The 121,910-nt window shown below is 42.4% G+C and overlaps 2 protein-coding genes across 3 annotated transcripts; one reads left to right on the top strand and one right to left on the bottom strand.

Annotated features, from left to right (window-relative positions):
• Positions 1-28,884: 28,884 nt before the first annotated feature.
• Klhdc10 (kelch domain containing 10) lies at positions 28,885-81,409 on the bottom strand. 2 transcript variants are annotated; one of them, XM_069996759.1, is made up of 10 exons: positions 81,155-81,409; positions 60,296-60,382; positions 46,703-46,924; positions 44,649-44,803; positions 42,187-42,335; positions 39,772-39,856; positions 38,302-38,368; positions 37,539-37,586; positions 35,442-35,581; positions 28,885-33,766 (listed from the first exon to the last, which is right to left on the bottom strand). In XM_069996759.1, exons 1-10 carry the CDS (start codon positions 81,318-81,320, stop codon positions 33,557-33,559), a joined length of 1,329 nt encoding a protein of 442 aa, XP_069852860.1. In that variant the 5' UTR covers positions 81,321-81,409; the 3' UTR covers positions 28,885-33,556. The 2 variants fall into 2 exon arrangements, with proteins under 2 accessions (XP_069852860.1, XP_069852861.1); XM_069996760.1 differs by lacking the exon at positions 60,296-60,382.
• A 9,335-nt stretch (positions 81,410-90,744) lies between these two features.
• On the top strand, positions 90,745-119,167 carry Zc3hc1 (zinc finger C3HC-type containing 1). The gene is made up of 10 exons (XM_069996758.1): positions 90,745-90,912; positions 93,460-93,571; positions 99,895-100,045; positions 100,997-101,080; positions 105,190-105,317; positions 107,371-107,525; positions 108,674-108,917; positions 110,371-110,583; positions 113,837-114,043; positions 118,751-119,167. Exons 1-10 carry the CDS (start codon positions 90,767-90,769, stop codon positions 118,817-118,819), a joined length of 1,509 nt encoding a protein of 502 aa, XP_069852859.1. The 5' UTR covers positions 90,745-90,766; the 3' UTR covers positions 118,820-119,167.
• Positions 119,168-121,910: the final 2,743 nt, after the last annotated feature.

Here is a 121,910-nt window from a genome sequence, read left to right as displayed (position 1 = left end):
AAGATCTTGGGAATACTGGGCAGTTGAACTCTACTCCAGAGCTGCCTGGGGCCCACAGGGAGAGAAAAGGAGGGAGAGGGTTGCACATGTGTACCCTGGCATAACTGGTTGCGGGGATTTACTGCTGTGCTGGGCCTAGACCTGGCTAAAACTCATGCATCTCACTCTGTATCATTTATAAGCTGCTTCTCAAAAAGTTATTCCCATTTTTGTTTTTGTTTTAAGTTGATGTCCAGAAGATTGGAGCTATCTTTTAACTACTTTGGGTCTGTATGAAATCTGATTTCCAAAGGTATTGAACATGTCATGGAGTAACACTTGCTGTGCTTTTAAACTGTATGGTGGCATATGCTTTATTAAAAATGTTAAAAGTGAAAAATTGGAAAAAGAAAAGGTATTTTCTTTTGTAGGGCTTAAGGTAGCTTTTAATTATACACATAAACTTTTTGAGGGGGGGTGGAGGGGAGAGCTGCAGCTGGGGATCAAACCCAGGGCCTCACAGATACTAGACAAGCACTGTGTTGCTAAGTCACACCCCAGCCTACAATATTTTATTTTCTCAGTGACTACCTAAAAAAAAAAAAAAAAAAGAAGGCAGCCAGGCACAAGTGGCTCACATTTGTAATCCTAGCTATTCAGGAGGCTGAGTTCTGAGGATTCAAAGCCAGCCTGGGCAGGAAAGTCCATGAGACTCATCTTCAGTTAACTACCAGAAAACTGGAAGTGTGACTTAAAGTGGTAGAGCACTCGCCTTGAGCAAAAGAGCTCAGGGATAACACCTAGGCTCTTAAGTTCAAGCCCACACAGACAAAAATAAATAAATTTTTTTAAAAAATGCTGGACTCTTATTGCTCACACCTGTAATCCTAGCTACTTAGATGGCTGAGATAAGAAGATCCTGGCTCAAAGGTAGCCCACGCAGAAAAGTCCAAGAGATTCCATCACCAAAGTAACCAGCAAAAAACTGAGCTGGAGGTACAGTTTAAATGGTAGAGCACTAGCCATGAAAGAGTACACAGAACAGAGTTAGCTGAAGTCCTAGAACTGACAAAAGGGGGAAAAAAAGACAGACTAAATGGATGCATTATGTATAATCTCTAGGGGTATATACTACAAAAGAAAAGATGCTTTGCAAGCTAGTATAAGTTGCTATACTTTAATAATTTTGCTATATTAACTTTGGTTTTTAAAATGTTTCAGTTTGTACTTAATTATATCTTAAAAAATAGTTTGGTTGGAGACCAGCTTAGGCTACATAGCAGACTGTGTTTTCAAAATAAACAGCTTCAAGCCCAGGTCCAGATGGATTCACCACTGAATTCTGTAAGACTTTTAAAGACAAACCAACACCAATACTGCTCAAACTTTTCTGTGAAATAGAAACAGGGAACAATTCCAAACTTATTCTGTGAAGCCAATATCACACTCATCCCCAAACCAGGTAAGGAACCAACATAAAAAGAGAACTACAGACCAATTTCTCTGATGAACACAGATGCAGAGTTCTTCAATAAAATATTAGCAGTCGGGTGCCGATGGCTCACACCTGTAATCCTAGCTACTCAGGAGGCTGAGATCTGAGAATCACGGTTCAAAGTCAGCCTGGGCAGGAAACTGTGAGACTCTTATCTCCAGTAAACCACTAGAAAACCAGAAGTGGTGCTGTGGCTCAACTGGTAGAGCACTCACCTTGAGCTGAAGAGCACAGGGAAAGCACCCAGGCCCAGAGTTCAAGCCCCACGACTGACCAAAAAAAAACTTTGGAGAATCTAGAATAGATAAAGGCTATATATGACACACCAACAGCCAACATCATACTGAACAGGGGAAACTAAAACTGCTTCCCCTAAAATCAGGAACCAGGCAAGGATGTCCACTCCTCTTCAATATAGTTCTAGAACTCCTAGTCAGAGCAGTAATGCAATATAAGGACAAAAAGGATTCACATAGAGAAAGAAGAAAGCATACTATCCCTATTTGTAGATGACATGATCAAATACATAAAGGACCCAAAAATCTCCACCTCCAAGCTCCTAGAGCTGGTCAACCACTTTGGCAAAGTAGCAGGATACAAAACTAACCCACAAAAATCAGTATCCTTCCTGTGTGCCAACAGTGTACAAGCAGAAAGGGAAAAACATGAAAACAACTCCATTTGTAATAGCCTCCAAAAAAATCTCGGAATTGGGCTGGGAAGGTAGCTCAGTGGTAGAGTGCTTGCCTTGCATGCATGAGGCCCTGGGTTCGATTCCTCAGCACCACATAAGCAAAAAGAAAAAAGCTGGAAGTGGCACTGTGGCTCAAGTGGTAGAGCACTAGCCTTGAGCTGAAGAGTTGAGGGACAGTGCCCAGGCCCAGAGTTCAGGCCCCATGACCGGACCCCCAAAAAAAAAAAATCTCGGAATTAACCTAACCAAAGATTTAAAAGATCTTTATAATAAAAACTAAAAATCTGAAGAAACCAAAGAGGACACTAGGAAATGGAAAGACCTTTCATGTTCATGGATAGATAGCATCAATATTGTGAAAATGACCATACTGCCAAAAATGATACACAGATTCAATGCAGTCCCCTTCAAAATCCCCATGGCATTTTACAAAGATAGAGAAAACAGCCCAAAAATTCATATGGAACAACAAAAGACCTAGAATAGTCAAAGTAATTCTAGGCAAAAAAAAAAAAGTTATGTGGGAGGTATCACAATACAAGACCTCAAACTCCATCACAGAGCCATAATAAAAAAAAAAAAATTGGGGGGGGATCCGGTCATGGGGCTTGAACTCTGGGCCTGGGCGCTGTCCTTCAGCTCTTCAGTTCAAGGCTAACACTCTACCACTTGAGCCACAGCGCCACTTACGGCTTTTTTCTTTTTGCTTATGTGGTGCTGAGGAATCGAACCCAGGGCCTCAGGCATGCAAGGCAAGCGCTCTACCACCGAGCCACCTTTCCAGCCCCCTAAAAAAAAATTTTTTTTTTAAGCTTGGGAATGTGGCTTTGTGATAGAGTGCTTGCCTAACATGCATGAAGCCCTGAGTTCAATTCCTTGGTACCACATAAACAGAAAAAGCCAGAAGTGGTGCTATGGCTCAAGTGGTAGAGTACTAACCTTGAGCAAAAGAAGCTCAGGAACAGTGCCCAGGCCCTGAGTTCAAGCCCCGGGACAGGCCAAAAAAAAAAAAAAAAGCTTGGTATTGGTACAAAAATAGACCCAAAGATCAGTTTAAATAGATTAGAAGACCCAGAAATAAAATCATACTTACAGTTTACAGTTCCTGACATTTGATAAGGGAGCCAAAGACATACTGTGGTGGGGAGTGGGGGGGGGGGGGGGGCGCAGGTAGGAGAGAACTAGCCTCTTCAATAATTGGTGCTGGAACAACCAGGCATCTATATGCAAAAATCTGAAAATGGATCCACGTTTGAGACCTCCCAGAAGAAGAGGTAAGAATGGCAAAGAAACATGAGGAAATCTCATCATCCCTGCCCATAAACGAAATGCAAATCAAAACAACTGAAACTCCATCTCACCCCAGTAAGACTGGCCGAAATTGTGAATTTGAACAACAAATGTTGGCAGGGTTCTAGGGGAAAAGGAACCTTACTGCACTGATCATGGGAATGTAAACTAGTACAACCACTTTGGACAGCAGTCTGGAGGTTCCTCAAAAAAACTAAACATAGACTTTCCCTATGATCCATCCACATACATATCAGTCCTGGGCATCTACCCTGAACATCATGAGCCAGGATATGATAAGGACACCTGCACATCCATGTTCATTACCTCACTATTCACAATAACAGAAACAGCCCAGATGCTCCAGAGAAGATTAGTGGATCCAAAAATCAAGGTACCTATACACAGAGTAATTTTACACAGCCATTAGAATAAAATAATGTCATTATTAGGGAAATGGATGGAACTAGAACAAATCATATTAAATGAGGTAAGCCAAGCGCAGAGAGACAAATAACACATGTTCTCTCTGATATGCAGAAAGTAGATCTAGAATGCACTGGAATATGATAAATTATACAGGATTCTAAATATTTAACGCAGTGAGACCAAAAGAAGATATTCTTCGTAGAGAAACACAAAGGCGTGCCTAAATGCCTTTTTTTTTTTTTTTTTTGGTAAGTCATAGGGCTTGAACTATGGGCCTGCACACTGTCCCTCAGTTCTTCATCTCAAGGCAAGCCCTTTACTACCTGAGTCAGCACCACTTCCAGTTTTCTGGTGGTTTATTGGAGATAAGAGTCTCACAGACTTTCCTGCCCAGTCTGGCTTTGAACAGTGATCCTCAGCCTGGATTATAGGCGTGAGCCACTGGTGCTTGGTTGCTTCATATTTATATAAAATAATACACATAACTGTACTCCAAGATATGGAAACAAGAGACTCCCCCTCCCTTTTTATTTTTTAGTTTTTATTCACAAATATAACTTCAGGAGGATGGGGGGCATAACACTCGAGGGGAAAAGGGTTAAGTGCAGCAGTGGAACTCACTGAACACTGATGAAAGCCAACCATACAATTCATGGGTGGAGACGGGAGGGAGGTGTTAGGTTTTTAAAAAGAGGAAGCCGAGTAAGAACTGCACCAGCACGCACGTGGTATTCAGATAAGGGGTTTATTCAGTAGACCTGCTGGGACCAGGCAAGGGTGGCACTCCACGTGGCTGGGAAAGGCCTGGGAATGAGAGAGAGCTGGGAAGAGAGGAAAGAGAGAGAAAAGAGCAGAGAGAGGGGTAAGAACAGTAGCACTCACGTGGTATTCAGGTTAAGGGGTAGTAGACCTGCTGGGACCAGGCAAGGTTGGCACTCCACGTGGCTGGGAAAGAGAGAGAGCAAGAGAGCAAGAAAAGAGCAGCAAGAGCAAGAGACGAACAGAGAGAGAAAAAAGAGAGCGAGAGTCTGGGCCTGGGCTAGCCCTTATGTAGGGTATGGGTGGGGAAAGGTGTGGCCACATCAAATTCAGATGTGACCTCAGCGGATGCAGATGTGACCTCTTCCAGGTGTCCCAGTTGCCTAGGTAACGCAGGTACTGGGTGGAGACTTTGCTGCGAGGAGGGTGGAGTCTGCTCGCCATCCAGGAGCGGACCTTACATTCCAGCCTTTTAATAATCATGAAATAGGGCGAGGATTCTCTCTGGCTACTTCCTGCTGACAAGGGGCGTCGACAATAGGGATAAAAGGCTGGAATTTGGTCTCCTCCCAGAGAAGGCAGTGAACAGCAGCTGTCCCTTGGTGGCGTGAGTCCTTGGATGAAATCTGGAGAAGTCTCATGAGCATTGAGGGGCTGGAAAAAAAAATACTAGAGAGCAAATAAATGGCAAGAGGAAGGACTTGGGGCTGAAAATGTTGGTAGAAATGTCCCTAGTTACTTCTGACATCTGGCGACTAGGTAGAGAAGTCAGGTGACAAAGGCAAGAATATAAATTCCTGTTCAGTTAATAGGTAGACAGGTATAGACATTGGCTGGGTAGGCTTCTTACTCCTACTGACCTCCCGGCTCAGGTTAATTTTGAAAGGGCAGGCACAAAGTAGCTGATGTGACATCTCCTCTTACTCCCTTCCACGTTCCCTTGTTCCCTAGACTGGCTGAGTCTAGGTGCTCGTTGCAGGGATGGCTTGTCCCAGTTGGTATTCAAGATTTGAACTCAAGGCCTGGGCACTGTCCCTGAGCGCTTCCGCTCAAGGCTAGCACTGAACCACTTTGAGTTATAGTACCACTAGTATTCAAGGAGGTTTGAACTCAAGGCCTGGGCACTGTCCCTGAGCACTTCTGCTCAAGGCTAGCACTCTGCCACACTGAGTTATAGTACCACTTGCAGAGTTTAGCTGGGAGACGGAGTCTTAGGGATTTTTTAGCCCGAGCTGGCTTTGAACTGAAATCTTTGCCACAAAAGCCCTTTATTATTTTCAATTAAAGCAACAAGGAGATCAAGTAGAATAAGTAGAGCTTACCTGGTTCTTATCAAGAATTGCCAACAAATATTCTGAAATGACAAAACTCATTAGATGTGATGAAAATTTTAGCACAGATATGCCCAGTATTTTAGAACCATGTAGTCAGTAGTAGAATACACAACACAAAACAAAAAAGGCAAAACTCAAAACCTAAAATTTTGACAACATTTAGACATCTTTGCTAACAAAGCACATCAGATGGTTGGGCCTCAGTTACTAGGGCCTGTGAAAACAGCAACTTGTTAGCAAGGCACCTTAGAATAGATGGAGTAGTAAACTTAGTGGAAGGTTAAGGGTCAGATGGGGCCAAACCCTTAACCCACCACGTGGCCAAGATGGCGAATCTCTGAAAGAATGCAAAGAAAGCCTGAATAGATTAAGCCTACATTGGCTAGCCTTTGAGAGGGAACCTAGAGGGGGGTCCCTGGGACCCAGCCTGCGTCGCACTCTTCAAGGCACAAGCCAAAAAGTTGTAGAAAAAAAGGGTAGAAAGTTGCCCATGAATGGCAGAGAGAGCAAAGAGCCTGAAATTAAACTTCTGACCATTTACCATTGCAGTAGCAAAAACTGTGCTTCTGAGAATGGCATAAAAATGAGGCTCTCTGGCTTTCCAGGGAGCGCGGGAGACATTTCAAAGGGGTTTCACGGCTCAGGCGTGATTCGTAGCACCCCATTAAATGAGTAGGAGAGTCAGTCTGGTGAGTGAAGGAGAGCTGACCAGGCAGAAGCGGCGTCCCGACTTCCCCCAGAGCCCTCTAGAGAGAAATGGCCAAGCCCCCAAAGCCAAGCGTCCTCGGATTCAGAGGTGACCGCCTTTCAGCTAAAGGCCGTAGGAGCTCTCGGGCGTAGCGCCACGTCTGGACAGAGACTGAGCGACAGAGAGCCGTAGAGTAGTTTCACTCACCAGAGTAGAGAAGTGGTGTGGACGTGGATGTGAAGGCAGCAATGGTATCGATGCGTTGATTCCGCCGCAGACAGACTGGTTCGCAAAAGGCCGTCAGAACTGCAGGTATTCCTCAGAGCAAAAAGGGAAGAACAAAAAAAAGAAAAAGGAGGAAAAAAACAGAGAAATCCCAGCTATCCTGACTTTAAGCCTTTATCCGAGTCACGGCACCATTTATGTTAGGTTTTTAAAAAGAGGAAGCCGAGTAAGAACTGCACCAGCACGCACGTGGTATTCAGATAAGGGGTTTATTCAGTAGACCTGCTGGGACCAGGCAAGGGTGGCACTCCACGTGGCTGGGAAAGGCCTGGGAATGAGAGAGAGCTGGGAAGAGAGGAAAGAGAGAGAAAAGAGCAGAGAGAGGGGTAAGAACAGTAGCACTCACGTGGTATTCAGGTTAAGGGGTAGTAGACCTGCTGGGACCAGGCAAGGTTGGCACTCCACGTGGCTGGGAAAGAGAGAGAGCAAGAGAGCAAGAAAAGAGCAGCAAGAGCAAGAGACGAACAGAGAGAGAAAAAAGAGAGCGAGAGTCTGGGCCTGGGCTAGCCCTTATGTAGGGTATGGGTGGGGAAAGGTGTGGCCACATCAAATTCAGATGTGACCTCAGCGGATGCAGATGTGACCTCTTCCAGGTGTCCCAGTTGCCTAGGTAACGCAGGTACTGGGTGGAGACTTTGCTGCGAGGAGGGTGGAGTCTGCTCGCCATCCAGGAGCGGACCTTACAGGAGGGACTAGGAGAAAATGAGGGAACAGAACACAGTACAAAAGAAATGTACTTGTTAGCTGACTAGTGTTATTGTATTCCCTCTGTACATCACTTCTATAGTAACAATAAGATAAATTTTTAAAATAAACAGCTTCAAATTAGTTTGAATTCACCCTTTAGAAAGATAATGCACTACAAACAGGCTTTTTTTTTTCTGCTAGAATCTAACCTGAGCCACTTTGGGGTTTCTTTTGTTGTTGTACTAGTTGTTTTTGGTAGTCCTGGAGGTTTTGAACTTAGAGCCTTGTGATTGCTATGCTGGCATATTACCACTGAGCCATGCCATCAACCCTGTTTTTCAATGGTTACATCAAGAATACCATCTTGCGCCTTGCCTGGGAACAACTGAGCTGTGATCTAACTCACCTTCCATAGAGGTAGAGTCCCTCAGATTTTTCTGCCTGGGCTTCCAGTAGACTTTTCTGCTAGGATGACAAGCTTCTGAATCAGCTACTTATATTGCTTGGGATGACAGGTGTATACCACTCCTCCCAGCTGTGGACCCTGGGCCTCTTTGCATGCTAAATATACATACTACCTCTAAGCTATATCCACAGTCCCAATTACAGTAAATTTTTTGTCCTTGAAGTGAATCAATAACTACAAGTACCTCCACATCTTTTTTCTAGTATATATGTCACAAGTTTTCCTTTCCTATTTTATGGAGGGAAGGGGCTGGAAAGTGTCTCACTATATATATATATATATATATATATCCCAGACTAACCTTGAACTTTCAACCATTCTCAGTGCTAGGATTTCAGGCATGCACCACCATGCCTAGCAAGTTTTGCTTTTCATTGCATAGCAGGATCAGATCCATTAACTGTCATTTATCTTTTTCTTAATACCATATATGATTATATATATTTTAGGGGTATAGGGAACCATGGTTTGAACTTAGAGCCTTGCATTAGCTAAACAAGTGCTCTACCCTAGTGCAGTACCAGCTTTTAGTTAACTTACATTTGTTTAGGGCATTTATAATTCAGTTCCTGCTGAGACAGAAAAATGTTCCATTGCTTGGTTTTTGTCAAACTAATAAGTATTTCAAACTGCTATTTTAGTGGTGAAGGCTGAGATACAGTAGCATTTTCTAAATTACTATCCTTTCTAAGTGGCCATTCTTGAAGGGGAAGTGTGTCCCCCTGTTTCACTGTGTATATTTTTCCTTAGTGATCTCATTCATTGCACCATTTCATTTATCACTTCTCCACCTGATTCCCAGATTCGTCACCAAGCCCCATATCTGGTGTTACATTTCAGGTACTTGTCCGACATTTGCAGTTGGGACTCATGTAGACTGTGTATGTCTGGAGCTGAATAAAACCAGCTCCCTCTTCTAACACCCCTTTCTTTGCTCAGTGTACTATGAGCTGCCCACTCAAAACTCTGGTGTCATCACTGATTCCTTGAGCTCCCTGGGTCCCCAATCCAATCAGGCAGCAAACCTCATCCATTCTTCCTTAACAATGTCTCTTGCAGCTGTCCCCTTTCCATTTCTGCCACCATTCTGCTCATTTATACCCTTATCAACTCACACAGGACCCTGCAACAGCCTAATTAATCTCACAGCCTCCTAATTGTTGCCACGCTTCCAGATTTTCCAATTCATCCTGCACATTCTCTTCAGATTTATCTTCCTGAAACACCTGTTTGATCAGTTCATTTCCCTGATAAATTCCTTAGCCTGACATTTAAAGCCCTCCACAATCTGGTCCCAGCCTGGCCTTCTGCACCCAAATCCCTGGCTCCAGCCAGTGAGCCCACACTCCCTGAGAGCAGGGCTGCCTCCCACCCGTCTTCATCACTCTCTGGGGATACCCTCCCTTCGCATAGTTGGTCCAAACCCATCCCCACTCCCACCCCTGCTGTGAGACTCGCTGATTAAACCTTCTGTTTGGACTTGGTCCTGACCACACCAGCTGGTAGGCATTCTGCCCCAGGACAATGAGACCTATGCTCTTTGGGCACTCGGCAGCACAGTGAATAGATTTGGAAATCTATTCACTTTGAGTTTCTAACTGTGGTCCTATCCTGTCTTATCCTCACATAAGAACTGAATGTTCTATGCCAGGCTGTGGAGTGCTGCTGTTGAGGAATATTTGGTGACAGGGAGAGGGGTCTGGGAAAGGGGTGCCTTCTTCTCCAAGTACACCTTGGGCCAGCCAAGCCCACTGGCTTACTTTCTATGGTGAGTCCAAGCCTGAGGACGCAGCGTTCCCAGGCCTGCACAGCTGCAGCAGACGCTGCTCGAAAAGTAAATCATCTGGGAAGATGAAGCAACTGACTCTGTCTGCTCTGGGGCCTTCCTATGGGAACTGCAGGGAGACCACGTATTGTCCTGGATACAAGGATCGGTGTGAACACCCATGAGAGGCCACTGGCCCCATACCCTCTGTTGCCTCAGCACTAGTCAGGACACGGCATTGAGCACAGCAGGCTATCTGGAGGCTTCCATGGGTAGGACCCATGGGTACCTCCTCTGCCCACTTGGGATACCCGGGCCTGCACTGCTTACATTGACGAATGACTGTTGCCTGGGCCACTGTGACACTGCCACAAGCCACTGTGTGTATGTGTCAGGGCTTTTCTGTAGGTCAGCAGGATTATGGGGCAGCAACTCTGAGCCACATCTCTCACAGGACCCCGACGCTCACTGTACTAACCTAGGTAGGATGTGACAGTGACAGATTCCACAGAGGGTGGGAAGGGTAAAAAGGCCTAACACTGCAGGATGGGGGTTCCGGATACACCACCAAGCCTAGCTGTGACCCAGGAGATCCTTCATAGCAGCTCCCATGCAAAAAATTGCAATCACTGCTGTGAAACTGAAAGCTAGAAAAGTGAATCAATTCTGCCTCCAAATCAAGGTGAACACTCCAAAATCATTCTGCCTAGAAAAGCTACTAGTCTGCACCAGCTGACACCGACCTCGGTCAGTCACTAGGTGGGGAGGGCCAGTCAGTTTTCCACATAGGATTTTTTTGAGACAGAGTTTCATTATATAGTTTAATAAAGTAACCTCATAAATTCACAGTCCTCCCATCGCAGCCTCCCAAGTGCTGGAATTAGATTACATGGGATTTTGTTTTTACTTCTTTTTTTTTTTTTTTTCTGTAGGTTATAAGGCTAGAAGCCAGGATCTGGGTGCTGTCCCTGAGGTCTTTTGCTCAAGGCTAGCTATCACTCTACACTTTGAGCCATAGCTCCACTTCCAGTTTTCTGATAGTTAATTGAAGATAAGAGTCTCATGGACTTTCCTGCCCAAGCTGGCATAATCCTCAGAATTTAGCCTCCTGAGTAGCTAGGAATTATAGACGTGAGCCAGTCCTGGGGCTTGAACTCTGGGCCTGGGCGCTGTCCCTGAGCTGCTTTTGCTCAAGGTGAGTGCTTTACCACTTGAAATATAGCACCATTTCTGGCTTTTTTTGAGTAGTTTATTGAAGGTAAGAGTTTCGTGGAGCTTCCTGCCTAGGCTGGCTTTGAACCGCAATCCTCAGATCTTAGCTTCCTGAGTAGTTAGGATTACAGGCATGAGCCACTGGTGCCCAGCTAGATTCCGATTTTCTTAGATTCTGATTTTGATGGAACTCAGAAGTATGACCTCTGGAGAGGATAGCCTTCATCTCAGCAATCTTTTTCTGGCATTTTCTTTGGCTTCCTTTATCATCTTGAGCAAAAGGTTACCCTATTCTGCCTCCTCTCATTTTCTTAGTGCATTGTTTATTGCAAACAACATGCCCATGTTGGTGCTTTGATCCTGGAATTCTTCCTTTCTTTGTTCAAGGGCTTCCTGACAACATATTGGTATCTATCATCTTCTTTAGAAGGACTGAAAGGGTTGCTAGCTTTTTGGGGTCCCAGAGGATGAGGTACAGGAGTATCAGTCAGTCCAGAAAACTTCTCTCTCACCAAGTTGAAACACTTACATTGACATCTACAATGCATTCTCTCTTCAGTTCTCCTTAGTCTATAGGAGAAATGCTTCTTAGTAGCAGGTAAACTCCATGGGTCAAGTTCTTGTCTTAACCCCATGGGTCAAGGACCCTCTGTTCCATGGGAAAACTTTGTCTTCTCCACCACGAGTCAGACCACACAACCCTTGGATTCTTCACCCAGAGCATAAGCAGCAATTTCTGTGGCCATGTGCTTCTGATAAAAAGAAAAGAAAAGAGCAGAGAATTTCTGTTCATCATCCACTTCAATCAGTTCCTGTCAGCCAGAAGGTGGGAGGGAAATGCCCAGCTCATCTTTTTTTTTTTTTTTGTCTCTTCTTCTTTCTCTTCTTCTTCTTCTTTCTTCCCCCCCCCTCCTCCTCCTCCTCCTCCTCCTCCTCCTCCTCCTCCTCCTCCTCCTCCTCCTCCTCCTCCTCCTCCTCCTCCTCCTCCTCCTCCTCCTCCTCCTCCTCCTCTTCCTCCTTCTTCTTCTCCTGGGGCTTGAACTCAGAGCCTAGGCATTGTCCCTGAAGTTCTTTGGCTCAAAGCAAGCACTCTACTAAGCCACATTTTCAGCCTGCTCAGCTCATCTTCATGCAGCTACTTGCCCAGAAGCCACCATGAAAAGAGTTTCACAAGGGAGATCTGATTGCAAGATCCAGATATTCCTTCATACCTCAGAGGTAGTAGGGGCAACTGAAAGTGGTGCTTTTAGGGGCAGAAAATAGCCTCAAAGTCTTTCTCATGCCAGATTGGTATAAATTAAACAATGATCCTTTGTTTTTGAAAGGCAACTATCTCATTTTTTAAAATTGTGTTTATTTTTTTAAATGAGCTCGAAGTAGTTGTACAAGGGGTTCCTATTCAACATGTCAGGTTATGAGTACAATACATCTTGATCAATGTCACCGCTGTCTTGGGTCATGCTAGAATACAGATGCTGGCCTTGACAGCTCATACCCCACTCCAGCCACCTAATCCAGCTGCCCTTCTGCTTCTCTGCTCAGACCTGCTATCGTAGGTGAGGACAGCATGGCCCTTGTGTGCTGCAGGCCGCGATTTCTGGTATAGCAAGAAAACATGGCCTCTTTCCTTTTCCACCTCCAAACTAGAAGGAAAAAATAACAACCCTGAATCAGACTCTGCTTTCATGAATTGCATCCATAGGAGGAGAATCAGAAGGTGGTGATCTGCTCTGTTGGGGGCAAAACTTGTTTTTTCAAGAGCAGCAGCCAGGCGTGACTCTTCCTCAAACACATGGTGTGTAGACTGAAATCAGGCGGCTCTGTGATGGTTTTGGCTCAGAATACAGTCACCAGCTTACTGAGCTCCAGCTCCAAAGAAAGGCTCCTTGTGTTTTTCACAGGAGGGGCAGTATTTGTGGGCAGCCGTGGCTGGAGAAGTCCTGCTAACTCATCAGAGACTTGGCAGAAGGAAGACTTGGGGCAGAAACCATCAAACTCCAAGCCTGGTAATTTAAGATGGAGTCACATGGCTTCTATCTCAGACTAGCTGGCCACCCTTAAATTCAGCACATGTTGCTGCCAGTTCAACGTTCTGCATGAGTTGAACTGCATGAATTCTTTAAACTCTTTTTCTTTTTAATGCTGTTTTGGAAATTGCTGGAACTAAGGACCTTAAAGTAGTGATTAGGCTTCCATTTAGGCCAAGTGACTTGAATCAAACTTGGATGCAAATCTATATCCTACATTATGGTGTCTCTTAAATAAGACACTAGATAGCCACTGTGTGGCCAGAGAAATTGTTTCTAGTTAAGTTCTACTTTCCCCTCCCCTCACTTCTTCATGTGCTCATTCTCTCCCTCCCTGTCAGTACTCTTTGTTGGGGAGGGGTCTGCAAGTGTTGCTGGTGGGCCTCCCCTGGGGGTGCATGGTTGAGCACTGCTAGGATGGCCACCCAGGAAAAAGGACTAGTTTCCAAATGCAGCTTCTATTAGACTATGTGTGGGTCCTTGAAGACTCAGAACAAGTGTACGAGAGGTGCTCAGTAAATGCTTGCTGAGTTCATCATAAGACTAAGTAAAGAGAATTCACTAGAAAAGTCGCCCTTTTACTTTTCTTACACTGGAATGTGCAGGGAATATGCCTTCCATGTGAACCGAAAATGCTGTCTGATCCCTAGATTTGATTCCCCAGCGCTCAAAAAAACTAAAGCAAGCCAGGTGCCGGTGGCTCAGACCTGTAATCCTAGCTACTCAGGAGACTGAGATCTGAGGATTGTGGTTCAAAGCCAGCCTGGGCAGGAAAGCCCATGGAGACTCTTATCTCCAATTAACCACTCAGAAAACCAGAAGTGGTGCTGTGATTCAAGTGGTAGAGTGCTAGCCTTGAGCTGAAGAGCTGAGGGACAGCGCCCAGGCCCAGAGTTCAAGCCCCACGACCGACAAAAAAAAAAAAAAAAAAAAAAAAAAAAGATTAAAAAAGCCGGGCGCTGGTGGCTCACACCTGTAATCCTAGCTACTCAGGAGGCTGAGATCTGAGGATCGCGGTTCAAAACCAGCCCGGGCAGGAGAGACTGTGAGACTCCTATCTCCAATAAACCACCAGAAAACCGGAAGTGGCGCTGTAGCTCAAGTGGTAGAGCGCTGGCCTTGAGCTGAAGAGCTGAGGGACAGCGCCCAAGCCCAGAGTTCAAGCCCCACGACCGACAAAAAAATAAAAATAAATAAATAAATAATATATATATATATATATATATATATATAATCTGCCATAACATGCAATGCCAAAAATATTAATAGTCTTTGACTGACTGATACCAGGAAAATTTATTCTAGAAACACATTCAACAGAAAACTATATTTATGCCTAAAAGTGTTCATTGTGTGCATTTATTCATTAACTATCCAACAGATGTTGATTAAGGTATTCTGCTAGGTGCTAGAAATTTAAAGACTTGATTCCCTCCTTTCCCTCAAATAGTACCTAGTGTATAATAACTATGAACGAAGCCATTCTAATGGCCAGGCAAAGGCTGTGATAAATTACAGTACATCAAAGTCCATGAGATACAACCTTGAAACGCCATGATGAGATGCTAATGGTCTTTTATTTTGACCTCTTTTTAAAACTCCCACAACTTTGAAAAGATTATGTAGAATAATGAGAGAAATGTTGGAGAGATGTGAAAACAAATCAAAGTTGTATGTCTACTGTGATTACAATTATGTAAAAATATGCATGCATATCGCCAAGGACTGAAAGAGAATATTCGAATGTGAACTCAGTTGTGGAAGTAGAAATATGGATTGGGTGATTGCTTTTCTGTGTTCAACTTTTTTTTTGAAGTGCTTTTCAATGTTATATTGCTTTCAAAATGAGAAGTTGAAAGAGTGGTGCAAATAAAATATGATTGGCAAAGGCAGAGAAAGCTGTCCTGAGTGGGAAGCTGGTGGGAGAGACTTCAGGGGTCGTGGTGGCTTTTGAACATCAGTGAGAAGAAGGTTATAGTCAGGGTCAAGATGGAAACATGTGGGCTGAGAAGGTGGCTCAGTGGTAGAGTGCTTGCCTTGCATGCATGAGGTCCTGGGTTTGATTCCTCAGCACCACATAAGCAAAAAGAAAAAAAGCTGGAAGTGGCGCTGTGGCTCAAGTGATAGAGCGCTAGCCTTGAGCTGAAGAGCTGAGGGACAGCGCCCAGGCCCAGAGTTCAGGCCCCACAACCGGACCTCCCCCCCGCAAAAAAGATGGAAACATGTCTTTAGAAAACTGGAGCAGCCCAATGGAGCTTCCTCAGTGGGGAGACAGACTGGAAACAAAAGGAATGCCGAAGGTGCTGGCCTATAAGATATCATTCAGAAAGATCTTGACACTTGTTGAGCACAGAATTATCTGAAAGCAGTGCTTCTGGAAGATGACTATGATCGCAGCCCTGGAGATGGATAGATGGAGGCAGGGAGGCCCTTTGACCTCCAGCGGCATCAAAATGGATGGGAAACATTTGTGGAAGAAGAGTAGTCACGCTGAGGAACCCATGGCTCACAATTCAAGGTTTTAGTCTCCATGACTAGGACAATGGTGGTCAAATAACAAGGAAAACAGTGAGGAAGAGGAACTGGTGTGGCAATAGTCATGTGTAAAGGGTCCCACACATCCCTCCCAGGGGACCACGCAGAGGCAGGCAGGCACAGGAGAAAGACTATTATAAGGCTTATTAGAGGAGCCATATTTCCCCAAGAGAGAGCATACAGCATCAGCACCATTGAGGTAGCAGGAGGGGTCTGAGGATGGGAAGTGAGGTAGATGGGAGCCCAGGTGGATCTGAGCAGAGAGAGGGAGGGGCCAGCTGTATGGTGGGAACTCCAGGGATGGGAGGGGCTCAGGTCTGGGTGGAGCTGAGGACCAAAGGTGGGCATGATACTAACAATGTGGAGATATCCATGTGGAGATATTCACATGCATTGGGCTGACCATGTGGATGGGAGCATCCCTCTGAACTTTAGGTAACATCCTTCCTTTACACAGAACATCTTGAAGTCCCCCCCCACACACACACTTTCAAAGGGAATTCTTGCCCTCAGCTACTTTTGCATCTTCATTAAGATCTCTAGAGGAAGAGGAAGGAAGAGAGGGCGGAAGGTGCTGTTTATATTTATGACCTAACACATACAAAAAATGTCAATGTTCCTAGTTGATTCGCTTTCAGGGAAGTTGGTTTTTCTCCTTTTTTACCATCTTGTCATGACTCAGGAAAGCTTGGAGTGGTCTTGGAGATCAAACCGTTAGACCGTCTCATTTTGCAGATGGTTTAGAAGCCCAGAGGACCTGCAGCCCTCCATCCCTGCTGGGCAGTGCCACCGAGGCCTATCTGTCAGGAGCCAGCCCGGCTGTGCGGCAGAGGGCGGCCATTTCCCCCTCTTCTTCCCTTTCATGGTGAGGCTGGCTCCAAGCTAGGTTATGGGCCTTATGTGACACACCTGGGAGCCCTCACTACTTACCTGGGTTAGACGGTTCTTCTAGCTTCTAGTCACAGTAGAAATAAGAGGTGCTTTGTGCTTGCTTCCCTTTAGGGGAATCATAGGAAGGCCCCATGGTAGCCTGAGAAGGGAAAAGCTTGATCACTGCCCTCTGATACTCACTGCCCACCAACACCTGGAGGGCCTGGCTGGGAACTGATGTGGCTGGAGAGGCTCCAGGCCTGCCAGACACAAGACTCTCTGGATGGCATCACATAGGGAGCACACAGTCCCCGTCCTGGAGGACGGGGCAGGCCGGATGTGGAGGTTGCACAGAGAGGCTGTGGCAAGGGCAGCTGAATGTGCCGGGGGAAGGCGGGGAGGTGCCAGATGGGCACCTGACCTCCGGTGGCTGTACGGGAAGCCAGGCGGAGGAGAGTGAGTGATTAGCAAGCAGCGAGTGAATCACGTATCCAGTCCCCTGGGCAGCTGCATGGTCCACAGGCCCTCCTGGGTGCGGCTCCATGCCAGGCTGCACAGCTGGTGCTGGCAAAGGGGCCAGGGCTCCTGTGGGGCCTCTTGAGGATGGGCTTGAATCCAGAGCCACCTGGTATCTCTGCCTCTGGGCTTCACTTCCCCTCATGGCTTCTAAGCAGGTCTTGATTTTGGAGGCCATACTGTTCACGTGTCCCTGCCCACTAGCCCCCAGTCCACCATCCCCCAGCAGACTGGGACTAATGGATACTGGAGAGCCATGAATGGGGTGGGAAGGGGGGAAGCAGAAGCAGCAAGCACTCAGGGTTCCCCTCAGTTTCTGGGACAGCTTTGTGGAAGAACAAAGCCTAGGCTCAGCCACTGTCTCATGGAGATTCTGATAGGGCAGAAACCAGGCGGCAGGACAGGCCAGCCTCTCACTCTGAAGAGAGAAGGTTGGCTCTGTCTGGTAACTCAGTCTGAGGTGCTTGACTTGTGGTAGCATCAGCTGGTGAAGCCATGGTGGTAGCTTATGTTTGCCCCTCTTCTGCCAGGGCAGCTGGGGTAGGGAGCAGGATTTTCAGGTGCTCAGGAAGCTGGAGATCACCGTTATTCTCTGCTGGCCCCCAGAGAGGGCAAGTCTTGCTCAGTCTCTGTCCTATAACCTGCCTACTGTGGGAGGAACCTAACTGCCAACACCTTTCTGTCCTCTGTAGACACTCCGTCAGCCAGAAGATTTATTGAACTCTTCATCTGTCCAGGGCCCTGGCTGCTTTCCCCTTTGGCTAATCAGTTTCCTTCCCTGTGTCCATTTTCTCCCTCTGCAAAATGAGATCAATAAATCTCCAGGTGGAAGTAAGAGGCCGGTTAGCAATTCTGGTGACACAACAATAGCCAGGGGCCTTTGCTACTCTGCACGGCAGCAGGAGGCAGTTGCTCTCTAATGGCCAAAATGTGCAGAGCGAGCTACTGTCAGGACACCTGGCCTGCTCACTGCCTCACCGTGTGGGCAGCAAACTTGGCCTGTCCCAGTTCCTGTCACAGACTCATCCCTGGAGTGAATGGGTTACTACCTGTGTATTGGGGGCAAACAGGTGTAGTGCATTGGGGTTAAGTATATTTGTGTGATACATGTGATGTGTGTGCTATAAGGTATAGAGGGCGCAGGTGGAATGGTATATAGAGTGGGCTGTGTGTCTGGTGGGGGTGGGTCTGGTGTCTGTGTGGTATATGTGTGGTTTATAGGGAAATGGTATGGTGTGTGCAGTGTAGGGGGACAGTGTGGGTGTGGTGGGTGTGGTCAGTGGGGTTGTGTGGTGTGTAGGGGGATGGTGTAGTGTAGGGGTGGGGGTGAATGTGTCTGTGGCTGGGACCTGAGGCACGAGGTGTGTGCAGTTGTCTGTGTAGAGCGTCAAGCCGTGGGAATCTCCATCTATGTGACCTCTGGGTGACTGTAATGGGGAAAGGCCTCAGGTGCATTACATGGTATGTCTGGCAGCCTGCAGGGTGCAATTTGGGGGCTCACCTGGAATTTCTAAGCCAGCTGCTCTACGGTGGGATCTTATCACCTGATTTTTTTTTACAGTGTCCCAACACAGAGGGCTTTTTGGCATCAGGCTGGAGCCTTAACGATGCCAGCCGAATTCATAGGACGTCCTTACCACTTGTCGATTGGCAACTGCAAGCTGAGGCTCACAACACCTGGCAGCAAACACCTCTCCATCACTGTTGTCCTTGCAAGGTGATGCCCTGAGCCTTCACTGCCACCTCCGATCACTCCCTGGCACTCTACCCTTCAAAGCTCACGACTTGTGTACTCCAAAGTAGCCAGTGTTTGTTCTTAGGCCATTTTGCAGGCAGATGTTTCCCAACCACCTTACAACACCTCTGACAGTAGGTTCCTATTTGTTTTTGTTTCATTTTTGCTCTCTGGCCTCTAATATTTGTTTGTTTTGTTTTTGTTTCTTCTTGTTTTGGTGCTTAGGAATCATATTTAGAGCCTCCTGTGTGCTTCGCGAAATATTCTGCCACTGAGTTACACCCCTAGACTCAATTTGGGATTCTCAGCCCATGCTAAAACTGCTTGCTGAAAGAAAATGGTGATACAAAACTGGAGGTGTGGCTCAAGTGGCAGAGCAACAGCCTGAGCTAAAAAGCCAACCAAGGGCACAAGGCCCTGAATTCAAACCCCAGTATCTCCCCCTATGCACACAATAAAATTAAATAAATAAAAGAAAATGGTGACAAGTTGGAGAAGGCAAGGAGAGACTTCTAGACCTGGCAGGAGTCAGTGGACTTGTGGTAAAACCTTTCCGTAAAGGCTCACACACTTGAAGGTGCCTGCTTAGCTCCCACCCTGAGGAGGGAGGGGAGTGATCTCTCTGGCCAAGTCCACCTCCTCTCCCTCTCCTTGCTGGAGGATGAGGATCAGATTCTTCTGTGTCCAGCCAGAGCAGAAGAGGAAATAGCTTAGGCCAGTGGCATGTGGCTGCTGTAGGCAGAGCACCCATCTTCCTATCTGCTAGGTTAAATGTTCAGAGGTTTCTGAGCCTGGTCACCTCATCAGTGTCCAGCCCTTCCAGCTCCCACCCTGCTGCTTCTTCCTCTGGCTCCACAGAAACAAAAAACACCTTCTGCAGGGAGATGCCCTGGCACCACACCCACTATTAGTCACCAAGCAGCAGCTACAGGGAAGGAGACAGCAGCTCTTGGGTAGAGCTAATAGTCTCAGGAACTTCTAGATCAAGAAGCTTGAGGGCCTTTAACCTCCTTCTACCTCCAGAGTCAAGTTTTCATTGAAGCCTTTAAAGTGCAAACACACTCTCTGCAGACAAGTGCCTTGGGCAATGTGTCCCAGGGCACCTCACAGATGGTGTTACTATCCTTTCCTAATCATGACCTCATTACAAGAATTCCAAAAGGGCCATCTTGGGACTGTGGGTTTAAAACAGTGGTAGAGCACTTGCCTAGCAAGTGCAAGGCCATGAGACCAAACTCCAGCACCTCCAACTAAAAATTATTAAAGTTTAAAGTTTTTTTAAAAAGAAAAAAGCACATAGAAATGTAAGAACTTCACCATAACAAGAAGCCATCAGCTGGTCCTTATAGTGACGTGGCCACAGAGAATAGGAGGAAATGGAGGCACCATCTAGGCCAGCCATCCCTCCCAGTGAAAGGCCATAGCTTGGAAATACTTGAAGTCGAGGCTGGGAAGGTGGCTCAGTGGTAAAGTGTTTGCCTTGCATGTATGAGGCCCTGGGTTCGATTCCTCAGCACCACATAAGCTGGAGTAGCACTGTGGCTTAAATGGTAGAGGGCTTGCCTTGAGCTGAAGAGCTGAGGGACAGCACCCAGGCCCAGAGTTCAGGCTCCATGACTAACAAAAAACAAAAACAAAACAAGAAATACTGGAAGTCAGCCAGGTGCTGGTGGCTCATGCCTATAATCCTAGCTACTCAATAGGCTGAGATCTGAGGATCACAGTTTGAAGCCAGCCCAGGCAGGAAAGTTTGTGATATTCTTTTTTTTTTTTTTGGTCGGCCGTGGGGCTTGAACTCTGGGCCTGGGCGCTGTCCTTCAGCTCTTCAGCTCAAGGCGAGCGCTCTACCACTTGAGCTACAGCGCCACTTCCGGTTTTCTGGTGGTTTATTGGAGATAGAAGTCTCACGGTCTTTCCTCCCGGGGCTGGCTTTGAACCTCGATCCTCAGATCTCAGCCTCCTGAGTAGCTAGGATTACAGGCGTGAGCCACCAGCACCCGGCTTAAGTTTGTGAGATTCTTATCTCCAATTAATAACAGAAAAAGCCAGAAGTGGAGCTGTGGTTTAAATAGTAGAGCTCTAGCCTTGAGCAAAAGGTGGTCAGGGACAGTGCCTAGGCCCTGAGTTCAAGCCCCAGGACTTGCAAAAAAAAAAAAATAAATAAATACTGGAAACCATTAAATCATTTTTGGATCAAGTTTACAAAACATTGTATCTAAAATAGCATTGACTGCATCCACTGGTCCCACCTCAAGTCAGCTCCTCTGTTTCCTATTCCAGGCTTAGAATTCCAGTATGGCTTCAGGAAGGATGGAGGTTCAAGACCTCTCAGAAGGCTCTTGGTAAAGACACATAGGAGAGTCTAAAAGCAGAAGTCAATGATGATGGTACACAAGATAGAAGTTCTTCCTCCTCTTTCCCAAAGCCAAAGTCCTCAACAACCACATCTAGCACTTACCTCTCCTCTGCCCAGATCTACATTGCTGTGTGGAAAGAGGGAAAATTTGGAATATAAAGCTGTGAAGGAAAGATAGAGAAGAGGAAATGCCAGCGAGTACCTATCTAGAAAAGCTCTGGTAGTGAGAGATTGGCCTTCTCTTTCTCAAGGAGCCATGGAAAGAAAGCCAGAGTATCTATATCCACAGAAGGGGTTCTCCCAACCCTCCTAAGCAATGGTAATAGACTAACTCTTCCCCATTGGTGTATTTCTTGGGGGCATGATGGAAATGAGCTCTGATCTCAGAAGTGCTGTGAGGAGGCAGCTTGGACTGTCATGGAAGAGGCAGTCTAGGGACAAACTCCCTACTGAAGGATACATTTGCAGTCTTAAGCCAGTTGGCTGGCTCCACTTTCACCTCACTTCCCTCCTCAGACTTGTCTTCACAGACTATGGCAGCCTGAAAAGATGGAAGATCCTCTGACTCTATTCCACCACCACTGCTGGACCAGTACCACAAGTAGGCATCCCCTGCAGGGCCTTGGATTCCCAGCCATCAGTGCTCTTTCGAAAGGAACTGACTGTTGCCCTCCCAGGGCGTACTTCGGACCATACAGGCTGGGAGGACAGTCTGAGGTGTGGAGAAATGGAGGCATGGAGGAGCCTTCTCCCTGAAGGTGAGATGGGACCCTGGGAAGGGTAAGGGCTCCCAGCACCTGGGTGTGTGTAGGTGGCCAGAGCCACAGCTTCTCCCAGGCTGCTAATATGTGTTGCTCACTGACCACATGCCCTCAAGCTTGGCACTTTTCTGGTCACCCTGCTTTTAATTCTTGTGCTGGAGACTCATAACCTCTTGAGAGTAGAGCAAGTTGGGGCCGAGAAAAATCCCATTGTAACAGAACCTTATATTGTTCAAAACCAAAGAGCCTTTCCTGCAGAGGCCCAGGTCACTAAAACAGCCGTCTAGGCCTGGGCACATGTATCAGAACCTTTTTGTCTGTCCTGTTCTACTCTGGGAAGGCTGTCCCCCAAGCCGAAGCCACCACCTGGACACCCCGACCCCCATTGCTGCATGCTCAGGCACGAACAGATCAATAACCGCAATAAAAAGAAGTTTTAATTCTTCAAGAAAAAAATATAAAAGACAGAGAATTTGTCATATTTTTATATTCTGCTCTAAGCCTATGTTAATCTTTTTTAATTGAAAAAGTACAGGGGTGTAAAGAATACTATATCCAAGTCTTTTAAAAGTACAGGGGTGTAAATAATACCATATCCAAGTCTTGACTTGGTCCCTACACTTTCACTTTCCTGGGGCTGCAGTAATAAAGTGCCACCAATTGGATGGTTGAAAACGATTCTCCTGGTTCTGAGGCTGGGAGCCCCAAATCAAAGTGCTGGTAGGGTTGGATTCTGGTTCTTTTCCTGTTTTGTTTTGCTGCCAATGCTGGGGCTTCAACTCTGAGCCTCTTGTTCTCGGTTCTTGCTGGGTTTTTTCACTCTAGGGTGGTATTCTACTACTTGAGCCACACCTCCATTCCTGGCTTTTTGCTGGTTCCTTGGAGATAGAGTCTCTCAGATTTGTCTGCCCCATTGGCTGCAAACACATATTCTCACATCTCAGCCTCCTGAGCAGCTAGGATTACAGACATTACAAAACGCCTGACTGGTTCTTTGTGAGGGCTGTGAGTATACTCTGTTTCCTGGATCTCTCCTGGATTCTAGCAGCTTGCTGGCAGTCCAGTATTCCCTGTTTTCACCATTATGTGGTTCTCCCAGTATAGGTATGCATGTGAGTGTCCAAATTCTTACCCTCTACTCCTTTTTTTAATTCCTGCAGTGCTGAGGATAATGCATATTAGGCATTATCCTTTTGGTTAAGGGATCCTTTTGGTTAAAGCTTTTCTATACAACAGTCCCAAAAGTCTACTCTTTACAAGGACACTAGTCAGATTAGATTAGGGCTTATCCTAATAATCTCATTGTAATTTGATTAGCCCTGTACAGACCCTAGAGTTCCAGACAAAGTCAGATTCTGAAGTTTTTTAGAACTCAATGTATTTTTTTATTTTACTTTTTTACTTTTTTGGTTTTTTGTTGTTGTTTATGTGATACCAGGAATCGAATCCAGGGCCTCATGCATGTGAGGCAAGCACACTACCACTAAACCATATTCCAGCCCCCGCCTCCTTTTTGAGATGAGGAACTACATCTTTCCACACAGAACAGCAGTGGGGACACAGCCTGACCCTAAATCATGGCAGCTGACTCCACACTGTGAAGAGCATGTTTATAACTAGCCCAGTGGGCACTGACTGCATTGCATCTTGAGGCACTCAGGTAATTTCATAAACAGACTGAAATTCACATCTGGATCTCCCATCATAGCAACCTGTCAGCATATATGCACAGCTTGCTTAAGACACATTCTTCAGGTGTCACAAGACAATTCAACATGTAGCTCATCAGGCACAAACAAACCTGTAGCACTCACATCTCAAGGCTGTCCCTGAGATGTGGTACTCTGTGCAGTAGCTTTCTCTTATCTTGTCCACAGTGCACCCAAGCCAGCCTCTCCAGCACCAGCCTCTCCACCACTGTTATTCCAGCATGAGTTCTCCCCAAATCTACTGCCCAAAACATACTTACGCCTGACACAGCCATTTGTATTCCTTCTAGAAGCTCTTTATTGCATTGCTGACTTTAAGAAAGCTAATTAATTATTTTAGACTTCACTATTAAATTGACATTGTGATTAATCTGATAATCCTTTTTATGAAATTACCTTTGAAATGCTAACTTTTCATCTTTTGAAACTCAGTGTAAATTACTCTGAAGATTATACTGTACCAGCTTTTGGCTCTGTAAATCTTAATGGCAGGGTTTTTTTTTTTTTTTTTTTTTTTGCCAAAAGCAATAAAAGCCATCCTGAATTTATCAGGTCGATCAGGAAAGAGGCAGGCAGGCAGGAAATTGAAGGTGACTCACACTGCAAGTGGGAGCTCTCAACTGATGGAAACGTTACAACCTGCTGCCACTGGTTAGATACAGCAGGGACATCAGTAATTTCATAAAGCAGAGGGGACTTGCAGAATAGGATGCACACGTAAAAGTTCTGTGTCTGGGAGAAGAGCCAGCATGACTCTGAGAGGTAGTCTCTCCCCTTCCTCCCCTTCCCATTCCCCTGAGTCTGATCCACAGGGTAGGTTTTATCTGGCATACCCTACTCTGGCTTAGAGCTTAAAGAGCCTCCATTCCTACCAACCCTGTACAATCCACAAAGTACTTGGCATGGGCAAGAGGCAGGGAGCACACGTGAACTAGTGTTGCCCAACCGGCTATAGCCAAATGGGCAGAGCGGTCATTCCAACTGTGATATAGTCAAGGTTGCCTAGAAGGGCTGACAGCCTGCCTAGAGCAATCAAGCCTGAAAGTAGCACCAGCATCCTTTTGGTTAAAGCTACTTTCTTCCATTTTCTATTTAGTACTGTGACCAGAAGTCTCATGTCCCTTCGCAGAAGAAGATATTGTTTCACTTGTTTGCCAGAGAATAGGTGAAGAACACAGATTTACTGAACCTGGGGTACCCTCCATCCACACCCCCCTCACATATATAAATAGGTATCAGGGAGCTAGGCAGAGGAGGGGATACAATCTAAAAACAAAACATCAAGAAAAGCCTTATTGGCTACACCCCCAGACCCTGGTTTTGCCTCATTGTGATCATATTTGAATAAAGAACTGGGGTGAGGGGTGACAGATGAGCATCCTAGGTAGAGGGAACTACAAGGACCAAAGCCCCAAGAAGAGAAAAGGTTGACTGTTTGGGGAACAGCAGAGAGGCTACCGAGCCTGGACCATAGTGAGCAAAGTGGCAGAAATAGGGAAGTTTAGGATCTATGGGCCCAGGGAAAGAGCTGAGAAAATGTGGCATTTCTGGGTGTTTGGCAAAGGCAAAGCAACAGGTCCATCATCCGTTGTCCTGAAGTTGTCTCCCAAGCAGCTCATGAGCATCCCAGACCTCTTGTGGAGAAGCCTGGTGGCTAGACTGCTACGCCATGGAAGCCCCACCCTAAATGATTGGCTGCCTGACCATGGGAAAAGAAGTTAAAGGCAACATCTGTCCAGCTGCCTACGGAGTCTCCACTGCGGCCTCTGGGCTGAAGCCGTCCAGGTTCACACAGCTTTCTTGAGGCAGAAGTTTAGCCACCCTCTGTCCCTATTTCCTCTTAGCCCTGGCTACACAGGTAAGAGTAGTGACAAGCCCCCCCTCTCCCCACAGTCTTCTGAGGAACCTGCTAGGAAGCCTTGAGGCCAGGAGAAGTTTCTGCCTCCTCCGGTTGCTTTCCCGAGGGCAGTCAGCGCTGAAGCCCAGCTGGGCAGGTGACTGTTCTTGTCCTTCAGGAGGGGCTACACCTCTGTGAGCCACACGGCCCCTCAGACTCCCCCCTTCCAGCAGCCCAGATCCCACACTGGGGTGTCAGCCTCCAGTCAGGGCCTCTGGGGGGCACCCCCTTCCCAGCACACTCCAGCTAAGGGGAGAGGGGGGTTCTCTTCCAGACAGTGCCTAGACTTCTCAGCTGCTTCTTGGCTTAGCTGCTATAGAAGGGTCTTCTGGAAAGGGCAGGCTCTGGGAGCTCAGGTATGTTTTCAGCTTCCTCAGTTCAGGTTACATATGTGGTATGACTCCATCAACTCCCCCTCCTCCCACCCCCGGCCCTGCCTCAGTGTCCCCAAGCCCACTCCACTGTGGCTGCGGGCTCCTCTCCTCCCAGCTGGAGGCCTCAGCGGGCTACAGATCAACCCTGCTCTGCTCTGCGAATACCGCTGGGGTCTCCCTGTTGCTTTTCCAGTGAGTCTTTTTCTTCCCCTTCAAGTCACACATCCCAGAGAACCATATCGACCGCCCTGCAGGTTGCCATGGAAACAGAAGGTTCTTTCCTCCTCCCTCCTCTGTTTACCTTGGTTGGGCACTGCGGCAAAAAGCAGCCTGTTGGTGGTGGTGGAGGGGGGGATGAAAGGGGAGGATCGACAGGAGAGCTAGTCCGCTCTAAACCAGATCATTCCGGTTCAGAGCGGCTCCCCCCTCCCTCCCCAGGCCCCCAAGCATCTGCAGCGCACTGCGGAGCTTGAGCTCCGAGCCGCCTCTGCCTCAGGTCCAAGCGGGCCTCTCTGCGTCCCTTCCTGCCAAGAAGGCTCGGGACCTGGGACAGACTTTGGGGTGCGGCTCTGAGACTGCATTGCTGCTGTGTTCTGCAGGTTGTTGTTACACTGGGGGCCCGGATCGGGGTAGGGGGAGACATGGATGACAGCCAGTCCTTGTTCTGGTGCCAAGAGTCCTCAGCCTGCCTGGATCCCTGCTGTAGTTCCAAAAAGGGTCCCAGCCTTGTTGGTGGCTCTGGAACTGAAAGCTTCCCACTGCTCCCATGGGAGAATCCCAACCGTTCACCCAGCCCTTCTGAGTCCTGCCCTGCCTCTCTTTCCGCACCCCTGGCTCCCATCCTGAGCCCATAGCGAGGCCAGAGTCTGTACCCATGGCCATGGCTGAAGACGTACTGAAGTGCTGCCTTCCCACAACAGCCATCTTACACATCTTCCTCTGCCCTTCATCACGTCCCTTTTACTTGGCATATGGGGACAAGTGGTGCATATAACCTGAGAATCCTGGACTTTGACCTATGGTCTAAAAATCCAAGTTCATAGCAGCCAGCCTCCCTATTCATCCACTGCAGATCACATCTAGGTGGACAGTGCAGGGAGGGGAGGGAGTGGCCGCTGACATCTTGAATGATGCCCTGAGTTCGGCTGCTTAGGGGAAAATTGAGGTGGTAAATAAAAGGCAGCAGTGCCTGCGTGCCTGGCTGGGCTCTATTTCTTCAGGGTTGTACAGTAAGCTGGTGGAGATGATTTGGGGCACCTTCTTAGGGGTCATGACCAGAGTGTCTACAGATCCAAAAGCCAAACAGCTTTACCTGGGAGGGCCAAGAAAGATAACTAATTGGTCTTCTCTGAGAAGACAGACTGAATGACAGCTGTGTTTGCTTCTTTACAGATGCCATTCGCAGTACTGCACCTGGCCTGATGTGGGATCCTGACAGAGCAAGTGGCCAGAGCCAGGCCAGGGGGCCTTCCCTAGTATCAGAGCTAGGCTGGGGTGCTTACTGTCTGTCCTTCCCCACTGAGCAGGCTTTGCCCCTTCCTTCCCACTCAGATGCTGGGTTCCACTCCCCTCTTCCACATCTCTTTCTAGAATTGCACCAACAGGTGGTCATTAGCCATGTAGGGCCATATTTCAATGAATTTAATCAAGTTCAAAATTTGGTTCTTCAGTCATACTAGCCACCACTGACATGCTCAATAGCCACAATATGGCTAGTGGCTGCCACCCTGGTAGTAGTAGATCTAGAGTATTAGTATATTTGTGGAAAGTTCTTGGTCTAGGATGGCTAGGCCTTTCATCAGAAGGTGAAACCATCCAAAATAAGCCACGAGAACCCATTCCCTAGGCCAAGATGGAGCTAACTGCTTGTCTAAAGGTCCAGTCAAATATAAACAGTCTATTGCAAAACTCCCCCGGTCTACACAAAGCCATCTAGGATCCAGGTTCAAGTGAAAGAAACAGCAAAATGGACTCCTTGTGTAAGGTGGCGGGGGTGTGGGGGGGTGTCACACCTCTTTAGTGCAATTGGTTGAGGGGTTAAAATATGTTGTGGAATCTTGTGATTGGTTCCTATCTCTGCACTACTATAGAAGGCACTCATGATTGGACAGAAGCATACTGGGCCACCTGTGAAGGGCACATGCATCTTGCTCAGCCATTTCCCCCCTACCTTCCTGCCAAGGGTTTCTGGAGTCAGTTCTGAGTAGGTTCTTCCCCTCTCCCTCCCCCCACCTCCTCCATGTTGGAGCCATCCAGGCCACCATCTTCTACCTAGCCTGGGAGTCCTAACTTCCCCCACATAAGGTATAAAAGTTACAAGAGTCTACTCTTTAGGGGAGGGCTCACTTCTTGTTCCTGGTAAGTTTTCTGCTTTAAGTAATGCATGACTGGGTAAAAATTTTCCCCCCTCTTTCTTGAAGATTTACACTGTAACAACTATTTGATCTTGGAAGGTGTGGTGGGTCAAAGTAGCCAATGCAAACTCTGAAAATAAGAGGCTTCAGGGCAATTCTGAAGGAGCAATCTTACCAGACTCCGACTTAACAGGCTTGGGTAGACATTGCTATAAGAAGGGTCAGAGAGGGTAACGTACAAAGAGGGAAGCATGTGAAAGACTGAGGCCAATGGTAAAAATTGGGGTTTCATCCCCAAAGGACCCCTGCACAAGGCTCAGCCCCTTGGATTGTATCATTTTCCCTTCAAATTCCCTATCATTCCTCCAACCCTTTCAAAAAGCCTAGGCACACCCACACAAACCTGTCCAGCGGTGTTCTGGGGAATGTGTGGTGGGCAGTGAGAGGGTATGTGGCCTGTCCTCCAGCTGCTCCCTTGCTGATGTCCTTATGGAGTCAGGAGTTCCAGGTGGTGAGCGGACAAGAGTCAACAGTGGGGTTTTTTGGGGGGGTGGATGATAGATTTTACAGAGAAATGCTGAATGGGACAGGGAGAGCTAAAGGTGGTAGAGGGAGGTGAACCAATGTACACACAAATTACTTTCACACAATGGTGGCGTGAGCCAAATAGATTTGGATGAGATTTATTGATCCGATTGTTTTAGAAAACCAACAGCAAAACACTGACAAGGTACATAAATACAGATTGGACATTTCAGGGGAAATTCACTATATTTCCTACTTGCTTGTAGGAAACCAGGGGAGGTGGAAAAGCTGTCCTGATCATATGGCATGCACACCAGACTGCAAAAAGACTTCCACACTATTTAACAAGACTGTGGCAAATAGCTTTTAAGTAAGGCAAGCATTGTGTAATGGCCCCGGCGTACTCTGCAGGAAAAGCAAAGCCCAAACCCACCCTCCTCAGAGACTGTGTTCCAGAGAGAGGCTTTCTTGCCTAATTCTTCCAATGACGAATCGGTGGCAGGTGCCTTTACAGGAAGATGCCTGTGTTCTCATGCAATAGACTTTGCACAGGAAGTGGCTTTACAGAGAGTCAGTGTGCCTCCTTTGCATTTCTCATGCTAAACTATAGTAATGCTTGGTGCAACTGGCCTTTCATCTGAAAACTGCCTTTGACTTATCCTGTACGCTTACTAAACAGGGCCTTTAAGAAGCTTCTTAAAGTTTTAAGAACTTAAAAACATAACAATTACACTAAAAAGATACCACTTTTGAAGCACAACTTAGAACTTCTATTTATAACACAAGACAAGGGTGGCTTTCCGCCAAATCTCACGATCTTAGAAGGAAAATGCTGTTGGGGGCAGGATTTGAAGCAACACGTGGAGGTTCCAGAACTCTATCTACCGAGCCTACCATAGGCCCTGCCAATATTCCTAGAGTTCTAAGGTATTTGGGGGAACTGAAGCAATTTACACTAATGTCAATCAGCTCTTGAAACTTATGGTCGTAAGACCACAAACCCTCATCTACCCTGGAACTCAATGCCAGAAAAATAAAAATTGAATTAAAAAAGAAGAAAATGGCTTTGTGCTACATCAGAATGTTGGCAGGTAGAGAATTCAGTAACCTGTGCCACTTTCTAAACATCTATAAGACCACATAAAAACAAACTGGTATTACAGGATTGAAAGACCAACACAGAGAAGATAGTCCAATCTTTCCTATATATGTCAGGCTATAGGGCTGGAGAAGGTAACTCCAAAGGAAACAAAGAAGCCAGGATGTATCAAGAACCAGAGAAATGTGTTCCACTGATGAGATTTCCCATGTCTGCCATATACCACTTTCTCTTCCCCAGGGGCTAAGCATTCTTTGGTGGTTCAGAAGAGACAGCCTAGAACTCAAGCAGGAGATCCTGCTGAAGATAAGATCTAGACTCAGGGTTTCTACCTGTGACTCCTCATCTCAGTGCTCAACAGCAGTCTGATTCCCCAACAGAGCTCATATGGCTGGCTTAGGTGTTGGCTGGCTGCTAGCACCCCTGTGAATCACCTTTTCTAACCACTCAACCCATTGAAAAGGAGGTACTTGTGGGCAAGGGACAGGGAGGGAAAAGAAATACAAATGAAGGAACTGTTTGATAGGAAAGTTGAAACACTGATTATCTCTAGATTTAATTATCTGTGCTTTACTCTTACTATTCTGGGTAACCAAAGGTCACTGTCGTGTACCTTTTTGCTTAGAAATGCTAATATGTTTATGATTATACTTTTAAATCTAACTATGTAGTGGACATAAATGGTATAGAGAAAAGTTTTACAGCAAACCACTGAGGTCTGAAGAAAGAAGATTCTATCAGTAGAAAGGGGTTTGACACCCCCTTCCCAAAACAATAGTTAAAATTTCAATGTATTCTGCATCAGTTTGTAGTTTTCCATGATGTGGAAATGCTTCATTAAGTAAAGAAAACATCATTTTTTGTCATTTAATTATTATAAGGTAGTACATTCCCAGATAAACTGATATTACTAAATATTAGGTTTTAATTCTCCACTTAGGAATAACTTACAAGTGGACTCCCTTATTCCTGGGCAAGACATTCAAACAGGAGATAATACAAAGGTGACTGGGAATAAAAAAATCTCAACTCTAACAAACCCAAGGAACAATCTATGAACTGAACTGGAGTAAGGAAATATGTACTTGGAAACCCAGTTTCACCAGTATTTGGCATATAATCACATCAGAAATTCTTGGCATAATTTTACTCTAATGTAATGAACTGGCTTCCTCAAGACAGATACAAAAAGAAAGTTGTGTAGCTGCTTTACAGTCACACACTCTACATAATCAGTATATATCCATTTGTGTTTCTATATATTGCACTTCAATTTCCAAGACTGCAGGAAGATGGCTGGGAGTACCTGAAAGAGTCGGGCAGCAGGCTTAACTAGCCCGTCTCAGGTAACTGTGTCAGGAATTCCAAGTGCTGGTTACAAATACACCAAATGCCCAATAACGCTTCTATAAAACCCAGTCATCTTCCTGCAGGTCTTCATACACACGGGCTCATTTGGCATCCGAGCATGTGCATATGAGTGGATCTCTAGCACTCAGAGCTGGTCACACACTACATTATTTTCACTAGTATTATAGCAAAAGAAGACACTTTAGACCAAAGACGTACTTTTAAGACACACAAGGTATTTGATGTCAGGCCTCCAATATCTATCTCAAAAAAGACTACCCTCAGAAGGCTTAAAAAGGATACTAGCAAGTGTGGCCTGAATCAGACCCCCCTCTCTCCAGCTTTCTGGTGAAGCAGAACCAGAGACCTGTTTGTATCCCAAGGACCATGGAAGTCTAAACATGAGGCCAAGCCTTCAGTCTTTGGTCCCCATAAAAACAACAAAAATCCTTTTCCCACCCTAGACAGGCTAACTTTAGTTTGGGGTCTAATTCCACTATGTATCTAGAGAGCAGGCTGGAGTCACACACACTACAAAGCTCTGTTCTGAACTAAAGGAGCTGCTCTGACTTGTTCTGGAGAAAGGCCTCTAGGGAGCAAACCTGGCAGTGGGTGGTAAGAGGTTAAATGTTCTGTGGATTGGGAATGGTAACAGGTGGGGGTTCCCCAGAGGAGCTGCTCCTTTTCCAGCCTCTCTCACTCCCCTCCCTCCCCAGAAAGGCTTAAAGTCATATATGACTGCTTAACACAAGACTGCATGCATGGGATACAGTAAGGCTGGAGGTCAGAAGTGTCTAGAGGCCATGGGGCCTTCTTCCCCAGAACTCAATGCTAGATGGTAACTTTTTAGCCATAACTCAGAGATTATTTTAAATCCACATGTAAGCTAAAGAGATCCCTTCTGGGGTAAATAATAATAATAATGAATGACTTTAAAAGCTAGGTGAAAAAGAGGCACTTAAAGGAAAGATGTGTCCCAAATCTCCTGCTCTGAGGGAACTGCAGAAGGGTCAGCAAATGCCCCCTGCATGACTCCAGCACCTTGAGTACACTGATGGTGTCCAAATGCTCATCGCAAGTGACACACTCAACTCCTCTAGCAGCCTGATTGCAAAAGCAAGTAAAACTTCAGTCATTTGTCTTTTCAAAATTAACAAAATAAACCAGAGCTAAAATCTCCTATTAAAAAAAAAAGTGAATACACTCAGTTTCATTCCTTCCTCATGCTTGTCTTTAAGTGATTCTTGGTTCTTCAACAAGGGATGACCTGTGGCTTTTCCCTCAAGACCTTTTATCCAATTACTAGATAATTACAGCACCATGCACATGAAAACAGACCAAAAAAACAAACAAAAAACAGACAACAAGCTAAGGGGAGAAACCTAGGACTGACTGCTTAAGAAAATGGCAGGAACGCAGTCTGGAGATGAGAAAGGAAATAAGTGCTGAAAAGGAAATGGCCAATGTGACAAATGAAAGCCTGTGGCCAAGCAGAAGCCAAGTTAACAAGTGACAGGAACAGGCTTTTTACCATCTTCTCCTGTCCCATGGCATCAACACCGCTTATTCTCCATGAAGTCAAAGAGACAGCAATAAGCACAGAATTCCAAAACTGCCAAAAAAGAACTTTGATGATTTTTAAGTTCCTCCATTTGAAATATTCTTGGTGCCATAATTTCTAAGAGCAACCACAAAGAGCAAGACCATGACATATACATTAAGTCTTCTAACAAACTGATTCTAACTACTATTGGCACCATAAGAAAAGAAGTCACTAGTCAGGAGTTGCTAAGCTGCCTAACTTCCCCCTAAAGCCAAAGGATAGGGTTAGGTATCTAGGCTGCAAGATGTCAATCATGGTTGCCACTAATCAGACACATTTTGGAAATACCAATTAAATATCCAGGATTATGAATAATCTGCAAGATTCTTAAAAGTCAGACTTTCTATCCTCCAAACTACTTGTTACAATTGCCAGATTTTTAAATTTTTAAGTTGTTTTCATTGATGAAGAATGGCTAACATGGTTAAAACGTTCAGAATTCTCTTTTTTAAAACTTATTTATCTTATCTTGATTCCTTATATTAAGGTACTTCCAGACTTTCCCTCAACTCCATCAAGAAAGGGGAAGTAAGTATGTGGGTATGTGATGGGCAGGAGGGAGAGAACAAAGCAGAATGCACATGGGAAAGCAAGATGTCCATAAACTTAAAAACCAATTTATGGAAAGGCATCTGATGTATTTTCTGAATAAGGCCTTGATCAGGGTAACCAATCCTCTTTGTAGCACATTCTACACTGCCCATAAATAAAGGAGTCTCTTTAAATTAACATTTCCAGTACCAATGAACAGTCCAGAACTCCTCATTTCAAGCGCTCGATGAGTCCCTGTGTTAGTCCGAGGTGCAGAAGCTGTGTTCGGGAGAGATTTGCTAGGCTGGGGAAGGCGGCGAGCAGCCTCTCCCAGGCTAGTTCCAGCAGGCTAGGTACCACCAGCCAGATCTTAAACAGTGACCCAGTCCGTTTGTTTTCATGGATGTTCACCACTCCTCCATGAATGTACATGCAGCCAGCCTAGGGACAAATTCAAATGTGAGAGAAATAGACATACAGTTGAAGACTCAGCAAGGAAGAACAAAGCACAATAGACTAAATCAAGACGAGATGAAACAAAAAGAATTTCAGACTACAAGTGTGGCTCAGTGTGTGGCTGAGCACTAACTACACAGCAGGCACAAGGTCCTGGATTCAATATCTAGTGCCGGGGGGAAAAAAAAGAAAAAGAAAAAGAAAAAAATCCCACTGATCTCAACATAAGGCTTAAATAATGAACAAGTTTCTAAGGAAAGAAGCAAAGCTTTTGTTGTTCGTTTTGAAGCAGGTTTTTGTTTATATTGCCCAGGATGGCCTCAAACTCATGAGCTTAGTTGATCTTCCCACCTCAAACCTCCCCAGTGCTGGGATTTTAGGCATGTAATATAATACTACATCTGGCTCTATAGATTTTGCTTTTGTGAATTATTTATTTCTATAATTTTCCAATTAATATGTTCAGACCACAGTTTATTGAACATGTCTGAAACCCAGAAATTGAAGCCACAGATAAGAGAATACACTGAACTTTAGAAACAGCCTTCTTTCTTACTGCCTTTCTACATTTTGTTGTTAATGGTGGTGGTCATGGGGCCTGAACTAAGGGCCTCAGTGCTGTCTCTGAGCTTTTTTACTCAAGACTAAAGCTGTACCACTAAGCCACAGCACCATTTCCTAGATTTTGTTTTGTTTTGTTTTTAACTACAACATTTTTTTTTTCCCCCGGTCATGGGGCTTGAACTCTGGGCCTGGGCTCTGCCCCTTAGCTCTTCAGCTCAAGGCAAGCACTCTACCACTTGAGCCATAGCACCACTTCCAGTTTTCTGGTGATTTACTGGATATAAAAGTCTCACAGACTTTCCTGCCCAGGCTGGCTTTGAACCATGATCTTCAGATCTCAGTCTCCTGAGTAACTAGAACTATAGGCGTGAGTCACTGGCGCCTGGCTTTAACTACAACTTCTGACTCTACTAAGTAACACTGAATTCAGATTACATTAAGTATCCAAAATGTGAAATACTTGGATTTCAAAGATGAGAATAAGGATCTGTAGTGCTTTTTTTTTTTTTGCCAGTCCTGAGACTTGAACTCGGGGCCTGGACATTGTCCCTGAGCTTCTTTTGCTCAAGCTAGTGCTCTACCACTTGAGCCACAGTGCTACTTCCAGCCTTTTCTGTTTATGTGGTACTGAGGAATCAAACCCAGGGCTTCCTGCATGCAAGGCAAGCACTCTACCACTAAGCCACCTTCCCAGCCCCTGCCGTGGTATCTTTAATAATACTGCATTGGAGGGTAAATCTATCTGTCCTCCCAAGAAATGTGCTTGAATTGTCAGGGGCTAAAATGTCATATGTAATGTTTCTTTCACATTTGGATTACTCTTTAAAATGAGTGAGATGGTATTTTCCTTCCCTTTTCTCAAAGGACTCATTTCAAAAGGAAAGTCTGAAAATACTTTTTTGGTTGTTAATACTGGGGATTAATTAAATTCAGGGCCTCATGCTTGCTAGGTAGCTGTACTAACACTTGAGTCATATAACCTAACATACAAAACACATTCTTAATCTAAGGTTTGCCAATACCAGCATGCTTGTTTTTCTTGTTGTATATCTATAGTCTGCAACTATGGAAGGAAGACATGAAAGTAAAAACTTACAGGTGTCACAGCTGCACAGTGGAAATAAACCGGTTCTGGCATGGTAGCAGGGAGTTTCACCCACTGAAAAGTCTGCAGATTCAACTTCCAGATGTCTCCCAGGATCACTTCTCCATTGTAGCCCCCACAGATGAATACGTCTGTCAAGAGAAGAAAAAACCTAGATCACACAAAGGATCTGGTGGTTTATTGGAGATAAGAGTCTCACGGACGGGGGGGGGGGGGGGGGGGAGGAGACAGCTAAGTGGACTTTCCTATAACAAAGAAGAACTCAGTTATGAGGTCTCTCAATAAAAAGGGGACACTTCACTGGAACTAAGACACAGCTTCGAAGGAGGCTTCATGATAGGATTCTCAAATTCAAGTACTTTTAGGTTCCTGGCACAGACAGTGAACAAGCAAAGAGCTTAGGGGAGGTCTGGGGAAAACAAAAAGGTATGCTCAAGCTCTAGACAGGCCAAGCGGAGATCTCTGCAAAGGGGTAGGCTCTGCAGCTCCTACCTAGTGACACCATGGAGGAATTAACGTGAACCACTGCTAGATCTTCCCATTTTTCAAGATAAGTTGAAAATCTTTTTTTTTTTTTTTTTGGGGTCCAGTCATGGGGCCTGAACTCTGGGCCTGGGCGCTGTCCCTCAGCTCTTCAGCTCAAGGCTAGCGCTCTACCACTTGAGCCACAGCGCCACTTCTGGCTTTTTTCTTTTTGCTTATGTGGTGCTGAGGAATCGAATCCAAAGCCTCATGCATGCAAGGCAAGCACTCTACCACTGAGCCACCTTCCCAGCCCTGAAAATCTTTATTTTTTTAATCAAATGTTTTACGTTTACATATTGATCAATAACTCCCCAAAATTCTTAACAAGCATAGGATCCAAACAGATCTCATCGACAGACCATCATTCTGCAAACTCTTCTTTTACCTAAGGGTCCTAGAAAAAGCACACTGCCTGTAGAGACAAATGTCTGCCTCTTGGACAAATTAGGAATACAAAAGAGGTTCTTACTGGCCTTCTTCAAACAGAAGGAAACATTCTGAAGCTTCATCTGACCTGCATAGATCTTTGTGGGGAAACAACTTTCCCCAGAAGGAATGGTAGGTGTTATTTTTGGAAAATTAGTGAGTTGTAACTAATCAGTCAACTTGAACAAGGCTATGTGAACCTATGTGAAACTAAATGCCCAAACTAATGCTGAATTTGTGTGGTGCTTGTTCTAAAAGAAGCAAACAAATAAATGTCTAAATTAGGTCTGACTAAAGTTTAAGTCAATACTTAAAACAAACTGTAAAAACTTTCCTAGCTAGGATTCAAGGAAAACCTGAAAGCACAGTTCCATTCTCAGAAGGGCAAGGCCAGATAATGTCATTATGTACAAATCTTAACCAAAAAGCAATCCCTCTGTACTACAGATGGCAGAATAATCCTAGTTAAATCTGAACTAGTCTGCTAAAAAGATACAGGCTATCCAACTCATTAATACACTGCTACCTCGCAGAAAAAAAATTAAGGCAATATATCAAACCATAAAAACTATAAAATAAGCTGTATATTAAAAGACAGGAAGGTTATCCAGAGAAGAGACATTTATCACCATTAAAATAACTGCTACTGCTTTCTGAAACCATACAATCAAGTCCTTTGTTGTAACAGGGCCAAAGAATGAGCTCAGAGTTTGACATCAGATAGAGAAGAGAAAAAGCTTTATGAAAAGAAATTCAGAAGGAATTCTTACAATTTTAATACAGTGCACACAGAAGTCTCTATTGTATCTGCAGTCAGTTTATTAGTGTTACAAACCATAACCACAAGCATCCACCCAGGTCAGGCACTGAAAGATCAGGTAGTACAATAAAAGCCAATTTATTGCCAATTGTTGAGTTCTCTTAAAACTGAGGGAGCCTAGACACAACAATAGTTTATATTATGAAAATTGCCAGGAGAGGCCTAACTTTTCAAATTTCCCTCTAAGTTTAAACTACAAAAATTAGATACTTCCCAAAGTTATGCACCTCTTTTGAGGAACTGTGATTAGGAAACTAGTCATTCTCAACAGATACAATTACAGGAATGGAAATTGAAATGTTATTTAGAATACTTACCATTTTTTATTTGAACACAGCTGTGACATCTTCGGGCCGCAGGAAAACCTGTCAAGAACATAAACATAGAAATTCCATTATTCACAGAAAGACAAGAACGACACTGACATGACATAATGAAAGCCATACTAGGGGTAACACAAAACAATGCCTTTGTTTCATTTAGTGAACATTGACTAGTCCTCCCAGTCAGCTTTATTGCAAAAGCCACATCAGAATCTCCTCACAGTAAAACAATGCTAAAGAGCCAGGAAAACAGGCTGGGAAGGTGGCTCAGTGGTAGAGTGCTTGCCTAGCACGCATGAAGTCCTGGTTCGATTCCTTAGTACCACATAAACACAAAAATCCAAAAGTGGTCTTGTGGCTCAAGTGGTAGAGCGCTAGCCTTGAGCAAAGCTCAGGGATAGTGCCCAGGCCCTGAGTTCAAGCCCCAGGACTGGCCAAAAAAAAAAAAAAAGCCAGGTAACAAACCCAGGAAGGGAATAGGGGTTACTAATGGGACTTCTCAGGCCCGTGGGCCGCAAACAGACAGCTTCTGATTTTCCTGCTTGTGCCACAGGATTCAGTATTCCATGTTAAAATTCTCCTTGCACAATTGCTAAGAAAGAATAATAAATGAATTAAGGAACATGAGTAATTCTAATACTCAACTCAAAAAAACATTTTCTTGTATCATTCAAGAAAATTACGTTTTATCTCCCCAAACAAGTCAAAGTATAAAATATATTTGCAAAAGACAAATTTATCAATGTTTTTGATTTACCTATTTTTTCATGGGGCTTTGTTGCAATTTCCTCCCAGGCATTTGTCTCAAGGTTGTAAGCGTGGATCTTGGGGGAAAAAAGAAACAAACAGATAAATAACTGTCATTTTCGTTAGCCTGAAAATGGATTTTAAAAAATAGACTATAGTTTTTTAGAGTAATTTTAGAAAAACTGAGCAGAAGATGGAGCAATTTCACATATAGGCGACTGGATTTTTAACAAACATATATTCAAACATATATTCTTGGCTGAAAGACCCTTCTTTTTTTGTGCTTTTCTTTGATCTTTCCTAATTCTAATGTAAACACTAAAGAAGATAGTTGAAAATTAAGCACGTATATGCTATCGATTTTTTTAATTCACAGAAAGAAACATCAAGGAAAAAGTTGGAATGAGAAGCAAAGCACAGGAGTATTGGTTTTCTTCTGTGTCCTGCTAACATTTTCTACCTGAACATGTATTATTTTGATAACAAGGAAAAAGCAAGTGTTGAGAAATGGGAATGTGGTTCTGATACAACTTCAAAAGACCATTAAGCTTCACGGGCAGACTTGGAGCTCTGTGGCCTAGGATTTCCCCTGGGATTCATAACCATGACATTTTAGAAATGCCACAGAGATAGATGAATGAAAGTCCTTCAGAGCTTAACTTTTTAAAGTTAAGTGATGTGCATCCCTGAGCATACCTTTTTCCTTTCAGACACATCACTGACAAGGACAGGAATATGACATTCAGAGAATCTTAGTTCAAATCTAATTACTTGCTTTATTCAAACTACTACACATTCCTTCTAGTCACTTTCCTCATCTAGCAGAGGGGACACTTTTGTGTGTGTGTGTGTTCTGGTTCTGGGGCTTGAACTCAAGGTCTGGGCACTATCCTTGAGCTCTTCTACTCAAGGCAGACTCTCTACCATTTGATCCACAACTCCACTTCCAGATTTTTGCTGGTTAATTGGAGATAAGAGTTTCATGGACTTTTCTGCCCCAAATGGCTTTGAACCACCAGCCTTGGCTTTCAGTCTTCTGAATAGCAAAGATTACAGGAGTGAGCCAACAGCGCCCCGCACAATTTTCTTTTTATTTTTTATGGCAATGTATTTTAGGTTAGCCACCATTTAAAAAATGTTATTAATTGGTGTTATTCCAGTAACTGATGTTGACAATTTTTTATTAGCATTCCTTAGTTGTACAAACCAGTTTCACTGTAACATTTTCATACATGTATACGATGTATCCCAAAGGGGGAAATTTTGACAAAGTACTTTCAGCATGTGATAAATGCAACCATCAACTAGAAAACCTATCAGGAGAACAAGGTTCCACCTTCTATCAGAAAGAACATGTGTTGATGACAAAGCTGATTCAAAGGCTTAAATACTTAAAGTACCAGAATTACCCTGCTCAATATGGTACATGTTTCTTATCTATCCTCCTCTCTCCTTCACTCTTTTTTTTCTTTAAATATACCTTGTTCAAGGAATAAGCTGTCCAGGAAGTACCACCTCCCAAGATGTAAATCCTCTGACCATCATGAGCAATTTCATGTCTGTATCTGAAAATATACAATAAAATATGTTTGTGTTTGGTTGTTTTTGTTGTTGTTGGTCGTGGGGCTTGAACTCTGGGCCTGTCCCTTTGAGTGCTGTCCCTCAGCTCTTCAGCTCAAGGCGAGCACTCTACCACTGGAGCCACAGCACCACTTCTTACAATAAAATATATTTATAATTAAATGCAAAATAGTCTACCTAAGATTTAGCTATAAGATTGTATAATTTATAATAAATTATTAGATATAACCAGTGTTTAACACTAGTGGATTTGGTTAAATAAGCTACAAAATATACATAAAACTGACTGGTATACAATTAATAAAAGTAGGCACAGGGCTGGAGGCATGGCTCAAGTGGTTCCCCTACCAAGAGCATGGTACTGAGTTCAAACCCCAGTCCCTTATATACACAAAAATAATCCAGGCACTGAGAATGGTTAATATATTGAGAATTTCCTTTCACAACAGTAACTGTAAAACAAAGAGCAGATAGGCTATAATCTCATTTAAACTTAAGAGATATACAAACATGCACAGAAAATGCCCTGAAGGCTATACTGCAAAATGTTATTCTTGGTTATCCCTGACTTTGGTTTTTCTTTTCCTTTTCTTTTTTTTTTTTTTGGGGGGGGGCGGAGGGAGGTTGGTACCAATACTGGATCTTGAACTCAGGGCTTTGTGCACTCTACCACTTGAGCCACACCTCCATTTCCAAGATTTTATTCTTTTCTTTGTTTGCTTATTTGTATTTTCTAGATTTCCTATAATCTTTTATTTTTTTGTGATAACTATAAAGAAGTTAAAAAATGAGTTACTCATACATAATTAGAAACCTTTAGACCGTGAGTTTTCTAATTAAGATACATATTTGGCACAAAACAATGCTACATAAAACTATAAACATAAGATAAAACACCAATAATTGTTTTAGTAGCTAGATGCTGAAATTTTCTTTTTCTTCTTGTTATATATAGCCCAAGCTGGCCTCTAACTTGCGATCCTTCCTGGATTATCAGCTTCCTGGCTGAAATAATTTATGTGTTCATAAAACGATTCAAAGATGGCAACAATATGAAAATGTTTTCAAAACCTTCTCTTTCCTTCTTTCCCTGAAAGTCCTAGTCCTGATAAATAAATGATATAAAACATCATTGTAGTAACAGCTCATCATTCAAGTCCTCTCAGGGCAATTCTGCAATAAGTAGTAGCTCACTAACTTACTACAAAAGATATATAGCAAAGGTGCTTCCTTAGCACCTACAGTTATTTTGCTAGAACACAACAGAAATTAGTAAACAAAGTGAATAAAAACTAACTTTTGCTTCTAAACTGGAGGGTAAAAATTTTTAAGTTTTTCAGTAAGTTTAATTCTAAGAAAAAGCAACTATTACTAGGAAAGAAAAGTGAAAGATCCTACGTTGCAGTAGGCAATTAGAAGCTGGGCACATGGTGTCCTGGTTTGAGGTCAGTCTGGGCAGATAAATTCATGAGAATCCTCTTTTTTTTGGAGGGGGGGGGGCGGTTGTGGGGCCTGAACTCTGGGCCTGGGCACTGTTCCTCAGCTCTTCAGCTCAAGGCTAGCACTCCTACCATTTGAGCCACAGCACCACTTCCGGCTTTTTTTTCTTTTTGTTTATTTGGTGCTGAGTAATCGAACCCAGGGCCTCATGCATGCAAGGCAAGCGCTCTACCACTGAGCCACCTTCCCAGCCCCTGAGAATCCTCTTAACAAGCCAACCCCAGTAGGAAAGTCTGTAAGACTTTTTTTTTTTTTTTTTTTTTTTTCAATCATAGGGCTTGAACTCTGGGCCTGGGCACTGTCCCTCAGCTCTTCAGCTCAAGGTGAGAGCTCTACCACTTCTGGTTTTCTGGTGATTTACTGGTGATAAAGAGTCTCACCGCTTTTCATGCCTAGGCTGGCTTTGAACTGTGATCCTCAGATCTCAACCTCCTGAGTAGCTAGGATTACAGGCATGAGCCACCAGGCCCTGATAGTGAGACTCTTATTTCCAATTAACACCAAAAAAAGCTGGAAGTGGAACTGTGGCTCAATCTAGCCTTGAGCATAAAAAGTTCAGAGACAACACCTAGGCCCTGAGTTCAAGCCCCAGGACTAGCACAAAAAAATAAAAATTATAAGCAGAATACCATGAAAACTTCCCCCCAACCCCATCCCCACACAGTTCAGAGGAAAATGCCATCTTCTCAGTAGATCTTTTCTTTACTACTGACCTGAGGCCTAACTCCCAACTAGCTCTTTTGGTTTTCCTCATTACCACTATTCTGAAAGAGGCCAACTCTCAGCAAATATGCTTTAGATTCTAGCTCCTTACCTCTCCTCCGGCAGGTCACAAGACAGGTTGTTCGGTTTCAGTTGTGTCCACTCTCTGGTATTCAGATCTAACTTGTGCAGATCTGTGCTGTAAATGTAGCCAGTCGTCCCCCCAAAGACATAAAGGGAACCATTGATGATAGCCATGGCCTGAAGATAAAAAAGAATAACCTGTTAATAAGCTGTTGGTCAGAGAATATAGACTTAACAGATTCCCCCAAATCATGTTTTATGAAACTTCTTTTTTCTATTTCCTTTTTATTTTATTTTTTTGGGTACCTGTCCTGGGGGCTTGAACTCAAGGTCTGGGCACTGTGCCTGAGCTTTTGTGCTCAAGGCTAGTGCTCTACCATTTGGAGTCATAGCACCATTTCTACCTTTTTGGTAATTATTTGAATATAAGTTTCACAAATCTTCATTCCTGGGCTGCCTCTGAACCACAATCCTTGGATCTCAACCTGAGTAGTTGGATTATATAGGTGTGAACCACCAATTGCTTCACTTTTTTTTTTTGTCAGTCTTAGGGCCTGTGCGCTGTCCCTCAGCTCGTCAGCTCAAGGCTAGTGCTCTATCACTCAAGCCATAGCACCACTTCTGGCTTTTTCTGCTTATGTGGTGCAGAAGAATCGAACCCAGGGCCTCATGCATCTATCTACCACTGAGACACCTTCCCAGCCCTTTTTTAAAAAAAAAAAAAAACAAACTCTAAAATATTAGTCTCCAAGCTGAGAATGGTGTTTCACACCTGTAATACCAGCACTCAGGAGGCTAAAAAAAATGGTGAATTTGAGACCTGTCACACAAAAACAAACAAACAATAAAATCAGGTGGTGTACTATCATAAACCTATAATCCTAACTACAAGGGAGGCCAAAGTGAAAGGATCACTTGGGGCCAAGAGGTAGAAAGCCAGCCTGATCAACATAACTAGACCTTGACTGTGAATAAAGAAACAAAGAATATCAAACGCTTAATCCACTAAATATTTTACATAATCTGGGGATTATTTTTAGAACTTGGTTATTACCCTTAGAAAGATAAAGAATTGTAAGTTTTCTCTAGAAACACAAAGGGTTAGATCATAAACAAGAGCATTTCCATTCAAAGCTATTTCTTTGTCTAAGCAATCTAAGAAAGGAAAAAAAAGAAAAAAAGAAAAAAAACCCTCTGAACTCTGAAGCAGCAGCAGTGATATGCAAGTAAGTCACCAGACTCCTGTAAGCAGGAAATCCAGAGTTGGTGGTTTCATCATACCCTCCAATGTAAATTTAGCTATTGTTATGGTCACTTCTTAGAATTTAAGTGCCTCCGTGGTAGGATAAAGTGGTCTAGGAAATACCCTTTTCAAAATTAAAGCTCAGAGGTGCTTAGCAATACCAGTGTCAAACAGTTGAGAAAGAAATCTACTTTTGGCTACTTTAAGCTTAGCTGTTACCCTCAAGAGTCTCTAATATAAGATGAGTAGCTAGCTCCCTTCTTTCTGGATTTAACTTTACAAACCTGAAGCTGAAGCACTGGAACCTAATTACCATATAATCTCAGACCCATGCATGTTTTTTATCCAAGTGCTGGGATCATCTACTACTTAGGTCAGCCAGCTCTTAATAGAATCCTGTCACTGTAAAAATGGCAGGACTAGGACTAAATTAGAACCTAGTCTCTCACTGGACATTGGTATACAGGTGAGATTCTAATCTCAGGTTAGATCAGAAACAGTGGGAACAAGATGAAGGAAATGACAAGACCTACAAATTATAATTTCACACCAGAACTGGAAAATCCAATACTAATCATACTGAATTTATTCTCCATTTTTCTAAGAATGGTAGCACCATTGGCTCACACTGTACTCCTAGCTACTCAGGAGGCTGAGATATGAATCCAGCGAAGGAAGTAAAGTCAGTGACTCTTATCTTCAATTAATCACAGAAATAGCTGTAGATAGAACTGTGGTCAAGTGGTAGAGCACTAGCCTTGAGCACAAAAGTTCAGGGACAGCCAGGCACCCAGTAGCTCACACCTGTAATCCTAGCTACTCAGGAGGTTGAGATCTGAGGGTTATGGTTCAAAGCCAGCCCCAGGCAGAGCCAGGCAGAAAAGTCTGAGACTCTTATCTCCAATAAACCACCATAAGTGGTGCTGTGGCTCAAGTGGTAGAGCTCTGGCCTTGAGCTGAAGAGGGACAGCATACAGGCCCAGAGCCCCACAACCCAAAAGAAGTTCAGAATTCAACTCCCAGGATACACACACACACACACACACACACACACACACACACACACACACACACACACACACACACACACACACACACACACACACACACACACACACACACACACACACACACACACACACACACACACACACACACACACACTGTGTATATGTATATTTTTTTTCTGAAGTCATTTCCAAACTATAAAAATATAAACAAATGCAAAACTGGCCACAGATTTGTACCTGTCCATATATACGACTGGGTTTCTTTCCCCGACAGCTGAGTAGAGCCCATCTCTTATATTTCACATTACAGACGTGCACATCATTGCCATTGCTCTCACCAAATGGGATGCCTGTACCACCAAACACTAACAGGTTGTTTCCATGCAGCACAACTGGGGAAAAAGAAGCACAAATTCAATTATGTACTGGCTATCTACAAAATGTTCCTCGGGGCTGGGAAGATGGCTCAGTGGTAGAGCGCTTGCCTTGCATGCCTGAGGCCCTGGGTTCGATTCCTCAGCACCACAAGCAAAAAGAAAAAAGCCAGAAGTAGCACTGTGGCTCAAGTGGTAGAGCGCTAGCCTGGAGCTAAAGAGATGAGGGACAGTGCCCAGGCCCAGAGTTCAGGCCCCACAACCTGACCCAAAACAAAAACAAAAACAAAAACAACAAAACATTCCTACATAAACCAGAATATCTGAAAAGCCCAGAAGTGCCTAATGTTCTCCAAAGCAGCCACTCACAGTTAACTACATAATTCTTCAGAAAAAGGTGTTCACATTATATGGGTTTTATCATATGAGGTATCATTAGGTACATAGAACATAGTATGTATTTGTGGATAGAGCAGTGTCACAGCAGAAAGCAGAGTACAATGAGGCATCAGGATGACGAGATTAAAGGATCATTCTGTATTTGTCAGAAAAGTGACTTCTACATTTTAAATTTATGTCATTTTAATCCACCACCAGATAGAAACACACCAATATCCTGTAGTAACACTGGTGTTATCTCTTTTTTCTCTCTCAAATTAGTGCCTTTGTATTCATATTTTTTTAGTAGATTTTTGTTTTTTAACCAGCTCTTTAATTGATATAGTATAGTAATAACAGCCTGTCTCTAGAACCAGTGTGGGTTGGGTTTAAATTCCAATATGACCTCAGTAAATCTAGTTAACCTCCCTAACTTAACATTCACAACAACTCTACACAAGAGAGAGAGAGAGAGAGAGAGAGAGAGAGAGAGAGAGAGAGAGAGAGAGAGAGAGAGAGAGAGAGAGAGAGAGAGAGAGTGTGTGTGTGTGTGTGTGTGTGTGTGTGTGTGTGTGTGTGTGTGTGTTTCTGGGAACAAAACCCAGGGTCTTGGGCAGGCTAGTACTCTGCCACTGAACTACACTCCTAGCCACCTTCTTCATTTTTACAGATGATAAAAAAAAAAGAGACGGGAAGTGGTTTTAAAGGGTTCCCTAAAAAAATTCCTGCCGAGCTTGGATTCAATCCCAGGTAATAAGCTCCCAGAGCCTGTGCCCTTTTGTCATCACCCTAGGGCCTCTCCTAATCCTCCTCCACAAGTTCTTCATTTGTACAATGGCAATCATAGCATCATGTGGATTAAATAGACAATATGTATAACGTATTTCACTCAAGGGCTAGTCATTATCATTGTCATAACCCCATTTTTTCATCTGTGACTACTGTTTGTCTAGCATATAAACAAAAGTTTATATTAAAACCCTCCATTTTAGGGGCTGGGAAGGTGGCTCAGTGGTAGAGCGCAAAAAAAATAAAAAATAAAATAAAAACCTCCATTTTATTTTATTTTATTATTATTTTTTTTTTTTTTTGGTCCGGTCATGGGGCCTGAACTCTGGGCCTGGGCGCTGTCCCTCAGCTCTTCAGCTCAAGGCTAGTGCTCTACCACTTGAGCCACAGCGCCACTTCCGGATTTTTTTCTTTTTGCTTACGTGGTGCTGAGGAATCGAACCCAGGGCCTCGAGCATGGAAGGCAAGCACTCTACCACTGAGCCACCTTCCCAGCCCCAAACCCTCCATTTTATGTAAGTTAAAACTAAAAACTCATCTGGCAAGCCAACAGTAAGCAGACAGATTCAAATTCAAGACCTAAGTGATTCTGTATCACTATATTATATTATCACTGAAGTAAAATACCTATCTAATCATATGGTTTAATATGATTACAGCATTATATGTCACTAAGAAGAAACATGTAATATTGGATCTGACCTCTCAGGTAGTTCATAAAGTGAAAAGTCCAGGATTCCTTGAACTTACGTGACATAGACGCCAGCTCTCGGGGCATGTAGCCATCTGTGCCCATCTGATGCCAGACACCTGTTGCAAAATGATACCGCCAAAGCTCCCGGAAGAGAGGGTAGTCTTCATTATCTGGTCCTCCGGATTCATCATAGTCTGGGTTGTAACCTCCAAACACATAGAGGTTGGTATTATCTGCCACACAACGATGTCCACTGCGTGCAGGGGGAGGTCTATGGCCTAGAAAAGAAGAGGGCAGGTCTCCACAAGTGGCCCTGCATACTCTCAAACCACATTAATAACAACCATTTGAGCTTTAACAGAAAATCAAGGAGGATTCGTAACATGGATTGCTTTTTATTTGCTTAGGATAACGCATGCACTCACACATACTACTTAAGATTTTAAGAAACTAGTCCCATTTTTGTTTTATATGAATACTTTAAAATTTTAAGGACTGTGAAAAGATTTTTACCAAGGGAGCCAACATAGCATGATATAACCTCAAGAAAATGGCTAACAAATTGGAATTTTCAAGAAAAGGAAGAAGAGAGATTTAGTAATCCAAAAGCTAAGAGAACAAGTTTTCTTATTTGTTTAGAGGAGAAAAAAAAATAGGCAAACCAAATTAAATGGTGAATATTAGAGAACTACATAAATATAATCACAAATGTGAATGAGTAATGTGTAAATAAAAACACACACAAAGTCTATAATTCTTCCACAATATGTAAGTGTACACTTAAAAAGCAAACTGGTTCTCCATGGGTCCTAGCAAAATTTTAAATTTAAATACCAGATCTTTATATTTATCTCTAAGAGCATGTATCATTCTAATAAAGCATTAAGAAAGCAACTTATGTAATTTAGATTTCAAAGCTTTGTAAAGTATCCTCCCCACCCAATCTGGTACAAGGAATTAAATCTAAGGTCTCACATATGCTGAGCAGGCACGCTGCCACTGAGCTAGATCCTAACCCCTTTCCGAAGCTTAAATGATATCAACTAGTTCATGAAAAATTATTTCATTATTTTAAAGTAAAAAAATAAAACCTTACATAACTTGTATTATCTTTATAATTTTTATTCTAGTCTGCACAAACCCTCATGTAGCTACAGAACCAACAGTCATCAATATACATGGATGGAATAAGATGCTACTGTGGCTGCCTTGATACCCCAAGGACTGATCTACTTCCTCATTAGTACTACATACTAGGATGATGTTAATATTTGTGACATTAGAGCGAGAAACATCTGTTCTACAAAGAAACATTCATGACCAAGCAAATAAGGTTTTATACTAAAATAAAAATCCCACTTTCTATGGTATGTTTTTAAAATAGAACTCAAAAGAAATTACACACAGAATAGAGCAAATAAAAAATAAGCAACAATGAATCAATGAGTCATTCTGGTCCAGTTCTATGATCCTAACAGTCTTTGATGGTTCCTCATTGCTCAAGGACAAGTTCTGCACCCAGTATTTCAAAGCCCTCCCGCTGACTTATCAATCACATTCACTACCGTCCATTCAGTCAGCCTCTCTGCTAGCAAGGCCTAGTCCTTCCTTTACACCCTCGCCTAGAGTTCCTACCCTCAGTTTCTAGTGGGAGAAATGCCTCCATGTTTAGACCATTCTCATTAATAAGGCTCTGCGGCCCTTCTGGTTCAGTTACATACTACTCACTATTAGGATAGATGTACATAATCAGTAAAGATGATTGTTCTATAATTATGTAAATATAGGAATGAAGTATGAGGGAAACTTCTATCAGTGGGGCAAATTTACTACTGAACTGTGGTTGACCTGAAATGAAGAATTCTGCCTCTTTCTTTCTTTCTTTTTTTTTTTTTTTGGGGGGGGGTCCAGTCGTGGGGCCTGAATTCTGGGCCTGGGCACTGTCCCTCAGCTCTTCAGCTCAAGGCTAGCGCTCTACCACTTGAGCCACAGCGCTACTTCCGGCTTTTTTCTTTTTTGCTTATGTGGTGCTGAGGAATCGAACCCAGGGCCTCAGGCATGCAAGGCAAGCGCTCTACCACTGAGCCACCTTCCCAGCCCCTTCTGCCTCTTTCTATGATTCCGGAAACTCTGAAGAGCAATGTGGCAGAAGGAGCAAGCACTAGGTTTAAATCCAAGTTCTCTGTAACTGCTACCTTGAGCAAGTCACTAGATTTCACTGGGTCTCAGTTTCCTCATCTGTACATGGGGATATTATTACTGTTTCTCACAGATTCACTACAACTATGTTAAACACATTCAATAGTTTATCTATTTTCCGTGAGACTATAAGGTACTTGAGGGAAGAGGAATGATCTATACTCACCTTTCTATATATAACCAAGCCTAGAAAACAGAAAACACTAGACAGGGTTGAAAATGAACTAATTTGTATTTCTCTACTTCATCAATTTGTTTTTCTTCTCCAAATAAATAATAAGCTCCTCAAGGGCAAAGATCATATATCACAACTATCCTGTACCATCCATAACACCTTAAACAGAGAAACAAAACAGGTCTAAAAGTTTTATTAACTTTAACCTTAGGTCAAAGTAAACAGTGACAGGGATAACCAAAACATTGCTCTCTTCAGACTTTGATGTTATTATGTTTAAGAGGTGAAAGTGGATATAACTCAATGGTAGACTGAGTTTGGTATGTGCAAGGGCCTGGGTTCAATCTCCAGCAATGTGGGAAAGACAGAAAGAGAGGGAAGGAAGGAGGAAGGGAAATGGGCAGTAGGGATGAGAATGACCAAGGGTGAGATTCTGGATTATGAAATAATCTTTGTATTATTGTTATTATAAAGGTGATGTACAGAAGGGTTACAGTTATATAAGTCAGGTAATCAGTACATTTCTTTTTGGAACAGTGTTACCTCTTCCCTCATTTTCTCCCAGTTTTTCCTTCTCAACCTCCCTTCCCATGAAATGATCTTTTTAAGACACAAATGCTCATTAATTAATAAGATAAACCTACAGCAGGAGGATCACTAATTTGAGGCCAGCCTGGGCTATATATAGTAAAACCCAATTTCAAAAAAAATTCAAAACAAAACATCAAAACAATAGGGAAACAAGCCAGGCACAGTAACACATGCCAGTCCCAACACCCAGGAAGCTGCATGACAGCAGTATCAAGAACCCAGCCTGAGCTATATAGTGAGATCCTATCTCAAATTAAAATAGAGTTGCTATGGTCAATAGGCATGAACTCTAAAAAAGAAAATCTCTATAGTGTTATTTGCTGCATTGCCTGGAGCCAGTAGATTAATTTTAAGGCTGTGTTAGAACAAATAAAAAGAAATGCAGTATGTTCTTAGATTTTCACTACAGGGCTCTACAGCAGGGAAAGTGCTCTAAGTTTTCCATCAACTATTGTGTAGCAAACACAACTGATTCACATAGGTACATACTGAGTCAATGAAAAGATAATTTAGTATAAAATTAATTCGCTTGTTCACTCATTAAGTAAAAAATATTACTGTTTGCCAGCCATGCACTATGTAGGAGCACCAGGTATGGAGTTACAATAAGACAATTACTGTCTGTCCTCTGGAGCTTATATTCTACTTCCATCCTGTCAAACACAGTAGGCACTAGCCACAGATAGTTATTTGATACTTAAAATTTGGCTGGTCCAAACTGAGATGTGTCTAAACTGTAAAATAACAACTGGATTTAAAAATTTTAATAACCCAATAGAAATCTCAAATTACTACTTTTTAGATTATTTTAATATATCTATCAAATTACAGACATGATACTTTGTTGTAAAGTAATAAAATATCATTTATATAAATTTTATTTATACCTATAAATATTTATATAAAACATGGATATAAATTCTTAAATATTAACTTTGGGGGGGGGTCTGGTCGTGGGGCCTGAACTCTGGGCCTGGGCGCTGTCCCTCAGCTCTTCAGCTCAAAGCTAGCACTCTACCACTTGAGCCACAGCGCCATTTCCGGCTTTTTTCATATGTGGTGCTGAGGAATCGAACCCAGGGCCTCAAGCATGCAAGGCAAGTGCTCTATCACTGAGCCACCTTCCCAGCCCCTTTTTTAACTTCTTTAATGTAGCTCCTACAAAATTTTCAATTCTGTCGGGCACTGGTGGCTCATGCCTGTAAATGTAACTAGTCAAGAGGCTGAGATCTGAGGATTACAGTTCAAACCCAGCCCAGGCAGAAAAGTCCCCATGAGACTCTTATTTCTAATTAACCACTCAAAAATCAAAAGTGGAGCTGTGGCTCAAAGTGTAGAGCACTAGCCTTGAGCAAAAGAACTCAGGGATAGTGCCCAGGCCCTGAGTTCAAGCCACATACTGACCAGAACAAAACAACACAAAAAACAACCTTTGAAGTCAATGCTTCACATACTATTTCGATCAGACAGTGAGGGTCTAACCCAATTTCTAGCTAGCTAATAATCTCATGATCTACTCAAACTAAATGACTGGATAAAAGAGATTTTTGTTTGATAACTATTAAATAACCTAGTTGGGCAGCAGTGGCTCATATCTGTAATACTAGCTACTTAGGAAGTAGAGACTGGAGGATCATAGTTCAAGGCCAGCTTAGGCATTAAAGTTTGGAAGACTCTATCTCAATGGCTGAGCCATGTGGTGGGGACGAGTAGGGAAAATTGGGAGAGAACGAAAGAAGGGGTGGCACTATCCAAAAAGAAATGTACTCATTACCTGACAGCAACCCTTCTATACATCACCTTTATAATAACAATAAAAATTTTAAATGACCAAGTAAGCCCAAAGGGAGAAGCAGAATAGCTCAAATTGTAATGCACCTGCTTAGCAAGCACAAGACTCTAAGTTCAAATGTGCCATCAAAACAAAGACATCAGCACAAAAATGGGTTGGAAGTGTGGCTCAGTGGTACAGCTCCTGGCAAGCACAAGCACTGCCCACACACACACACACAAATATTCTCCCTTCTTTCTCTCTTCTCCCTCGCCCTCCCCTTATTTCCTTCTCTCCAGCCTGTCAGGAGTCTTACAGCTAGAAGTCAGTGGTAACTTTATTCCTCTTTCTCTCTCAGTCAGGAACTACAGATTTCTTTCTCATATTTATAGCCCAAGACTAATATATTAGGAACTCATTCCATTTTTAATAAATCATGGGAAATTGTCAGGGCAAAGGCTATAGAAACTAAGCATTAATTTTCATGATATAGAACATAGCATAGGCTTTCAACCTTGAAAAAATGAAATTGGGTTTCAGTTAAAGTAGCTCTCTGAATCCTTTCCCCAAATCTCCATGTACAAATCTCTTTCCTTATAATTACTTATGCTAATAAAATTGCCCACAGAATTGGTTTATCTGGTTCTGAACTCCCATTAGAAATTAGAAGTAAAAACAGAAAATTGAACCCATTAGAAGTAAACTTTTTTTATTAGCATCCATTAGCTGTACAAGGGGGACTTCACGGTGACATCTGCACACATGTACACAAAGTATTCCAATAAAGCTCACTTACGACCTACCCCTTCCTAATACAATTTCAACAAGTTTCACTGCTCTATTTTCATACATGCCAACAATCTATTTCATCTATATTCATCCTCCTTCACCCTCAGTAGCTCATCCCCTTCATTAGTACCCCCTCAACAGAGCCTGTTTCTTTCCCTTCCCTAATCTCCCATTAATCAACAGCTTTTATGGGATTCTTTATGATGTTTTCACCTATAGTTGCAATGTATCTCAAACTGATTCATTAACTTTTTCCCTTCCCATTCTAAGTAGCCCTTTAGTTAGACTCATGTTCTATGTTTAACCATGCATAAAATATGTATTCAGGTATATAGCCATGAATATGTATGTCTTTTAAGTCTAGCTTCTACATACAAGCTAAAATATTTTGTTCTTTGAGTTTGGTCTGTCTCACTCAATATGATATCCTCCAAGTCCATCTACTTTACTGCAAATGATTTTATTTTCTTTCTGGCTACATAATACTCCAAGGGTGTGTGTGTGTACTCCAAGGGTGTGTGTGTGTGTGTGAATTTTTTTTTTTTTTTGTCAGTCATGGGGCTTGAACTCTGGGCCTAGGCACTGTCCTTGTCCATCTACTTTACTGCAAATGATTTTATTTTCTTTCTGGCTACATAATACTCCAAGGTGTGTGTGTGTGATTTTTTTTTTTTTTGTCAGTTGTGGAGCTTTGAACTCTGGGCTCTGGGCCTGGGCACTGTGTGTGTGTGTGTGAATTTTTTTTTTTTTTGGTCAGTCATGGGGCTTGGAATTCTGGGCCTGGGCAGAGAGAGAGAGAGACAGAGAGAGAGAGAGAGAGAGAGAGAGAGAGAGAGAGAGTGTGTGTGTGTGTGTGTGTGTGTGTGTGTGTGTGTGTGTGTGTGTGTGTGTGTGTGTGTGTGTGTGTGTGTGTGTGTGTGTGTGTGTGTTTGTCAGTCGTGGAGCTTGAACTCTGGGCCTGGGCACTGTGTGTGTGTGTGAATTTTTTTTTTTTTGTCAGTCGTGGGGCTTGAATTCTGGGCCTGGGCACTGTCCCTGTGCTCCTCAGCTCAAGGCGAGTGCTCTACCACTTGAGGCACAGCACCACTTCCAGTTTTCTGGTGGTTAACTGGAGATAAGAGTCTCAGGGACTTTCCTGCCTGGGCTTGCTTTGAACTGTGATCTTCAGATCTCAGCCTCCTGAGTAGCTAGGATCATAGGCGTGAGCCACCATCGCCCAGCTTGTGATATGTTCTTCATTCACTCCTCTGTGTTGGGTACCTCAGCTGACTTCATTGGCTGCATACTGTGAACAGTGTTGTAATAATAAACATAGGAATACAGGTACCTTTCTTGTATATTGATTTGCTCTCCTTGTAGAAATAAACTCTTAATATCCAGAAAAGTCCATATGGCTAGATTATGTGCCTCTGATATCTGAGCCATTTTCTCTTTCAAGTTACAATACTTGCTCTTGATATCAAGCAGTAAGTAGGAAAATAGGTTTTAATTTCTATCCCAAAGACCAAAAGAAATTACCTGAGATAATGTGACAAACAATTAGACTCTTCTCAATGTTTTCATTATAAATAATATTGCTGGCTGGGAAGGGATGTGAAGGGTAAACAAAGGAGGAGGCTGCAATGCTTGCTAAGAAATGTACGCATTAACCTGCCCATGTAATTGTAACCCCTCTGTACAGTGTGTTCACAAAAAATAAAAATAAAAATAAATAAATAAATAATATTGCTAAAAATTTATTCTACATATTCATATGTAAATGTATGAGTCTGAAAGACTTACTGAGTCAAAGGAACACACATTTAAAATGGATAAAAATAAAATAATGCTATAAAGCCACACTGTGCTCAAAAAAATCTGGGCCAGTTTTACTTCTAGTGCCTATTTCTTCTTTCCCGCCTTTTCTTCTCTATGTCTCTTTTTCTTTCACTTTGTTTCCCAGAAACATGTATAGAAGTGCACCTCCCTACGTTTTCTTTTCTCTGGCTTTTTGGGATAGGATCTCCATGTGTAACCCAGGATGACCTTGAGCCAGCAATCTTTCAGCTTCAGCCTCCCAAGGGCTGGGATCTCAGGCACGAATCACCATGCCCTACTAACATGACTCTTTTCTTCCTTCTCACTTTAATTTGTTCACTCTTGATCATCCGATGGGTACAAATCGGTGCCAGGTTAAACTGCACTTCCCCGATTTTACGGATTCATGGGTCTATTGGCTCATTTTTATTTCTTTTATAACCATGACCTCACTTTTCACCTTACATACTTTCATATTAGCTGAATATTTTAGTAAATGGAGATTACATTTGTATATTTTAAAACAATTCTGAAAGGCCTTTAACACTACTAATTTTAGTTATAGAAATATATGTATATGTACATATATATTCATATTCTTCCTTTATTTTTTTTAGAAATCCTTTGACAATTACAGTAGCCTTAGTGATACCATTGTTTAGATGTAACTCTAAGTCTTACTAGTTTATTTACATACTGCTTCTTATACTCTACCTTTTTTTTTGGACTTGCCAGTTACCTGGGAGTACCTCTTCAACATACATCCCCAGAGGGATGTATGTTATAAACTTTTAGAGTTCTTTTTCTTTGACTCCCTTCTTAAACATTAGTGTGGCTGGGTACAGATCTTATACTCAAAATTATTTCTCCTCAGAAAACTGAAGCACTTACTTATCTTAAGGAACCCAGTGATAGCCTGCCCCTCAACCTTGAGTATTTCTATACAACTTGTGTTCTACATCTAGAATCAGAAATAGTTCAGTAACATACATTCATATATAGCAGGAGCTAGACTACATTTTTTTCAGTAGTGGTTTCTCACCCAATATGATTCAAATTGGGTTTTTTTGTTTGTTTTTTTGTTGTTTTTTTTGGGGGGGTCCGGTCGTGGGGCCTGAACTCAGGGCCTGGGCGCTGTCCCTCAGCTCTTCAGCTCAAGGCTAGCACTCTACCACTTGAGCCACAGCGCCACTTCCGGCTTTTTTTCTTTTTGCTTATGTGGTGCTGAGGAATCGAACCCAGGGCCTCAGGCATGCAAGGCAAGCGCTCTACCACTGAGCCACCTTCCCAGCCCCCTCAAATTGTTTTTGATCACCCTGAAAATTTTAACAATAGCAGCTAACATTACTTCAGCATTTGCTAAATGTAAAATACTCTCAAGTGTCTTGTGCACATTGTCTCTCTGAATGTTCATAATAATTCTATAAGATAAGGTACTATTACCACATCCTAATTTTACAAATAAGGAAACTGATTTTAAAAAGAAAAGAATATCAAGCAACTTGCCCAAGATTACCCAACTGACAAATGGCAGAGCCTGGATTCAGAGATCTCCCTTTCCTGTTTGTTGAGGGTTTTGTTTGGTAATATAACTGATTTATTTGTTGTCTTTTTGCTTGTTTTGTCATTTTTAGTGCTTTCTGAGAAGCAGTGAAAGTTAAATGTGTACTTCCAGTTCCTCACTTCATGATGGAAACCCACTGGTCTCAGAATACCACACTTTTTTTTTTTTTTAAATAGGTCATGGGGCTTGACCTTGGGGCCTGGGCACTATCCCTAAGCTCTTTTTGCTCAAGGCTAGCCCTCTACCACTTTGAGCCACAGCACCACTTCTGGTTTTCTGGTGGTTAATTGGAGATAAGAGTCTCACAGACTTTCTTACCCGGGCTGGCTTTGAACCACGATCCTCAGATCTCAACCTTCTGAACAGCTACAGGCATGAGCCACCAGTGTCCGGCTCAAAACCACACTTTTAATTAGTAGAAATATCTTTTGAGCCGGGCGCTGGTGGCTCACGCCTGTAATCCTAGCTACTCAGGAGGCTGAGATCTGAGGATCGCGGTTCAAAGCCAGCCCGGGCAGGAGAGACCGTGAGACTCCTATCTCCAATAAACCACCAGAAAACCGGAAGTGGCGCTGTAGCTCAAGTGGTAGAGCGCTCGCCTTGAGCTGAAGAGCTGAGGGACAGCGCCCAGGCCCAGAGTTCAAGCCCCACGACCGACAAAAAAAAAAAAAAAAAGAAATATCTTTTGAGAAGATACAGGCCCTAGTGAAGAAATCTAGTGACAAAAAACAGGCCCTATGAAACTGTTTTCAGTTATCAACAGTGGTAACATAAAGGACTCCCAAAACAAAAAGCTTCAAAGTGCTATTTCAAAAGTATAGATAAGTTAACAGAAAAAAAAGAAAGAAAAATAAAGGGAAACACCCAGCGAACACTAAACAATAGCATTTTCACATTCTCTGTCAGCGTCACTAGAGAGAAGCTAAGAATGCCCTAAAATTTTAGACCCACGCTAGTCCAATAGCAGCCTTTTAATAATTCAATATAACACAAACACATGTAATGTTCCTACCACATGCACTGTGCTATGAAGTGAAAGGCACTATCCACTGTTCCTGCCCATGCGGAGCTCACAATCTAACAAGAAGCACAGACAAGAGAAAAAAGAAACATTGAATTCCACGTGGTAAGTGTTGATACAGGTAGGTACACAGAGGGTAATGCTCTCAGACCAGAGAGCACAAGCTTACCAAGGAAGTTTCCTTGGAAATAACTGCTAGGCCTAGTGTTAAAGAACCAAAGAGGTTTTTTCTGGAAATAACTGTTAGACTAAAGGTTAAATGATACCCTATTATTGCTTTGCAGATATTAAACCAAGTTTATTATCTAGTCTCTCTGTTCTCTCTCTGTTCTGTTCTCTCTCTCTCTCTCTTTTTTTCTCTCTCTTTCTCTGTCAGTTGTGGGGTTTGAACTCTGGGCCTGGGTGCTGTCCCTGTGCTCCTCAGCTCAAGGCTAGTGCTCTACCACTTGGGCCACAGCGCCACATCCAGTTTTCTGGTGGTTAATTAGAGGTAAGAGTCTCACAGATTTTCTTCCCCAGGCTTTGAACCACAATCCTCACATCTCAGCCTCCTGAGTAGCTAGGATTACAGGCATGAGCCACTGGCACCCGGCTATTATCTAGTCTCTTAACACCTACCCATCTAACAGCTATGGTCCACACAGAAAACTGGAACACACTTTTTTTTCTTCCCTCTTTATATTCAGTTAGTAATGAAGTCTCCACTATTCAACATCCTCATATTTCAAACTCATGCTCTACTCTCTGAATCTACTATAGCTACCTTCATTTCAGGCTCCATCATCTTTCACCTTGATATCTGTAATAACCTTGCAACTAGTTTTTCAATTAACTCTCTTCTCTAGCTTCAAAAGCAAATCTGATCATGAACATTCCCTTCAATGGTACCCTCTCCACCTGGCATCTCCAGCTTCTCAACTTCTCTTCCCCACTTGGCTTAACTTCCTCCGGACCTCTAAGAGCACCATGCTGGGTTTGTTCACATGTCTTTACTAAAGGTACTTGGTCCCTGTGGTTTGAGATTCCAGCCCTCAACTTGTTAACCTCTAAGTATATCCCTTATGGACAGTCATCCTGAGGTCTACTCCTCTTCTCTCACTTTCCTTCCACCAAACTGAATTGGGAGCCTCTCCAGTGTGTCCCACACCCATGCTATCTCATCAGGATCCTTATCACAAAGAATTAGGCTCAAATATGCTGTAATTTTTTCTTTACCTGGACCTCTACAGCACAGTTCCTGGTACATATTTCAGGAAATACTGAGATAATGAAAGAATGAACAATGAACACACCAAGATAGCCAAACCTAATAAAGTTGATGAGACAACCAAAGGAGATGATGGGGAGGACAGAACACAGGAGCAACACCCATTTTCATTGGGTGGAAAGAAAGAAGCTAGTGAAGGAAACAATGAACAACTAAAGAGGCAGAAGAAAACATCTAGGATCCTATACAGTATTTCATCCCAATAGTAGAGAAAATTTTAAGAAGGTATAGGTGGTCAATGGCTACATACATTCCAAACTGGCCAAAGGAGGTGAGAAGTAAGACGGGCATTAATTTGAAAAAGGTCTTTGGTGATCTCAACAATGCTACTGCTGACTGCAGTTGCACCACACTTTTCTCAGAATTGTCTATGACCAGCTTTCTTAGCCATTGTTTAAATTAGGGCTTATTAAGTAAGTAACCAATGGTATGAAACTTACCTGTGCAATCTTTTTTCCCCATGATTAGAAATTGAAAGATAAAGACTGTACAAAAGAAAACAAAAACCCCACCTTCCAGATATAACCACTTATTTCACTATTTCTTTGTTTTTTAAATGTTTATGGTTTGATATGATTATATTGTATTTTATAGCCTAATTATTTCTTAATTATGCTTATATTGAGTAAGAGTAACTAATTATAAGTAAATTAACTAGTAAGTAATAAAGTTTAATTTATGCTTCTTTCAGACCAAGTTAGCTTCTCATTATAAATCAATAAATTAGCATTTTAATTTATAAATTAGAATAAAAAATGGTATAGAATTAAGACATCCTGCTTGGCCACATGTGCACAATGGTTTTTCTATCACATACTACCAAATTCCTCTCTTAATTTTTATCAATAACACTATTGATGCTATCAGTGGCACACTATCTTGTTTCTTGGTCTGCTTAGGCCTATTTAGTCTTTTCATTTTCTGGAGTTTGGCTCTAAAGAACTGGGCATTAGATATAGAAATAACTATCACAGTTGCAGAATTTCCTACGTTTTTGTATTAATCTCTTCAATTAAAATTAGATACATTAGCTTATAAATAATTGAATAAAGTTTAAGTTATAAAATTATACATGCTTCACTGATGATTTGCTATTATTAGAAAAGTAAACAGTTTTCAATCCTTTTCTGATATATGTATTTTTAATTCCAATACGGATTAAGTATTAATGGAAAATATTAAAGGTAGAAGGAATCTGATCTTTCTATAAGAAGAATCTGATCTTTCTAAAAAGAAAAAGACTTTTTTGTTGTTGTTTTGATTTCTGGTGCCACTCCTGGGGCTTAACTTGGGGCCTGAGCCCTGTCCCTTAGCTTTGTTGCTCAAAGCTAGTACTTTACCACTAAAGCCACTGCTCTACTTTGAGCTTTTTTTTTTTTTTTTTTTTTTTTTAATTTGGTGGTTTGGAGATAAGGGTCTCATAAACTTTCTTGCCTAGGCTGGATTCAAATTGCAATAATCAAATACCAGCCTTCTGAATTAGTAGGATTACAAACAACCAAGCTACCAGCACCTGGCATTTTTATGTTTTTTGATACATTTTGCCAAATTAGATCTGGAAAAGCTACATGAAAGCTCAATATTTGAGTTTTATTTTCCCTTACACTTGCCCACTTGCCAACCCAGGGCTTTTTTTTTTTTTTTTTGCCAGTTCTGGGGCTTGAACTTAGGCTTGGGCACTGTCCCTAAGCTTCTTTTGCTCAAGGCTAGCACTCTACCACTTGAGCCACAGTGACACAGCCTTTTCTGTTTATCTGGTACTGAGGAATTGAACCCAGGACTTTATGCATGCTAGGCAAGCATTCTACCAGTAAGCCACATTTCCCAGCTCTCGGCATTCTTATTTTTGTTTTTTGTTAACCCAGTAGGTAAAGATTGCTTTTGTTATAATTGTCACATTTACAACATTAGTGTTTGACTTTCTTGGCATTTCTTCTTTATGAGTTAACTATTCATATCCTTTTTAACTATTTTTCTAGTGGACATTTGCTTTTAGTCTATTGATTTATAAACACTATATATTTATGGTACTGTATTAACCATTTATAACAAATACCAGATACTTTCCCTTTTTATGTATGGTTTGACACCTTGGGTTTTTATTTTATACTACTATACAGATAGTCTTTTCTCTCTCCCTTATAATCATATCTGTAATACTATTTTTCCCACTCATAGTTTATAAACTACTCAAATATACTCTTTCTAATATATTTACAGTGAAATACCACTAATACTGGTGAGATGATTTATCTCTACCATTTAATAAACATTAAGAGATTCTAACTCCCCAAAATTTATCAGTACAATGCCAACAGTAAATGCAAAACTTAGGTTTAAAACTAAATTCTAGACTTCCCTTATTCCAATTTCAGCTATTAAGACAAAGAACAACAGAGTTTTGAGTTTAGAAAATTCATTCAAAATTCCCTTTACCCCATATGAAGCACAGATCTCTTGCTAGTTATCACCCACCTCTCAAAAACCTGTTAGGGATCCTTATGATGGGACAGGACTGAATGAAGCGCCTCCTAACTGGGTCCCATCGTATTTTCTTCTTACCTGTTACCACAATTATCAGCAATAAGTCAGACACATACAAACATAGCAAATAATACATAGTTACTGTATTATAAAGACAGAAAAACAGGAAACAAAACAATACTTGAGTACAGAAAGGAAGTGATGAGAAGTAGCATTTAACTCTGTTTTCAAAGTAAAAATTAAGTCAATATATAAGCAGTGGTGAAGGTTTTCAACTCTTATCCCCAAAGAATATGAATAACCATATACACCTTTTCCCAGGATTCTGATTCAATAGTCTATGTACTCAATAACCACCATTGCCATCTTGTGGCAAAACCACCAGGAGCTTTAGAAACTATTGGAAGCAATTTGTAAGTCACTGAATATCCAAAAAGGAGCACTACCCAAAAGTAATTGGACATAACTGACTCTTGGTCTCCTCAAGATTTGGTTTCTTTCTTTTATTAGCTGTACAGCAATGGGCACCGGCCTATAAATATGAAATAAATTGAGCTTGTTATAAGTAAAATTATATAAGAACCAAACAAACATTCCTAGCTAGGCATTTTGATGGGGTGAAGTGTTGGACATGAAATCTCTCTTTCAAGGAAACAAACCAGCTCCATAGGAACCCCCATCTGAACTTGTTTTTTTGTTTTTTTGTTTTTTTGGGGGGTCCGGTCGTGAGGCCTGAACTCTGGGCCTGGGCGCGGACTGTCCCTCAGCTCTTCAGCTCAAGGCTAGCGCTCTACCACTTGAGCCACAGCGCCACTTCCAGCTTTTTTCTTTTTGCTTATGTGGTGCTGAGGAATCGAACCCAGGGCCTCAGGCATGCAAGGCAAGCGCTCTACCACTGAGCCACCTTCCCAGCCCTAGAACTTGTTTTTTTTTTTCTTTTTGCTTATGTTGTGCTGAGGAATCGAACCCAGGGCCTCAGAGGCATGCAAGGCAAGCGCTCTACCACTGAGCCACCTTCCCAGCCCTAGAACTTGTTTTTAATAGAAAAAAAAGCAAGGAATTTATGGAACAATTAAATAGGGTGATTTTTTTTCTCTCTCCAAAGTTTTGATAATACCAAAGACAGCTCTTATTGATAATAAAATAATGTTTTCTTTTATTCTTTTTTTCTTTTTTTTGTTGTCGGTCATGAGGCTTGAACTCTGGGCCTGGGCGCTGTCCCTCAGCTCTTCAGCTCAAGGTTACCACTCTACCACTTAAGCCACAGTGACACTTCTGATTTTCTGAGTGATTTATTGGAGGTAAGAGTCTCACAGACTTTCCTGCCGGGGTTCGCTTTGAACTGTGATCCTCAGATCTCAGCCTCTTGCATAGCTAGGATTACAGGCGTGAGCCACTGGCACCTGGCTGTTTTCATAGCATTTAAAGCTGATAATATGACATAATTATCATAAAATTATCATAATATGTCCTAATAGACATATATGATGTCACAAATCTCTAAATACTCCTGAACTGATCTAGCACTAATCTTACTAATCACCTAATTTGCCTGAAGCCTTTTGCTAGAGCCTAGAGTTGGACAAGAAGGAAGTGACTGGCTCCTATCCATAAGAGCTTATGCTCTAATGAGCAAGGCAGATGTATAAACAAGTAATTACATTACAGTGAAGTGACTGTTGGAACAGGGGCTATAAAAACACTTTGAGGGGCTGGAAAGGTGGCTCAATGGTAGAATCCTTGCCTTGCATGCATGCGGCCCTGGGTTCAATTCCTCAGCACTACATAAGTAGAAAAAGCCAGAAGTGGTGCTGTGGCTCAAGTGGTAGAGCACTAGCCTACCACTGAAGGACAGTGCCCAGGCCCAGAGTTCAGGCCCCACAACCGACCAAAAAAAAAAAAAAAAAAAAACACTGAAGAAGATTATTATAAGTGGAGACACTAACTTTGGCCAGGGCCAAAAGTTAAACTTAGTCAAGAAGTAAGAATCCTTTTTTCTGCCAAGGGCCAACTGGATATTCATATCATTCATTCAAGGGCCATAGAAAATGATCAATACAGGCAGGTGGGCCAACGGCAGCCAATAAGAAGCATATATGTCTGTCTTATGTACCAGAGGATTTCTCCAACCTTATTTAGTCTGTAGACCAAGAGGCTCCTTATACCTGGATGCCTTCTTTCAGAAACCACACTTACCCTGTCTCAAGTTTCCTAGAAAATGACTGGTTCTTGTTTTGGGCAATTGGAAACATATTCAAATATTCATCAGCAAGACCTTGTTTGTCTACTAAAGAACTTTTACATTGGGATATATAAATTCTTTTTTGTTTTTGGTGCCAGTCTGCGGCTTGAACTTAGGGCCTGGGTACTGCTGTTTTGCTCAAGGCTAGTACTACCACTTGAGCCATAGCTATACGTCCAGCTTTTTGGGTAATTAATTGGAGATAAGAGTCTCACTGACTTTTCCAGGCTAGTTCTGAACCATGATCCCCAGATCTCAACCTCCTGATTACAGGTATGAGCCATCAATGTCTGGTCACAAATTCTGCACAGTGAATTATGACATTACCTGAGCTTGTTTGCTTAATATCATGGAGAAAAGACACTTGTAGATTAGAATTATTTTGCTTACAAAAGAGTTCATCTTTTAATCCTTTAAATATTTTAAGTTAGTGGATCCCAAATGTTGGTCTATTGTCCACTGCTAGGCTTAAGTAAAGATTACCAGACCTACACAAAACAAGAAAACTATAAACAAGGTAGTGAGTTTACCAAGAACAAAAATGTTCTCTTTAAAGTCCTACCCTTTTCTCCACAGATTAGAACCTTTTTAGTGTTAAGAATTCTTCATTTTATGAAAGGATAATGTTAGAAAATGCTGTTAATTTTTTAATACCTTTCCTTAGAAAAACAGAACATTTGCAAGCCTATATGTCTGCCCTAAATATATATGTATATATAGATCTAGATCTATATGTATAGTTATGAATAGATATATGTACAGATACGTCTATATATCTAGACATATAGATCTAAATCTATATATACATATTTTTAAATATATGGATTTATGACATCCAAACTGCTGAAGAAACACTGCTCTAATGAATTAGTAAGATATGTGTTGATGACTCCTGAATATAGTATAGGGAAACCATATTGTCAAAAGATACATAACATACATGTAAAAGAAACTTCCCTTACCCTCAAGCATATATTCTAATTTGGGAGACAAGACAGACACAGAAAAACAGTTAGATAGCAATACAAGACAGGATATAACAAGTGATTAGCTTAAAATTTGACATTTTTATGTATCAAAAGCATTAAAATGTACATACCCTTTGACCCAGCTATTCCACTTCTAGGAATCTATTCCTAAAGAAATGATCATAGATGTATGGAAAGATGGATGGACAAGGATAGTAACTATGGTAGTAATATTTGTAATGGTAAAATAAATTAGGAACACTTCCAATGTCCAATGATAGGGAGACAGTTAAGTATGTTAAATAAACATACTTATATATGTTCAGATCCTATAAAACTCTTAAAAGTATATAAACAGTGTTTATTAACATGACAAAATGGTTTACAATATCTTGTGAATGAACTAGTTACAAAATGATATTAAGTTATGATACAATTTTAGCAAAGAAAAATTTTATGTTCATGAACATACAAGAAAAATACACATCAAATTTTAATTATGGTTAGTTATCTTTAGGTGGTTATTATGAATGATTGGTTTTTGTTTTTGTTTTTCCTTTTGTGTTGGTCTTTATATTCCAAGCTCTCTCATTGAGTAGGCATTACTTTTAGACTGGAAGAAAAACAATACCACATTAATTTTTTCTAAAGTATAATTTTAAAAATACTGGAAAGAAACATACCAAAATGTTAACAGTGGTTAGGACTGGGGTTGGAGTAATTACTCCTTCTATGTTAGCAAAAAATTGTATGTCATATTACTTTATGTGCCATATGAAATTTCAACTGTTTCAGAATAACAATGAGAGAATAACACTGGAAATTAGTGAACTAAGGATATACACAAAGCTCCTTTGGGGCTGGCTCAGTGATAGAGCTCTTGATCAACATGTACAAAGCCCTAGGTTTGATCTGCAGGGAGGAAGAGATCTTTTATGTTTTCTCAGATCTGTGTCAAACACCTTTGGCATGTTTCTCTCTCAGCAAATAACACCATTATTACAGGCACAGATAGGCTAATGCTGACTCCACAGAGGTGACTTGAGGAAGTAGAGCACTGACTTCAGAACCCATGTGTTCTTCCTTTACCCAAAGAGAGGGAAACAAACAGAAACCAGCAGCACAGTAGTGTAACAGTAACAAATAGAAACATATGCCTTTTTAATTTCACACAAATAAAATACATTCCTGCTCTGAACTTTTGGTTAAAGTTTATATATATATACACACATATGTATATGTATACACATATATATTTTTTTGGGTGGGGGGGGGGTCAGTCATGGGCCTTGAACTCTGGGCCTGGGTCCAGCTCAGCTCTTCAGCCCAAGGTGAGAGCTCTACAATGTGAGCCACAGCACTATTTCCGGTTTTCTGAGTGGTTTACTGGAGATAAGAGTTTCGCAGACTTTCCTGCCCGGGCTGGCAGATCCTCAGATCTCAGCCTCCTGAGTAGTTAGGATTACAGATATGAGCCACCGACACCTGGCCGAGTTTTTACATACTGCTGATTTTCATTAGTGATTGCTTCAAAGGCAATCTTTTTATTTTGGAGGGGGGAGAGGGGTCAGTCTTGGGGCTTAACTCTGGGCCTGGGTGCTGTCCTTTAGCTCTTCAGCACAAGGCTAGCCCTCTACCACTTGGGCCACAGTGCTACTTTCAGTTTTCTGGTGGTTAATTGGAGATAAGAGTCTTACGGGCTTTCCTGCCCAGGCTGGATTTGAACTGCGATCCTCAGATCTCAGCCTTTCTAAGGCAATCTTTAAAATGAAAAATATTGTTCTAATGATTTCACTCATTATTTGCTTTTATCTTTCTTCTTTTTATGAAGTTTTTTCACCATAAAAATATATAACCATTCACTGAACCAAGACAAAAGCTGAGTAAACTCGCCTTCCCCAAAGTCTTGTAAATAATTCATTTTTTTAAATTCATAATTGAAAGAAAACAAGAAATGTCCTTAGTAGATTAAAACTATGAGCAATCACTGAAAGAGGAAAAGTTATTAGAATTAGACTACAGGAAAAACTACACAGTTCTAAACAGCAGAATAAAAAAAGGCTAGAGCAAGTTTTGGTGGTGGCCTCGTTTACACTAAGGTAAAGTAAGCCCAGAGATGGAAGACAGCAGGAAGAATTGAAACCATTTACAAAATTTACAGCATGACTGCTTGGAGGGAGCACAGAAGTCACAGCAGATAGGACCTCTAACATCCCTTTTCCTTGTTTAGTCAAGTGGTGTAGAATAGAGAGTTTTGCTACAATAGTAGTAAGAGTACAATAGTAGTAAGAGGAATACTAACACTTGGACCATAGAAATTGATTAATACCCAGTGGGTATTAACACTCAGGCAGAATAAGGGACATCTATACTACAGAGGATTAGCAACTGGTATACTTCATCTCACTATACAACTGTGACTTCTCATCCCTACCCACAACCAGTGAGCCTAGTAACAAAAGCTAACTATATTTTACTTCCAAGTTCAGTCTGAACTCAGAAATTTCATAGTCCAGATCAGGTATATACGTAGGTGTTGTTTTTTTTTAAAGAATTTGTTTCCTGTGACACCAAGCTATGTTAGCAAAGGATCAATTACATATCTGATTCAAATTAATTCAATCAACGGTTCGTTGATGAAAGCATATGGCAAGGAGCTACTTTGGGTAAAAAGGGAAACAACTCAAAGAAAAAGCATCATTCCACTCCAAAGATTATTTATAGTGTCATTTTCTTGTTAGTCATCACATGTCTCATTTCACTATCTAATCTTATAGACAATTCAATAATTGAATCTTAGATAAAAGCTTGGAGAAAATCTAGTGAGGTATAGTAAATATCAAAAAGATAAACATGAGATCAAGCTGGATACTCAATGAGTTCACTGAAGGACTCTGAGCTAGGAAATAGTACAACCACTGTCACACTTTAGGAAAACTATCTTGTGTCAAATATACAGGATAAATGAGGAAAAGAAGATTAAGGATGCAAAAAAAAAAAAAAGTCGGGTGCTGGTGGCTCAAGCCTGTAATCCTAGCTACTTAGGAAGCTGAGATCTGAGGATCATAGTTCAAAGCTAGCTCAGGCAGGAAGGGCAGGAAAGTCCATGAGACTCTTATCTCCAATAAACCAACAGAAAACCGTAAGTGGCACTGTGGCTCAAGTAGTAGTGTGTTAGCCTTGAGCTGAATTGCACCCAGGCCCAGAGTTCAAGTGCCATACCGATAAAAATAAAGAAATAAGAAGAATGGGGAAAAATCCAGCATAAAGCAGTAGAGGACTGAACTACAGCAGCAATAGAAAGAACTGGAGGAACAAGGAGCACAGACAAGGGCAGCAGAGTGAACAGCATGACTCACCTACAGGCCGAGCTACTTAGAAGGTACAAGCAGAAGGATCACAAGTTTGAGGACAGCTTATATAAAATTAGTGACCCTAACTCAAAAACAAAATATTTAAAAAGGACTGAGGATATGACTTAAGTGATAGAATACTTAGCTAGCTTGTTAGAGGCACAGGGGTTCTATCCTCAAGACCACAAAAAGATCAAGACAGGAACCAGTATGCTATACCTGTAAATCTAGCTGCTCAAGACACTAAATCTAGAATGAAGTTCAAGGCTAATCCCCAAGCAGAAACGTTCACTAGACTCCACAAAATAGTAAAAAACAGCTGGAAGCATAGCTCAAGTGGTAGAATACCAGTCTACCAAATACAAACCCCTGAGTTCAAATCCCTGCCAAAATCAAATGAAAACTTTTAACCCCCCCCCAAAAAAAAAATATTACCTACCGCTCACAATGGGTTATGAGTAAATGTTTTTAAAGTACCTACTAGCTGAGCATCTGTGGCTCATACTAGTAATCCTAGCTAGTAAGGAGGTAAGATCTGAGGACTGCTGTTTTAAGCCAGCCTGGGTAGGAAAGTCTCAGAAACTATCTCCAATTAAACAGCAAAAAAGCTGGACTACAAGTGTGGCTCCAGTGGTAGACCACCAGCCATGAGCAAAAAGTCAAGCAAGAGCAAGAGGTCTTGAGTTCAAGCCCTGGTACTAACACAGAAAAAGTACCTATCTTATACTGCAATAAAACAAAGACAAGCTGGACAGGAAAGCTGAGTCAAAGAAAGAAAAAATTTTTAGTATGAAGGTTCTGTGACTTGAAGAAAACTTTTAAAAAGACAGTAAAGAACAGGTTGACAATATCAACATGCATTGCAGAGATGTTTAGAAACAGCAGAAATCAAAAACAATCTAAAAATTTAGCCATCACTAGGTGGCTGATAAAATCTATAACATCCATAAAACATAAAATACTTGCAGCCATGAATAAGAATGAGGTAAATCGAAATGTGCTAACAAAGAACAAAATACAAATGTATTTTAAATAGAAAATATTTTAAAAAGGAAGATATGAAAGAATATCTTATGTTATACTCTAATTTGTTTTGATATACAGTATGTAGATTGAGAGAATATACTAGAAATTCTTTATAGATGATACTGTTGGAAAGAAGACAGGATCTCAAGTGAACAGAGACTTCTTGACGCTATTTGATTTTACCATGTTAGAATATTTCTCAGTTTAAAATTTTAATGAAAAATCTTCTAGGAGTGATCAGGATGAGTTCAATAATGGGAAGTCATAATATTTAAGTGAGCATAACCTTTAAGTGTTCTCCAAGTTTGTCTTGTACAGATAATGATACTGAGGGTTCAAATCCATTAGTCATTTTTAAAAGTGGGGAGTTGGCCTTAAACATAGCTTAGAAAGAGTTTGGGCTATTAAAAATAAGGGTATGGGGCTGGGAAGGTGGCTCAGTGGTAGAGCGCTTGCCTTGCATGCATGAGGCCCTGGGTTCGATTCCTTAGCACCACATAAGCAGAAAAAAAAAAGCCGGAAGTGGCGCTGTGGCTCAAGTGGTAGAGTGCTAGCCTTGAGCTGAAGAGCCGAGGGACGGCGCCCAGGCCCAGAGTTCAGGCCCACGATCAGAACCCCCCCCAAAAAAAAAATAAATAAATAAAAATAAGGGTATGTTTCTAAATTCTAATTTACTGTATTAGTTGGTGATCTGAAAATTCTTAACATCTTTTCGCAGGCTGTAAATAGCTAACAGGCCCTAAAGTCAGCCCCCTAAATCATACAATGTTCAGTGATAATGTAGAGGGGTACCAATAGTAATAGAAGCTGTTGTTTTAGAGGTATCCTTATCTTACTCAAACTCTCAGGCATGCCTGACAAGGTGATCTCCTGCCTTTAGACATTTTCTTCTTTTGGAATCCATGAAGCTACATAGCATGGCCTTCCTCCTAACTTACTCACTTTCTTGCTTCTCCTTACCTTCACAGCTTCAAGAGTCATAATCTTTTGCTCAATTAAAAAACAATTCCAGGTGGTCTTACCCAGTCCCATAGTTGTAAATATCATCTGTATGCTACTAATTCTGAAATTTACACATTGAGACCCCGAATCTCCCTTGAGTTTCAGTTATACAAAACCTGTTTGCCCTGTATCCTCTATATGAAGGGTAAGGAGGCATCTCAAGCTTAACAAACCCAAAACAAGTCTTGACTTACTCCCACAATCTCATTCCTTTCAGTCTGTTCCATATCATAACACAATGACATCATCACCCATCTACTGATTAAGACAAAAACTCAACAATCATGATGACTCCTCTCATTTTTTCATCCTTCGTAGAAAATCATGTTGATGTCAATTTAAAATATAGCTCACATTCAAGCACTTCTCACTATCAAATCATCATGCCCTAGTCTAGGCCACCATCTCTTTTTAGAATACTGCCAGAGTCTGGGCTGAAAATGTGGCTTAGTGGTAGAGTGCTTGTCTTGCATGCATGAAGTCCTAGGTTCTATTCCTCAATACCACATAAACAGAAAAGGCCAGAAGAGGCGCCATGGCTGAAGTGCTAGCCTTGTGCAAAAGCAGCTGAGGGACAGTGCCCTGAGTTCAAGCCCCAGGACTGGTCCCTGCCCCCCCCCCAAAAAAAAAATCAAAGAGAGAATACTGTCAGAGTTTTCTGAATGGCCTCCATGCTGCATTTCCCCATCTGTCATCAACACTTGTCCATCAGCAGCTAGAGGACCTCTTAAATCTCACCATATCACTTCACTGACCACAATTATCCAATAGCTACCCTTTAAGAAAAGACCACATCTTGTTTTAGATGCGCTGAATGTGATCAGAGACCTGGAAAAGGCAAGAATATGGTCTTTAAAAGAGAGGTTTGGGCCAAAGTTACGAAGTGGCATGATTTATTAGTATATGGAAGAGAAATGAAAAGAAAATGAAGGGAAACTCAAATTCCTAAACATGAGTGGAAAAGCAAGAGCTACTAAAGAAGACTGAGGATAAGGCCAAACATGTAAGGAAAACAAGACCTGAAACTGAAGGGAAAAGATAGGGACTAAAGAAGACTGATCATGTTGAATGGGGATTTTTAAATGCTCATGTGGTTTAGCAACTCTAGGCAATAATCTTAGCTGTAAAGGAAAAATCAGAAGAGAGAAAACTCAAGCAAGTTAAATGGAGAGAATGAGGGTAAAGCACTAAATAGAAAAGCTTTTAAAAAAGTAAATTTTTGGAAAGAACAGATCGAATCATGACACAGATGGAAGGATAATACAACTGTTTCTGATAATATTCAACATAAGTTGTTCTTTGGGGTTTTTTTGTGCCTTATCATGTGTTCAACACATGCCTTATCAAAGAGCTGCACCTCTACCCTCTAAACTGTACTTTAAAAGAGAACATGGAAGAGTGAGGGAAGGAGTGACATTGTTCAAAAATAAATGGACTCATCACCTGACTTATGTAACTGTAATCCCTCTGTACATCACCTTTACAATAACAAGAAAAAAGAAAAAAGAACATGGATAAACGTATTTTTAGGTGGGGGTTGGAAGAATGAACAGTATGTATAGAATCATGAAGCAGGGCTGGGGGTGTGACTCGAATAAACAAACTTGTCTAGCTGATTTCCAAGAGTCAGAATTCAAACCTCAGTACAAAAAAACAAACCTAGCCAGACCAAAAAAAAAAAAAAAAATTTTAATATTTTAAGTTTTTTTAAGTTCCTTCCTCTCAACTTACCTATCAAGAATTAGACAATTGCAAATACTTCCATATAGGTAAAATATAAGATTAAAGAAATAAATGGAACTGTTAGAATAGCAGAAAGGGGTAAAGAAAACAGTAGAGAAAAAAAAATCAGTGGGACTTGGTGTGAACAATGGGGTAATTGGTGAGTAAAGGAAGGAATCTACTGTGATTCTACTTCTGACTTGACGATGCTGGAAGGAGCAAAAGAGGAAGAACAGGTTTGACTGGAAGTGTGATCACATTATTTTGTATATGTGGTGGATTTAAGGTACTTGGTCAAGTGGTGGAAATGTCTAGTGGCCACTGGCAAACAAGCTAGGAAGAGAAATATGGGCTGGAGATGTTCTGGGCACTGTCAAAGATTATGGAGGGGCTAGGAATGTGGCTTGGTAGAGTGCTTACCTCCAATGAATAAAGCCCTGGGTTCGATTCCTCATTACCACATAAACAGAAAAAGCCAGAAGTGGTGCTGTGGCTCAAGTAGTAAAGTGATTTGGGCAAAACAAGCTTAGGGACAGTGACCAGGCCCTGAGTTCAAGCCCTAGGACTGGCAAAAAAAAAAAAAAAAAAAGATTATGGATATCACTCAAGGAAAATAGGAGTAAGGAAAATAAATAAAAAAGATATACTCTTAGATACCAATATAATGAGGCAGATAAAAGAAAACAAATGAGAAACCCAAGAGATAATAGGATAACTAAGAGCTATTTATGAATGACTCATTATGTGTTCCCAGTTCTAGCCTAGGAACTAGTTAAATTAAAACTATATAGAGCAGGACACTGGTGGCTCATGCCTGTAATCTTAGCTACTGAGGAGGCTGAGATCTGAGGATCACGGTTCAAAGCCAGCCTGGGCAAGGAAAGTCTGTGAGACTCTTATTTCCAATAAACCACCAGAAAACCGGAAGTGGCGCTGTGGCTCAAGCAGTAGAGTGCTCACCTTGAGCTGAAGAGCTGAGGGACAGAGCTTAGGCCCAGAGTTCAAGCCCCAAGACCGACAAAAAAAAAAAGAAAAAGAAAAAGAAAAACTAGATTTATCAATTAGGAATTTATTACCTTAGCAAGAACACTTGTGCAGAAAGAGAGGCACAAAATGCAAGTGCAATAGGTTGAAAATAAAAAAAGAGAAGAATGAAATAATGAAAGAAAGAGAAAAAGAAAGCACAAATTTAAACAACAAAGTTTATTTCCCCTAAAAAGCTTAGCTATGAAAGAGAACTATTTAGCCTTCAGCTAGAGGAAAAAGTCCTAAAAGTCATATGGTAAGGTGAAAAGAAAACATTTTCACCTATAAAACAACAAAATACAATTATTGAGTACTAAGCACTTAAATATTGTAATTTTAAGATTTCTAAGCGCCTTTATCTAGCCATACAATTATTTCTATAGTATTACATAAAACATAATCACTAATGAAGAACCTTTTAGTTCTTTAAAGATAAAAGTGTCAAAATGTTGATATGGCTGTCATTAAGTAGAAGTTCCATGGATGATTCTCCCTGGTTTCAATTATTCTGTATTTTCCCGGTTTAGTAATGAATATTTATTCCTTTCATAGTAGTGGTGGGAGATAATGAAAGACTAAAAACTTTATAAAAACTAGTAGTTCTTTAGGAGCAGAAAAGACTTCAAGAGATTCTAACTCAAGAAAGATGGCCAAGCCAGGTGCCAGTGGATCATGCCTGTAATCCTAGCCACTCAGGAGGCTGAAATCTAAGGATCACAGTTTGAAGCCAACCTGGGCAGGAAAGTCCATGAAACTCTTATCTCTAATAAACTACTCAGAAAAAGCTGGAAGTGGCACTGCAGCTGAAATGGTAGAGCATTAGCCTTCAGCACAAAGAGGGTCAGGGACAGCACTCAGGTCCTGAGTTCAAGCCCTAGGACCAGGAAAAAATAGAAAAGGATGATTGCCCAGAGAAAGAAATAAAATGTAACCAACTGAGCAGAAAAGAGAAAAATAAAATCAAGACAAATGAAATCACCATTGCACTAATACAAAGGAGACACAGACTTGGCTGATAACCTAGAAAGGGACATAGACCACAGGACCAGGAAAAGCAAGCAAAGTATCAATGTACTCTGAAAAGCACAAAACACTGGTTAAAGTTAATTAAGGACCTAAATAATTTAAAAATTACCTCATGCTGATGTTCATGGTTGGACCACTTAACATTATAGAAAAAAAAAATTACCAAAATAGCAAAAACTGAGATACAGATTCAATACAATCCCAACCAGGATCTCAGTCCTTTTCTTTCTATAAACTAATAATATATTTCAAAATTTATCAAACTGCAAGGGAGTTAGAAGGGTCAAAACAGTCGAAAGAAGAAAAAGAAAGAAAGAAAGAAAGAAAGGGGCTGGGAAGGTGGCTCAGTGGTAGAGCACTTGCCTTGCATGCATGAGGCCCTGGGTTCGATTCCTCAGCACCACATAAGCAAAAAGAAAAAAGCCGGAAGTGGCACTGTGGCTCAAGTGGTAGAGTGCTAGCCTTGAGCTGAAGAGCTGAGGGACAGCGCCCAGGCCTAGAGTTCAGGCCCCACAACCGGACCCCTCCCCCGAAAAAAAAACGAAAAAAAAAAAAAGAAAGAAAGAAAGAAAGAAGCCAGCTACCAGTAGCTCACACCTGTAATACTAGCTACTCAGAAGGCTGAGATCTGAGAATCGCAGTTCAAAGCCAGCCAGCGCAGAAAAGTCCATGAGACTCTAATCTCCAATAAACCATCAAAAAACTAGCAGTGGTGATGTGACTAAAGTGGTAGAGCTCTAGCCTTGAGCTGAAGAGCTGAGGACAGTGCCCAGGCCCAGAGCTCAAGCCATGACCAACCAAAAAAAAAAGTTTAAAAAAAAAAAGAGAGAGAAAAAGAGAGAGAGAGAGAAAAGAAAGAAAAGAAGGCTGGGCACTGGTGGCTCACGCCTGTAACCCTAGCTACTCAAGAGGCTGAGATCTGAGGATCCTGGTTCAAAGCCAGCCCACGCAGGAAAGACTGTGAGACTCCTATCTCCAATAAACCACAAGAAAACCAGAAGTGGCGCTGTAGCTCAAGTGGTAGAGTGCTTGCCTTGAGCTGAAGAGCTGAGGGGCAGCGCCCAAGCCCAGAGTTCAAGCCCCATGACCGACAAAAAAAAAAAAAAAAGAAAGAAAAGAAAAAAAAAAAAAAAGAATATGCTGGGTGCCAATGACTTATGCCTGAAATCCTAGCTACTCAGGAGGCTGAGATCGGAGGAACATGGTTCAAAGACAGCCCAGGTAGGAAAGTCCATGAGATTCTTATCTTCAATTAACTACCAAAAAAGCCAGAATTGGAGCTGTAGCTCAAGTGGTAGAGGACTAATCTCGAGCAAAAAGTTCAGGGACAGCACCCAGGCACTAAGTTCAAGCCTCAGGAACAAACAAAAAAAAGTAGAAGAAAGAAGAAAGAAGATATGAATAGGCCAAATGACCATAGTAGATATAATTGTCCAAGAACTACTTCCGCCAAGAAACACACAATGCCTAAATGATTTCATGGGAATTCAACCAAACCCTTAACTCTACTCAATACCATTTAATCAGAAGGGAGGAAAAAAAAATGCACAGAAGAAAGCAAGCATTAAAATATGTTTATAAAAATGACATAATCCAGGGGCTGGAAAGATGGCTCAGTGGTAGAGCGCTTGCCTTGCATGCACAAGGCCCTGGGTTCGATTCCTCAGCACCACATAAGCAAAATGAAAAAAGTCGGAAGTGGCGCTGTGGCTCAAGTGGTAGAGCTCTAGCCTTGAGCTGAAGAGCTGAGGGACAGCACCCAGGCCCAGAGTTCAGGTCCCACAACGGACCCCAAAAAAAAAAAAAAAATGACATAATCCAATAGAAACAACAGTTTAAGACTACAAGGATTATGCAAATTTTCTTTCTAAATTTAGCACACCGAACCCAGCAACACATCTAAAAAACTATAATACATCATAAGGTCAAACAGGTTGATTCAGGAATGCAAGGATAATCTGGTAGCAGTAAATCTAGGGATATAATTCACCATAAGAGTAGATCAAAGAAGAAAAATTACATAAGAATTCCTACAGCCCCTGAAAGGCATTGGCAATTTTTATTTCCATTTATTAAAAAGAAAAAAAAAGGGGCTGGGAAGGTGGCTCAGTGGTAGAGTGCTTGCCTTGCATGCATGAGGCCCTGGGTTCGATTCCTCAGCACCACATATGCAAAAAGAAAAAAGGCCGGAAGTGGCGCTGTGGCTCAAGTGGTAGAGCGCTAGCCTTGAGCTGAGGAGCTGAGGGACAGTGCCCAGGCCCAGAGTTCAGGCCCCACGACCAGACCCCCCAAAAATAAAATAAAATAAAAAGAAATAAATAAAAAGAAAAAAACTTTTAAATGGTAATAGGTCTTTTTTCCTCCCATTACTGGGGTTTTGAACTCAGAGCCTAATGCTTGCTAGGCAGGCACTCTCATCACTTGAGTAATGACCTCACCAAGACTAATATTTTAGCATGATAAAAATATATGCACTTCAATCAAAGCCAAATATCCAATTAAAGAATAAGAAAAATACTTTAATATTTTTAAATAATAGACAAATTAATTTGACAACAAAAAGTAGAACGGCTGGGTGCCAGTGGCTATGACTGTTATCTTAGGCAGTCAAGAGGATGAGATCTGAGGATCACAGTTCAAAGCCAGTCCAGGCAGAAAAGTCCTTGTGAGACTCATCTCCAATTAACAACTCAAAAACTGGAAGTGGAAGTATGGCTCAAAGTTGTAGAGATTTAACCTTGAGCAAAAGATCCCAGGGACGGGGCCCAGGCTCTAATTTCAAGCCCCACAACCAACAAAAAAGGAAGAAAAAAGAAAAAGAAAAAGGAAACAAAGTTTGGAAAAGATAAAATGGACTCCATTATTAAATATCATTATTTGCTGGGAATGTGGCTTAGTTGTAGAGTGCATAGGAGAGCCCTGGGTTTGATTTCTCAGTACCACATAAACAGAAAAGGCCAGAAGTGGTGCTGTGGCTCAAGTGGTAGGTAGAGTGCTAGCCTTGAGAAAAAGAAGCTTAGGGACAGTGCCCAGGACCTGAGTTCAAGCCTGGGGCTGGCAAAAAAAAAAAAAAAAAAAAAAATCATTATTTTTCTCTATAGCAGCAACTGTGAGAACTGGAAGCCCGGCTCAAATGGTTGAACACTTGCCTAGTAAGAAAAGGACAAGACTTTGGATTTAATCTTTAGTACAGCAAAAAACAAAAATCAAAATCTGAGAAACTATTAGGGATATTAGCATTATAAAGGCATAAATTAAAACTCAGAAAACAATAATATTCTCATATTCCAACAAACCAGATAAAAGACATAGCAGAAGTAGAAACTCCACTTATAATAGCAGAAAATGCACAAAAACAACTTTGCAATGTTACTGAAGAGGAAGGTGTGGTGTGGCGCCTACACTTTCAGTACTGGGAAGGCTGAAGCAAGAGGATCACTGGAGTCTAGGGGTTCTACACCAATCTGGCCACATGGCAAGAACCCCACCTCCAAAAAAAAGTTATTGACTTGACAGTAAGAAATGAACATATATATTCTATTCCTGAACACAGGAAACTAATGTACAGCTGGATCTTGAACTTCAAAAATACATTGACTATTTCAAATAATGCTTTATTAATAAATATTTACAGGGTAGCTGGGCATGGAAGGAGTACACACCTGTAGTCCTAAGACTGACAGCAAACAAGCCATTGTAACATAGTGAGACCTTATCTTGAATATGTAACATCACCACCAACAACAAAACATGTTGGTGAGTGTAAGATTAGTTAATTCTAAGCTTTATTACCTAACTCTAGCTAATAAGGAAAACTTCTCCGAACTCTGAGAAGAATGAACAAGGACAATAACCAAAACCAAAACAGGAGGGAAGGACCATTCATATAAATAAGTAAAGTATGAGAGAAGGGGTAACAATGTCCAAAAAGAAATGTACTCTCTACCTGACTTATGTAATGGTAACCCTTTGTATGTCACCTTTATAATCATACAAAAATTAAATTCAAAATAGGTAAAGTGATCAGCAAAACAAAATAATTTTCCATTAGTAATAAATTATACAAAGCAACTGTGGCTAAGACTTTAGTAAGACTTCAACTCAGTAGGAAAAAGCTGGACTGCTCAGTAAATCTTTACTGTGATGGCTGGGGAGCCACCTGGGGAAAAGTAGACATGAGTCCCAATATCAACACTGCAATTCTATGAATAAATGCATTTAGCATAAAAATAAAAGTATCAAGAAAAAAAATAACAAGAATAGTCATTATAACTAGAAATCACATTGGATTAAGGAAGAGTTTTCTTATGATAAAATCTTTAGAATCTGAACAGGATATAAATTTAACTGCATTTTTTTTCATTTCTGCTGGGAAAAAATGTATATATAATGTCAAAATACGTGAAAAAACTGTGGAAATATCTGCAATCATATGTCAAAGACTAAGAACTAATTTCCTTGAAACCTGAGTTCCTATAAACCACAATATTAACATCTCAAAGAACATTAATAAAGAAAACAAATACGGTTCATTTATTTGTTAAAAAGATGCTTACGAAAAATGTTCCTATTAAACAGGCAATTTTAAAAATGGTTTAAAAACCTACTCCATTCATTACCAAGAGAATGAACAAGCAGCTAGCAAGCACTCTGACACCGTCTGCAGGACAGAAACGGGAACAACCTCCACGGAAGACAATTGGACAGTTAATCAAAGTTTAAACAGTACACATCCTTTGACCCAGCAATTGAACTTCTAGGAATTATCTTAAAGATCCTAGATACTTTTGTGTGCAAATTTCTACACGTACCATTGATTGTAATAAGACTATAAACATTTTAAATGCTCATTCAAACAACACACACGTACATTGCTTTCCATTCTAGGGAAGGCAGGCAATTAGCTCAGGTAAAACATGAAAGTAAAACCTGCTTTTTACCATATGTTCTTTTGTATCATTTGAATTTTACACTTTACTTATTAACTGACTTTAGTATTATTTTTTTACCCAGCTTTACCAATTGTATGTTTTTCCTCCTCTCTGTATTTCAGTTCCTGTGTTAGAATTGATGTTTAACTGTCTGCTGGGCACATTTCATTTAATCACATTCAAATGGTAACTTGCATCTCATTACCCTGTGTCTTGCTCTTGAGCTTTATCTCTGCAGACTATTCTACAAAAGCACACTTTCCCTGTTCTTTACTGGGTGCAGAGAAACCACCAATCATTCAGATTAAGAAGCTATGAATTCTACAGCCTATAAGGCAACCACATAATCCATACCAAGTTTCAGAGATGATCAGAAAGGCAAGAAGGTTTCACAAAGTATCATTTGCACTGGGACAATAGATGCAGTCTAATCTACTACCTGCATGTTTAAGAATTTTTATCTGTCCAGAGTCAATGGAGTCACAGGAGAAGGAATCATAGCAATCAATCAAATCCACTACACACTAATATGATCTATGTGTAATGCCAGTGTATTTAGAATTTTTAATTGCATGTGTGTATGTAAGGTACATATGTACATAAATGTATAAATGCATATGTACTGGATATTTACATCTAAAGACTATCAGATGATGAATATCAAGGAGTCACACACAAATGTTAAGTATGCCCAAGGAGACTCACATGATACCAGGACTGAGTACAGAGGGAGAAGAGATCAAGTAGGGAAGGTCAGAGAAGGCTCCCATGGGGTTGGGGGGTGAGGGGTGATGAGCTCCAACAGAAGAGAAGAAATAAGAAAATGGAATGAGGAATAAGAAAATTCCTGGATGATGAATTAATATGTGCAATGGGCTCTGTGGTAAGAGGGAGACATAGAGATTTTTTTTAATTATAAAGCAAGAGAATATAATGGAAGAATAACCTGAAGGTGAACAGAGGCAGACTAGATGGTGTCATTTACATCATGCTAAGAATTCTTGACTTATTTTATGAGCAATGAAAAGCTAAGAAAGGCTAGGCACAGTGGTTTACACCTGTAATGTCACCACATGGGATGCAAAAGCAGTAGGATCAAGAGTTTAAGGCAAGACTGAGCTACATAATGAGACCAGCTCTGAAAATACACATACACACACGTACACACACATATGCCAGGAATTATAAATAGGGATGAGAACAGATTTGTAGATGCGAAAGATTTGTGTGTTATATGAATTGAAGGCAAGAGCAGCAGCTACTATAGGAGATTTAAGTGAGAGATGACAGGAGTAGGGAATAGAGCTACAAAGGAAATAAAATAAAGAAAACCTGGTGATTGATTACACCTGAAGAACAAGGACGTGGAAAACTGCAAAGAAGGAGAACACCCAAATTTCAGGCTGCGTAACTAAAGCTAATGATGCCATCACTGCGGGAAAGGGAAAATATGTCAGGAAGACTTGGATGATTCATTTTGTTTCATGGGAAGCTAAAGATGCAAAAAGGATGAGAAAGGGATCTTCCAGTACATGGAAGTCTTTAGAGGAGGAATAAAAATGAGAAATGAGATTAGAGGTCAAAGACATAAAGTTAGACCTTAAAAATATATGCTGCCACATACAACAGATGTAGACATTCTTCTTCATCACCTCAAATTTTTTAAAATATCTCAGAATAGAGCAGTATGGGGTAGTACTTACAATGCAACACCTGGGGAAATAATTAGCATAAAAGAATTTCAAAGTGCACTATTTAAATATCAGCTATTTTCCCAAATTTCAAAAATAAAAGATGTCTACACAAAGAAGGAGGAATGAAGCATCCGCAGGGGAAAGGGAAGCAGAAAGAGAAAACATGCCTCCACTACATGAATTTTCACAGTTTAGACACGTTTTATCTTTAGCACTGGACAAATGGCTATTACTGGCCTTGTGTGCTAAGGGAATGCAGAAACTGTCCACACCTAAAGCCAGTATCTGAAATCATGGCTTCTACTGCCCTCATATGGTAACAGTGAGGAATTGTGCCTATCAGCTTCAAGGAACCTGGGTATGTGCCCACAAGAAGCCCATGGTGTAATAATTAATCCATGACCAAAGACCCAGACTGCAGTGGCAGAGGGCAAACTGTTTCTTTCTAAGAGGTTTATCTTTTAATCTCCTAAAGTGCAAAAATATAAGAGGTTGTTATTAATTTTAGATAAGATAAAAGATTTCTCCTTTTTTTCTTTCTCACATTAATGCACACATATTCCTCAATTCTAACCCACCCAGGCTGATACTGACATTTCAAATCCATTTCATGGTATATTACATATTTGACTATATACAAATAGTCGTTTTAGTTTCAGAGGTAAATATAAATGGGTTGGTGCACATTTCCAGCATGCGTCAATAACCTCATGACAAATATTAGCAATTACCTTTGTGCAAAATTCCCTTTGTTATCTTTAAATTAAACAAAGAATTTTTTACTACTCAGAAGTATAAGTCACAGTAGTAAATACAATTCAAAAACCATCATTTTTCTGAAAACTTATCTGCTAGATAAATACATGATATGATCAACTCAACGTCATTCACAAAAAAAAAAAATGGTGAATGACTAGCACATCATTCCTGACAATTTTCTTCATGAAAAAAATGAACTTGTCCAATATATTATTTGGCTTTCGGCGCAGTATTTAATTCTCTACCTTCTTTCTGCTACATTGAATATTCACTTTCAAATAGGCCTCTTTAAAATCATCTACATACATGCATCAGCTTGATTTGGTTTTGTCTTTTAAGGCATTTGAATTCAAAGATAGAAAACACCAGGCCAACACATAAATTTATTGCATTGGGAAAAAAATTTTTTTAATTCTCAATCTGTTGTTTTCTTATTGAAGACACCGCATAATTTTATCTCTCAGCATATTCTTGATCTTTACCTTCCCCTCCCATTAAAATCTAAGCACCACTATCCTTTCTGTCTCTGGACATTCCAAAATATTAATAATCCAACTAAGTTTTCTTTAATCCTCTTGGTTCTCTGGCTGAAACATTGCCTAAACCAACCACCTCTCCCCCTCCCCCCTTCTTTCTTCCGTCTCAGAATGCCTAACTCTCGCACACTCGGCTGGTTTTTTTCACCAAAATCCCGACTAGAAACGCTCTTCTGTCTTTTGTCCTTAATTGAGCACTTTTTGAAGTAATTTTCCACAGTTAGGCGCCAATGTCTCTCTTCCACCAGATCACACCGTAATCTTGTAGGGGAAAGAGATTGGGAATCGAGTAAGCAAGAAACGTTTGGGAATGTCAACGAGACAGGAGGCGCTCCCTTTGAAAGACAAACCCAAGTCCCGGTCCAGCCCGCGGAACACAACCGCCGCCGCCACAAAAAGACTTTTCTCGGGTTCCCTCTGACCGTCTCCAAGACAGTTTTCCAGTTCCCGCACTCCCGCTCCCGGTGCCATGTGGGGCTGGCCGGTCTTCCTCCCCGGGACAAGACCGGGTCGCGGACGCCTCCCCGCACGCCGCCGGGACCCGGGACCCGCGCCCACGACTCACCTGGCAGGTGCGGCCGCCCGGAGAGTTGCACGAAGCGGTTGAGTTGGCCAGAACCCCGAACCCCGCTGCCCCCACTGCCCCCGCCGGCCCCGCTACCTCCGCCGCCACCACCGGCCGCGCCTCCTCCCCGCCGGCGGTTCCGGTCCCAGCCCTGGGCGGCCGACATGACCCGCTAGCGATTGCCGCAGCCCGGTCCCGGCACAGCCCCTGACTCGGCGGCACCAGCCGAGCCTCCTTCCTGGGCTCCTCAAGAGACCGGAGAGACAGGGAAGCGGGGGGAGCGCCGGGTGTCACCAACGACCAATAACAAACCACTTTGGTGACAGACAGCCAATGGGTAGTCGTGTTCTTGGGAGGCGGAGGGAGGCGGAGAGAGACGTGGTAACCATAGCTATGGCTAAAAAAAAAAAAAAAAGTAGGGGCAGAGCCAGGCAGAAGTAGCCACGCCCAGATCGCATCTACCCTGCTGAACCGGCGAGATCAGGCTGGTCAATCAAACCCCAAGCAGGTGAAGCCACGCCTGCTGAGAGGCTCTCCGCCAAGGCCGGTACTCCCAAGCATGGTTGGGACTCAGAAGTCTTCCTCATAAACACTGCAGTCAAAAGCAGGGTTTGCACCCGGGCATGTATTTCAGGGCAACACGGCTTTCTGCCAGCTTTGCAGATCCAGATCCTATTCCCCGACAGTGCACACACAAAGGGCTTGTCCCCCGCCGAAGAGACAGGGGCGGGGTCAAAGCCTAAATATAAAAACACAATCTTCCCGGGTTTCATCATTCGTCCTGTCTTTCAAGGGGGCACTGGCGGGACTCTTCCCCGAATAAACCATGTTCAGAGCAGTTTTAAACCTGGTTAGCTAATATACAAAAATATTCAAACTTACCAGTAACAATAGAAATACAATTTGAAACTCTAATGAAAAACCATTTCTAGCTTATTACATCAGTAAAGACGAAAAAAAAAACACCCAACTGTGTATGTATAGACTACTAAGAAGAAGATTCAATAGATGGCTGGTGGCTAGGTAAACGGTTTTGTTCTATCAAAGCCATTTTGCTCGCAGAAAAAAAAAATTTCTTAAGCAGCACACAATATATGCAACAGAAAGTGCAGAATTAAATAACAGGAACAGACGATTAGATTGAAGAGAATGCAGATGTGTAGATCAACATCTATTTTTCCAAAATTAAACAAAAATTGGCTTTGAGCTGGGAGGGGGGGGCAATGCAGTGGGAACATAAAGAGTACCCTCTGATGTTTATGAATGATAAGGGAACGGGAAGCAACTTTTTTTCAAGGTTTTTAGATCTGATGGATTTTTTTTTCCTCCTGTGAGGTTTCAAAGAAGAGGACTCGCGGTGTTGCCGAGAAAAAAAGGGAAGAAACTGCTTGGCTGCGGAAGACAAATACCTTTTGATCCTACCTTGCAAATTTCAAGCTGCCAATGGCCCCACAGAACCCCCATTTTTCCCTGCTTATTCAAACATTTGAAACCTGAAAAAAAAACTGTTCTAAAATATGAAAAGCAAAGCTAAAAAGTAATTTTCCTAAATAATTTGTATACCCAAAATTATATAACTGAATAACTAAATAGCAGAAGGAAATTTTATAGGAACGTTCCAACTAATAAAGAATGACAGAATAACACTGTCTTGCAACCCATGAGTTAAGAGATTTATTCCAAGATATCAACCTCTCTCACTATGTACCTCCAGATAAGCATGCTTATGAAGTAGTCTTGTGCATGGGGGGGGGGGGGGAATCAGCAGATGCCAGGGGTTCATGTCTATAATTCCAGCTATTCAAGAGACTATGATTTGAGGATTGCAGTTCACGGCTACCTGGAAATGTCTGCAAGACTATCTTCAAGAAACCAGCAAGAATTCAGGACTGTAGGCATGACTCACATACCGTGCCAGCCATGAAGAAGCAAACTAATAGAGAAAATACACTAAATCTGAGCTTCATCAGACATCACTATCCAGGTTATAGGGAAGAGAAACACGTTAAACAATGCTACAGCAAAATCCACTACAGAAATTCTACATGACAACAAAATACATTGAAAGGGGAAAAAAAAGACATTTGGAGGGAGAAATATATACATTAAAGTGACTTATGTGATGTTTGCAAGCCTGTAATTCCAACCCTGAAAAAACTTAGGCATGAGGATCTCGAGTTTGAGGCAAACATAAGTTACTTAGACATTATTACCTGTTGACAGAAGTACACACGATCATCTATAAGTGATCTTACTAAGAATATAAATCTGAATAAAATCAAGCCTTTAGGGCTGGGAAGGTGGCTCAGTGGTAGGGTGCTTGCTTTGCATGCATGAGGCCCTGGGTTTGATTCCTCAGTACCACATAAGCAGGGGGGAAAAAAGCCGGAAGTGGTGCAGTGGCTCAAGTGGTACAGTGCTAGCCCTTGAGCTGAAGAGCTGAGGGACAGCGCCCAGGCCCAGAGTTCAGGCCCACATCCAGACTCAAAAAAAAAAAAAAAAAAAAAAATCAAGCCTTTAGTTCTAACTACCAGTTTACAGAAAATAAAAGGGACAAAGAAGCAGAAAAAGGGTGTAGGAGAATAGTTTAGTGTAGATTGTGTTCTTAGTGTGTTTGAGGCTGAAATTTGAGGATCACAGTTCAAAGCCAGCCAGGCAGCAAAGTCTGAAAGATTTTTCTCCAATTAAGCAGCAAAGGCTGGAAATAAAGGTACAGCCAGCCTTGTATAGAAAAAGCTAAGGGGGGGCTGGGAAGGTGGCCCAGTGGGAGAGTGCTTGCCTTGCATGCATGAGGCCCTGGGTTCGATTCCTCAGCACTACATAAGCAAAAAGCCGGAAGTGGCGCTGTAGCTCAAGTGGTAGAGCGCTAGCCTTGAGCTGAAGAGCTGAGGGACAGCGCCCAGGCCCAGAGTTCAGGCCCCACAACCGGACCCAAAAGAAAAAAAAAAAAGAAAAGAAAAAGCTAAGGGTAGCCGGGCACCAGTGGCTCATACCTATAATCCTAGCTATTCAACAGGCTGAGATCTGAGAATTATGGTTCAAAGCCAACACAGGCAGGAAAGCCCATGAGACTCTTATCTCCAGTAAACCACTCAGAAAACTCGAAGTGGCAGTATGGCTCAAGTGGTAGAGCACTAGCTTTGAGCTGAAGAGATGAAGGACAGCATCCAGGCCCAGAGTTCAAACCCCATGACCGATGAAAGAAAGAAAGAAAGAAAGAAAGAAAGAAAGAAAGAAAGAAAGAAAGAAAGAAAGAAAGAAAGAAAGGAAGGAAGGAAGGAAGGAAGGAAGGAAGGAAGGAAGGAAGGAAGGAAGGAAGAGAAAGAGAGAGAAAAAGGGGTGTGGGAAGGTGGCTCAGTGGTAGAGTACTCGCCTTGCATGCTTAAAGCCCTGGGTTTGATTCCTCAGCACCACATAAGTAGAAAAAAAAAGCTGAAAATGGCGCTGTGGCTCAAGTGGTAGAGTGCTAGCCTTGAGCTGAAGAGCTGAGGGACAGCGCCCAGGCCAAGAGTTCAGGCCCCATGATCTGACCCCCCCCCCAAAAAAAAAAAGAAAGAGAAAGACCTAAGGGTTAGTGCCCAGGCCCTAAGTACCAGGAAGGGGAGAGGAAGACAACAAGGAGAGATAATATGTTAAAATTGGTGTGTTATAATCTGTAACCCACATAATATAGAAAACTGTATAAAACAAACTATTTCCTTTAACATTATTTTGCAAGGAAAAGAAAGAAGAAATGAGAACCAACAGATTAGATCTATAGTCTATTAAAACTTTGATACAGAAATATTAGTCAAATTCATTGTTTGGTCTTTGGGTATTGACTAGACAAGCCAACTCGTGTGTGTGTGTGTGTGTGTGTGTGTGTGTGTGTGTGTGTGTGTGTCTGTCTGTCTGTCTGTCTGTCTGTCTGTGTCTGTGTCTGTGTCTGTGTCTGTGTGTGTGTGTGTGTGTGTGTGTGTGTGTGTGTGTGCTGGGGACTTGAACTCAGGGCCTTGAGCTCTCTCACTTTCTCAGAGCAGATAATCTATCACTTAAGCTACACCTCTAGTCTGGCTTTTTGCTGGTTAATTGAAGATGAATCTCTCAAACTTTACTGCCCAGACTGGCTTTGAAATGTATCCTCAGATCTCAGCCTCCTGAAGCCAATTATTTTTTAAGAGAAATTTACTTGTATATTCAATTATATTGAGGAATCATTAATAGGCATTATGGATGTTTTGTTTGAAAAAGAGTTCGGATTGGCAAAACACTGACATCTAGAATGTGCTTCAAGTCGGGCACTGGTGGCTCACGCCTGTAATCCTAGCTACTCAGGAGGCTGAGATCTGAGGATCTCGGTTCAAAGCCAGCCCAGGCAGGAGAGACCATGAGACTCCTATCTCCAACAAACCACCAGAAAACCGGAAGTGGCGCTGTAGCTCAAGTGGTAGAGCGCTCGCCTTGAGCTGAAGAGCTGAGGGACAGCGCCCAGGCCCAGACCGACAAAAAAGTAAATAAATAAATAGAATGTGCTTCAACATAATGGGAGTGAGGATAGCAGGGAAGATGGAGTAAGGGATGAAGACTAGGTAACAATGCAGATGAAACAGTGTGAGTTGCTATTTAAATGTAAATGGATTGTGGTACTTGGCATTTGTTATGTAGTCTCTCTCTTCTTTTGTGTATATAATATATATATGTATATCTGAGTTTTTCCCTCATAAATGGCTTTTTAATAAACTAGTTTGTAAGAACAGTTTAGATTGTGCTAATGTATACTATGGACTTTGGCTCATAATGATGTGTCACCAATGGTTCATTGATTATAACAGATGAGCCACACATTGTGTGGGATGGTAATGAATGGAGAAGCTGTGTAGAGGGGAGAGGAATGGTGGGTGCTATCTGTGTTATCCATTCAGTTTTGCTGAGAACTTAAAACTACTCTGAAAAATAAAGTCCTATGAGGAGGAGGAGGAAGAGGAGGAGGAGGACGAGGAGGAGGAGGAGGAGGAGGAGGAGGAGGAGGAGGAAGAGGAGGAGGAGGAGGAGGAAGAGGAGGAGGAGGAGGAGGAAGAGAAGGAGGAGAAGGAGGAGGAGAAGGAGAAGAAGAAGGAAGAGAAGAAGAAGGAGGAGGAGAAGAAAAAGAGGAGGAGGAGGAAGGAGGGGAGGGGGAGGAGGGAGAGGGAGGAGGGAGAGAGGGAGAGGGGGAGGAGAAGAGGGAGGAGGAGGAGAATGGGGAGCAACCTGTCAGGGGACTGGTGCAAAAGTAACACAAAGATCTTGAAAAATCTTGTCTATATATATTCAAGTTGGATAGCCCTCTGGATGACAGATAGACTACAGCACCCTAAAATACCGGTCTCATCCTACCCAGGCAGGCATTTGATCAACATAAGAGCAAAGAAGGATTGTATTTCCAGGCTAGCCCAGGCAAAAATACCAAGAAAACCCCTTCTCAACCAGTGGCTAGATGTAGTAGCACATGGATGTCATTCAGCAATGTGGAGGTAGAGATCATGAGATCTAAGTTCCAGGGCAGCCTAGGCAAAAAGCATAATCTTATCTTAAAAATTATAAAACAACAACAACACACAAACACACAAAAACATCCAGGTAATGGTAGCTCATGCCTGTAATCCTAGCTACTCAGGAGACTGAGATCTGAGGATCATGGTTTAAAGCCAGCCTGGGCAGAAAAGTCCTTGAAAAATTCTTTTTTTTTTTTTTTTTGTCTTTTTTTTTTTTTTGGGGGGGGGGGGGGTCTGGTTGTGCGGCCTGAACTCTGGGCCTGGGCGCTGTCCCTCAGCTCTTCAGTTCAAGGCTAGCGCTCTACCACTTGAGCCACAGCGCCACTTCCGGCTTTTTTCTTTTTGCTTATGTGGTGCTGAGGAATTGAACCCAGGGCCTCATGCATACAAGGCAAGCACTCTATCACTGAGCTACCTTCCCAGCCCCCCTGATAAATTCTTATCTCTAATTAATCACTCAAAAACCAGAAGTGGAGCTGTAGCTCAAAGTGGTAGAGTGCTAGCCTTGAACAAAAGAGTTCAGAGACAGCTCCCAGGCCCTGAGTTCAAGCCCACAACTGACAAAAAAATAAAAATTATAAAAAATACTAAAGCCAGGTACCAGTAGATCATACTCCTAGTTACTCTGAGATCAGTCTGCAATCAGAAGGATTGCAGTTTGAGGACGGCCCCAAATAAAGAATTCATGGAAGTCCCTTCTCAGTCAATAGTTGGGTATAATAGTGAACATCTGTTATCCCAGCTATGTGGGACACTGAGATGAGAATTGAGGTTTCCATCGAGCCTGGGGGAAAAAACCTTCAAGAGACTCCATTTCAATTGAAGAAAGCTTGGCCTGGTGAGCCTGTATCTGTTGTAAAGGCTACGGTGGAAATCATAAAATAGGAATATTGAGATCAAGGCAGATACTCAGACAAAAAGCAAGTCTCTATCTCAGAATAATAAGTTTGAATAAAGGGTCGGAGCTCAGTAGTGGAACACCTGATTAGCAAGCACAAGGCCAAGTTCAAAGCACTAAATAAATAATACAGTTGTATACATTTAGGGAAGTACCATGTGATAATTTGATACAGGCACATAATGCATAATGATCATATCATGGAAAACAGCAATCTCTTTTTAAACATTTGTCATTTCTTTTTTGGGGGGAGGGGGGGCCTTCAGTCGTGGGGCCTGAACTCTGGGCCTGGGCGCTATCCCTCAGCTCTTCAGCTCAAAGGCAAGTGCTCTAGCACTTGAGCCACAGCGCCACTTCCAACTTTTTTTTTCCAATTATGTGGTGCTGAGGAATCGAACCCACAGCCTCATGCATGCAAGGCAAGCACTCTACCACTGAGCCACCTTCCCAGCCCATTTGTTATTTCTTTGTACTGAAATGCTTCAAACTCCTCCCTTCTAGCTCTTTATAAAATATATAAGTTGTTGTGAACTCTAATCATAGCAAGCACCAGTGGCTCACACCTGTAATCCTAGCTACTCAGGAGGCTGAGATTTGAGGATTGAGGTTCAAAGCCAGCCTGGGCAGGAAAATCGATGAGATTCTTATCTCCAAATAGGCACCATAAAACTGGAAGTAGAGCTGTGACTCAAAGTGGTAGAGTGCTAGCCTTGAGCAGAAAAACTCAAGGACAACACTTAGAGCCTGAGTTCAAGCCCCATGACCAACATTGTGGTATCCATTATCCAACCTTCCTCTTCCCCCCAGAATTTGCCTTTGAGGTTTAGATAAAAGACCTCAGGCTTTGCTATTAAAAGGTAAAGGAGAGCTGGAAATGTGGCTTAATGGTAGAGTGCTTGCCTAACACGCATGAAGCTCTGGATTTAATTCCTCAGTACCACATAAACAGAAAAAGCCAGATGTGTCACTGTGACTCAAGTGAACAAAAGAAGCTCATAAAAAGTCTTCAGGCCTTGAGTTCAAGCCCCAGGACTGGCAAAAACAAACTGAAACAACAATAAAAAAAATGCTAAGAAGACAAGGAGATTAGACAGAATCCCAATGGAGAGACATATTAATAATCATGTATCCAAAGATCACTAGCTAGTGAACTGAATGGAGGACTTGTATTGGGACGTGTCCAATGCCATCGATGATGGCACCCCCAAGGCTGCAGCCTCAAGGGAAAAGGTTCTGTTTCCAAGTGTCTTCCACCTTCCATACTAATCAGGTGATACAATAAATGTTGGACAGCAACATAATTAAAGATTGGAATTCCTATTTAGACTATTATTTAAGTACAATATCACTAAGTCATATGATTTCACAGCCATTACTTATAAAGACTGTGCTTTTATAGTATTTCATAACTAAAAAATGAAAAAAGTTAATTTAATAAGTTCCATTTTTTTCTACTGGGCATTATGAAAATGATATCATGATAAAACAATTTATTACTTTAGCTGTCATAGGCCAATGATAAAAGGAAAAAGGCTTCTGAGTAGCATGTGAATATACTCTCATACCAAATGAAACCTGCATTACATCACAGCAGACAATCTGGCATGATTCATAGTGGTTGGTTCTAATATTTCAAGTCCAATAAAAACTAGATGCTTGAAAAGAAAACAATTAATGTCAGTCAACTTTTAATGAGGTGAATGAGACAGTTGTTTTCCCTTCTTTCCTTTAACAATCTTAATAGAAAGTGCCAGACCAGTTTTTCAATATCTGTAATAATTGAACTTGAAGTCTAGATATTATTTCCTGTTCCCAGGTCCAGCAATAATTGGTTTAGATACTTATGTAATGCAGATTGCAGTAACACTAACTTAACTACAATGGGAACAAGACAGTTTATGAAGATACCAAGTCACATCTCATTAAGTTGACATTACAGGAACACTGTATGGGCACATTTTTGTGGATTATTAAGCCCAATTATCCTGAATAAAGAAAGCCTTGGAATTATACTAATTTTGTATTTTTGGTGTGACAAGCATATTTGAACAGTTATATTCTGCATGTATTAATTTTAAAACTAAAATATACAAGAGATTAAATAAAGACTCTAAACTGGGGATATAGTTTTCTACTTTTTCCATATGTATACATATAAATATATAGTTTGTGTGTATGTGTGTGTGTGTGTGCGCGCCTGCACACGCGCATGTGTATTGGTCCTAGGGCTTGAACTCAGGGCCTGGGTGCTGACCCTGAGCTTTTTTGCTCAAGGCTAGTGCTCAATCACTTTTGGCTTTTTGGTGGTTAATTGGAGATAAGAGTCTCATGGTCTTTTCTGCCTAAGCTGTCCTTGAACAGTGATCTTCAGATCTCAACCTCTCAAGATACTAGGATTACAGATGTGAGCCACTGGCACCTAGTTACCATGATTATATTTTAGCAAAGCAATACCAGTTAATATTACTGTTGTTAATATAAGTTGTCTGGACTTTATGGCTAGTTAATTTTAAATTTATCCTGATTTTCTATATAAGTGCTGCAAGCGTAAAGAACTTATAAATAATTTATAAATACAAGTAACATTAGCCAGGCACCGGCGGCTCAGCCCTGTAATCCTAGCTACTCAGAAGGCTCAGATCTGAGGATCACAGTTCAAAGCCAGCTCGGGCAGGAACAGTCCGTGAGACTCTTATCTCCAATAAACCACAAAACCGGAAGTGGCACTGTGGCTCAAGTGATAGAGCGCTCTCTGAAGAGCTGAAGGACAGCGCCCAGGCCCAGAGTTCAAGCCCCAAGGCCGACCAAAAAAAAAAAAGCCAACAAGTCATGAAATTAAAAGCATAGTATGTGCTTTTGTTTCGCTATTTGTTATACGTTCCCAACATATTCAAAAGTACAAAGAATAATGTAATGAACTCCCTAACTCCATCATCTAAATCCATCAGTAAAAAACATTGACGTCAGACATAGGTGGCTCATGTCTGTAATCCTTGCTTACACAGGAGGCTGAGACTCCAGTTCCAAGCCAGGGCAGGAAGCTCTGTGAGACTCTTATCTCCAATGAATCACCAAACAGCCAGAAGTGAAACTGTGGCTCAAGTGGCACAGGCCGACTCCCGCCACGGGAGGCGGATCCTAGCCTGCCAGAACGGAAGTTCCTGAGCCTTCGAACCCGGGGAAGCAATTCTGCAACGGACCAAGATGGCGGCGCCCAGCGAGGAGACGCCGTTTGCCGCGGGAATTGAAAAGAATTGGGGTACAGTCGTTCGTTCCCCTGAAGGAACCCCCCAGAAAGTTCGGCAGCTAATAGACGAGGGGATTGCCCCGGAGGATGGGAGCGCAGAAGCGTGAGTTTTTCAGTCCTTGCCTGCGTCCGGCGCTGAACGATAGGCCTAAAGTGGGGGCGGGGGGGTGTCTTCTCTTCATCCGCGAGTTCGTCTGTGGAGATTAATTGTTCTTACACGCGGAGCGAGGCTGGGGTTACCAGGATTGGTCGATTGCAGGGTCTTGTCAGAAGACTTCGGAAGGAAAAAAGGGCTACAGCTAACTGAATGAGCGCGCCTGACACTCTTAGTTGGTGTTCTAAAGAACGTTTCTGTGGAACCCATTTGACACTCTGGTGGGGGAAGCTTAGGAACTTCTTTTCCAGAAAAAAAAAAAAGACCTTAAATGCATAAAAACAAATAGTTTGAGATCAAATTAAACACGTTTATGTTGGAATGTAGTTCTCAAGAATTTATTCCTAGATGGGCTGGGAAGGTGGCTCAGTGGTAGAGCGCTTGCCTTGCTTGCCCGAGTCCGTGGGTTCGATTCCTTAGTACCACATAAGAAAAAAGAAAAAAGCCGGAAGTGGTGCTGTGGCTCAAGTGGTAGAGCACCAGCCTTGAGCTGAAGAGCTGAGGGGCAGTGCCCAGGCCCAGAGTTCAGGCCCCACGACAGGACCCCTCCCCCCCCCCAAAAAAAAGAATTTATTCCTAGGGCCGGGAATGTGGCTTAGTGGTGGAGTGCCTAGCATCCATGAAGCCCTGGGTTCGATTCCTCAGTACCACATAAATAGAAAAAGCCGGAAGTGGCGCTGTTGCTCCAGTGGTTGAGTGCTAACCTTGAGCAAAAGAAGCTCAGGGACAGTGCTCCCAGGCCAGGATTACTGGCCTGAGTTCAAGCTCCAGGTCTGGCAAATAAATAAACACATAAATAAACCGGGCACTGGTGGCTCACGCCTGTAATCCTAACAACTCAGGAGGCTGAGATCTGAGGATCGTGGTTCAAAGCCAGCCCGGGCAGGAAAGTCTGTGAGACTCTGATCTCCAATAAAACCACTAGAAAACTGGAAGTGGCTCTGTGGCTTAAGTGGTAGAGTGCTTGCCTTGAGCTGAAGCGCTCAGGGACAGCACCCAAGCCCAGAGTTCAAGCCCCACAACCGACAAAAATAAATAAATATTCCTAGGCAGGGACACTTGTTGCTCAAGCCTGTAATGTTAGCTACTCAGGAGACAGAGATCAGGAGAATTAAGGGTTCGGAACCAGCCTGGCAAAAAATATTTCTAAACCTTCATCTCATCTGCAGTAGCTGGGTGAGGTGGTGCACACTTGTCATCTCAGCTGTTCGGAAACTGAGATCAAGAGGATCTCAATTACAGGCCAACCCTTGCAAAATGTTTGGGAGGAACCCTATCCCCAATCTCAACAGAAAAAGCAAATAACGGTGGCATGTGCCTTAAATCCCAATTACAGCTGGAAGCTTTTTTTTTTTTTTTTTGGGGGGGGGGGGTGTCCAGTCGTGGGGCCTGAACTCTGGGCCTGGGCACTGTTCCTCAGCTCTTCAGCTCAAGGCTATCACTCTACCACTTGAGCCACAGCACCACTTCTGGCTTTTTTTTTTTTCCTGCTTATGTGGTGCTGAGGAATCAAACCCAGGGCCTCATGTATTGCAAGGCAAGCGCTCTACCACTGAGCCACCTTCCCAGCCTATGGAAGCTTAAATAGGATGGAGGTCCTTCCTGTCAAAAAAGTGCCTAAAGCATCTGGGCATCAGTGGCTAATCCTCATTATTCAGGAGGCTGAGCAGAAAATGGTGGTTGGAAGCACAGGAGATTTCATGAGACTTTTATCTTTATTTAATCACTAAAAAACCGAAAGTGGAGCTATGGCTCAAGTGGCAGAGCTCTAGCCTTGAGTACAAAAGTTCAGGGACACGCTAGGCGCCAGTAGTTCATGCCTATAATCCTAGCCACTCAGGAGGCTGAGATCTGAGTGGTTCAAATACAGCCCGGGCAGGAAAGTCCATGAGACTTGTTTTTTTTTTTTTTTTTTTTGGTTGGTCATGGGCGTGAACTCTGGGCCTGGACACTGTCCCTGAGCTCTTCAGCTCAAGGCTAGTTCTCTACCACTTGAGCCACTATGCCACTTCCAGCTTATGTGTTGCTGAGGAATCAAACCCAAGGCCTCATGCATGCAAGGCAAGCACCCTACCACTGAGCTACCTTCCCCGCCAACACCCTACCCTCCATACTCTTATCTCCACCAGAAAACCGGAAGTGGTGCTGTGGTTCAAGTGATAGAGTGCTATCCTTGAGCTGAAGAGCTCAGGGACAGCACCCAGGCTCAGAGTTCAAGTCTCACAACCAACAACAACAACAAAAAAGGTTCAGGGACAGTGCTTAGGCCCAGAGTTCAAGCCCGAGGACCAGCCACCCCACCCCCCACTCATCCCCAAAAAAGTACCTAAAGCAAAAAGGGCTGAAAGTGAAATGTGGACTAGAGGTAGAGTGCCTATTAAACAAGGGCAAATTCCAATGCTGTATAAATATAGTTTTGGTGATTGGTGATATGATGTTGCTATTGATGATACAATGGTACAATGAAAGATTATCCACCATTTTACTTTATTTTAGGAAGGACACATCTCCCAAAGGTCAGCCAGTTAATGGATCGCCTGAAGCAGAGCAATCACCATTGGAATCCACCAGCAAAGAAGCCTTCTTTAACAGAGTTGAAACATTTTCCATATCCTTTTTCAGTGAACCTAAGCAGTTCCACCTGCTCCTGGAATTATCATTCCTCTAGAATACTACACTACTTACTCTGCTATTTTGTTTTATTTGGTGCTTGTACTAGAGCTTAAACTCAGGACCTCAGGCTCTCAAGAAAAACAGTTGGCACTTTTCCTCTTAAGCCACACTTCAGTCCATATTTTTTTTCCTGTAGATTTTTCTCTATATATAGAGAGATAGATAATAATAACTATTATTATAGAGATAATTGTTATTATTAAGGTATTGTACAGAACAGTTACCATTTCAGAAGTAAGGTAATGAGTAGGTATCTTTTTAGACAATGTCACTCCTTCCTTCACTACTGTCTCTGTCCACAAGTTGCATAGTTCATTTTCCACAGTGTCTACCGAGTACCATGTCTGCATTTGTTCATCCTCCCTCGCTCTATTTCTGCACCTCCCTTTTGCCCTCCCCTCAAAAGACAGATAAAACAATAAACATAACCCCCAAAAAACAAAAACTATCAGGGCTGGGCTGGGAAGGTGGCTCAGTGGTAGAGCGCTTGCCTTGCATGCACGAGGCCCTGGGTTCGATTCCTCAGCACCACATAAGCAAAAAGAAAAAAGCCAGAAGTGGTGTTGTGGCTCAAGTGGTAGAGCGCTAGCCTTGAGCTGAAGAGCTGAGGGACAGTGCCCAGGCCCAGAGTTCAGGACCCACGACCGGACCCCCCAAAAAATAACTATCAGGGCTGGGAATGTGGCTTCATGGTACAGTGCTTGCCTAACGTGCATAAAGCCCTGGGTTAGATTCCTCAGTACCACTTAATCAGAAAAAGCCAGAAGTGGTGTTGTAGCTGAAGAAGTAGAGTGTTAGCCTTGAGCAAAAAGTAGCTCAGGCACAGCACCCAGGCCCTAAATTCAAGCCCCAGGACTGGCAAAAAAAAAAAAAATCTATCAACACAACTACCACCACCACCACCAATAGCAACAGCAACAACAAAAACCCATGTTTCTATATCCTGGAATTCGTATTTTAAATGATCAGAGGCATTATGCCTGGCTAATTGGAGGTAAGACTTTTCTGCCCAGGTTGACATCCAACCTTGATCCTCTATCTCAGCCTCTTGAGTAGCTAGTATTACTGATATGAGCCACTGATGTATGGCTTATTCTGATGTTTCAAACTGAAATCATGGGCTGGGAAGGTGGCTCAGTGGTAAAGTGCTTGCCTTGCATGCATGAGGCCCTGTGTTTGATTCCTCAGCACCATATAAGCAGAAAAAGCTGGAAGTGGCAATATGGCTCAAGTGGTAGAGCACTAGCCTTGAGCTGAACTGCTGAGGGACAGTGCCCAGGCCCAGAGTTCAAGACCCATGACCAAAAACAAACAAACAAACAAAAAAACCTGAAATCATCTTGGTAAGAACTTTTTTTTGTCAGCCCCCAGCCCAGCTTTTTATTATTATTATTATCATCATCATCATTATTATTATTATAAAGATGTTGTACAGAGGGGTTACAGTTTTACAAGTCAGGTAATGACTTGTAAATGTACTCATTACCTGAGTACATTTCTTTTTGGAGAATGTCACCCCTTCTCTCTCTCCCCCAGTTTTTCCCATCTGTCCCCACCCACAAGTTATATAGTTTATTTTATTTTTTGCCAGTCCTGGGATTGAACTCTGGGCCTGGGCACTGTCCCTGAGCTTCTTTTGCTTAAGGCTAACACTCTACCCCTTGAATCTCAGTGCCACTTCCCAGCTTTTTCTGTATATGTGGTACTGAGGAATCGAACCCAGGGCTTTGTGCTTGCTAGGCAAGCACTCTACCACTAAGTTACATTCCCAGCCGTATAGTTTATTTCCCATATAGTGTCTAGTGAGTCCCACTGCTGCATTTGTCCATCCTTTGTCCCTCCATTTCTGTACCTCCCTTTACTCTCCAATAGACAAATAAATGGACAAACAAGACAAAGAACAAAAATAGCAACAAAGAAAAATCTCCTGCTTCCATTACCTAGAGTTCTTTTCAATAAATATTATTTTGTGTGATAAAATGAACATAGGCATTGCACCTTTGTGTTTCTCTCCTAAGGGTGTCTTCCTTTGGTTGTATGAATGCGTAGAGTCCTGTATAATTTATCATGTCCCAGTGTATTTTATTTTTTTTTTTTTTTATTTATTTATTTTTTTTTGTCGGTCGTGGGGCTTGAACTCTGGGCCTGGGCGTTGTCCCTCAGCTCTTCAGCTCAAGGCAAGCGCTCTACCACTTGAGCTACAGCGCCACTTCCCCCAGTGTATTTTAGATCTAGCTTTGCATATGAAAGAAAACTCGCACTGTTTGTTTTTCTGAACTTGGCTTACCTCACTTCAGCTCAACTTTTTTCTGGTTAATTGGATATGAAATCGTGCAGACTTTTCTGCCCAGGCTAGCTTTAGTCCTCCAGGTCTCCCTCTTCAGTACATAGAATTATAGCCAAGAGCTACTTGCACTTTAACATTTATATATACATTCTACTTTTTAGCTTTCATTCCTTCTTTTGCTGATTTTAGAATACTTTTCAAATTTCTGGGGTTGGAGGCATGGCTCAGTAGAGCGCTAGTCAGTGAGCAAAAGCATCAGGTACAGAGTTCCAGTGTTGGTCTCAGCCCCACCCCAAAATGAAAAGAAGTTTTTTTTGTTGTTTGTTTTTTATAACTATAAAACTTCTTGCAGCAGGGCACCAGTAGCTCACGCCTGTAATCCTAGCTACTCAGGAGGCTGAGATCTGAAGCTCATGGTTCAAAGCCAACCGGGGCAGGAAAGTGAGACTCTTATCTCCAGTTAACCACCAGAAAACCAGAAGTGGCACTGTGGCTCAAGTGGTAGAATGCTTGCCTTGAGCTGAAGAGTTCAGGGACAGCGCCCAAGCCCAGAGTTCAAACCCCATGACTGACAGAAAAAAAAAACAACAACTTTCTTGCATTGTTTTTAATGGTATTGTTTCTCTTTTTTTATGTGTGTGTCCCTGTCCTGGGGCTTGAACTCAGAGCCTGGGTGCTGTACTGAGCTATTTTGCTGAAGGCTATCAGTGTAGCACCTGAACCACAGCTCCACTTCTGGCTTTTTTTCGTAGTCATTTAGAGAGTCATTGTTTGTTTGGAGTCATTTGTTTGTTTTTTGGTCGGTCATGGGGCTTGAACTCTGGGCCCTGTGCTCTTCAGCTCAAGGTGAGCACTCTACCACTTGAGCCACAGCACCACTTCCAGTTTTCTAGTGGTTTATTGGAGATAAGAGTCTCACAGACTTTCCTGCCCAGGCTGGCTTTGAACCGAGATCCTCAGATCTCAGCCTTCTGAGTAGCTAGGATTACAGGCGTGAGCCACCAGCACCCGGCTGGAGTTAAGAGTCTTTCATGAACTTTTTTGCTTGGGCTGATTTTGAATGGTGATCCTCAGATCTCAGCCTTCTGAGTAGCTAAGAATATAGGTGTGAGCCACCAGCACCTGGCTCTCTTTTTGTTTTTTGGTTTAAGTAGTAGGGAATGAGTCAAGGGCCTTATGCATACTAGACAAGTGTTCTACCCAAAAGCTATATTCCCAGCCCAAGCATCAGTAAATGTTTAAGGATTCTTTCCTAAGAGCATGCTTGTAGATACTTTCAACTATATAAAAAACATTACCCACCTATTAATAAATGATAAACTTGGGAGAATAATGAAAAAATTTGTTGTAGCAATTACAAGTTTGAAATCAGGGCCTTGTGCTTGCAAGACAGGTGCTCGGCCACCTAGCTACACTTTCAGCCCTTTGTGCTTTAGTTATTTCTTCAAATAAAGTCTTCCTTTTTGTCTAATCTGTCTTACATTGTAGTCCTGTTTTATGCTTCCTGTGTAGCTGGTATGACAGGTACACATCATAGCACCCAGCTTTTTTATTGGTTGAGATGGGGGGAGGTCTCAAAAACTTGTCTTGAGCTACAGTACCTCCCCCCCTTAGCTTTCTGATTTGCTACATTTACAAGCATGAAACACTATATCTGGCTATGAAAATTAGTGTTTTCCTTTTTTTCCTCTTAAAAAATGTTTTGTTATCATGAATCTGATATACAGAGATTACACTTTTATAAGTCTGGTAATGAGTACATTTCTTTTTGGAAAGTGTCACCCCTTCCTTCACTTTATCCCAGTTTTTTCCTCCTATCCTACCCACAAGTTGTATACAGTTCATTTTGAACATAGTGTCTAGTGAGTTCTACTGCTGTGTTTGTTACTCTTTGTCCCTCCATTTCTGTTCTTTCCTCCCACCCTCACAAAGACAAATGTTTTTGGTTTTTTTTTTTCCCTTTTTGTGCTGGTCTTGGGGCTTGAACTCCGGGCCGTGTGCGATCCCTTAGCTTTTTTGCTTAAGACTAGCCTCTACCACTTGAGCTAAAACTCCACCTGGCTTCTTAGTGGTTAATTGGAGATAAGAGTCTCATGGACTTTTCTGCCCAGGTTGGCTTCGAACTTTGATCCTCATTAGCTAAGATTATAGGCATGAGCTACCCGTGTTTATCTGATAATTTTTACTTTTTGGAACTAATGGATGTGGTGCCATAGGAGAATATAGATCAATGGTAACAGTCATATCTGTATTTTTTACGTTGACCGTCCTTTATTGCTTAGGCAATTCTTCCTGCTTTCACTAGTGTTTTAAAGTTCCTATAATTTCAGATTGAATGAAAGTGAATAGCCTCTGTGTTCCATTCTACAATCAGTAATAAAATGTAGTTTTGTTGTTGGTTTTTTATGAGTTTTTATATGTTGTCCAGGGTGGTCTTATCTTCATGGGCTCAAGTAATCCTCCTGTCTCAGCCTCACAAATTGGTAGAACTACTCATATGCTATAAAGTAAACATTTGAATCATATGAAATACAGAGAACTAGCCAGGTACTGGTGGCTCATGTCTATAATCCTAGCTACTCAAAGGCTAACGTTGGAAGCCAGCTTGGCCAAACAAATGAAGGAGATTCTTTTTTTTTTTTTTTTTTGTCGGTCGTGGGGCTTGAACTCTGGGCTTGGGTGCTGTCCCTCAGCTCTTCAGCTCAAGGCAAGCACTCTACCACTTGAGCCACAGCGCCACTATGAAGGAGATTCTTATCTCCATATAACTTGCAAAAAGAAAACCTGAACTGGCTGGGTGCCAGTGGCTCACACGTGTAATCCTAGGAGGCTAAAATCTGAGAATCATAGTTTGAAGCCAGCTGGGGCAGAAAAGATCCCGGGAGACTCTCATCTCCAGTTAACCATCAAAAACTGGAAGTGGCACTGTGGCTCAAAGTGGTAGAGCACTAGCCTTGAGCAAAATGTCTCAGGGATAGAGCCCGGCCCTGAGTTGAAGCCCCATGACCAACAAAATTTTTTAAAAAATAGCCTGAACTAGGGGCATGGCGCAATGTAGAGTGCCAGCCAGGAGCAAAAGCTAAGTGAGAGAGTGAAAGACTTAAGATCTATCCCCGCAGGGCACTGGTGGCTCACGCCCATAATCCTAGCTACTCAGGAGGCTGTGATCTGAGGATCACAGTTCAAAGCCAGTCCAGGCAGGAAAGTCCATGAGACGCTTATCTCCAATAAAACCACCAGAAAACTGGAAGTGGCTCTGTGGTTCAATTGGTAAGTGCTTGCTTTGAGCTGAAGAGCTCAGGAACAATGGGCAGGCCCAGATTTCAAGCCCATGACCGACAAAAAAAAAAAAAGATCTATCTCCTGAACTGGCACACAAAAACAGTAATATATATACTGGCACACAAAAACAGTAATATATATGTATATAAATGCAGACACATTCGTGTGTGTGTGTGTGTGTGTGTGTGTGTGTGTGTGTGTGTGTGTGTGTGTGTGTGTGTGTGTGTGTGTGTGTGTGTGTGTGTGTGTGTGTGTGTGTGTGTGTGTGTGTGTGTGTAACGCTTCCTAGAGGCAAAAGTTAATGTATTACTCTGCTTGATGCTCAAATGACCTTCATCATTTTGCAAAGTATATACTTTGAAATTGGTCTGTAATTTTTCTTTCCTTTTTTGCCAGTCCTAGGGATTGAACTCAGGGCCTGGGCACCATCCCTAAGCTTCTTTTGCTCAAGGCTAGCACTCTACCACTTGAGTCACAGCACCACTTCCAGCTTTTTCTGTTTATGTGGTACTAAGGAATGGAACCCAGGGCTTCTTGCATGTGAGGCAAGCACTCTACCACTAAGCCATATTCCCAGTCCGGTCTATAATTTTTCTTACTGCTTACCTCATAACTGTGTTTATTAAAATTTTAATTCTGTTTTAGTCACTGTTATATACTTGTACTCTTGCTTTTCTTAACATAAATACTCTTTGAAATGGGCAGGGAAGCCCCCTGAGCTATCTCCACTTGTCTGTGCGAAATATGGCTGGGTCACAGTTGAATGTGACATGCTCAAATGTTCCAGCTGCCAAGCTTTTCTCTGTGCCAGTTTACAGCCAGCTTTTGACTTTGACAGATGTAAGTATAAAGTAGAGATTACATTTTCCTCCACGATCAAAGACTCAGTAGTTTTAGAACTGGCAATATGGGACACACCTGAAATGCTAACATTCAGGACACTGAAGCAGGATGGAGGATTTAAGTAAGACTAGCCTAGGCTATGTAGTTCCAGGCAGCTCCTAAGTTGGCTTGATAAATTGACTTAATATATTCTAAGTAATTGATAGTAGAATGTTTATTTTTTAAATGTTTTTTATTGTGAAAATACTGTACAGAGTTACAATTACATGAACAAAGTAATGAGTATATTTCGTGTCTAGCATTGTTGCCTCCTTCTTTGTTTTTCCCCTACCATCCTATCCCTCCCACCTCCTCAACTACACTCCCCCCCCTCCCACCTGAATTGTAAAGTTAGTTTTTTTTTTGGGGGGGGTGGTTTGGGTCCGGTCTCTCTCTGGGCCTGGGCGCTGTCCCTCAGCTCTTCAGCTCAAGGCTAGCGCTCTACTATTTGAGCCACAGCACTACTTCCGGCTTTTTTCTTTTTGCTTATGTGGTGCTGAGGAATCGAACCCAGGGCCTCATGCATGCAAGGCAAGCGCTATACCACTGAGCCACCTTCCCAGCCCTAACATTCGATTTTTGACATAGCATCTTGTTCTTCTCATTGTTGCAATGGGTCAATCTGTGGAATGTTTATTTTTAATTTATAATTTTGGACAAAGAAACAGGATTTTTAGGAGGCTCACACTTTGAAATGTCCCAATAATTTATGTAATTCGTTTGTGTTGATCTTAGGATCTCAGTTTAACTTACTTTGTGAACAATTTTGAGATCATATTGCTACTGCTTTTTATATTTTTTAATTCTCTCGTTTTATCTGTAGTTACATTTGCAGTCTTTTAGCTCTTTGGCTTTGGCTTTTGAATCTGTGTAGTGTTTTTTAAGTCATGTTACCTGTGTGGATTTCAGATAAGGAACGCTGTGCTGAACTGAGAAAATCATTGTACACTGCTCATGAAAAGTTCTGTTTCTGGCCAGACAGCCCCTCTCCAGGTACTTGACAATTTCCACTTGTCAACTCTCCTAGATCTCTCCTCTAATATTGTTCATTACTTTATAAAAAACCTAGTCTTTGAAGTTTGTTTTTCCTCAATTTGTACTTTTCAAGAACTTGTATTCATTTACATTTTCATTTTATGTTTTAACTTTATCAAGTGCTTGTGTTGTACAGTAGGCTTCACAGTGTGGAGCTTGTCCTGTTGAATCCTCACACGAGCCCTGGGAGGCAGCTGTCCTCAATTAGTTGTTTGGGGTGAGGAAACTAAGAACTAAAAGATTGCCACGTCTATAGTTTTCTCTGGTTCCAAATTCTACTTCTACCCATTGGGCACTTCCTATTTTACCTTGGTTCCTGTAAAGGGAAGGTTCACTAGTTGCACTAATGATGGCTATGGAAGACTCCCAGCACTGAGGTAAGACATCACCCCAACCCAAGGCTGCCTCAGCCAGGTATCAGGAAGGGCCAAGTCCATGCTTCAGGTTTCTTCCCAGTACCACGGGGTGTCAGGACACAATTCTGGTGTGTATGCTGAGGACTTCTGAATAAAAGAGCCCTCAACCTAGTATCCCCTGTAATATTAAAACATTTTGTTGGTCATGCAAACATATTTCTGCTGAGACCTTCAGAAACAGCAGAGCCCTCTGGTGGGGAAATCTCACCAAGTACAAAATTCTTCCTTCATATTACAAAGCAACAATGTTCATCCATACCTTTTTATATACCTTAATCAAGGATTGGTGCAGGTTAGATATGGTTGGGTTTTTTTTTTGTTTTGTTTTTTGGAGGGGGTCCGGTCGTGGGGCCTGAACTCTGGGCCTGGGCGCTGTCCTTCCGCTCTTCAGCTCAAGGCTAGCGTTCTAACACTTGAGCCACAGCGCCACTTCCGGCTTTTTTCTTTTTGCTTACGTGGTGCTGAGGAATTGAACCCAGGGCCTCAGGCATGCAAGGTAAGCACTCTACCACTGAGCCACCTTCCCAGCCCAGGTCCTCAGCTCTTGTTGCTATGTGCTTTTCTTTCTTGACCCCATTCACAGCTTTCGCTTCCTTGGGGATATCTAATTTCTTTCCAGACCTCACTTTTGAGGTTGATTCATATCTTTTGTTTTGTTTTATCTCTATCAAGGGTTGAACTTAAGATCTTGTTTGCTCATTCAGTTAGTGCTCTACCACTTGAGCCATGCCTCTAATCCATCATTTTTTTGCTGGTTAATTGGAGACAAAAATCTCCAACCCCTCCCTCCCCCCACAGACCCTGGGGTTTAAACTCAGGGCCTAGGAGGCACTGTCCCTAAGTTTCTTTGTACTCAAGGCTAGTGCTCTATGACTTGAGCCTCATCGCCACTTCCAGCTTTTTCTAAGTAGTTTATTGGAGATAAGGGTCTTGCAGACTTTCCTGCCTGGGCTGGCTTCAAGTGTGTGTGTGTTAGTTTTAGGCCTTAAACTCAGGGCCTGAGGTGCTGTCTCTTGAGCTTTTGTGCTCTACCACTTGAGCCACAGCTCCACTTCCTGTCATGGACTTTCCTGCCCAGGCTGGCTTTGAACCATGATCCTCAGATCTCAGCCTCCTCAGTAGCTAGGCTTACAGGTGTGAGCCATTGGCACCTGCTTGGTTTTGGTTCTTTTGAGATAAGATCTCAACTTGCAGTCTGAGCTGGCCTCCAATCTGTAATCCTGACTCTGCCTCCCAACCTTTTTCTTTTTTTTGTCGGCCATGGGGCTTGAACTCTGGGCCTGGGCACTGTCCCTCAGCTTTTCAGCTCAAGGCTAGCTCTCTACCACTTGAGCTACAGCGTCACTTCCGGCTTTCTGGTGGTTTATTGGAGATAGGAGTCTCACAGGCTCTCCTGCCCGGGCTGGCTTTGAACCTCGATCCTCAGATCTCAGCCTCCTGAGTAGCTAGGATTATAGGCGTGAGCCACCAGCGCCCCGCCCTCCCAACCTTTTTCATGCCCAGCTTTTCCTTGATTTTTTTTTTAATGTCTGTGTCTTTAATGTCTTCCCCTTTTATTGTTTTGCTAGTACTGAGGTTTTTATTTTACATTTACATTTTTATTGTTATTATTAAGGTGTTGTACACAGGAGTTGCCATTTTATAAGTTAGGTAATGAGTACATTTCTTTTTGGACAATGTAGTACTGAGGTTTTTTTCTGTGTGTGTCGGGGGAAGGTGTTTTTTTTTTTTTTGCTTTTGCCAGTCTTGGAGCTTGAACTCAGGACCTGGGCACTGTCCCTGAGTTTCTTTTGCTCAAGGCTAGCACTCTACCACTTGAGCCACAGCACGACTTTCGGTTTTTCTGTTTATGTAGTGCTGAGGAATGGAACCCAGGGCTTCATGCTTGCTAGGTAAGCACTCTACCAGTAAGCCACATTCCCAGCCCTAGTCCTGAGTTTTGAACTCAAGGCCTTGTGCTTGCTTATTGATTGGCATTCTACTATTTGAGCTACACCTCTAGCCAAGCCTTTTGCTGATTTTGTGGAGATGCAGTCATGAGGACTTTCTACCTAGTCTGGCTTCAAACCTCAGTCCTTTAGATCTTAGCCTCCTGAGTAAATATACAGGCATGAAGCCAGGCACTTCACTGGGACAGTGCCCAAGCACTTAGTTTAGGCCCCAAGACTGACACAAAACAAAAAAAGAAACAAAGGCATGAGCCACTGGCTCCTGCCTTTTCATTTTCTTTTTTGTAGTGCTGGGATTGAACCCAGCATTTCACATATGCTAAGTAAAAGGAACATATTTAGTAAAATGATTCATTTTTTTAAATTGATAGCAAGTATTTTTATGAAAGTTGTTACAGTCATCTCTTGTTAGCCGTGAGGGATTAGTTCCAAGATCCTCTATTAATCTGTAGATCTTTTAAGTTAAATTATATAAAATTATATTACATAGAACATTATATAATTTATATATCACTCTCCCTTCTCCTTCCCAAAACAATTTCAGCAGGTGTCATTGTTCAATTTTCAAAGTTACAAATAATCTATTTTTGCCATATTCATCATCTTTCATCCTCCTTGTTAGCCCATCCCCCTTCTGCTATTACCAACCCCTCATACACACAGAACCTTTTTCTCTCTCCTGGCCCCCACATCCCTATTGATAACAACTTTCAATAAGCTTTGCATATGTACTTGGAATGTATTATAAAATTACTCTTTTTCTTTTTTCCTTCTCCCTTCCCTTTTCCTCCTAAGTAGTCCCTGAGATTCAGTTCTGTGTTTATTTTATTTTACTTTTTTGCCAGTCCTGTGGCTTGAACTCAGGGCATGGGCACTGTCCCTGAGCTTCTTTTGCTCAAGGCTGGTACTCTGTGTCTCAGTGCCATTTCTGGCTTTTTCTATTTATGTGGTACTGAGGAATTGAACCCAGAACTTCATGCTTGCTAGGCAAGCACTCTACCACTAAGCTACCTTCTTAGCCATATTCTGTGTTTATATAAGTAGTTATGTATAGGGGACTATATGTATGTTTGTTCATGTCTATGAGTATGTATGTCTTTTAGGTCTGGCTTCCACAAATAACAAAAACATATATTATCTGTTTTGTTGGGTTTTTTTTTTTAGCTTAATTTGGCTTGCTCAATATGATGTAATATGTTACATTCCAATTCATCCATTTTCCTACACATGACACAATGCCATTTCTCTTTATGGCTTTTATATATTATATAAATATATTTATGTATTCGTCTTTTTTTTATTCATTCATGTGTTGTTGGGCACCTTTGTTGTTTGTTTTTATGCTGGTCCTGGGGCTTTAACTCAGCTTGAACTGAGCTTCTTTGGCTTAAGGCTAGTGCTTTCTCGCTTGAGCCACAGAACTACTTCCCAGCCTTTTCTAAGTAGTTTATTGGAGATAAGACTCTAGGATTTCCTGCCTGGGCTGGCTTCAAACTGTGATCTTTACATCTCAGCCTCCTCTCAGCTAGGATTACAGGCATGAGACACCATTGCCTGGCTCATGTTGTTTGGTTTTTGTGAACAGAGCACAATAATTTCTTAATATTGTCTAATATCTTATCTCCTCCATTTCACATTTCTCTAATTGTTCTATTTATGTTTACTTGTTAACACCAGTGTAATTTTCTTATTTTGTCCATAGATCGATTTGGGACATTGCCATTGGATGAGCCTTCTATCCTTGTTAATGAATTCCTAGATCGTTTTCAAAGCCTTTGTCACTTGGACATTCAGCTTCCTTCCTTGAGGTCAGAGGACTTGAAGAACATGGTGAGTTTTTCTTGGCAGGATTATAATGGCCTCCAGGTGTCACCAGTGTTTGTAGCAAAGCATTTCTTTTAATGCTAAGAGGAAGCAGAGTGTTAGGAAAAGAACAACCAGAGGAGCAGCTATGGAGAGTATGAGTAAATAAGTTCCATTTCAACATTTAGAATGGTTCTTTCAGTGGCATAAATTCGATTTTATCTTGATTTGACTATTTGATAGAAAATATTGAAATGTGACTGCAAATGGTCTGTTTATGTATTTATTTATACCTGTACTGGAGCTAGAAGTCAAGGCCTCATATTCTCACTTGGCTTTTTTGCTCAAGGCTAATGTTCTAGCACTTGAGTCACAGATCTACTTCTGACTTTTGCTGGTTATTTGGAGGTAAGAGTCCCAGATTTTGGGGCTGGGAATGTGGCTGAGTGGTAGAGTATGTACTTAGCATGCATGAAGCCTTGAGTTGGATTCCTCAGTACCACATAAGGCCAGAAGTGGGGCTGTGGCTCAAGTGGTAGAGTGGCTAGCCTTGAGCAAAAGAAGCTTAGGGACAGTGCCCAGGCCCGAGTTCAAACCCCAGGACTGGCAAAAAAAAAAAAAAAAAGTGTCTCACAGGTTTTTTTGGTTTGTTTTTGTTTTTTGCCTGGCCTGGCTTCAAACCTCGATCCTTAGATCTCAGCCTCCTGAGTAGCTAGGATTATAGGAGAGAGCCACCAGCATACAGCTTGCAAATGGTTTATTACATACCATTTTCCCAATTACTAGGGGACCAGAAAACTCCCTTTTCCTAGGAATAGATGCATTGAAATGTTCTGGCCTATCTGTTCTCTGAAGTTGAATGTTACTGACCCATATTATCAGCCTGTAAGTCCTCTGTGAAGATATGTGTAATTTAGGAAGTAAAAACTGATTATTTTGCTTGCTTGTTTTTTTTTGTTTGTTTGTTTGTTTTTTGCCAGTTCTAGACCTGGGCACTGTCCCTGAGCTTCTTTTCCTCAAGGCTAGCACTCTACCACTTGAGCTACAGCACCACTTCTGGCCTTTTCTGTTTTGTTTTTTTTTTGTTTTTTTGCCGGTCATGGGGCCTGAACTCTGGGTTTGGGCGCTGTCCCTCAGCTCTTCAGCTCAAGGCTAGCGCTCTATCACTGGAGCCACAGTGCCACTTCCGGCTTTTTCTGTTTATGTGGTGCTGAGGAATGGAACCCAGAGTCTCATGCTTGCAAGGCATGCACTCTACGCTGAGCTACCTTCCCAGCCCCCCTGGCCTTTTCTGTTTATGTGGTACTTGAGGAAACAAACCCAACCAATAAGCCACATTCCCAGACTCTCCTTCATTAACATTATGCTGGAGATTTTAGCAGTCAACTATTAACCTCTAGTGTCTGTTGTAAATATCACACTGTCCCTGGTCAAGGCAACTCCCATCTCCCATAGTTCTTTATTATGCTTAGCACAAAAATTAAGGCTGGCAAACTCTGTTTTGTCAGAAAGTAAATTCAGTGTCAGACTAAGACATAAATAGCACTATTTTCAGGGCAGGGAATGTGGCTTAGTGGTAGAGTGCTTGCCCAGAATGCATGATGAAGCCCTGAGTTCAATTCCTCAGTACCATCTAAACAGAAAAAGCCAGAAGTGCTGTGGCTCAAGTGTTAGATACTAGCCTTGAGCAAAAAGAAGCTCAGGGACAATGCCCAGGCTGTGAGTTCAAGTACTAGAACTGGCCAAAAAAAAAAAACAACTATTTTTGTTGTTTGGGTTTGAATTTCATAAGTTTTAGATTTTTAGAAAGAACTACAATTGGTAAGTTGAAAAAAATTAGTTTGGTAATTCCTGGAAAACCACCTCCATTTCTGGGTCAGCAGGTCAGCAGTTCTGAAAGCTGCTATTTGACCCCTTAGCCCTGTCCTAGAATAAGTCTTCTCTGTGGAAATGCTGCCTTCATATTTGCCCTTTCTACTCTGGATTCTGCCTTTTCCCATCTACCTGCATTATCTTGAATACATTTTCTTTTTATCGTGAGTAAAACTTCAAGTTTTTTTTTAACCTTCATTCTCTTCAGTGCTTGACAGAAGACAAGATCAGTCATCTGCTACATTTGCTTGAAGATGAACTTGACCCTGTAACTGAGGAGAGGAAAACAGCAAGCAAATTAGGTTCAGACATCCAAGTCCAAGTCACTGCCTGTGTTCTCTCTCTGTGTGGCTGGGCATGGAGGTTAGTCAGCTACTTCTGTCTAGGAGTGTAAACCATGACAATAATGCATACCTATATATTCTAGTCACTGGTCATATTTGGAAATCAGATGATGTTTTCTGTGAGAAAAGAAACAAAGCAAACATTAGTGGTGGGAGGAGGGGAGAATCCAAATTTGGGAAGGCATGGTATTTACACCTAAGTTTCCTGTCTCGTATTCCCAGTTCCCACCTGGGAACTTGTGTTCCCATAAACAGTGAAGCTCTTCTCTAAGAATAGAAAGAAAATGAAAGGAAGGAAAATAAGTTCAATTGATGAGAGGTAGCAAAGGAGTCACCAGCCTGGAGTCCCCGACATGCCCCTGGTTGGTGTTTCCATCCCAGCTGCCAGTTTGGCTGGCCTCTCTGAGGTGAAGGCTGTCAGAACTGACCTTGGTTTACCCCAGACATGCTTTCTGCAGTAGTTAACAAAGGAATTTAAGAGGACAGAACAGCTTTATGAAAGAAACTTCAAAGTAGCCTTGGGGATCTTAGAATCAATATATAACCTCCCATTACACACACAGGGTAAATCATACAAGGGCATATATACAAGATCACTATGACATTGACTGAAGTATAATACATGTAGCTGTAAAACTCCATGGAGTTCTAATAGTTACAGGTAGTTCAACAAAATGAATATCAGGAAACTGAAACATAGTTTCAGCTAATGGGGGAGTAATGGGTAGGTGGTGGATGAATAGGCAAGGACAAATACAGTCTTAATTAATACTCAGTGTCCATAAAGAAAAAGTAAGTGGTTGACAGGCCTCCAGGGAAAGGGGTAGGAGAGATGGCAAAGAATGATGGAAGGGGTGACTGATCAAAATTCATTGGACAGAAGGAGAAATGTCAAATTGTAACCCTCTCATACAACCCTTTGACGGTTAAAAAACCATAACCCCTCCAAAAAAATAAATATGGGAAAGAGAGCACACCAAAATACGTAGAAAATATGTGGGTGGCGACAGAGCTGAGGTTCTGCAATAAGGGGACCGGGCTCTAGGGGGACATGGGTCCAGCCCACTAGATCAGTTGAGATTGGTTTGGTGAGGTAAAACATGTAAGTCATTGCACATGGAATTGGCCCCTTAGGAAACCCACACTTTCTTTGCCGCTTCTTCCTAGTTCTTCTTTGGAACCCATGCAGCTCTCCCTGATGACATGCTCACAGTGTATGCGGAAGGTGGGACTCTGGGGCTTCCAGCAGATCGAGTCGTCTGTGACTGACCTGGATGCGTCCTTTGGCTTCTCCAGCTCCCCCGTTTCAGGCACCGAGGGTCGGCCAGATCGCTTCCCTCTAGTGCCTGAATCTCCTAGGAGGATGATGACCCGGAGCCAGGATGCCACGTTTTTCCCAGGTTCAGATCAGGTATTAACATAGCTTAACAGCATTCTTGCTAAGAGTGTTGGTGATAGAAAACTGGAAATTGACAAATAGCCTTCACCTCTTTTTTTTTTTTTCTTTTTTTCCCCAAACTTAAGGTCTTACACTTGCTAGCTAGGTAGGCGTTCTACTATGTGAGCCACACCCACCTCCTTTCTTGGCTCTAGTTATTTTTCAGGTAGGGTCTCAAGTATTTCCCTAGGTCCAGCTTCACACCATGATCCTCCTAACCTTCAGCCTGTGTAGCTAGACCCTCAGATATAAACCATGCCCAGCTTATTAATTGAGATGGGGTCTTTCTAACTTTTTGCACAAGCCAGCCTTTAAACACAATCTCCTAATCTCCAGTTCCTGAGTAGTTGAATTACTGATGTGAGTCATCATACCCATGTTTTGTTTTGTTATGTTAATTTTTGTGGTACTGGGAATTGAGCTTAGGGCCTTACCCATGCTACCCTACTTGAGCTATGCCCCTAGTCCTTTTGCTTTTTTTTTTTTTTTTTTTCTTGCCGGTTGTGGGGCCTGAACTCTGGGCCTGGGTGCTGTCCCTCAGCTCTTCAGCTCAAGGCTAGTGCTCTACCACTTGAGCCACAGCGCCACTTCCAGCTTTTTCTGCTTATGTGGTGCTGAGGAATCGAACCCAGGACCTCATGCATGCAAGGCAAGCACTCTACCACTGAGCCACCATCCCAGCCCTTTATTTTGTTTTTGAGATAGGGTTTTACTTCTTTTGCCTGTCTGGCTAGCTGGGAGTACAAGCGTGTGCCACCACATCCAACAGCAGGCTTTTTCATCATGTTTCTCTTCACTAGTGGAAAAATTAAATGTGTTTTAGAAATTTAGCATCAAAATAGAATAGTCTAGCTTAGTGCTGGTGGCTCATGCCTATAATCCTAGCTATTCAGGAAGCTGAGATCTGAGAATCACAGTTTAAAGCCAGGCAGGAAAGTCTATGAGACTCATTTCCGATTAACTACAAGAAAACTGGAAGTGGCACTGTGGCTCAAGTGGTAGAACACTAGCCTTGAGCTGAAGAGCTCAGGGACAGTGCCCAGGCCCAGGGTTCCAGTCCCATGACTGACAAAAAGAAAAAAAGTCTGTGAAGATGGTGGGTATGGAGGCAATTCAGAAGCTAAGTTTTGGCTGAGAATGTGGCTTAGTGGTAGAGGGTTTGCTAGCCTGCATAGTCCTGGGTTGGATTCCTCAGTACCACATACACAGAAAAAGCTGGCAGGGTGCTGTGGCTAAAGTGGTAGAATGCTATCCCTGAGCAAAAGAACCTCAGGGACAGTGGCCAGGCCCTGAATTCAAGGGCCTGGCCAAAAAAAAAGCTGAGTTTTTATCATTTAAACTATAAAATACTAGCCTTTACCTGCCTTGGAAAGAAATTGCAATCTTAACCATCAACATCACTTATGTACTCCCCTTTTTCTTTCAGACTGAAAAGAGCCCAGGTCTCATTGTCTCTAGAACCCGAAGTTGGGACTCTTCTAGTCCGGTTGAGCGGCCTGAGCCAGAGGCAGCCAGCCCTACCACCAGAAGCCGCCCAGTGACTCGAAGCATGGGAACAGGAGACAGCACTGGCCTTGACGTACCGTCGAGCCCTCTCCGGAAAGCCAAACGGGCTCGCCTTTGCTCTTCCAGCAGCTCGGTGAGTCCACTCACGCAGTAGCCTTCACTGGGCATAACAGCAGGCCAGGCCTTCATGTGAGCACGGAGAAAAAGGTATGAGCCCTACCTGCTTCTATGGCCAAAAGTATACGGTGTACTTAAAGATAGGACAGATGGCTGGCCAAGGGGAAAGCAATTTTTTTTTTTTTTTGCCAGACCTAAGGCTTAAACTCAGGGCCTGGGCACTGTCCCTGAGTTTCTTTTCCTCTACCACTTGAGCCACACGGCCACTTACGGCTTTTTCTGAGGAATTGAACCCAGGTCTTCATGCATGTGAGGCAAGCACTCTACCACTAAGCCATATTCCCAGCCCAGCAATTAAAGATTTTATCATCTGTTCCTCTGGGTTAGAGTCTGGGGAAAGAGTAAATATTTCAAACTAATAGGACAACAGTGAGGGAGGAGACAAACTTACTAAAGTCTAGTTTTTTGTTTTTGTGGGTTTTTTTGTATTTTTTTTTTTTGTAAAGAGGGATTACAGTTAATAATCAGGTAATAAGTACATTTCTTTTTGAATAGTGTCACTCATTTTCTCCCAGTTTTTTTCTCTCCCAAATCTTGTCCCGCCCCCCCCCAAGTTATATAGTTCTAACGTAGTGTCTAGTGAGTATCACTGCTGAATTAGTTCACCCTTTGTCCCACAGTTTCCATGCTTCCATTTCCCCTCCCCAAATCAGATAAACATGTACAAGACAAAGGGTTCAGAAATCAAAAACAGAGACAAAAGGAGAAAAACAGAAAAAAAAAAAAAAAAAAGAGGCGCGGGGGGTGGGGGTGGGGGGGCAATGAAAGAAGCCAGTGGCTCTTGCCTGTTATTCTAACTACTGAGGAGGCTAAAATCTGAAGGATCACAGTTTGAAGCTAGCCTAGGCAGCAAAGTCTGTGAAACTCTTATCTCTAAAATAACCAGCAAAAATCTGAGCCTGGATCCTTAGTTCAAGTTGTAGAGCACCAGTTAAGCAAGCCAAGCAAGTACTGAGTTCTAACACTGATATTGTAAAAGAAAGGAAAGCAGAAAAGGAAGGAAAATGGGAGGGAGGAAGAAAGAAAGGGAGGAAATGGGAAGAAAATAAGAATATTTTCAGGAATGTGAAAGGACAGTTGTCGCTACCGCCTCGACCAGCAAGGAGACGCGACACCGGACTCTTCTCTCTGCCGTTTATTCAGGACCTTTTTTTTTTAATCTTGTGACCCCCACCCCGGGGAGAATTCCCCACAGCCTTAAGTACCCGCTGGGTAGCCAACCCTGATACGCCACGTGGGAACCACCAATAGGTTCAGGTGCGCGGAAGCAAGCCAGATTCTTTGCCTTAGCCATATCAGGAGTTGTTTACCACGAGAGCACTCGCCATCGGGAAGGCGGAGGGCGGAAGCCGGCACCATCTTCCAGGTGCGGCTCTCGCAGCTCTCTACAGACAGTCATGAGATTGAGAACAGTCTCAGCTATATAGCAAGACTCTGTCTCAAATAAAAATAAATCTAGGCACTAGTGGCTCATAGCTAATCCTACCTACACAGGAGGTTGAATTCAGAGGATCCCAGTTCAAATTCAGCCCAGGTAGTGGAGCTTGAGCTCAGCCCTGGGCACTGTCCCTGAGCTTTTTTGCTCAAGGTTAATGCTCTACCACTTTGAGCCACATCTCCACTCCAGCTTTGTGGTAGTTAATTGGAGATAAGAGTCTCATAGACTTTCCTGCTCAGGCTGGCTTTGAACCACAATCCTTAGATCTCAGCCTCCTGAGTAGCTAGAATTACAGGCATGAGCCACCAGTGCCAGACTTATGAGACTCTCTCATCTGCAATAAACTACCCAAAAAAGGCCAGAAGTGGAGCTCTAGCTTAAGTGGTAGACTTAAGCAGAAGAAGCTCAGGGACAGTGTCTATGGTCTGAGTTGAAGCCCTGGGACTGGCATAAAAATAAAATTTGTGAGGATAAGAGGGGCACAGAAAAAGAGGGACAAAAGGTGAACAAATGAAGCAGAAATACTCACTAGACACTTGTGGGTGAGTATAGGAAGGAAAAACAAGAGAGAGTAAAAGAAGTATGACATTCTCTAAAAAGAAATTTATTCATTACCTGACTTATGTAACTGTAACCCCTCTGTATGTCACCTTTATAATGACAAGCAAAATTAAATAAATAAATAAGGAGAACATAAGACAGCCATTGGTGGCCCACTCCTGTAATCCTAGCTATTCACGAGTCTAGCTTTATAAGGATTATGGTTTGAAGTCCAAGAGACTTTTTTTTTTTGGTCATAGGGCTTGAACTCTGGGCTTGGGCGCTATCCCTCAGCTCTTCAGCTCAAGGTGAATGCTCTACCGCTTGAGCCACAGCGCCATTTCTGTTTTCTAGGTTTTCCTAGTGGTTTATTGGAGATAAGAGTCTCACGGACTTTCCTGTCTGGGCTGGCTTTGAACCGTGTTCCTCAGATCTCAGCCTCCTGAATAGCTAGGATTATAGGCATGAGCCACCAACGCCCGGCTTCCAAGAGGCGCTTATCTCCAATTAACCACCAAAAGTCAGAACTGTAGCTCAAGTGGTAGAGCATCAGCCTTAAGTGAAAAAACTGAAGGACAGCACTCAGGCTCTGAATTCAGGCCCCAGTACTGGCACAAAGAAGAACATAAAACTAGAAATACATATCTATAATCCTAGCTCTTCAGGAGGCTGAGCTCTGAGGAGCATGGTTCAAAGCCAGCCGGGGCAGGAAAGTCCATGAGACTGTTATCTCCAGTTAATCACCAGAAAACTGGAAGTAGTGCAGTGGCTTAAAGTAGTAGAGCATTAGTCTTTTTTTTTTTTTGGTTGGTTGTGGGGCTTGAACTCTGGGCCTGGGCGCTATCCCTCAGCTCTTCAGCTCAAGGCGAGCGCTCTACCACTTGAGCTACAGCGCCACTTCCGGTTTTCTGGTGGTTTATTGGAGATAGGAGTCTCACAGTCTTTCCTGCCCGGGCTGGCTTTGAACCGCGATCCTCAGATCTCAGCCTCCTGAGTAGCTAGGATTACAGGCGTGAGCCACCAGCGCCCGGCTAGAGCATTAGTCTTGAGCTGAAGAGCTCAGGGACAATGCTCAGGTCTAGAGTTCAAGCCCCATAACTGACAAAACAAAACAAACAAAAAAAAAAACTAGAAATACAAGCAGTTGGAAGATTTGAAACAATTGATTTTCTGAATAGACCGCACATCTGTCCTTCATTAACCCTGTCTATGTCTCTTCCTCTGTCCTCAGGACACATCTTCCCGAAGTTTCTTCGATCCCACCTCTCAACATCGAGACTGGTGCCCTTGGGTGAATATCACATTCAGTAATGAAATCAGAGAGCAAGGTGAAACAGAAGTGGATGCTAGCATTCCATCAGAGCCAGGCTGGAGGGCAGTGCTTTCCATCCTATTGGACTACAAACAGTCTAAGCAGCCAGCTGAACCAGACTCCATGGTGAGCCAAGGTTGCCCTGCATATGTGTGGCCCTTGTCCTTGAGATGGGCACAGAGGCTTGTCTTGTACTTCGTCCCTACCTGCCTGCAACTTCGCTAAGTTGTTGCAATCATGCTGATTATATTTCAGAGAAAGCATGAGAGTGGGTCAGTCTTTCTGCAGTTTAGCATATGACATTCCATTAAATTCTGCTAAATTCTTTGTGCCCCCAACTTAAATGACTATAAGAAGGAAAGGAATACAGAAAAGGAATTAATTGGATCAGCAGGATGCAGAGCAGCTACTTTATCAGTTAACATCTCTGCATTTGGAGCTCAGATGGGTCCATTCCCCGTATAAGACATACCACCTTATTCTAGTCCATAGCCTGCGCATATGTGCCTGGGCATATGTGCCAGTCCATCCTTAGCTAGTCTTATTAGACTGCTGTGGTCATGTAACAACAGAGAAAACATGTTGGCTCTGGGTCAGGAGTGAAGCTCACAGACATAAAAGAGTCACCACTGTGGAATCCTTGTTCCTCTGCAGGCTGGTTCCACATTTGTCTTGTAGCCTACTGTAAATATAAGTTACTGACCTCCACACCCTCCCAAGTAAATAACAAGTAAACAACGCCTGGCCAATCTCATTCCATGGTCTTTCATGGTCTTGTAGGACCACAGGCTTCCACCAGAGGGAGCTAAAATGCTAGTAAAAGCTCAGTTGTAAAATGCCCTCAGTAAATATCACATGAAGGTTTATGTTTCTGTTTTGATTTTTGTTTTTTTGTTTTCTTGGTCATGGGCGTTGAACTTTGGATCTGGGTCCAGTCCCTCAGCTCAAGACTAGCGCTTTACCACTTGAGCCATAGCACCACTTCTGGTTTTCTGGTAGTTAATTGGAGATGAGAGTCTCATGGACTTAACTGCCTCGGCTGGCTTTGAATCATGATCCTCATATCTCAGCCCCCTGAATAGCTTAGGATTATAGGCGAGAGCCAGTGGTTTCCAAATTTTTAATGGAAAAATAATCTGCATTTCTTTTCAACTTAAAAAATCCTTTTGGAACATAGTTCTTTAAAGACAAATATTTGACCTGCCACTCTACTTGAGGGATTAAATCTACCTTTGCTTACAAATTCTTTCTGCCTAAGTCTTCAGAAGATAAATGTTTGTCAGCTTTTATTAAGACTCCCCTTTAGTACTGTCATATTTAAACACACACACACACACACACACACACACAAAACATTGAGCACTGATAGCTCTCACTGCTATCCTCGCTTCTTAGGAGGCTGAGATCTGAAGATTGTGTGATTCCAAGGCAGGAAAGCTCATGAGACTTGTATCTCCAGTTAGCCAGCAAAAAGCCAAAAGTAGAGCTAAGGCTCAAGTGGTAGAGTGCTAGCTTTGAGCAAAAAAATGCTCAGAGACAGCACCCTAGTTCAAGCCCCAGGACTAACACCTGTGTGTGCACGTGTGTGCACACACGCACACACACACACACACACACACGGCTTTTGTATGTATGGTGGTAGGGGTAATGGTGGTGTTGTGGTAGAAAGAGTTACTGCATGTCATATTAGCTCTGGATTCTGGAACTTTTCAGGTTCATTATCGAAATGGGTTATTGACCTCACTGCTATGGATGATACAAAGCCTTAATGGGGCTGAGAGGAAGGATCTTGATGTTAGAAAAAGTTTTGTTTCCAAGTTACTTTCAGCTTTGTCACTAAATCAAATTCCCCTGAGTCCCAACTCAAATGTTTCCATCCTGAGACTTTCTTTTTTTAGCCAGCCCTGGAGCTTAAACTCAGGGCCTGGGTGCTGTCCTGAGCCTCTTTGTGCTCAAGGCTAGCACTCTACAGCTTGAGCCACAACACTACTTCTGACTTTTTTTTTTTTTTTTTTTTTTTTTTGTCGGTCCTAGGGCCTGAACTGTGGGCCTGAGCACTGTCCCTCAGCTCTTCAGCTCAAGCCTAGTGCTGTACCACTTGAGCCATAGTCCCATTTCCTGCTTTTTCTGCTTATGTGGTGCTGAGGGCCTCATGCATGCAGGGCAAGCACTCTTCCACTGAGCAACCTTCCTAGCCCATACTTCTGGCTTTTTTGAGTAGTTTATAGGAGATAAGAGTCTCCCTGGGGACTTTTCTGCCCAGGCTGGCTTCAAACCATGATCCTCAGATCTCAGCCTCCTGATTAGCTAGGATTACAGGCATGAGCCACTGGTGCCCAGCTCCTAGGACTTTATTTTATTGAAATCCTTATCTACGGGGCTGGGAAGGTGGCTCAGTGGTAGAGCGCTTGCCTTGCATGCCTGAGGCCCTGAGTTCGATTCCTCAGCACCACATAAGCAAAAAGAAAAAAGCCGGGAGTGGCGCTGTGGCTCAAGTGGTAGAGCGCTAGCCTTGAGCTGAAGAGGTGAGGGACAGCGTCCAGGCCCCGAGTTCAGGCCCCATGACTGGACCAAAAAAAAAAAAAAAAAATCCTTATCTACTAGAGGATAAGGGGACAGTGGAAATGCTATCTAATGTTAGAAACTAGTCATGGCTGGGCTGGGAAGGTGACTCAGTGGTAGAGTGCTTGCCTAGCATGCATGAGGCCCTGGCTTTGATTCCTCAGTACCACATAAGCAGAAAAAGCCGGAAGTGGTGCTGTGGCTCAAGTGGTAGAGTGCTAGCCTTGAGCTGAAGAGCTGAGGGACAGGGCCCAGGCCCAGAGTTCAGGCCCCACAACCGACCAAAAAAAAGGAAGAAACTAGTCATGGCTTATGGATGTGTCCTAAATGTCCTTTGTCCTCTCCCTGAGGCTCTGGTTGCATGAGAAATCTGTGCTCTATTGTTACTCTCAGAGGCTGAGAAGACCGTGTTCTGACTTACTAAGAACTTCTATTTCTAATAAATTGCTTTGTCTCCCCATAACACCATTTCTCAGAGCAGGTCCTAAGTATAATCAAGTGGCAATGATAGTCTTCCTATTTTTAGCTCTGCTGGCTAAAACTTGAGCTGAGAAAACCAAGGTCATAGTTGACTCTTAGGAGTCATTCAACTTTGTTTTATTTCTTAGCTTTGGATGATACTGTTAACCTCATCCAGGTGTCACATAAATGTGAATCCATGTTAACAAGAAATAATATACCAGGACAATTTAAGTATTATGAAGTGTGTGTGTGTGTGTGTGTGTGTGTGTGTGTGTGCGTGTGTGTGTGCGTGCGTGCGTGTGTGTGTGTGTGTGTGTGTGTGTGTGTGTATGTGTATTGGTCATGGGTCCCTCAGCACTTTTTTTTTTTGTTGGTCGTGGGGCTTGAACTCTAGGCTTGGGCGCTATGCCTCAGCTCTTCAGCTCAAAGCTAGTGCTCTACACTTTGAGCCACAGCGCCTCTTCCAGTTTTCTGGTAGTTAATTGTAGATGAGTCTCATGGAGTTTCCTGCCTGAGCTGGCCCTGAACCGTGGTCCTCAAATCTCATCCTCCTAGCTAGGATTATAGACTATATAGCTTGCCCCAGCTAGCATTGTGGATTTAAACAAAACAAAAATCAGTAAACATATGGGTAAGTTTAGTAGCTCAAACCTATCATCCCAGATACTCTCAAGAGGCAGAGATTGGGATGATAAATTCAGGGCCAGACTGGGAATGTGGCTCAGTCGTAGTATGCTTGTTTAGCATGCATGAAGCCCTGGGTTCCATTCCTCAGTACCATATAAAGAGAAAAAGCCATAAGTGGCACTGTGGCTCAGATGGTAGAGTTCTAGTCTTGAGCAAAAGAAGCTCAGGGACATTGCCCAGGCCCTGAGTTCAAACCTCAGGACTGGCAAAAAGAAGAATAGAATAGAATATATGTTGCAATAATGGGTGGTCAGAAGGGTCAGGACACATACAAATAGGAAGGAGGCTGTGAGACTTGTTTTGGAAGTATCAGTCTCACAATAGAACACAGACTTTCTTAATTATTTGGCTTCAATTGTCCATTATGCATAGTATAAAATAAAATGAGCTACTGAGGAGGCTGAGATATGAGGATCACAGTTCAAAGCCAGCCTGGGCAGGAAAGTCTATAAAACTTTTTTTTTTTTTCCTCTGGGCCTGGGCACTGTCCCTCGCTCTTCAACTCAAGGCTAGTGCTTTACCACTTGAGCCACAGTGCCACCTCTGGCTTTTTCTGTTTATGTGGTACTGAGGAATCGAACCCAGGGTCTCATGCATTCAAGGCAAGCACTTTACCACTGAGCCACCTTCCTAGCCCTATGAAACTCTTATCTCCAATTAACCACCAGAAAACCAGAAGTGGAGCTGTGGTTCAAGTAGTAGAGCACTAGCCTTGAGCAAAACAAGCTGAGGTACAGTACCTAGGCCCCAGGATTGACACAATAAATATAGTTTTGGGGGCTGGGAAGGTGGCTCGGTGGTAGAGCGCTTGCCTTGCATGCCTGAGGTCCTGGGTTCGATTCCTCAGCACCACATAAGCAAAAAGAAAAAAAAAAGCCAGAAGTGGCGCTGTGGCTCAAGTGGTAGAGCGCTAGCCTTAAGCTGAAGAGCTGAGGGACAGCGCCCAGGCCCAGAGTTCAGGCCCCGCGACTGGACCCCCCCAAAAAAAAAAAAAAGTTTTTTTTCAATCCTAGGTAAATCTAGATCATTGTAGGAGAAATGATCTGACCAATCTCTAAAGCTATTGCCTAGCTTTTTGTTTCTACAAAAGAATTTTATCCTAATATACTTTTCTACCTATAGAGTCTCTCAGAGAAATCAAGGAAAGTGTTCCGAATATTCCGGCAGTTGGAATCATTATCCTCATCCTGAAGATATACCAACCCTTGCAAGAGAAATGGATGAGAGAGACACTGAAACAGAGTCAGAATTCCAGTTTGGTCAGCCCATGCTGTTTTTCTCCATCCTGGCTTAACCACCAGGAGCCCCTGCATTCACAAAGACAGTGGATGTCAGTAGTTGTCTGCACAAGTGAAAGGCGAGTCGCCCCACAGGGATGTGGACAGAGAAGGTAAGCAAGCTGTATTCTGTGGAAAGACTGGCTTTAGAAAAGCAGATGGAAGACCCACATGGTAACATCAGTCTACACTGTAGTGCGGCAGTGTTATAAGGACTCTTATATCCCAGGAATATGAGTGTATTAATAAAAGGTTTCTTACAGTTCTTACTGTTAGAGTATTGTTTTCCTTTAGTCTAGTGGGTTGTACACTTCAGAGGAACAGTAAACAAAGTTGAATTTTGGGTTTTCCAAGTAGCTGCAAACATGAAGACTTACTTGTAATTCTGGTTAAAGAGGTATAGTGGGTTTTTTTTTCTTTCTGCTTATGTGGTGCTGAGGAATCGAACCCAGGGCCTCATGCATGCAAAGCAAGAGCTCTACCACTGAGCCACCTTTCCAGCCCCGAGGTATAGTGTTTTTTAAGCCTCAGTAGGTTTTTGTATTGGTTTGATTTGATTTGTTTGATTCTTGGAGATAAGGGTCTCAGGGACTTTTCTTCCCAAGTTGGCTTCAAACTCTGATCCTCAGATCTCAGCCCCTTTAGTAGCTAGAATTACAGACATGAAGCTGGGCGCTGGTGGCTCACACCTGTAATCCTAGCTACTCAGGAGGCTGAGATCTGAGAATCTTGGTTCAAAGCCAGCCCGGGCAGGAAAGTTCCTGAGACTCTTATCTCCAATAAACCGCTAGAAAACCAGAAGTGGTACTGTGGCTCAAGCGGTAGAGCGCTCGCCTTGAGCTGAAGAGCACAAGGACAGCGCCCATGCCCAGAGTTCAAGCCCCACGACTGCCAAAAAAAAAAAGAATTACAGACATGAGCCCCTGGTGCCAGCTCAGTCTTATTTTTTTTAAGGGGTAAATTACATTGCTCTCTGCCCCAGATCAAGCTTCATCCAGTAGACCAGGCTGTGCAGAGGCTGTTTCCACATTCTTTTCCTAAAGGTCTACCCTGCCTGATTTTTTTTTTTAACTTGCATAAATTAGTTGCACAAAGGGGCTTTTATTATGACATTTCCACACATGCATATGACGTACCCCATCAGCCTCACCACCAATATTCCTCTCCCTTATTCCACTCAAAACAATTTCAACAGGTTTTATTGTTCTGTCTGTATAAATGCATATAAAATACTTTGACTCTAATTCCACTTCCTTCACCCGCTTCCTTGGGCCTTCCCCACTCCTGATGATACCCATCCCCCAATACAGCCTGTTTCACTGTCCTGTCATTTTTTTTAAGAGTATATTAATTGTACAAAGGGGTTTCATGGTAATTTACATGTACATATGTTATGGTTCAGTCAGATTGACCTCTGTTGCACTCTCACCAACTGGAAGTATCTTTCAGTCACTGTGATTCTGTGATTTTTTCTTCCTCTAACTCAAAAACCTGAGTCTTATCTCTCCTAATAGAAAGGTTCTGTAAAAATGCCTCATGGTATACTAGTATCCAGAAGGGGATCTTTCCTGGCTCTTTTTAGACATTAGCTAGCTTTCCTAGACTGAGTAAATGGCGCATTTTCTTGCTCTGGGACAATGGCAGCTACCTCCAAGTACCCTCTCCACTCTCAAATCCCTTCCACCCCATCCCACTTAGCAGCAAAACAGCTGCATGTATAGCTTGCCCAACAACAAAAGTGCAGACATTTCCTCATCCTCAGCTTTCCTCTCTATTTTTAGCCGTGTTGCTATTCTGGATTCTCTGTGGCTTTATATAGCCATCATCTGGCCAGCCAAAACCATGCCCTAAGACAAAAATGCTGGACATGGGCCCTTTAATGAGGGATCCATCTTTCCATCTTTAGCCTGTGGTCTCTCCTTCCTCACTGCCCTTCTTACAGTTATGGCCACCGCTTCTCTCCACACTGCCCCTCTCATTCGGTTGACTGTTATGTAGCTGAAACCAGTAGAGGGAAAGGGGTCATGCAAAGGCCTCAGGGTCATTTATCAGAAGACTTAATGCACTGTAAACTACTACAGTGCCAACTTTCTGTGCTCACTTCTGTCCAGCCATTTAGCACTATCCAGGTAGCAAATGTGTGGGAACAGACTGTTCTCACCGTGGGGCAGCAGCAACCCTCAGGAGGTTGGAGGTAAGAACTTGACATGAGGTGCAAAGAAGGAACTCAACACGCCCCTCCAAGAAAGGAAACCAGGATTGCAAGACTGAAAGTCTTTTTCAAGCCAGGAACCAGTGGCTCACACTTATCCTTGATACTCAGGAGACTTAGATCTGCAGATTATGGTTTGAGGCCAGCTTGAGCAGAAAAGTTTATTGGACTCCATCACTAATCAACAGAAAGCCAGACTGGGGTCATGCTCAAGTGATAGGGCAGGACCCAGGACTGGCACAAAAAATAAAAACTGAAAGTTTCTACAGTTCAACGAACTGTAGAATCTGTAACCTAGCAAAGATTTCTCATAACTTGATACTCTCTTCTTCCCCAGTATTTCAATTTTACACTTTGTTTCTTTTGTTGTTTCTGTATCTTTGATAGAAGATAGTTGAGAAACAATAGCAATAGAATAATAACGTTTTCTGTTGTTTTTTTAAGCTAGTACTGGGGCTTGACCTCAGGGCCTGGGTGTAATCCCTTTTCACTTAAGACTGGCATTACCACTTGAGCTACAGCTTCACTTCTGGCTTTTGGGTGGTTAATTGAAAATAAGAGTCTTACAGACTTACCTACCTGTGTTGGCTTCTAACTATGATCCTCAAATCTCAGCCTCCTGAGTAGCTATGATTCAGGCATGAGCTACCAGTACCCAGCATGATCACCCTTAAATTCCTCCTTTATGAATATAAGAAAGCATGTGAAACTGGAAGTGAGATCTCTTTTGTGATGTTAAAGGAAATGTGACTTACTAGATGTCAAGTGGCTAGAAAATCTCCTTTCCTGAGGA

This window comes from Dipodomys merriami, unplaced genomic scaffold, assembly GCF_024711535.1.
Source record: "Dipodomys merriami isolate MVZ:Mamm:240054 unplaced genomic scaffold, mDipMer1.0.p SCAF_5, whole genome shotgun sequence".
Lineage (NCBI taxonomy): Eukaryota > Metazoa > Chordata > Mammalia > Rodentia > Heteromyidae > Dipodomys > Dipodomys merriami.
This window is presented reverse-complemented; position numbering and strand designations above follow the sequence as displayed.

Excerpts from the sequence above, each read along its gene's own strand:
- Klhdc10 (XM_069996759.1), bottom strand. The coding sequence starts at position 81,320 with ATGTCGGCCGCCCAGGGCTGGGACCGGAACCGCCGGCGGGGAGGAGGC. Across the intron at positions 44,804-46,702 it reads AGAGCTGGCGTCTATGTCAC|TTGTGCTGCATGGAAACAAC; the intron begins GTAAGTTCAAGG and ends CTTTTTCCCCAG. Across the intron at positions 42,336-44,648 it reads CCAGTCGTATATATGGACAG|GCCATGGCTATCATCAATGG; the intron begins GTACAAATCTGT and ends TTTTATCTTCAG.
- Zc3hc1 (XM_069996758.1), top strand. The coding sequence starts at position 90,767 with ATGGCGGCGCCCAGCGAGGAGACGCCGTTTGCCGCGGGAATTGAAAAG. Across the intron at positions 93,572-99,894 it reads ACAGAGTTGAAACATTTTCC|TCTTTGAAATGGGCAGGGAA; the intron begins ATATCCTTTTTC and ends TAACATAAATAC. Across the intron at positions 108,918-110,370 it reads TTTTCCCAGGTTCAGATCAG|ACTGAAAAGAGCCCAGGTCT; the intron begins GTATTAACATAG and ends TTTTTCTTTCAG.